This window comes from Neoarius graeffei, chromosome 27 (genome assembly GCF_027579695.1).
Source record: "Neoarius graeffei isolate fNeoGra1 chromosome 27, fNeoGra1.pri, whole genome shotgun sequence".
NCBI lineage: Eukaryota > Metazoa > Chordata > Actinopteri > Siluriformes > Ariidae > Neoarius > Neoarius graeffei.
In genome coordinates, this window is record NC_083595.1 from 35,083,445 (window position 1) to 35,227,623 (window position 144,179).

General features: G+C 42.5%; 3 protein-coding genes across 4 annotated transcripts in view; 1 reads left to right on the forward strand and 2 right to left on the reverse strand.

The window, feature by feature from the left end:
* Positions 1–16,435: 16,435 nt before the first annotated feature.
* On the forward strand, positions 16,436–97,515 carry sin3ab (SIN3 transcription regulator family member Ab). Its single transcript, XM_060911962.1, has 21 exons — positions 16,436–16,644; positions 33,061–33,271; positions 33,410–33,589; positions 33,697–33,803; positions 38,535–38,826; positions 40,863–41,114; positions 53,353–53,505; positions 53,599–53,757; positions 53,905–53,991; positions 54,315–54,433; positions 59,775–59,985; positions 60,163–60,279; positions 63,063–63,301; positions 63,542–63,725; positions 72,849–73,416; positions 75,353–75,522; positions 75,787–75,960; positions 87,281–87,373; positions 87,464–87,558; positions 90,110–90,311; positions 96,791–97,515. The coding sequence occupies exons 2-21, from the start codon at positions 33,092–33,094 to the stop codon at positions 97,010–97,012; spliced, it is 3,804 nt and encodes a 1,267-aa protein (XP_060767945.1). The 5' UTR covers positions 16,436–16,644; positions 33,061–33,091; the 3' UTR covers positions 97,013–97,515.
* Positions 97,516–115,820: 18,305 nt separating this feature from the next.
* crabp1b (cellular retinoic acid binding protein 1b) lies at positions 115,821–130,025 on the reverse strand. Of its 2 annotated transcripts, none has more exons than XM_060911952.1 (4): positions 129,712–130,025; positions 127,745–127,923; positions 121,776–121,889; positions 115,821–116,102 (listed from the first exon to the last, which is right to left on the reverse strand). In XM_060911952.1, the coding sequence occupies exons 1-4, from the start codon at positions 129,779–129,781 to the stop codon at positions 116,052–116,054; spliced, it is 414 nt and encodes a 137-aa protein (XP_060767935.1). In that variant the 5' UTR covers positions 129,782–130,025; the 3' UTR covers positions 115,821–116,051. The 2 variants fall into 2 exon arrangements, with proteins under 2 accessions (XP_060767935.1, XP_060767936.1); XM_060911953.1 differs by lacking the exon at positions 115,821–116,102 and adding an exon at positions 121,606–121,664.
* A 9,564-nt stretch (positions 130,026–139,589) lies between these two features.
* Positions 139,590–144,179, reverse strand: part of slc25a44b (solute carrier family 25 member 44b) — a 12,016-nt gene continuing 7,426 nt past the window's right edge. Inside the window, exon 4 of the mRNA XM_060911786.1 lies at positions 139,590–141,256. Coding sequence (XP_060767769.1) covers positions 141,065–141,256 — 192 coding nt within the window. The 3' untranslated portion in view covers positions 139,590–141,064. The remainder of the gene's footprint in view (positions 141,257–144,179) is intronic.

Sequence of the window (144,179 nt, forward strand, 5' to 3'; positions counted from 1 at the left end):
GTTGGCTTTTGAAAAGAGTGAAAGTTTGAAAATGAACATGCATTCAGGTCTACAAGTTAGTCTTAAGTTAGTCATGGAAAAGTGCACCGCAGGCATGCTGACTGGACAGGATTGAGGGGAACAAAATGCAATGAAATGAAATTAACTGTATCATAATCATTAGTGATCATAAAAATCATCCCAGGAGTGAGGCTGAATATATTGGAGCCTACACTAGCGAACATTAGTCAACTAGCAAAATCATCTTCACAGCAAGTCAACTAGCTATCCATGGCAAAGGTAAGTTGGCTGGCTATAATTTTTGTCGCTAGCTAGCTAATTATCAGACTAGAAACTAGAAATCTCTGCATCAGTTTTGAATTGCTTTAAATATCAGAGTTAATGCCACCTGTGAAAATTCAAGCCAATCTTCGTTGCCAATCTTCGTTGACCCTGTCGAGTTCTAATTTTTTTTTCTACCCACACATGAACATGACACTGCATGTATCTGTGGTTTTAACATCCTTTTATAAAGTCTCTGATTCAACACTGGGTTCACAACACAATCATGAATTGTAGATTGACCTCTTTTATGCCTTGCAGCAGTGCAAGGATTTCATATGCTGGAGTTATTTTTCGACTGAATAATAACTTCATTTAAAAAATAAAAATACATACAACACATTTGAAACTGTGGCCTACACAGTACCAGGTCGAAATTATATTCATTATACACCTCATTAGATAGAGTATAAAAGAACTTTACCAATGCCATATTACACTGAAATATACAATTATGATAGGGCAAAATAATAACACAGTACTTTTGAGACACACAATATTTTCAACAACAGAATGGGAAAATTCCAGCCGGGGAAGTGTAATTATAGTCCCATTTAAACAATTAAACAGAAAAATGGGTCATGGCTCATAGACTCATGTTTACAATACTGAAATAACAGATTATCGTGTCACTTGCCAAAATATCTCTACTTAACCAGCTGTGCCCAGCTGTGCCTGTTTCACTGTGATGAGGGGAGTGACAATCCTTGGTTTTGCACTTTATCTCCATCTGCTGGTGAAGCGCCATTAGAACTAAATAAAAAAGTAAATCTTTTCCACTCCTGGGGGTGTATGGTAATGATTATATAGGTGAAAACATGGCCTAATGGTTCGAGAAGCAGCTTTGGGACTAAAAGGTTGTTGGTTTGATTCCCTAGACCAGCAGGAATGGCTGAAATGCCCTTGAGCAAGGAATCTCACCCCCATCTGCCCCCCAGGTTTCTCTGGGTATGTTGTACATCGCTTTGGACAAGTGCATCTGCTAAATGCTTGTCATGTAATGTATATAAACTAGGCTGGGATTCTGTGTTTAGCAGCAGTCAATTCAGTGCTGAAAGGGAAAATGATAGTTTGCTTTGATTGCCTGTAATCAATTTTTCTATTTAATGTAGCCATTTAAAAATTGATGATCACTCCTTACTCATTGTCACGCTTTATCCTGGTCAGGGTCACAGATGATCCAGAGCCTATCCCAGAAACACTGAGTGTGAGGTGGGAACACACCATGGATGGAACACCAGTCCATCGCAAGCCGCCAAATAAGTACTAATAATAACTACTTGAGGTATGTTACATTGCATATTTAGGTATTCCAGAGTGACATACAACATACCCAGAGCAGCAGTAGGGGGTTAGGTGCCTTGCTCAAGGGCACTTCAGCCATTCCTGCTGGTCCATGGAATCAAACCAGCAACCTTTTGGTCCCAAAGTTGCTTCTCTAATCATTAGGCCATGGCTTCCCCAACAGACACAATAGGCAGTGTTGGTGGCTCACAGCACCAGGGTCTGGGGTTCAGTCTTGAGCAGTGTTTACTGTCTGTCCTGTTTCCTGCCACATCCTAAAAACATGACAGAAGTTGGATTAGCCACTCAAAGTCGTCCATATGTGTGAACGAGTGTATCCGATAATAGATTGGCTTCCATTTGGGGTGTATTCCCTTCTTGTAGACCTGAGATAAAGTCTTGATCGACAGAAAAAGAAGAAGCTCTAAATGATGATCAAATATAAATGGACTATACGGCTGCTCAAACTTATTAATGGGTAAAGTAGTCTGGGAGAGTCGTATGGCGCCGACTTTAGCGCTGTCAGGACACTCGCTCACTGCAATCTGCAAGTCAACATCAAGTAATGCACATTGATCTAAGTCTAACTTTTGTCTCTGTGAAATATCTTGTTTACTTCACAAATCCTCTTACAACCTTCAAAAAACAACTGAAGACTCAGGTCTTCTAAGCACTCAAATGTCAGTGTAATAATACCCCCAGCCCTTTCTCTGTCTAGGTACCCTCCAATTTCTGCTCACATCCCAAAATCATGCCAGACATTGAATTGGTGACTATCAGCCCTGTTATAGACTGACATCCCATCCTGGGTGTATTCCTGCCTTATAGCCAGTGTTTCCAGGATTGGTTTTTGATCTGCCACATGAATGAATGATGACCTGGAAAGGATGACTTGCTACTGGGGTGATTTGTTGTTGTCTCAAATTTGTACCCATCATTTGTTGAGCACAGTGTAAACTGTTTGCTGTGGTTCTGTCTGTTCTTCCGACAAATATCTGACGCATCATCTTTAACGTTTGTAAAATGTAATTGCATACATGACTGCATAATTAATTTACAAGTTGATTCGTGTAAATAATTTCTTTTTGTTTGTTTACTGACATTATGTAACCCCAAAATGCAGCCATCAACATACACTTACATTTTTTTTCAAGGCTTATTTTAACAACGTTTAAAGATGAAAAGGACACACAAATGGTCATAATACAGATGTTTTGAACATCTGTATCTGTGATTCTTTCTTCAAGGAAAATGCAACTACTCATCTAAAAACTAATAAGAGAATGTCGGCTGCTAAACCAGTCTTGGCCGGCTGGTGTTTACTTATACAGGAAAAATGCCTGAGCAATTTTTCCAGAGTTAAAAGTATTTTCCTTGAAAATAGTTAATTTTGCTCTATTTTGAGTTTAGAGAGTAAAATTTGGAGTTCGAGTGGGAGCAAAATTACAGAGTTTCTCTCAAAGTTGGTTGTGGCTTTGAACTGAGTAAAACAGTGCAAGAGTAAATTTCAAGACACTGAATCGAGTCAAATACCACCACAAAGAGTAAAAATATCAACACTGAATTGAGGAGAATTGAATCTGGAAAAAGCAGCTCTATCAAAAGAGCAACTTTTACTCTTTTTAGAGAGGAACTAAATGTTATCTGGCGTAAAGTAAAATTTTCTTCAATTAGAGTGAATTTTACACAGGCAAATTTCCTGTGTGGACTGGATTAAGCATCACTAGATTAACCAATCAGAAAGTGTGATAACTGTTCCTGTGACAAAGCCACACTCCTTATTCGTCTTCCTGATCAGTATTAGAGTGCTGAATTTTTTTTTAATGTCTCATCTCATCTCATTATCTCTAGCCGCTTTATCCTGTTCTACAGGGTCGCAGGCAAGCTGGAGCCTATCCCAGCTGACTATGGGCGAAAGGCGGGGTACACCCTGGACAAGTCGCCAGGTCATCACAGGGCTGACACATAGACACAGACAACCATTCACACTCACACTCACACCTACGGTCTATTTAGAGTCACCAGTTAACCTAACCTGCATGTCTTTGGACTGTGGGGGAAACCGGAGCACCCGGAGGAAACCCACGCGGACACGGGGAGAACATGCAAACTCCGCACAGAAAGGCCCTCACCGGCCCCGGGGCTCGAACCCGGACCTTCTTGCTGTGAGGCGACAGCGCTAACCACTACACCACCGTTCCGCCCGTTAAACAGGAAATTTGCCTGAGTAAAATTTACTCAAATTGAAGAAAATCTTACTCTACACCAGATAACGTTTGGTCCCGTTCTAAAAAGAGTGAAAGTTGCTCTTTTGATAGAGCTGTTTTTCCTCCACAGCACAGTGGTGTAGTGGTTAGCACTGTCGCCTCACAGCAAGAAGGTCCTGGGTTCGAGCCCAGCAGCTGACAAGGGCCTTTCTGTGTGGAGTTTGCATGTTCTCCCTGTGTCTGTGTGGGTTTCCTCCGGGTGTTCTGGTTTCCCCCACAGTCCAAAGACATGCAGGTTAGGTTAATTGGTGGCTCTAAATTGACTGTGAGTGTGAATGGTTGTTTGTCTCTATGTGTCAGCCCTGTGATGATCTGGCGACTTGTCCAGGGTGTACCCCACCTCTCACCCATAGTCAGCTGGGATAGGCTCCAGCTTGCCTGCGACCCTGTACAGGATAAGCGTTTACGGATAATGGATGGATAATAATAATATAATCCTCTGGTGCCCTTTTCTGTTTTCCACTGAAAAATGATACATGTATCTTCTAAAGATAAACACAGCATGTGTAAAATGAGTAAACAGAAAAAGAAGCCCAAAAATACAGCTTACAGTTCAAATTACCATATTATCTGAACCATATTTCACAGATTATCTGCAAACTGGTAAACACAATGTCTTATAAAATTACAAAATGTCTACAATTACAAACACAAGTATAAATAATGTTTTTTTAACTGACTATTCAAAATATTAAAATGTTCTCCAAAATTTGTAAATATATTCTTAGCCTTGCTTTATGTAAGTGTATGGCATTCCAATCAGTTGAATGGACACGCTTCAGTTACATATTTGCCTGATGGCAACAAATACATAGAAGATATTACAGGGTTGCATGAAGATGTGAAGTTTATCTTCAAGTTGTGAACATATTGTGAGCAAAGTCAAGTCAAAGTCCCTTCCATGCCAGAATCTGGTCTTCCCAGGCAGTCTCCTGTCCCAGTACTAATGGGTGCAGCACCGATCTCTGTTTCTATAGCCCTCGGCCTCTCGCCAACACAGCTAGGTTTACAGTGAGGGGCTAGTCCTTTGGTAACCGCGAGAGGTTGACTTCCCTACTCGCATCTGTATTGCCACGTGCCTTGCCAGATGGCACCATTTTTACAATGGTCTTTGGTATGATCCAACCATGAGTAGAACTCACGATCTCCCGGTCGAGATTTGGACACGCTAACCACTAGGCCACTTCATGGTAGTGAGCGAAGTGAACGAGTGAAAATATTTTCAACATGAGAAGATCAACTTCATATCTTCAAGCCAACATGTGATTTTCTTTTTATTCAATAGACACATTCACAAAAAAAAAAAAACGCAAATTTAGCAAAACAATTCATCAATTTCCTAACAAGTGACATATAGAGATTTATGTCACGGTTTTGGTTCTCCATGTCCCGGATGTAGCTCATATGAAAAATACAAGTGGTGAATTTCCCAGTAAACTACTCATGTCCATAAAATACATTTTAATATTTTACCAAAGAGCCATTATATCTGTTCATGGCATTATTGTTTTAATGATTAAAAGTTAAATATTTACTTCCCTTAGACAGTGTTTCATTCACAAAAGGACATTATGTGTATCACTAGTTCCTTCTTGCATACCTTGCTTTTAAAACCAGCTATAAAGTAAATAAAAAGTAAAGATCCATTATCTTATAACTGCATAGTAACAAGCACCTGATTGATATGTGTACCTTCCACCAGTGTTATTCTCCAGTATCGTTATATAATCAGGAAATATCATGACCCATATTATAAGCCATGAATATCTACATGTATCATGATATTATGTTTTTGCTGTATTATCAGGCTCACACCTCTCACAACTCTTTGTTCTGCTCCTCATACAGTGGGGTAAAAAAGTATTTAGTCAGCCACCAATTGTGCAAGTTCTCCCACTTAAAAAGATGAGAGAGGCCTGTAATTTTCATCATAGGTACACTTCAACTATGAGAGACAGAATGGGGGGAAAGAATCCAGGAAATCACATTGTAAGATTTTTAATGAATTAATTGGTAAATTCCTCGGTAAAATAAGTATTTGGTCACCTACAAACAAGCAAGATTTCTGGCTCTCACAGACCTGTAACTTCTTCTTTAAGAGGCTCCTCTGTCCTCCACTCGTTACCTGTATTAATGGCACCTGTTTGAACTCGTTATCAGTATAAAAGACACCTGTCCACAACCTCAAACAGTCACACTCCAAACTCCACTATGGCCAAGACCAAAGAGCTGTCAAAGGACACCAGAAACAAAATTGTAGACCTGCACCAGGCTGGGAAAACTGAATCTGCAATAGGTAAGCAGCTTGGTGTGAAGAAATCAACTGTGGGAGCAATTATTAGAAAATGGAAGACATACAAGACCACTGGTAATCTCCCTCGATCTGGGGCTCCACGCAAGATCTCACCCTGTGGGGTCAAAATGATCACAAGAACGGTGAGCAAAAATCCCAGAACCACACGGGGGGACCTAGTGAATGACCTGCAGAGAGTTGGGACCAAAGTAACAAAGGCTACCATCAGTAACACACTACGCCGCCAGGGACTCAAATCCTGCAGTGCCAGACATGTCCCCCTGCTTAAGCCAGTACATGTCCAGGCCCGTCTGAAGTTTGCTAGAGAGCATTTGGCTGATCCAGAAGAGGACTGGGAGAATGTCATATGGTCAGATGAAACCAAAATAGAACTTTTTGGTAAAAACTCAACTTGTCGTGTTTGGAGGAGAAAGAATGCTGAGTTGCATCCAAAGAACACCATACCTACTGTGAAGCATGGGGGTGGAAACATCATGCTTTGGGGCTGTTTTTCTGCAAAGGGACCAGGACGACTGATCTGTGTAAAGGAAAGAATGAATGGGGCCATGTACCGTGAGATTCTGAGTGAAAACCTCCTTCCATCAGCAAGGGCATTGAAGATGAAATGCGGCTGGGTCTTTCAGCATGACAATGATCCCACACACACCGCCTGGGCAATGAAGGAGTGGCTTCATAAGAAGCATTTCAAGGTCCTGGAGTGGCCTAGCCAGTCTCCAGATCTCAACCCCGTAGAAAATCTTTGGAGGGAGTTGAAAGTCCGTGTTGCCCAGCGACAGCCCCAAAACATCACTGCTCTAGAGGAGATCTGCATGGAGGAATGGGCCAAAATACCAGCAACAGTGTGTGAAAACCTTGTGAAGACTTACAGAAAACATTTGACCTCTGTCATTGCCAACAAAGGGTATATAACAAAGTATTGAGATGAACTTTTGTTATAGACCAAATACTTATTTTCCACCTGTGGCAGCGGGGGCGTGGTCTAGCATCGGTCTGTGACAGGAGGGCGGAGTCGGGGAAGTTAAGTGGCAGAATCACTACACCTGTTGTTAATTAATGTGTTTGTGGGTCTTCCCAGTGACCGCGCCCTATTTAAGGAGAGAGAGCAAGAGCAGAGGGAGCTCTCTCTCCACAACCAGACGGCTGATGTGTGTCTGAGTGTGTGGGAACATATGTTTAACTCTGAAAAGCTGAATAAAAGAGAGTTTGTGAAATCAGTTCTGTCCTGCCGTCCTTCTGTGCTCCACCCACCTACATGGACTGCTACACCACCATAATTTGCAAATAAATTCTTTAAAAATCAGACAGACAATGCGATTTTCTGGATTTTTTTTCTCATTTTGTGTCTCATAGTTGAGGTATACCTATGAGGAAAATTACAGGCGTCTCTCATCTTTTTAAGTGGGAGAACTTGCACAATTGGTGACTGATTAAATACTTTTTTGCCCCACTGTAAAACCACTCGGATCCACTCTTTTCGACACCACTGAGCTGAGAGATATGAGTGCATTATGGAGCAGCACTCGGACGATCAGGAAACAGCATTTGGGTCTCAGCCATGGCTCCCCGGAGATGTGGCTCGCTTTCATCACCATGTCGTGACTGCTGCATCTTCTATTCACGGGGCTGCCTCAGAAAACATGCAGCCATGCTGTCTGTATGTCATCTGTAAGTTGATAATGCTCATATTAAATACAGCCTACACAGTTATTTAGCTGATTTGAAAAAAAAATCTTTATATAATGTTTACCGCAAGTTGGCCTAGTGGTTAGCGTGTCCGCCTCTTGATTGGGAGATCACAAGTTCTACTCACAGTCGGGTCATACCAAAGATCATCATAAAAATGGTACCTACTGCCGTCTGGTAAGGCACGCTGCAATACAGATGCAAGTGGGGAGTCAAACTCTTGCGGTTACCAGAGGACTAGCCCCCCACTGTAACCCTAGCTATGTAATAGGTGAGAGGCTGAGGGCTATGGAGATTGGCACTGCCCTATGTGCCACATGGTGTGGGAAGGACTTTGATTGGTATAATGTTTAGTGATTGCTGTTTTCTGCATGCAACAAATGATTGTAGTGTTGGTTCGGTTAAACAAAACATAGACTATTCATGCTCATTAAACAAGCTGAACAGACTATGTTCTTCTTCTCACAACCCCAATTCCAAAAAAGTTGGGACAAAGTACAAATTGTAAATAAAAACAGAATGCAATGATGTGGAAGTTTCAAAATTCCATATTTTATTCAGAATAGAACATAGATGACATATCAAATGTTTAAACTGAGAAAATGTATCATTTAAAGAGAAAAATTAGGTGATTTTAAATTTCATGACAACAACACATCTCAAAAAAGTTGGGACAAGGCCATGTTTCCCACTGTGAGACATCCCCTTTTCTCTTTACAACAGTCTGTAAACGTCTGGGGACTGAGGAGACAAGTTGCTCAAGTTTAGGGAGAGGAATGTTAACCCATTCTTGTCTAATGTAGGATTCTAGTTGCTCAACTGTCTTAGGTCTTTTTTGTCGTATCTTCCGTTTTATGATGCACCAAATGTTTTCTATGGATGAAAGATCTGGACTGCAGGCTGGCCAGTTCAGTACCCGGACCCTTCTTCTACGCAGCCATGATGCTGTAATTGATGCAGTATGTGGTTTGGCATTGTCATGTTGGAAAATGCAAGGTCTTCCCTGAAAGAGACGTCGTCTGGATGGGAGAATATGTTGCTCTAGAACCTGGATATACCTTTCAGCATTGATGGTGTCTTTCCAGATGTGTAAGCTGCCCATGCCACACGCACTAATGCAACCCCATACCATCAGAGATGCAGGCTTCTGAACTGAGTGCTGATAACAACTTGGGTCGTCCTTCTCTTCTTTAGTCCGAATGACACGGCGTCCCTGATTTCCATAAAGAACTTCAAATTTTGATTCATCTGACCACAGAACAGTTTTCCACTTTGCCACAGTTCATTTTAAATGAGCCTTGGCCCAGAGAAGACGTCTGCGCCACGGGCGCAGATAGAGGGTGGGACGGGTGGGATTCGTCCCACCCAGATTTAAATTCACCTCGTTCGGTCCCCCCCACTTATAGGGAGGAAAAAACGTCTATGCTGTCTTTCTTAGCATAAGGCAAACCTCACGGAAAAATCAAAAGACTAATTACCATTCGGTTTATTGAGGTGCACAGCAGTACATACATAGTTGCAACAACTCACATAAAACAAAGACTGATATTCGGTTGGTTGAGCTGCGCAGACTGCACAGGTTGCGAGCTCGAGCTTGGTTGCTATGGTTACCCACAACAAGTTTGACAGGCATATCGGGGACAGCTCCTAGTTCAGGACCCCAACACGGCATGATGAAGGGTGCCAAACCGAAAAGGCAGAAAACGATTGCATCATTTTTTCAAAAAACAACGACTGTAAGTAAACTGTGCCTTACTTTATCATATCACCTTGCAATTTTTTGATAGTCTGTTCAAAGTAATGTCGTAGTGAAAGTAAAATCGTACGGAGTAGAGATGCCTTTCTGGTAGCCTCCTTCTTTCGGTGGTAGCCTGTAGATACAGTGCTCAGAAGGCAGTTTTAATGTTTAATCTGGCGTTCCCTGCCATAATTTCAGCGAGCATATTGTTTCATAAGGAAACTTTGCGAAGAGTTGTTGACTGACTGCCGCTCACGCAACACACAGGCATAGTTAGAAAGTCAGGATGCACTGGTTTACACTTTACACACACACACGTAGCCCAGCCTCTCGCTATGTTTAACAGTTGGAACTTAGCGGTTTTAAAACTAGTTTTGCAGTTTTGCAATTTCTGTGCGTGATGATAATGTGTAAACTTTGGATTTCCATAGTTTTTTTTGTCTTAGCTGAGTAATGTCGCCGCCCTGAGGGCATCAGAGTATATTCCTCGCACAACACATGTTGGGGGTGGGGGTTGGGGTTGGTTTGCTGGCAGCTTTGTCCCCCCCAGTTCAAAAAACGTATCTGCGCCCCTGGTCTGCGCTTCTGGATCATGTTTAGATACGGCTTCTTCTTTGAACTATAGAGTTTTAGTTGGCAACGGCGGATGGCACGGTGAATTGTGTTCACAGATAATGTTCTCTGGAAATATTCCTGAGCCCATTTTGTGATTTCCAATACAGAAGCATGCCTGTATGTGATGCAGTGCTGTCTAAGGGCCCAAAGATCACGGGCACCCAGTATGGTTTTCCAGCCTTGACCCTTACACACAGAGATTCTTCCAGATTCTCTGAATCTTTTGATGATATTATGCACTGTAGATGATGATATGTTCAAACTCTTTGCAATTTTACACTGTCAAACTCTTTTCTGATATTGCTCCACTATTTGTCGGTGCAGAATTAGGGGGATTGGTGATCCTCTTCCCATCTTTACTTCTGAGAGCCGTTGCCACTCCAAGATGCTCTTTTTATACCCAGTCATGTTCATGACCTATTGCCAATTGACCTAATGAGTTGCAATTTGGTCCTCCAGCTGTTCCTTTTTTGTACCTTTAACTTTTCCAGCCTCTTATTGCCCCTGTCCCAACTTTTTTGAGATGTGTTGCTGTCATGAAATTTCAAATGAGCCAATATTTGGCATGAAATTTCAAAATGTCTCACTTTCGACATTTGATATGTTGTCCATGTTCTATTGTGAAAACAATATCAGTTTTTGAGATTTGTAAATTATTGCATTCCGTTTTTATTTACAATTTGTACTTTGTCCCAACTTTTTTGGAATTGGGGTTGTATTATTATTATTCATTTTCCCTTTCCGGTGCCCTTGGCTCAGAGCTCTGGTGGACATGGACTCAGGGACAGTCCTGCAGTGCACATTGGCGCTCATCCTCACGGCCCCATGGTCCAGCCTACAGGAGCCACCGTGGGTCAGGGTCACTCCCAGACTAAACTCTCATTAACTGCTGATTAAGAGTCGATTGTGATTGCTCTGTTGTGTTTAGATGCCAGGAGATGGAAGACGCTCTTTCCTACGTTGATCAAGTGAAGTTCCAATTTGAAAACAGCCTCATGTTTACAACATCTTTCTGGATATAATGAAAGAATTCACATATCAAAGATCAAATTGAGTTGACTGTACTGTTAGTAAACATCTGGTTTCAAGTTTATGTTCACATTTTGGGAAGATGATTGTAAGGGTACAGACCGGACAAACCGTGAGCTGGTCTTGTGGTTCGAGTGTCCGCCTCTTGACCGGGAGATCATAAGTCATACTTGTGGTTGGATCATACCATCATAAAAATGGTACCTACTGCCATCTGGCAAGGCACACTGCAATACAGATGCGAGTGGGGAGTCAAGCTCTCGAGGTTACCAGAGGACTAGCCCCCCACTGTAACCCTAGCCATATAATAGGCAAGAGGCCAAGGGCTATAGAAACAGAGATCGGCGCCGCACCCATGTGCTTCAAAGAGCTGGGTAGTACTGGGACATGAAACTGCCTGCAATGACCAAATCTTGGCATGGGAGGGACTTTGACTTTGACAGACTGGACACAGATTATCGTAAAGGTACAGACTTTTTCATCGTGTACTCCAGCATTGTTGAATTTTCGCTTCTGATTGTTGGGTGGTATTGAATTTCTATAATAGTACAGGTCTGATAGTCATTCCAGCTGCAAGGTATGTTGCATATCTAATACATTATGGTTTCTATATTAAATATCCTATCCAGGGAATTGTAGGGCAGACCCTCCACAGATTCATAATGTGTGTAAACATTGATATGGTGAAGGTTTCAGTGAGATGTTTATTTAGCATTTTTGTAAGGGATTTCCAGAGTCAGCACTTCTGTAGCAGTCAGAAGTAACTGTAACTTTCCCAACATGTAGAAAGCCTGTCTGATTAATTTCAAGAAAGAGGAAATAAGAAAGGCTGGTCACTGTTTACAGCTGCTATAATTTAAGTGATAACAAGGACTAAATTTCTTTTGGAGGTTTCCCGACATGAAACATAACTGTAAAATGATATAATTTATGATATTTTGTTCTTTAATGAACAAGTAATTATTAATATTGGCAACTTGCTGTGGTATAAGAGGAATAAAAAAACTTCAGCCAGTGCAGTTATTGAAAAATATTAGACATACGGGCCACTTTTCCAGGGAATAAAAGCATGTATTCTATTCCCTTCTAGTGGGTTTATTGATGGCATGCAATATTGTTATCATATCACTTATCCTCCATGTATTCCACCACTCTACCCAATGGAGAATGAGCGTGCAATATTGTTGTAATATTGCACGTTGTCAAGACAACACAACGTCACACATCGGAGCTCATACAAAGATCCAATTACAAAACTTTTCTTCTGTGCATGCACACAGTCCTTTGTCGGCGGGAGAAAGAAAAGACGGGGTTAATTCAGTCCTCGGATTAAGCACAAAATAAATAACCTGAAAACTGAAACTAAAGACGTGCTGACCACCCAAAAGGCTACCAAAACTTCATTATATATTCTTCATGCATTTTTACAAGAGAAAAACATACCAACAGACATTGAAAAACTGGAAAAGAGACACGTCAGAGATGTAAAACTTCTGCACTAGTGAGTGACTGACAATTTGTACATAAACATGGCTGCAAGGTTTGCTTCATTAAAAGCAGAAGATTTAGAGAGAATTTTGAAAGTGAAAGACGCACTGAACACCCAAAAGGTGACCAAAACTTCACTGGATATTCTTCACGTATATTTACAAGAGAATAACATACCAATGGACATCGAAAAACTGAAAAAGAGAGCAATAGCGGAAATATTGTCAAAGTTCTAGTTGGAGGTGTGGAAAAGTGACAGAGACTTTTACAAGAGGACTTCACTCGTGGACTTCACTCAGCAAAGCCCTTTTGTTTTGAACAGCTGCAATGTAACAATTGACTACGACCAAAAGTAACTGAACTTGAACTGTCAGCCCGTATATAGCTTATATATAAGCTGGGTTGTTGTTCAGGCTTTTTGGACTTGTACCATTTTTATTGTTAGAACTTTGACTTTGTACAGTATATTGGATTGACAGAACATTGAATTACGTTCAATCAGAATCAGCATTCAATATTGGTAAGTTACCACCCTGTTCTTAATTTTTTGTAAAATCTATAATTGTTCCATCGAATGTATAATAATAATAATAATAATAATAATAATATTGTCTGGCTTTTTTTGTGGTATATCAGATATTTTCCATTCAGCTACTCGTCTTCGACTCATTCAGTATCATGCTAGTTGAATGGAATATATCTGATATACCATGAAAAAAACAGCCAATATTATTTAAATATTCAACATTATGCTGGTGACAGAAACTCTGCTTCATGTCAGGTTGCATCTCCCTGCCCTGTCATTGATTGCATCATGTTGTGTTTTTCCCCCCGTATGCACATATTTAATCAGCATAATTCCATTAATATTAATGATGTGCTTGTTGCGGCGGCATGGTGGTGTAGTGGTTAGCGCTGTCGCCTCACAGCAAGAAGGTCTGGGTTCGAGCCCCATGGCCGGCGAGGGCCTTTCTGTGCGGAATTTGCATGTTCTCCCCGTGTCCGCGTGGGTTTCCTCCGGGTGCTCCGGTTTCCCCCACAGTCCAAAGACATGCAGGTTAGGTTAACTGGTGACTCTAAATTGACCGTAGGTGTGAATGTGAGTGTGAATGGTTGTCTGTGTCTATGTGTCAGCCCTGTGATGACCTGGCGACTTGTCCAGGGTGTACCCCGCCTTTCACCCATAGTCAGCTGGGATAGGCTCCAGCTTGCCTGCGACCCTGTAGAACAGGATAAAGCGGCTAGAGATAATGAGATGAGATGAGATGTGCTTGTTGCATGCTTTACATACCAAAGTACTTGCTGATAATTGACACGTATCACGTGTCTCTGTGTGTTTCCAGCATTGATACACCAGGCGTGATTAACAGTGTCGCAGCCATCCAGACCTCATCATGGGCTTTAATACCTTCTTTAATACCCAGTTACAAGAGAGAAGTGCAGACTAACGACATGCTGAACTCCAAGCCAGGTCCATCACATGATGCCACATGGTGTTTCAATGAAGAACATTCTCATTTCGCAGCAGGTTCAACACCACATGACAGAAGGCTGTGAAAACATTCGTCATGAAATGTAAATGTAAATTGAAATATAATTTGCTGAGATTCTTTGGAGAATCATAGTTCTGTTTTTATTGATTGATTGATTCCCTCTATGGAATCAGGGCTTTCGTTTTGTATCAGTGACAGCAATATGCAAAAGAGTAGCACAATACATATGGATCTCATTCCACAACTCTGATCACTTGTGTGTCTGTGAAGTAAATCGCAAAATGTTGTTCACTTTACTAATTCTCATACGACTTTCAGAAACAACGAAAGACTCAGCACTTCCTGAGTACTTTTAGATCAGTGTAGTACTACCCTCAGCCCTTGCTATGAGTAGTTGAATGTGTTCATGAATGTGGACCGGTACTATTTATTGTCACTGGGGTAATTTGTGTAGATAGATAGATAGATAGATAGATAGATAGATAGATAGATAGATAGATAGATAGATATGGACATGAATGCTTTACTGGGAAATATACCACTCATTGTAGTGGTTAGCACTGTCGCCTCACAGCAAGAAGGTTCTGGGGTCAAGCCCAGTGGTTGACAGGGGCCCTTCTGTGTGGAGTTTGCATGTTCTCCCCGCGTCTATGTGGGTTTCCTGTAGCCGCTTATCCTATACAGGGTCTCAGGCAAGCTGGAGCCTATCCCGGCTGACTATGGGAGAGGTGGGGTACACCCTGGACAAGTCGCCAAGTCATCACAGGACTGACACAGAGACAAATGACCATTCACACTCACGTTCACACCTACGGTCAATTTAGAGCCACCAATTAGCCTAACCTGCATGTCTTTGGACTGTGGGGGAAACCGGAGCACCCGGAGGAAACCCATGCAGACGCGGGGAGAACATGCAAACTCCACACAGAAAGGCCCTCGCCAGCCACTGGGCTCAAACCCAGTACCTTCTTGCTGTGAGGTGACAGTGCTAACCACTACACCACCATGCCTACAGTAATTGGTGGCTCTAAATTGACCGTAGGTGTGAATGTGAGTGTGAATGATTGTTTGTCTCTATGTATCAGCCCTGCAATAATCTGGCAACTTGTCCAGGGTGTACCCCACCTCTCGGCCATAGTCAGCTGGGATAGGCTCCAGCTTGCCTGCAACCCTGCACAGGATAAGTGGTTACAGATAATGGATGGATGGATATACCACTTGTATTTTTCATACGAGCTACATCCAGGACATGGAGAACCAAAACTGTGACATACATCTCTATATGTCCCTCATGAGGAAATCAATGAATTGATTTGATAAATTTGGGCACTTTTTGTTTGTGAATGTGTCTATATAATAAAAAGAAAATCACACGTTGGCTTGAAGTTTATCTTCTTGTATTGAAAAACTTGTATTTCCCATCTCATGTAGCCACTTTATCCTGTTCTACAGGGTCGCAGGCAAGCTGGAGCCTATCCCAGCTGACTACGGGTGAAAGGCGGAGTACACCCTGGACAAGTCGCCAGGTCATCACATAGACAACCATTCACACCTACGGTCAATTTAGAGTCACCAGTTAACCTAACCTGCATGTCTTTGGACTGTGGGGGAAACCGGAGCAAACCCACGCGTACAACATGCAAACTCCACACAGAAAGGCCCTCGCCGGCCACGGGGCTCGAACCCGGACCTTCTTGCTGTGACGCGACAGCACTGACCACTACACCACCGTGCCACCCACATATGCTGCTTAAAATTGAAGCACTCATAATATGAAACACCTTCCCTTATCCCTGAATGTAACCGTATTCATAACTGCTTAATTTTCAGTGTCATAAATGGAAACAACATGTGTGTACTTGTTTATTTGTTGACTGATATTCCATAACACGAAAATGCATCCATCAACAAGTGCTTGTTTTTTTTTCTAGGCCAATTAGGATCTATTTAGATATGAAGAGGGGACAGTTTTTCATCATACAGATGTCTGGAACATCTGCAGCTGTGTTTATTTCTTCAAGCAAGAAAAAAAAATTGATGTGGTTGAGCTCAGAACCAATAAGAGAATGTTCATCACCAAACCAGTCAATCACATTGTCCGGTGGGCGTTTACTCGAGGAGATCAGGCGGGAAGCTTCAATGGATTAACCAATCAGATCGAAGAATGGGCGTTACCGTGATCAAAGCCACGCCCTCTCGTTGAAAATCGTTCTGAGGTTGTTTTCCCGATTTGAGCCAATTAGCACGTTAGCATGTTCCTGGAGCTCTGGATGGAGGCTTGTTGTTCTATTTCCCATCAATAACACATCAGTTTGATTTTACAGCACTGAATCTTTGAGTGATTTTTTTTTCTCCCCCCCAAATAAATCTGGAGTCGAACTTAACGACGAGACTCTGTTGTCTGCGGTCGAGGTGAGTTTTCTGATGGATTCACTAACTAGCTTGCTAACTCGCCAAAACATACGATATATGAGCACATTATCGTCTTCGCTGCATGAGCCGACATTTTGTTTATTTATGGTTTAAAGTGAAATTCTGCATTCTCATGAAAGCTGCCCTGGAGATGAGTTCAGACAGCTTGGCTAATCTAATGCATGAGCAGCTAGTTAGCAAGCCTAGCATCCGACTGAGCTAACGCGTTTATAATCTCACCCTGATGAACTGGAGCGTTTTTCCCAGATTAACACCGATCGACTAATGAGCTGCAGTTGTGATTATTTATTTGTTCTTCGGAACGCAGGAGTCTGATTTGATAGCTCGCGTTGTTTTTATTGCTGGAGCAGCTTAGAAGTCATTGAGGAGGACTTCCTGATTAGCTCGAAAACAAGTTAACAAGCTAGCATGAGCTAAAAGAAGAAACAAGCTGCTTAGGAGTTAATTAATACAGCGCGATTGGCTGGACATCTTATTCCATTTTTTTTTTTTTTTACCTAAATGTTGTCGAATGTTAACCCAAAAGTAATGACGTTAATATTTGTCAGGGTAGTTTTATAAACATGTCGGTGTAACGTTGTGTTCGGTTGGTTGTGAGTTATCCACGTTAACAGCCCTGCTAGCTAACCTGTGTGCTCTGGAGTTAGCAAGCTTGGCTAACTTAGCTAAGAGTTTCTGTTTAATCCTCTGATCTGAAGCAAATTTCACCCCAAGTGCTAGAAATCCGAGGTTTAGCTCAGATTCGTTGATATTTACGACTAGACTATTAGCGAACTTGTGTGTGTGTGTGTGTGTGTATATATATATATTAGCGTAGCTAGCTAATAATAATAATAATAATGGAGTCCATCTCCATGGTGATTTCTCTGAAATATCCAGATATTTCTATATGCATGTTTACGTTATTGTTTTTGTTTACTTCTGGACTGTTTTGCCTGTATAGTGTAATGTCTACATTTGTGTGTGAGCTAGCTTGCTGTGTGGTGTGTAATGGTTGCCAGCTGTCTCAGTCACAGGCCTGTAACACACACACACACACACACACACACAGAGAGGGGGCGGGGCTGGAGGGGGAAGGGAACAGAACTTAAACTCTCTGTACAACTATGCAAACTTTTTTTTTTTCCTTTTTCTCTAAAGGTTTGGCCCATTTTCACGTCCGGAGTTGAGTTTCCTTATTAAAGAAAGTTGAGCGAGAGGGTTGGCAGTGTTGAACCCCTTGTGCTGAACCCTTGTGGAGCTGTGTGTCAGTGAGGTGAGCTGGAGAAGACCGAGGCTGCAGCAGTGCGGCTTGTTGACTTTGGCCTCGGTGGTTAATGGCAGCTGCAGACTGCGAGCTCCAGCCACTGAAATCTCTCCTCGCCCTGTCAAGATCAGCTGTCTTTCCTTTATTATCTTGCTTTTTAAATAAACGATTGACCGTGCTCAGGATGTCTGAACGCTCTTCTGAGAACCAAGATGCCATGCCCAAGAGTCATGTTTTATTCTGCCTGTATTCCAGACAGCGTTAATTCAGCATACGGGGTGGCACGGTGGTGTAGTGGTTAGCGCTGTCGCCTCACAGCAAGAAGGTCCGGGTTCGAGCCCCGTGGCCGGCGAGGGCCTTTCTGTGCGGAGTTTGCATGTTCTCCCCGTGTCCGCGTGGGTTTCCTCCGGGTGCTCCGGTTTCCCCCACAGTCCAAAGACATGCAGGTTAGGTTAACTGGTGACTCTAAGGTGGTGTATACATTAGACCGTATCAGCGGATCATCAGATTAACGTTTTTAAAACGATTCGCGTGCACACAGCAACACCAATACATGGATACGCTAATCACATGACTAATTAGACGGCACGTCACATGATCCCGGTGCATATCGGGCATGCGCAAGTCACTCACCACTTGCAAGTGGAAGGATGGCAAGCGAACACCTTCTCCAGCAGATAAACACACCTGGCTGTGATGTTCATGTTCTCACTGAGTTTAAGCGCCTGAAGGAGGTAAATAAGTTGAAATGTGTAAATAAACCTCAGTGCGGCTCAGCGCTTCCTCCTGCGCTCCAAATCACTCCGCCCTGAACAGCGAGTGCCCTCTGGAGGGTGCGCACTCCGGCCCTGCGCAGCTCACAGAGCGCACGAGCAGTGATTCAGGACTGAGCCGCTGTGTGCGTGATCCCAACGCCAGCGAATCAGGAAGGTGGATGTCACCGTGACGTTGTCCAATGACGACGTCAGCTAGAGCTCAGCACTGCGTTTCCTCGTTCCTCAATGTTTACACAGCACCGGATCAGATACGAACTGGGTTGAATACGTGGGCCCTGGCGGATTCAAATTGTTCCGCCTGTGGAGTCGTTTCCCGGCGTTTTAATGTGCACGGACGGTGCATCCGCAACGAAAACGAGACGGATACGGTCTAATGTAAGCACCACCTAAATTGACCGTAGGTGTGAGTGTGAATGGTTTTCTGTGTCTATGTGTCAGCCCTGTGATGACCTGGCGACTTGTCCAGGGTGTACCCCGCCTTTCGCCCGTAGTCAGCTGGGATAGGCTCCAGCTTGCCTGCGACCCTGTAGAACAGGATAAAGCGGCTAGAGATAATGAGATGATTGCGTTACGTTACAGGCATTTAGCAGACGCTCTTATCCAGAGAAACGTGCAGTATACCTGGAGCACTTGGGGGTTCTAAATGCCTTGGTTAAGGGCACTTCAGCCATTCCTGCTGGTCCAGGGAATCGACCCGGCAACCTTTTGGTCACAACCCAGCTTCTCTAACTTTTAAGCCATGGCTTGTCCGTGATCATGTGTTGTATAATCTAAGAGTGGTGATGTGGCTTCCGGGACGCCCCATGACGCCGAGACGAAAAGCCTAGCAAGTCAAGATCGGCTGTCATTCCTTTATTATCATGCTTTTTAAACCACAAACGATTGACCGTGCTCAGGATGTCTGAACGCTCTCCCTGAGAACCAAGATGCCATGCCCAAGAGTCATGTTTTATTCAGCATAATTTTGACACGGCTGACCCAAAATACAAATCTCAGGAGCAATGATTTGATTACATTACATTACGTTACAGGCATTTAGCAGACATTTTTATCCAGAGAAACGTGCAGTATACCTGGAGCACTTGGGGGTTCTAAATGCCTTGGTTAAGGGCACTTCAGTCATTCTTGCTGGTCCAGGGAATCGACCCGGTGACCTTTTGGTCCCAACCTAGCTTCTCTAACTATTAGGCCATGGCTTCTCCATGATCATGCGTTGTTGTTTTGTATCATCTAAGAGTGGTGATGTGGCTTCCGGGACGCCCCATGACGCCGAGACAAAAAGTCGAGTATATCAGAATCTTTTCTGTTTTCTCACCTCGTTTGCAAACTCCTCTGATGTATTTGTAAGTGATTGACCCTTTCTTGACCGTTCTCGACAACATGACCGATGATGGGTGTAGTGTTGCCAGTGTCCCGACTAAGACATGGCAAGAATTTTTGGCACTGTGATTGCCTGATCTGACCTGGTGACCGTCAGTAAAAGACAAAAATATCATGTCTGATCCTGGCACTAACCAGAATGAGTAGCTCAGATGCTGCGGATATTTCAGTATTTGGTGTCTTTCTTTCTTTTTTTTTTTTTTTTTCCCCTCCTCAACTTTTTTGATTTCGGACAAATGGGGAGCAAATGAACTAATTATGCAACTGAACAGAACTTGACATCAGCTAAGGAGTGACTTCATTTAGTTATTTTCAGCAGCCAGTTTATCTTGGTGGATCTGAGTGTTCCTGTCCTGGGAACACTGGGAATGAAGAAGGAATGCACCTTGGATCGGATTCCACACACACACTTTCACATCTAGAAGCAACTTGGGCTGCATTCAAATCACCACGGCAACTTATTTTCAACCTTCAACCAGCTAAAGCCAAAGAAAATGGCTCCTCGACGTCATCCTGAGGTCGTCTTCTCAGCTGCTACTTCCTTCCCGTTTACAGAGTGACGTCAAGTCAACATGGCTGCTCACAGCATCAGAAGCAAACTAGAAAAGCACTCGGAGAGCACAGACCTCCGCCAAGAATCCTTTCAAAAATTCCGGGATCCAGAAGGTGATCCGGATCACCGCCAAAATGTAATGGATTGTTACTTGTGCCCACTCACACCTCTGGAAAAAAATTTCAGAGCAATCCGTTCGTAACTTTTTCCGTAATGTTGCTAACAGACAAACAAACCAACGCTACCGAAAACACAACCTCCTTGGCGGAGGTAACAAAGTAGCATTTATTACCCTTTTAAATGAGTTATGCTGAATATACAAGTTGTGATCAATTAAGAGATGAATGGATTTGCGTTTTCAATCTAAAACACTGACGAAGTTCAGTGTTTGAGGAGAAGAATTTACGCCACTCTTTACAGTGAGCTGGCTGCACCAGTAGAGTAAGACTTAAGTGCTTTTACACCTGTTAGTTCATTAGCTTTCTGAGAATCGGACCGAAATTGATACTTGTGATTTGTTTGCGGTTTTGGTTTGCTTTAGTTTCACACTGCACGTAATTAAGGGCGCTCAAAAGTGTGTGTGGGTGGGGCGGGAGAGAGAGTTGGCAGATTCTACCATAACAGAAGCCAGTTAAGTCCCATCTCCTTAAATTGCTGAATTGATTATTTTGATCATTCTATTAAGTTTTTCTTGTAGCATTTGGGGTCTTGGACATTCACAGTAAATTTTAGGACAGTAGTCCTGGTAACTAATTAATAAAAGCCTGACATGACAGACATGCTAAATGACAATAGAAACACATCGGTTCCTATCATCAAAACCTGACAAACTAGACAGGGACACTCTAACGAGTGCAAACCCCGCCTTTTCCCTATTAAAATACATTGGGCGAAAATTTCGAAGTTCTGCCATGACCTTGACCTTTGACCTCCAAAATTTAATGGTTTCCTTCCTGGGTGATTGGCAACACGTACAAAATTTGGTCCAAATCGATCCATTGGTTCTTGAGATATCTTGCAGACACACAGACAGACAGACAGACAGATACACACACACACACACACACACACACACACGGACTGACGCAGGTGAAAATAATAACCCCTCCGACTACTGTCGGCGGGGTTAACTAACGTCTACCATCATATTCTGACAGACACTCTAGATGACAATAGCAACAAAACTGTTTCTTACATTATTAATCTGACAAATTTAGTAATATTAAATACCTCATCACTAGAACCAAATAAAATAAAATATTGAAATAAAGAGAATTTATTTTCAAAATTGAAATATCAACAATAATTGTCAGAACAGTGACGATAGACACGACTGTGTCACTTTCGCGGGGAAATAACACATTGAAATGGCCCGTCGGCTGAAAGGGTCGCAAGCGGCTCTGATTTATCTCAACTTGCGATAGTTTTCCTCCAGAAAAATTTAAATAAGAATTAGGGCTGTAACGATACACCCAACTCACGATTCGATTCGTATCGCGATTTTTGACCCACGATTCGATACGCCCACGATATTTTTTTTTAAATGTTTTTTTAAAGTAGTAAATTTGACTTATTAACATTTACTTACTTACATTAACTATTTAATAACAAATAATTCAGACCACTGCAGAGAATGAGTAATATGTATGCAAAAATGAACAAATGTATATCCAAAGATTGTTTTATTTCTCAAAATAATACTGTTGAGCCGGAAGCTCTGTTTTTTTCGGTTCTGAAAAAGTCATTTTTCCAAATCGTGTAAATCCGTTAAGATTTTTTTTGGGGGGGGGTGGCTCTCTCACTGTCTCACTCTCACAGGGCCAATGATTTTCTGTGATCGCAGAAAACAGATGGAAATTACGGAATTTTTATGGTGAAACATTGCTCGCGTGTCAAAATGTAACTGCTGCAGAAGGCTTCCGCCCAAGCAGACATGCCTTCAGTGTTGCCAGATATTGCTAACGTTTTCCACCCCAAAATATGTTCAAAACCAGCCAAAAAACACCTAAACCTGCCCAATCTGGCAACACTGCATGCCTTTCCGGTCAAGTGATTGTGATTGGCTTGTGGCACACCTAGCCAGCCAATGAGCTGCTTGTTTACAGATTCGCTCCCCGCGTCGCAACCAGAATGGCGACCGCTTAAAAGAAATGAATGCTCTGCCAGTGGCGAGTGTGGACGTTGCGTGACTCGGAGAAGATTGTCGCAGGTCGGCGAAAAAACGACTTACTAATAGATATAAAAAAATAAAAGTAATTTAAGTAAGTTTAAAATGTAATTTTAAATAAAGTATTCATAAATTGAAGTTTGGAAGCACCTCTGTTTTTGGGCTGAGGAGAAGTTTGAAAGGGTGTACCGCGATTCTGCCTTCTTGTATCGCGATACGGATCGTGGCTCTGCGTATTTCGATTTCGATACGCATATCGTTACAGCCCTAATATGAATGCACAAATATATTCTCAATGTTTCTGTCGTCAAAAATTTCTATCGTCGGGATAGCTGACAGAAAATCTTACCTTGATTTATTTGATGAAATCTAGCTGTCAGAACTCCAAGTCTTGCCCGGAAGTAAATGTCTGCTGTCACAAAAATCATGCGCAGTAGAATTTCCTCTTTGCATTAGTCAACATGTGCGTGGTGAGGGCTTGAATTTTGCTATCGTCAGGTGCATTTGACTGACAGACTGACGATAGCATTTTTAAAAAATAACCGTGGGCTTCTCTCGTGACCGAAATAGTTTTTTCGCTGTTAATCTATTTCAACTCTATCTGTTGACACCCAAAAATGATAAAGCCTGCTTCCACACGCTAACTACCAAAGATCCATAATGGCTGAGTCTATCGTCAGGCCATCTGACAGAAATTCACTGACGATAGCAACAGGGATAATGAAAGTGATTTTTAAAATGGGAGTTATGTCTGTCAGATATGTCAAAGAAATAGAACTTTATTCTTTAAAAATCTTTTATTGATATACTCGGTGTATTTTTAAATGACGTGCTGTTTTAGAAGACCAAATACCATATTTTCAATCTTGAAAATATTACCTCACTGAAAAAAGGACAAGAAAAATTTCTTATTTTGTGGGCAAGTGGTTAATGGATCGAGTTACGGTAGAATCTGCCAGTTCAGAAATACTGAGGTATTTCCCTCCTTGAATTTCCTTTTGCCCTAAGATTTTGCCGTATTTCGGCAAGGTTTCAAGTCCACGGTTCAAGGCAATACTGGTATGTTTCTTCGGGGTATGATTGAGTCATTTAGACAAAAGTATCTTTTTTTTTTTTTAAACATTTATTTCTGCGACAGAAGAACAAGACAAGCCCTGAAAACATTAAAAATATAAATCAATATGCATTATTATTATTATTATGTTCAATTTATATAGCGCCTTTCTCAAAACCCAAGGTCGCTTTACAATAATAGGCAAAAAAAAAAAGTCCACCAAATAGAGGTCAGGATGTCATTTCAGTGGTGTAGCAGCCACAGTCCCACCAAAAGGCACACGAAAACAAGTCCCACATCTCCAGCACAGCCGCCGTGACGCCGCCAGCAACATCGCTCGAACACCACGCCATGGATCCACAAAGCGAGCACAGAAGCACCGCCACGCAGCGCGCTGGTACGTCCCAAACCGCCTGCACAGTCACCGCGACGCCACCGAGCAACATCGCTCGGAACATCACGCCAAGCGTTAAAGCACAGATCGCTGGATGACCGCGATGTTAAAATGAGCAACGGGCTCACTGCAGTCCATAGCAAGGAGCACAGGCATCACCCACAGCGAACCAAGGCCTGGCGGGAACCGACGCCCAAAACTGGGTCCGGAGCTGCACCACAACCGGCGGACTAAAACACTCAAACATCAAACACAGAAAAAAGAAAAAAATTAGAATAAAAAAGGAAAGAAAAATAAAAAAAAAGCTATGTACGGTACTAGTACATAATACGTCTTTTAAAATAGAGTTCAGGACACAAAACACACTTTGTTTTGCCGATAACAATGACTAGCGATATCGCAAAGATGAATTATAAAACTACAAACATTATAAAACGGGAGTCTGTACCAGGGCTGAACGATATGAACTTTTGTCCATATCTCGATATTGATACGATATGAGTACGGGTTTGGTGAAAACCAAGCATTTTTCAGAAAAATAAAAACATCATAATACAAAAAAATGTGGAAAGTGCAGTTTTATTTTTAAGAACTCACTGCCAGTCATCAACATTAACATAAATTATAATTACATAAGTTATTTATAACGTTTGTCCAGCGTCCGAACCATTTTTTTTTAAAGCCCTCTGTGTACACAGGTACCATGTCTTTTGCGATGTGGTATGTTGTAGCGTCTGTAATTTCTTTGTCTGGTGGACGTCGACTCGTACGGTGTAACGCTACTGAACGCATCAGCAATCAAACTTTGCTTTGGCTTCTTTTGGGCTGACTGAGAAGTCCCCGGTGTTTCTCTCATTGTCGTACACTCTTCGTGCAGCACGCAATGGTGGTGTTTCGGGTGGTGAAACATGTTTGTCGTGCTACCTTGCTTCGTCGCAATTTTTGCTAAGCACGACCTGCGCAACACCTCACTCTGGTTAACATCGTCCTTTTTGAATCCAAAATACCTTCAAGTAATGGAGGATGATTTATTTTTTGGCACCAAGTCAGATTCTGCACCGCCACCGGCCGCATTATCCTTTCGTTCGTTCGTTCGCGCGCGTCCGTCCGTCCGTCCGTCTCCCGCCCTCATATGTTTGTCATTGGTTGGCTTCAGCTGTCGATCCACAGCAAGCATGAAATAAGGTTTGTGGTTGGCTGGCCTTAGCGGTGCATTCAAGGGCAATCGTCAAAATGATGTTTGTTGTGACTGCCAGAGCTGTACATGTAGGGCGAGCGCAGGGAGGGGAAATCTATATCATTGCTTTTTCAATATTAATATCTTGAATGTTCATATCTAGATATAGATACGATAACGATATATTGTTCAGCCCTAGTCTGTACTGCCATACCAGGGTTTTTTCTAGAAAAATTTAGTATGAGGGCGCTCACCATGGCGAGGGAGCGCGGGGGGGGGGGGGATGGTGCTGGTTGTCCCCCCCCCCCCGCCGTGCAAAGCCTTTGAAAAATGCTCCAATGGGACATTCTGAGGCTGTCCGAGAGGGAAATTGTAACAAATTGTCTGTCAACATTGAAAAAGAAAGAAGTAATCTTCTTCTGCCCCGGACAGTCTTTGGCTTTCTTCTGTTTCGTGCCGCGGGATGACATCTTTAAATGCCCAAGCGTTAACAAAAACAACTCGCAAACTACTTCTGTCAAAAGCTCCCGCGCCAGTGGGTGAAAGGTCATTCAGTCTCGAGAAATCTCACTCTACAAGTCAGCTGACCTTGTATGTAACTAGGGCTGTTACGATATGCGTATCGAAATCGAAATCGCGATACGCAGAGCCACGATCCGTATCGCGATACAAGAAGGCAGAATCGCGGTACACCCTTTCAAACTTCTCCTCAGCCCAAAAACAGAGGTGCTTCCAAACTTCAATTTATGAATACTTGACTTTTTATTTAAATTACATTTTAAACTTACTTAAATTACTTTTATTTTTTTATATCTATTAGTAAGTCGTTTTTTCGCCGACCTGTGACAATCTTCTGCGAGTCACGCAACGTCCACACTCGCCACTGGCAGAGCATTCATTTCTTTTAAGCGGTCGCCGTTCTGGTTGCGACGCGGGGAGCGAATCTGTAAACAAGCAGCTCGTTGGCTGGCTAGGTGTGCCACAAGCCAATCACAATCACTTGACCGGAAAGGCATGCAGTGTTGCCAGATTGGGCAGGTTTAGGTGCTTTTTGGCTGGTTTTGAACATATTTTGGGGTGGAAAATGTTAGCAATATCTGGCAACACTGAAGGCATGTCTGCTTGGGCGGAAGCCTTCTGCGGCAGTTACATTTTGACACGCGAGCAATGTTTCACCATAAAAATTCCGTAATTTCCATCGGTTTTCCGCGATCACAGAAAATCATTGGCCCTATGAAAGTGAGACAGTAAGAGAGCCACCCCCCCAAAAAAATCTTAACGGATTTACACGATTTGGAAAAATGACTTTTTCAGAACCGAAAAAAACAGAGCTTCCGGCTCAACAGTATTATTTTGAGAAATGAAACAATCTTTGGATATACATTTGTTCATTTTTGCATACATATTACTCATTCTCTGCAGTGGTCTGAATTATTTGTTATTAAACAGTTAATGTAAGTAAGTAAATGTTAAGTCAAATTTACTACTTTAAAAAACATTTTTAAAAAAATCGTGGGCGTATCGAATCGTGGGTCAAAAATCGCGATTCGAATCGTGAGTTGGGTGTATTGTTACAGCCCTATATGTAACCCATGTCAAATCTCGCGAGAGCAGCCGCGACAAGTAAACAACATGGCGCCTCAGTCTGGAAAACGCCAATTCGGATTGTTTTTGCACCGTCTGGCGGTGTATCTACTATGATTGGAATATTTTTGGAGCAATTATAACATATTTGATGATCAGACACATTGTCACGTAGTGTTGCTGGGATGTTTTCACGGAGTCGGTAAGGGGGCGCACGCCGAGAGTAAGAGGGCGCAGCGCCCCTGTTCCCCTGTTTAGACGAAAGCCTGCATACTGTCTTATTCAGTTTGCCGTTGCATTTAGGAGGAAATTAAACAACCTTTACAGTGTGGCTTAGTATTTGAGACACAAAAGCACGTCTTTCCATTCATCGAATGCACTCACCACTAGCTTTTTTTTTTTACATATACAGGGGGCTGCAAAAGTAGGTATACAGTAAGGATTATTCCAGTATTATAATAGTGGTGCTAGGTTTCATTTAATACTAACGTTTTGTGCGACCGTTTTTGTTTATTACTGTATGCCTACTTTTGCAGCCCCCTGTATATGTGGACGGCCTGAAGTCAACCCGGGAAGCCATAGAGGGCACCAGCGACCACTCGTAGTGATGAAAAGCACAAATGCGCACGCCAATCAGAATCGCCATTACAATTCGGGAAGCAAAAATACAAAACGGCGATCGCCAGGGAGGCGAGGATGCTGGTTAATACGTCTTGTTTTTTTGTAATGTACTCACTCGAAAATCATTTTTGTGCTTCAAGAAGCTGACCAGAGGTGTACCCGAATGGGCCTAACTCGCTAAAATATTTCTGCCCGATCGTCTTGGTTGGGCAAATCGAGCGTTGAGGCATGGTTTGGACACCACTGCTCTATTCATTCATAGGTTTTTCTGTATTTTGACTATTTGCTACATTGAAGAACAATACTGAAGACATCAAAACTATGAAATAATATCTGGAATTATGTGGTAAATATAAAGGGTTTTTAAAAAAAAAAGTTTCATAATTTAGATTCTTTAATGTATCCAGCGTTTATCTTGATGATGCTTTGCACACTATTGGTATTATCTTAACCAGCTTCATGACGTCGTTACCTGGAATGCTTTTCGATTAACAGGTGCTTCGTCAAAAGTTAATCAATGGACGAGTTTCTTGCCTTCTTAATACTTTTGAGATCCAATAATTAAAATGGAGTAAATAGCCCTATTCAACACCACAACTATCGTAATCCATATTACATCAAGAACCGCTCAACTCCGTAAAGAGAAACGACATCCATTATTACTTTAAGACATGAAATGTGTCTTAATCAATAAGAATAAAGAAAAAGCGTTGAATTAGAAGGTGTGTCAAGACTTTTTTTGACTGGTATTGTAAATATGAATCAGAAAACAGACTTTTACACTGAGGCGACAGTTTACGACGTGAAACGACAGTAATATAGAATGTGTTGATGGGTTGAGATGTTTCTGTGTACGCAGCACTGCAGCTCTGTGCTTTGGCTCAGGTTTTGCTTCCTTGCTGACTTTAGCAGCTCCCGTAAACAGAAAAACGCCACAGAGCCCAAAATACACAGTGTGTTTGGTTCACTTCCTCCAACTGAGTCGATTCAGGGGTTGAATCACTTTCAGACTTCAAGCCAACTATGCTCGAGCTTGCTTGGGATTGGATGGAGACGGCCGCACTCGGACAGTTGTTGACTGCTTGTTTTGGTCCTCACCTAAGTGCAGTTTCGTGTTCTGTCTTGCCACCGAGGAGAACGCCACCACACCAGGGTTCCGTTCAGATGGACTCAATACCACGTGTGAACGCAACCCTAGTCTCTCAACCTCAGCAGTGTGGAAATGTACTCAGGTGTTGCTTGATGTTTTAGTATTTGTGTGAAATGTTTTGACAGTTTGATAAGACATTAGATTTTTGGATGGAGAGAGAATATGTGCAAGATGCATCCTCTGGATGCACTGGGACGCATCATTAGTGATGTAACCTGGGGTCACTGGATGTTTCGGGTCTTTCAACATCAGACACCCTCGCCCAGGCGACCCAGCTGAGGTTGGTCAGACCCCAGCTTGCGTCCCAGCAGCAACCACCCATGGATCAGCCCTCTTTTTCCACAGCCACCTTGTAGCCTTCTCTGCAGCTTCACATACGGATTGGATGGCCCTCTTCTTAGCCACTCCTGTTAGGCCCGGTTGGTTGAGGACTTTGCAGAGTGAACGCCCTGCAAATCCTCTACAGCCCACCTCTATTGGCTCGCAATGAGTCTTCCAGCCCCCTTCCCGGCACTTCTCCACCAGCTCCTGGTACTTTGCGCGTTTCCTTTCATTTGCTTCTTCCATCCAGTCTTCCCAGGGCACTGAGAGTTTGAGCACAATCAGCTGTTTTGTTGCCTCGGAGATGATTATATCTGGCCGGAGTGGTAATGTAGCAACATGCTGAGAGAACTTCAGCTGTTTCCCCAGATCGGCTTGCAGCTGCCAATCAGAGGCTGTGTAGAGGAGCCCTGACCTCGTTCTTCGCTGTCGGCAGGGTTCCTCTCCAGCTTTGACAAAGTTAATTTTCTTCGGGGCAAGATGGTGTTTGCCAGGGGTGATGGCATTGCATATGCTTTCTGCCACCGCCTTCAGCACTTGGTCATGGCGCCAGCGGTAGCGATCTTCTGCAAGGGCCTTTGGACAGCTACTCAGCAGGTGTTGTAAGGATCCCCTTCCAGAGCGTAGCTGGCATGCTGGTGTCTCACTCTTGCCCCACATATGGAGGTTGGCTGGGCTTGGTAGGGCATCATATACAGCCTAGACGAGGAAAGAAGAAGAAAGAAAGAAGAAACCTTTTATTTATCACATGCACAGTGAAATTCATCCTCTGCATTTAACCCATCTGAAGCAGTGAACGCACACACTCAGAGCAGTGGGCAGCCACACCAGAGCGCCCGGGAAGCAGTCAGGGGTCAGGTACCTTGCTCAAGGGCACCTCAGCCCAAGGCCACACCATGTCAACCTAGCTGCATGTCTTTGGATTGTGGGGGAAACCGGAGCACCTGGAGGAAACCCACGCAGACACGGGGAGAACATGCAAACAGCGTGGGTTCGAACCCGGAACCTTCTTGCTGTGAGGCGACCGTGCTAACCACTACACCACCATGCCGCCCCACGAATGCGATGGAGGTCTGCCTGCATGATGTTTGTCCAGGTGACCTTGTGCTGTAGGATACCCTCCCACTTTATCCATGCCCCCTGCTGCCTGAGCCCCCCTGTTCTGCTCACTTGCTCTTCCTCCACACCTGCTCTGACCTCTTCCTGGATTAGCTGGTGTCTCTCCTTCCCTTGGGCCTTGCCCACTTGGGTCTTTGAGGAAAAAGCCCAAACCGGCTCTCCTGATGGCTACCGTCCCCACCAACTCCTTCTGCCTGAGGCGTGACTGCCACCTCCACTGCTCTCTCCGCTCTCCACTTCCTCCCTGTTCGCACCTCAATGCTGGCTGTTGCCACCTTCTGGTGCCGGGAGCGCCTGTACTGAAGGGCTTCTCTTGTGTGTACCACCATGAATTCTTCAGTGAGTCCACTGAATGGGAGCTGTAAGATGTTGCTGGTCCCATAGAGGTCCGCACTACTGAGGCTGTGAGGGAGGCCCAGCCATTTTCGGAGAAAGCTGGTGATTTTCCTCTCCAGGGACTCCACTGTTGACACTGGGACTGAGTACACCAGCAGAGGCCATAGAACCCGCGGTAGGATGGAGTGCTGGTAGATCCAGGCCTTAAATCTGCCTGGCAGGCCTGACTTGTCGACCTTGGTGAGCCAACTTTCCACTCTTTATTGGACCTCTGAATGGCGGTGGTGTCTTTCAGAGACGCGTCAAACAGCTTCCCCAGACTCTTCACTGGCTGCTCACTAGTGGAGGGGATAGCAGCTCCAGCCAAGGAGAAGCGGAATTTATCAACCACTTTCCCCCTTTTTTAATTAATCATGCAATTCTACAGTGTTTTTAGTAGCTGAAGAGTGACCTTTTTTTTTTTTTAATTAATTTAACGACCTGATTTTTTTTTGTACCATTTTGAGAGAAAATTAGTTGTTTTATCAAAGTAAACGAGATCATATTTCCCCCCTTTTTTAATTTTATTTTTTAAATTTTGATGTTTATTAAGAAGATTTAGCTGTAGCTCAGACTCGATCTGCAAGCTTTGATGCACTGAGCTGCCACCAGTTTTCAAAAAAAAAAAAATCCCTTATTTGGAAATTGTATTTAGGTTAGAAGTTTTCCAGAGAAGTTTCAAGAGAACTTGGTGGTGGTGGGGGGGGGGAACGGTGCCGTTTGTCAAATTTGACTTTATTCTGCTTTGTTTATATTTATTGCTGTTTTTATTAGGGATCGACCGATATGTTTTTTTCAGGGCCGATACCGATACCGATTATTATGGAATTGGGATGCCGATAACTGATATGTGCAACCGATAAATGTAAACATTATAATTCACATGAAATTAAACATTGCACACACTGATAAAGACCTTCATATCCATGAAATGTATGTTTAATTGTAAAATTGAACATGAAATTTTGTGCAGGGAGATGCCAGCAGCATTTGTACAATAAAGTCAAACATTAGTTAGAATAAAATGAGAAATAAAATAATAAAATAAATATTCACCAATAAAAAAATAAAATCACTCCCTACTATATTACAGCTCACCATTTTCAGTGGAAAATAAATGAAAATACACTCTGGATTCTTTTACACTAAGAACTAAGTAAGACTTACCAACTTCAAGTTGTTTTTAAATAACAAATCAAGTGTAGGGAGCTGCCTGCAGCATTTTTTAAAAAGTAAAATCAAACATACAGTAAAGTAGGCTATCACTCCCTATTAGGAGCGGCTTTCCGAATCAGAAGCGTTAGCGAGGAGAATCACTTGCGCAAGAATTATAATTACTAGTCATACCTGGCGTGTTTAAGTGTTCAAACAGCGCTTTATAAAGTTGCCTTGACCGCCTCTCTGTACGGCTGTCATTCTACTGTTCGAGTAGAACTACTGACACATTCACAACGTTTCCAGACGGGGATTTAAAAATGACTGCAGCCTACGTTATGCTGTTTCAGCGAGACTAGTTGGTTGTAGGCTAATTCAAGTGCTTCCTTCCGTAAGCTAAGTTTGCCTGGCTACATAGATGCAAATGGACAATTTTAATGAGTAGTGGATGAAGAATGTAAACATATAATGATGTTGTGCTTTTGCAACTTGTGTGTTTGTGACTTATTGCGGCAAAAGCAGCGTGTCCTTACCTTGATACGGGCGCCTTGAAACAGTTCAGAGTGTTTAGCTGCGCGTGTCGATTGGCTATATCTCTTGTGCCAAACAAATCAGATGTTGTGGTGGGCGGGACCGTGTTCTTGAACTCGGAGAGGCGAGTGCAGGAAAGGACGTGCAGTGACAGTCGCGTTAGGAACGAAATGGCTGAAAAAGGCATGTTATCGGCATATCGGTGGAAATTATGGCCGATACCGATAACCCTAAAAAGGCAGAATATCGGCCCGATATATCGGCCAGGCCGATTATCGGTCGACCCCTAGTTTTTATGCTATTTTTACTCACATCCCAATGCTATTTTTAAAATTTCTGCTATGACTGATAAGACGTTATCTTAAACCTCATGCGTATCTGCTATCAACACTATTATGATAAACAAGGTTAAATTTTTAAAGCATATTACATTATTACACTGTTATTACTACACCAGGACCTACTTGTATACTTTGTTAAAACTAGTGTCACGGTCAGTTCCCTTATAACTGCATAGTAACAAGGAGCTGATTAAATGCGGTCACTTTATGCCAGTATCAGCTGTTTGTTTTTTCTCTGGTCAGTTCTTTTTTTTTTTTTTTTAAATACTGAATTTAAAATGCAACACTTGTTTTGATGGTGCCAGTTTATTATCAGGAAATATCATGATGTAAGCCGAGTGTCTTCAGATGTCATATGATGTTTTCGCTGTATTATCAGGCTCTAGTCTCTTTCTCGACTCTTTGTTCTGCTCCTTATAAATCCACTCTGATCCACTCTTCACTGTTGTAGATTTTATTGAGCTGTGGAGCATGAGGACACAATGAAGCGGCGCTCGGACGATCAGGAAACAGCGTTTGGGTCTCAGCGGCGGCTCCCCGGAGGCACGGAAAGCTTTCATCACCGTGTCGTTGCTGCTGCATCTTCTGTCTACGGGGCTGCCTCAGAAAACATGCAGTCTGCTGCTGGTGTGCAGTACTCTCAGGTCCCTCCGACTTTTCAGGTATGTGATGGATGCTGTTTGCAGGTCGGCTGGGAGTAGACAACGTTCAGATTAAAGGCAGCCTGCACGGTTAATTAGCTTATTGGAAAGTCTTTATAGTCATGTTTAGTGATTGTTGTTATCTGCAACGGTGTTCAGGTGCCGTTGGCTCAGACCTCTGGAGGGCATGGGCACAGCGACAGTCCTGCAGTGCACGCTGGCGCTCATCATCACGGCCCCGTGGTCCAGCCTACAGGCGCCACCGTGGGTCAGGGTCACTCTCATGCCCCGCCTGCTTCTGCTCCAACACCAGGCCAGCAGCAGTTCCAGAGGCTTAAGGTCGTCCATATGTAGACTTCACAGAGTTGTTTCTGACAAAATGAGGATACGTTTACTGCTGATTGAGAGTTGATTGTAATTGCTCTGTTGTGTCTGCGTGCCGGCAGGTGGAAGATGCACTTTCCTACCTTGATCAAGTGAAGCTCCAGTTCGGAAATCAGCCTCAAGTTTACAACGACTTCCTGGATATAATGAAAGAATTCAAATCTCAGAGGTCAGATTGAATTGACGTGTATTTAATGATTTAATCATTTTGGGGAAATTATTGAGTGTGTACAGACTGGTCAGAGTGTCGACTTTGTTTCAGCATTTTTTTATTAATTTTTTTCCCCCCTTTTAGGAAACTTACTATTATACAGTATTAATTTTTATTTGGTCTTTTTTTTTTTTTTTTCCTTCTCCCCCATAAATAACATTAGCCTTGACAGTAGTTCTGGTTGCAGAGCAAGTCACAAATTATTAATCCACTTGTTGAAGATTGCATCTAGTCACCCAGTCAGTCGTTATTTTCTTGTAACAGCACATCATGGTGTGTTTTATTCCTTACACGTCGTATTAAAGCTCGTCGTACTACATGCAGCAGGGTAACGTGCCATTTCCAATTTGCAGAGTTCGAGATTGAGCTTCCTGATGAGTGTAGGCACTTTATGCGTTTTTATTTTGGTTGATCAGGGTTTGTTTTTTGTGGCTCGGACACCTCAGTTTATATCAATCCTCTTTCTCCAGTATGGAAAAAAATATATAGTCCTGCAATAGGTTTGTCTAACAACATAAAAAGAGAAATAATTAAATGCATCTCCAGGATCAGTCAAAAGTTTGGTTGCACCTTCTAATTCAGTGTTTGTTCATTTTTATTAATTAAGACATGTCTTAAAGTAATGATGGACGTCGTTTCTCTTGACTTAGGCCCTGTCCACACGGCAACGGATTCAGGTGAATCCGATACAATTGTTTATCGTTTAGGCCTGGCGTCCACACGGCACCGGCGTTTTGGGTGCCCCAAAACGCAATCTTTTGAGAACGGGTTCCAGAGTGGAAAGATCTGGCAACGTTGCCGTTGCGAAGTCGTCTGGATGAGTAGAACGGATTTGTTTACGATGACATCACAACCACATGACTGTCAGTGCTTCACGCCGGGTAGAAGTGTAACAAACTCGATGCGAGTTGTCAACAAATCCTATAACTTGGTTCATGAAACGCGCTTACAAAATATTTTCACTGTGAATATTTATTGTGTAATGGTGCAAAGTGAGAGAGAGAGAGAGAGAGAGAGAATAGCCCTTAGGGCAGAGTCAATCCTGCCAGCAAAAATAGGGAAAAAAAGGAGCGATCTCACCTCTTCAGATGTTGGTTTAAGTCCTACAATACATTCCTCAAAAAGGGCGTAGAAGAACAAATTAATCCATCAACGTGTAGCATTCAATTTATTCCGGACCATTAAAGACGCCGCCTTCCGTGTAGAATCATACGTCATCCTCGCTGCCATATTGGATGGGTCAAAGCGGAGAATAAAGATGCCTCATTCATGTGCTGCGTTTAACTGTACCAACAGGTTTACCGTCCAAACGAGATCACATGGGATTACCTTTCACAGGTGAGACTGGAAAAATACTTTTCATTGTTTGGTCATTATAACGTAATTTTACGAACAGATTTTTCTGACTTTGTGGCTAATATGAAGTCTCGCGCATAATAGTTTATGCGCATGCGTCCTTACTACTTCTATTGTTCTGGTGTCTCCGAAGGGACCGTCTTACAGCGCCCCTAGAGGTGTGGCATGTGTATTGCATTGTTTTCAGCAAGCGTTGCGTTGCCATATGGACCTGATATTTTACTAATCGTTGCCCATGTGGACGCGATATTTTTTTAAATAACATCTCGTTGCCGTTGTCGTGTGGATGTAGCCTTAGTTGTGCGGTTCTTGACATAATATGGATTAGTACAGTTGTGGAATAGGGCTATTGACTTTTATTTACTGTTTGATCTCAAGCACATATTAAGAAGGCAAGAAATTGCACTAATTAACTTTTGACGAGGCATACCTTGTTAATTGAAAAGCATTCCAGGTGACTACCTCATGAAGCTGGTTATGATAATGATCATAGTAGTGTCAAGGTAAACGCTGGCTACTTTGAAGTAATAAAGTAATGAATGAATGGAACATCTAAAATATGAAACGTATTTTTTTTTTTATTTTTATTTTTTAAAGTAGACGGCCTTTCGATTTCATAAAACCGCTGAAATTTAGTTCCCTTTGAAATTTGGTCATTGTCAAAGTCCTTCCTGCACCATTCATGGTGCGTTTGGCAGCGCCGATCTCCGTTTCCGTAGCCCTCGGCCTCTCGCCTATTACATAGCTAGGGTTACAGTGGGGGGCTAGTCCTCTGGTAACCGCGAGAGTTTGACTCCCCACTCGCAGCGTGCCTTGCCAGATGGCAGTAGGTACCATTTTTATGAGGGTCTTTGGTACGACCCGACCGCGAGTAGAACTCGCGATCTCCTGGTTGAGAGGCAGACACGCTAACCGCTAGGCCACTTGCCAATGTACGTTTATTTCTGCAAATAATGTGCATGAAATCGCTCGCTTCACGTAGTCAAGCAGACAGAGCAAGTCCGTGTGCGCATGCGCAGGTTTACCTTTCGCCATCATCGTCGTCTTTTGGATTTTACGGCAGCTTGTATCCAGTGTCGCATTACTATCTGCAGTCTACAGGTTCACCTTTGACCGTGCACTGACAGTTATATCGTTCTGTCGCTAAACGAACAGCTGATCACACCGGGGTGCTCGCTGACCGCCGATATTTATTAGTTAGGTACTATGTATCCTTTCCTTCGCAACATAATGTCTTTTCTTCTCACTTTCCGTTACTCTAGTCGGTCTTTCACGTTTCATTCACATCCTCCATTATCCTTTCCTGTTTCAAATTTGTATCCCACAATGCCTTGCGCAAACAGGGAAAGCCCACCGCATGATGCATGATATAGTATCTTGGATTGCGTCACGGTGACGCAGGAAATAATTGCGCGGAATTTAGGGCCACGTCGCCTTAAATTCATTAATTGTTCTATTTTTAAAAAACCTAATAAAATTGTAAGTCTGCGATTGGAATTCGGTAGCTTTCAGTCCACTCAACAAAAATAACTGGGCGTCGGGAGAATTCTTTTTACGACCGACACTTGAAAAATCTGAAAGTCAGTCAACCTTTTAAGACTTTTTTGTTTACCACATAATTCAATACAGGTTCCATATGTTATTTTATAGACCCTTTTCAGTCACGTGACCTTCGTAAACGCGACCACCATTTTGGACATGTAGCGGACTTCGGCTCGAATTGGTTTGAATGCGAGGAAGGCGACAAACGGAGAACATACAAGAAAAAGGAGCGAGATGCAGAAAACACCTTCGCTATCCAGCGACGTAGGGCATTTACAGGGCGAGCAGAGGGAGAAATAACAGTAACGACACATTAGCAACGCCGTACAGAAATAACGGTTTATGGCACAGACCCTTTCGGTTCTCGCTCATCTAGCTGCTACAATGACTGCTTAGACTGCAACAATAATACCTAACACACATTTAAGTATCCGTCGTAAAGACGTGAAACTCGTCAAGTGACGAGTGTGTTCATTGATAAGCTAACACAATCTAAAAGTAGACATACCATCACACTGCCCTGGCGCTGTGTACAGTTTACCTTCTATGGTTTGTGCACTCACTATTTGCCATTACTTTCTCCAACCGTTGTTACAGATCACAGGGAACGGCCTGGATTTAAGAGACAAATACATGTTCCTCTTGTTTTGAACACTTATTTGTAGGCAGTGCTTAATTTGTAAAGTGGGAGGTCCCGGAGTGCAGAGGATGAGCGGCTCCGGTGCGGAAAAAAAGAGGGGGGGGGGGCGCGGCGCTGCGCTGCGCTGCGCTTCTGGGCATGTTTTGTAATAACACTGCAAATTAAGTTCATCTGCAGATATTTTGTGGATGTTGTTTCATGAGAGAAATCACCAACAGGACAGATATCAAAATCAGACATTAACACTAAATAAACTTGCATTTTTTAATTTAATTATTTGTTTTTTTTTTTTTTTTTGTTACATAGTCAAAAGAGGTGTCGGATCACCGGAGCCAACGCCCGAGGTTCCGGAGCGCGCTCCGGCTTGCTCCCCCTCAAATTAAGCGCTGTTTGTAGGACACTGCCTCTGATCTGTCCGACAGTCTACCAACAGCAAAGGAACACAACGCTAGCTAATGTCGTTAGCTAATAGCTACTACAGAAGAACAAAGAGGTTACAATGGGTTATTTTAGCCTATTTGGTTACACACTCGCCGCCACAGAATGTTAACAGCAATGTAATGCCTTTTCTGGCTAATTTTATTCGTCTTACCTCCAACAAAGTGGTCACTGCACAAGCGCTGGTATGCCGAGGGCTGCCAGTCTTTCCTGTTTATGGCCGCTATCCATCTTCTCCGTCGGTCAGCATCTACCTGGATCTGATAAAATGATAACCCTTGCCTTGTTTGTTGATGGTTACTACATCCAGGTGCACATCAATATAGTGGCATGATGGAAGTCTTGCTGAAAATAAACACTTTCTTTGCTGCCGTTCCTCAATGCTGGCTGTGGTAAACTACTGGTAGTACATGTCCAAAATGGCGGCCGCGTTTGTCGTGACGTCACGTGAAAAGGGTCCATAGGTTTGAAGTCTTCAGTATTGTTCTGCAATGTAGAAAATGGTCAAAATAGAGAAGAACCTATGAATGAGTAGGGGTGTACAAACTTTTGACTGGTACCGTATGTGCATACAATCAGTATAATAGTAACTTATTACAAATAATATGTTTGCGTCATGCTTTTAAACAAGCACTCGTTCAGTAATTACTGTTCAGTTGCATGCCAAAGGACTCGCTGGTTATTGAGGTGTGTGTGTGTGTGTGTGTTTCCAGCATCGATACACCAGGCGTGATTAACAGAGTGTCACAGCTATTTAAGGGCCATCCAGACCTCATCATGGGCTTTAATACCTTCCTGCCCCCTGGCTACAAGATAGAAGTGCAGACGAACGACATGGTGAATGTAACGACTCCAGGCCAAATCCATCACATCACGCCGCATGGTGTTTCAGTGCAGAACATCCCCATTGCGCAGCAAACTCCGCACCAGATCCAGACTTCAGCTCCCACCAGCACCGCTGCTCTCCCCATGCCCAGCCAGCCCACGCCTGCCAAGATCAGCAAGGTACCCCAAGGGTATACTTTGTATTGAACAGTAGAGCGGTTCGTTGTGTGACTTTGTGTGATGATGAAGTCTTTTTGGACAGTAAAATGAGTAATTTTTTGCACTTTGTAACAGGTTGAGGTGAGGCTGTTTTACTGTCTGCTGTGTGAAACATACATATGTTATTTACCAGCTGGGAGGTCCGTATCGTGAAATACCGTGACCGAGGTCTTGAAAGAGGGCCGAGGTCAGTATTCAAGGCCGAGGTCACGGTATTTCACCATACGAACCGACCTTAAGCTGGTAAATAATATATTTATTTTTTTCTTTACCGAATTCTAACAGAAAACGAGAGCGCCCGAAAGGGAAAACCGAGCCGAGCCGCCGTTTTGAATCCTCATTCACGGCTGTAATGCAAATGGCTTCCTCCTCGGTATACAAGTGCACTTCCATGGCAGGAAAAAAACTACATTTTGCCACCTATGTAGTCCCCTATTTGTACAAAATTGAGTCATTCAGGATTCAGCCATGTTTTTGCTCGGCATTAGCAACAGTTAGAGGTTTTTAGCTTTCTCCTGAAATGTTTTCATTTCTATTTCCTCAGGGTAGTAAAACTCGCTTTCGCTGTCGTTATCGCTATCCATGATGTAAAATATTAATGCTATTTTGAATCCTCATTCACGGCTGTAATGCAAATGGCTTCCTCCTCGGTATACAAGTGCACTTCCATGGCAGGAAAAAAACTACATTTTGCCACCTATGTAGTCCCCTATTTGTACAAAATCGAGTCATTCAGGATTCAGCCATGTTTTTGCTCGGCGTTAGCAACAGTTAGAGGTTTTTAGCTTTCTCCTGAAATGTTTTATTTTATTTCTTCTTTCTCAGGGTAGTAAAACTCGCTTTCGCTGTGAACACTGTCGTTATCGCTATCCATGCTGTAAAATTAATGCTATGATGCTGAGAAATGCTGGCAAAAATCGATAAGATTTTTGATAATCTTATAAATAAATCTTATAAAAAAGATAAATGTTGACAAAAAATGCTACGATGTTTGTTGTTGTGAACGAGCGAGTCGCCAGAGGTCCGTAACTGGGTCCGTACCGTAGGATACAGACCCGCTCGCCAGCCAATCAGAGCGCTGGATTTGATGGAAACCGGACCGTGAAAAAAATAAAGTACTGTATAAAAGTCGTAGGCACATGGAAAGAATGCTGTAGGCCAAAAATGGCTTAAAAATAATGAAATAAAATGTTTCAGCATTAAAAAAAAATACTATCAACAGTAGCAGTAAGCCATAATAAATTAAAGTTAATATTTGGTGTGAGGCGACCCTTTGCTTTAAAAAAATAAAATGGCAGTCTCGGGTACAGCGAGTGCAGTTTTATGCGGAAATGAGCTGTAGGTTTTACTGAGCATCTTCCAGAACCAGCCACAGTTCTTCTGGACACTGTCACTCTCGCTTCTTAATTTTGTGCCAAAACCCATTAGACTTTATTTTTTAATCTGAAAAGTGCTCTATTATGGAATATGCAGCTAAGATACAAACTTTTTTTTTTTTTCTTTAACATTTAATTTTGTGCTGGAAAATGAATGCTTGGAACTTTTTTTTTTTTAAATTGTACTGACTTGATGTAGAAAGTCAGAAGATGTATTTTTATATGTATCAAATCAAAGTCCTTCCCACACCATGTGGCGCATAGGGCGGCGCCGATCTCCATTTCCGTAGCCCTCGGCCTCTCGCCTATTACATAGCTAGGGTTACAGTGGGGGGCTAGTCCTCTGGTAACCGCGAGAGTTTGACTCCCCACTCGCATCTGTATTGCAGCGTACCTTGCCAGATGGTAGTAGGTACCATTTTTATGAGGGTCTTTGGTACGACCAGACCGTGAGTAGAACTCGCGATCTCCCGATCAAGAGGTGGACACGCTAACCACTAGGCCAACTCGCGGTATTTTTGTATGCATGTGTATATAGATGTGTAAGCACACATTTTCTTCAGCAGTACGTTTCTTTTATTATTTTGAAAATCTGAAATGCACCCTTCGTGTTCCCTGTAGCCCATGCAGTCTCCGGCTCTGACCCCAACCAGCCAGCACAATCCGTCCATCCCGTCGTACGCCTCGCCCCGCTCCCCCTCAGTCCAGTCTCACACGCCGGTGAGCAGCACGCCTGCCAGCGCGCCTCCACTGCAGAACAACCAGCCTGTGGAGTTCAACCATGCCATCAATTATGTCAACAAAATCAAAAACCGCTTTCAAGGCCAACCAGACATCTACAAAGCCTTTCTGGAGATTCTGCACACGTACCAGGTGAGAGCAGATAAGGAACAGCCTTGAAAAGCAAAATGTATGAAAGAACGTGTGTTTTCTTTGTCCGAGTACTGTAGGCTTTTTTTTGAATGAAGGTAATGTTGTATACATGGTAGTTGTAGGCGTGCAATTGAAATATCACTATACACACACACACACACACACACACACACAAGGCCGAAATTATTCATACCCCTGGCAAATTTCGACTTGGTTACCTTTATTCAACCAGCAAGGTTTTTTTTTTTTTTTTTTTTTTGGGACCGGAAATGACCCAGGCTTCTCCCAAAAGATAAGAAGACGATGTCCAAGAGGCATCATTGTGGAAAAATTATTTCTTAGCTTTTATTTACATTTGAACAAAAAGTGGCATGTCCAAAATTATTCATACCCTTTGCAAACTGTCACAGTCTATGGTAAAATCCAAAGTTCTATACCCTTCCAAATAGTCCAAGCTGTTCTAAAGCATCCTGATTAATTGGGAACAGCTGTTTTAATCAACTCAACAGGTGAAAAACAGCAGCTGTCTGCAGTTGGTTTGTGGACGGTCATGGCTAAGACAAAGGAGCTCACTGAGGACCTGCGGCTGCGTGTTGTGGCTGCTCACAAGTCAGGAAAGGGCTATAAGGCCATATCTAAAGGTTCTCAGGTTCCAGTGGCTACAGTGCAAAGTATTATTAAAGAATAGAAGATGTTGCGCACTCTGAAAAATCTCAGAGAACGTGGTCGGAAGCCAAAAGTGACACCTGTGCTGGCCAGGAGGATGGTGAGGAAGGTGAAAAAGAATCCAAGGATCACCACCAAGGCCATCCTGGTGAATCTGGGCTCTGCTGGTGGCAAGATCTCAAGGCAGACAGTCCAACGGACACCGCGCACTGCCGGGTTCCACGGACGCAGACCAAGGAGGATGCCACTTCTCCAGATAAGGCACACAGGGGCGCTAGTGAGTACCGTATGGAGTAGTCGTATTTCTCAGAGCTCCTCTCCACATTCGAAATAGTTCGGTCATTTACTTAAGATTTCACCTAATTTCCCGGTTTCGCCTCATAAATACTTTGACCTAAGCGCCTCAAGATGACAAAACTGAAAGAGGGAAGCGGCAAGAGAGAGCCTCTAATGAAGCCGATGGCCAGCCATGTGCGGAGCTAGCTGCTGTGGCCCTGGAGTTAGCCAACGAGTCTGATCTGGAGTCTGAATCGAGCATCCTCGCAGCTATACGATGTATGAGCAGGACAATGAATGACCGTTTTAATGACTTGGAGGCATCTTTGGCATCCACCCAGGCGACGCTGGTTAGTCTCGGTAACCGAATATAGGAGGTGGAAAATGCTAGCTCGGAGTATGACTGCCGTCTCTCACTCATTGAGCAGAAATGTATGAAAATGCAGTCGGAAAATGAAGCACTTTGTCTGAGAGTAACGGACCTGGAGGCTCGCTCCCGGTGGCAGAATATTAAAATCGTTGGCTTGCCTGAGAAAATCGAGAACAGACACCCAACAGAGTTTTTGGCAAAGTTCATCCCTGAGCTGCTGGGCGCTGATAACTTTCCCAAACCGCTGGAGGTGGACCGGGCTCATCGGCTGGGAAGATGGCTCTCCGAGGACGACACGTGTCATGATGGCACGGATTCATCACTTCCAACTGAAGGAGAAAATATTACAGCTGGTCCACCAGCAGTTTCCTCTGCACTACAATGGTAAAGCAGTTCACTTCTTTCCTGATTACCCAGCGGAGGTGATGAAGCAACGGCAGGCATTTGATCCCGTCCGTAAGCGACTCCGAGATGCAGGTGTGAGGTGCGGTTTCGTCTACCCGGCACGGCTGCGGGTCTCCAGTGGCACCATGGACAGAGTTTTTTTTCGTCCCTGCAGGATGCCGAGGCGTTTGCAGAGACACTGTCTTGAATACTATCCGCCGACAAGGCGTATTTCGGTATGCGACAGGGTTTTTTCTAGAAAAATTTAGTATGAGGGCGCTCACCATGGCGAGGGAGCGAAGCGGGGGGGGGGGGGGGGGGGGGGGAGTGGTGCGCCTTTTGGCGGATGCCGCCTTTTTCACGGCTGAATCGTGCAGATCCGGGTTTTTTTTTTTTTAGGGGGGGGCCTTGGAGTGTCTGAATAATTTCAACGGCATTTGCTTATTTAGTAATTTTAATACAGAATTTACTCTGATGAAATTAGACACTCCAACGCCCCGCCTAAAAAAAAATCGGATCTGCACGATTCAGCCGTGAAAAAGTCGGCATCTGTGCTTTTAGTTTGTGTGGAGAGATGTGATCTGCAATAACATGCATTGTTGGCTACAGACCGAAACATGCTTTCAGAATGCACTGGCCAAGGCAGGACTAAACTCCATGTGCCTTCTAATAATAATTAAAAAAAAAAAAACAATAGTAATTTGTAAGCTAAAAAGCCTGTGTCTACACTTTTCTCTCACCGAGTGGCAGCTGTTTTCAACTGGGGCGGGAGGGCGGGACATGACTGAATGGGTGTTTCTGATTTGTCAGCTGTCTTCAACTGGGGCGGGAGGGTGGGACATGACTGAACGGGTGTTTTCTGATTTGTCAGCTGTCGTCCTTACACCGCATGGCATGCCCCAAGCGTTTCCAGATTCTCCGCTCCAAAATCGGCAGCTTCAAAACGATTGGATTTTTTTTTTAACCGACAACCAAAAAAAAAATTAACCGGTTAACGTTGATTCGGTCAACCACCGGTCAAACGGTCATCGGTTAACATCCCTAGTCAATATATATCCACTAAGATCTCAGAATTCCTGGAGAGCAATGACAATTTGGAAGTCACAGATTCCACTTTATGGGAAACTTTTAAAGTAGTTATTCAGGGTCACATAATCTCTTTTGAATCTTCTCTGAAAAAGGAAAGGCGGAAGCGACGGTCAGAAATTGAAACTGAGCTATCGCAGTTGGAACTTGCTTACAGGAGTTCCTCCAACCCTTCCACCTTACAAAATATTCTTAAACTAAAATATGAATATAACACCTATCCAGTCAGATATGCGATCAATTGTTTAAGATCCGGCAGAAACACTTGGAGTTGGGGGATAAGCCCCATAAATTACTGGCCCAACAGTTAAGAGGCTGGCAAGCTAGTAGAGCCATATACAAGATTAAACCAAAGACTGGAGAACTAATTACTGATCCTAAAAGTATAAACGATCGCTTTAGGGAATATTATGCAGAGTTATGCATGTCAAATGGAAAAGGGAATGTTTCTGATTGGTTGGGGCATCTAAAACTTCCTAAATTAAGTGAGGCTGCCCGTGAAGCTTTGAATTCTGACATCACCACGCAAGAGATTCTGGATGCTGTAAAATCATTTCCCAATGGCAAGGCCGCTGGCCCAGATGGTTTCGGAATCGAACTGTATAAAAAAAAATTCTCTGAAGATTGCTCCCCTCCTTTTGAGGATGTTCAATCATTCATTTGGAACCCAGGAATTTCCGCCCACATTATATGAAGCCAATATTTCATTATTATTAAAAGAAGGTAGGGATGAAACTGAGCCTTCATCTTTTCGTCCTATAGCCCTATTGAATTCAGACATGAACATTTTTACCAAGTTACTAGCAAATCGGTTAAATAAATATATATCATCCATCATTCACGCTGATCAAACTGGCTTTGTCCCTAATAGATTTTCCTTTTTTAATGTCAAAATTGATGAATATAATGTATCATAGGTACAGTAAGGGCTTGAGGGTGGCTGCCCTCTGCCTAGATGCGGAAAAGGCATTTGACCAAGTGGAATGGGCATACATGGTAAAGGTCTTGGAGGAGTTTGGATTTGGTAGTCAATTTGTATCGTGGATTACAATGCTATATGCTCATCCATCTTCCTCCATTCTCACAAGTCAAGAAAGATCAGTGCCGTTCCGATTACACCGCGGGACACGCCAGGGCCGCCCTCTCAGCCCATTGTTCTTTGCCATTGAGCCTCTTGCCATTAGTATCAGGAATCGCCCTTCTATTGAACCCATCCGGCTGGGTAAAGTGGATCACCATATTTCCCTATATGTGGACGATGTTGTTCTTTTCATATCACGACCAGAGAAATTAGTTCCTGTTTTGCTGGACCTAATCGGAACATTTGGTGAAGTTTCGGGTTACGCAATTAACTGGCAGAAGAGTGAATTCATGTCATTGGGTGCGGATCTCAACACTGAATTTCTGCATAATCTCCCGTTCAAAATTACCAACAGGCTGAAGTATCTTGGTGTAGTTTTGTCAAAAGATCCTAAACTAATTTTTAAAGCCTCGGTCACAACCGGCCGTACGTGCTCCTACGGCTGGTCTACGTGCAAGAAACGCAAGAAACGCACGGAGGGCGCGCGTGTGACGTGCTGATTTTCGAGCCGTAGACTGGCCGCAGAGGTTCTTTGTCATGTCAAACAAACTCTACGGGCGCTTACGTTTTTTTCAGGTTGCAAGACAAACTTGCGGCCAACGCGCGTCTTTCTCCACGAACAAAAAAAGCAGCGATTTGGGAAACGCCAAAAATCGCACGGCCAAAAAATCGTACGTCCGGTTGTGACCTAGGCTTAAGCTGAACTTTCTTGAGAAAGTTGAGAAACTGAGGAGGGACATTGAAAAATGGAGGAATCTTCCTGTCTCTATGGTGGGTCGAATAAATGCCATCAAGATGGTTTCCCTGCCGAGGTTCTTGTATCTCTTTCAAAATTTACCTTTTTTTTTGGCACAATCTTTTTTTCAAATCTCTGGATTCGATGGTTCTACCTTTTTAATTTGGGGCTTTAAAGCTCACAGAATTTCAAAAGCTCATTTACATAAACCAGGGGAAATGGGTGGGTTCGGGTTGCCATATTTCCTGCATTACTACTGGGCAGTGAATGCTAGAGCCCTTGTCCCTTGGCAGGAAGGATAGAATATGGAGGTATCTGTCGAGACTCCCCCTTGGGTTGCCATTGAAATGAGTGATGTCAAAAACAGTTCGCTTCCAGCACTTCTCTTCTCAACACCCAGACCTCCTGCAACTGTAAGATGGATATGATCATTTTTAATTGCTTAAAAATATGGCAGCAAATTAGGAAGGGCTGCAGACTACCAGACACTTCTACCCAGTATATCACAATCATGCATTCTCTCCATCCCTCTCGGACGGGTCTTTTGACAGTCGGAGGCTAAAGGGTTTGGTCACTCTGAAAGATCTGTATATTAATAAACAATTTGCTCAGTTACAAAACAAGTTTTCTCTTCCCACAACGCATTTTTTCCGATATTTACAGATTAGGAATTATGTCCGTCAATGTGTGCCTAACTTTGAGTCTCTTCCGGAAGATAAATTGATTTATAAGCTTTGGTTGGGTCCACCTGAATCTAGAAAATTGGTCTCTGGCTTTGTAAATATATTTTCTGAACAAATGGTTTCTGCTACGCACTCTTTGGGGAAAAACTCCTGGGAGGAGGAGCTGGGAATGCAGATTGGAGATGATGTTTGGAGGGAGGGCCTTGGTAGGACCCGATCTTGCTCCATCAACACCAGGCACCAGTTAATCCAATTAAAGGTGATGCACAGGCTTCATTATTCAAAAACCAAACTGCACAGAATCCTTCCCACCATTTCATCGCTGTGTGACCGATGTAAATCTGCAGAGGGCTCTCTGACTCACACCTTTTTGGACATGTCCGAAACTGTATAATTTTTGGTGTAACATATTTAAGTGGTTTTCTGACATGTCTGGCTGTGTGTTTTGAACCTGATCCAGTGATTGCATTATTTGGGGTTTCTCCTTCTCGACTTAAACATGGGGTTTCGGTGCAAAGCACTATTATGTATGGAATGGTAATTGCAATGAAAATGATTTTAAAACTCTGGAAGTCAGATACTGTGCCTCAGTTTAAGATCTGGTTACGTGAGCTCATTGTTATATTGCAGGGGTTTTCAAAGTGTGGGAGAGTCAGCCCCCCATCAGAGAGCAAATAAACAACAGCGCCCCCCTTACAATTTTTATTGTTGCTATACTTAATATTCCATTCGTATTTAAAAAAAATGGTTGTTGTACACATTATTTTTTTCTTTTACACATTTTAAACATCTGTGCTTTTTTTTTTTTACACATTTTAAACATCTCTGCTTTTTAAAACCTCTTTTTTACACATTTTAAACATCTGTGCTTTTTTAAAACCTCTTTTAAACATGCTTTTTAAAACCTCTTTTACACATTTTAAACATCTGTGCTTTTTTAAAACCTTTTTTAAACATCTGTGCTTTTTAAAACTTCTTGGGTCATTCCGTGCCAACTCACCTAAATTTCAGGAACTCCCCCACATCACCGTCTCAGATTTTACTCAAAAAATTCTCTAATCAAGAATCATATGTTTGTACCACACATGCAAAATATTAGCCCCCAATTATGTTGTAGTTTTGGAACTACAGGCCTTTGAAATATTGATGTCAAAACACCACATGTCGAAATTGGCTCTTTCCCCAACTTCAGAGACCCATAACTTTTTATTGCAGCTATCTAGACAGTTGTGTGTGCAGATTCTTACTGAATGATACCCACTCTTTTCAAATCTGTTGCCAGAAAGCCTCTGAAGGACATACTTTTTGCATAATAGGAAGCCAAAAATGGCATTTTGGCCAAAATCGCTTAAAATTCATTAAAACTCAAAGGGGCCTAGTAGAAATATGAAACTAGTTAGATTTTTTTCCTCATTACATAGTAATTGTAGGGTTGTTATCTGTTCACAGAAACATATTTTGCGATGAAAATTATATTCCTGAATTTTAAAAAATTTTTTTTACATCTTACGTCCTTTCCGAGGGGGCTAAAATAGGGCATTTTTGCCATCTTATTTGTTAATGTGGCTAGGGGTTTAGGATCTTCTAGTTTTTTGTGAAGATGCTCTCATATAAGATGTAACTACTCCCTGATTTTTTTTAACAAACGCCCCTTGCTTCATATTTTAATAATTTTTTTTGTACATGGACAGTTTCATCATTTTTCACTTTTTTCCACATTCAGAACTCTGTAACTCTACATTGGAAAATTCCTACTAGCAGCTATTTCAGATTTACATACACTGACATACAAATTTTCATATTTTAGTAGTAGTCTGCCCAAGAAATTCATATTTTTCTTTCTATTGGGACCTAAAAACAGCTATTTGGCCAAAAATAACAAAAATGTTGACTTGATATTTTTCAAGTTCTGGAGGGAATGGGCTATTTTCCTCATAAATTAAAGATGTGGTGACTTTTTCTATCCTGGAACAAGATCTCATCACAGCTTCTGCCCAATTGCACCCACTCAGCTGGAGATGAGAAGGGTTTCTTCTGATGTGGTACCATCATCGGTAGTGGACATAGGACCTGAAACCACACCAGTTTTACAGTCCCAGTTACAGGCCCCAAGCCAAATGTCCCAATCTGCACCAAATATGTACCAGCCAGGCAAATATATTGCCTGTGTTTATGACAGAAAATGGTACATTGGAAATATTGTCACCAGAAATGAAGAAGAAAATGATGTGTATGTCAATTTCATGAGACAAGGACAAGGCAACACATTCTCATGGCCACCACAAAGCAGGAAAGATGAATGTTGGGTGCCTTTGCTTCATGTCCTTTGTGTGGTAGAGGCCCCAAACATAAAAAGTGGGGGACGCCATTACCAACTAACAGAGGATGACTTCAAACTTGTGAAAGACTTAAGTTTTAACTTATGTACTACTAGATGACAGTTTATGAGTGTCTTAGCACATCACATGAAACTGTACTGCCTGTGAATGAATTACCCATTATCACGGATGCCCATATTTGACTTTAAATTATGTACAAATCTTGTGATGTTTTTCAACATCATGATCATGGATCATTGAATGTGTTAATATGTAAATAAAACCTCATTGCTAAATGTTTTGTGCTTACACAACCTTGAAGTATATAAAAAATACTACTCCAGAATTTTGTTGTTATTTTTCTATATTTTCCAAGGATATTCAACAAAAATTGCAATTATACCTAAAATTTTCTAATTGCAAAAAATAATATACAATACAGAAAAAGTTGTTCAGGAAATGTGTATGCCTAGATTAGGTTCTTATAAGCCTTAATTTGTGTGCAAAACACCCCTTCATTATTCCCTTGTTTATTAAAAGCTGCCCAGCATTTTTGTCATTTTTGGCCAAATAGCTGTTTTTAGGTCCCAATAGAAAGAAAAATATGAATTTCTTGGGCATACAACTACTAAAATATGAAAATTTGTGTGTCAGTGTATGTAAATCTGAAATAGCTGCTAGTAGGAATCTTCCAATTTAGAGTTACAGAGTTCTGAATGTGGAAAAAAGTGAAAAATGATGAAACTGTCCATGTACAAAAAAAATTATTAAAATATGAAGCAAGGGGCGTTTGCTAAAAAAAATCAGGGAGTAGTTACATCTTATATGAGAGCATCTTCACAAAAAATTTGAAGATCCTAAACCCCTAGCCACATGACCAAATAAGATGGCGAAAATGCCCTATTTTAGCCCCCTCGGAAAGGACGTAAGATGTTAAAAATTTTTTTGTAAATTCAGGAATTGAAATTTCATGGCAAAATATGTTTCTGTGAACAGATAACAACCCTACAAATACTATGTAGTGAGGAAAAAAATCTAACTAGCTTCATATTTCTACTATGCCCCCTAGAGTTTTAATGAATTTTATGTGATTTTGGCCAAAACGTCATTTTTGGCTTCCCATTATGCAAAACGTATGTCCTTCAGAGGCTTTCTGACAACAGATTTGAAAAGAGTGGGTATCATTCAGTAAGAATCTGCACACACAACTGTCTAGATAGCTGCAATAAAAAGTTATGGGTCTCTGAAGTTGGGGAAAGAGCCATTTCGTCATGTGGTATTTTGACATCAAAATTTCAAAGGCCAGTAGTTCCAAAACTACAATGAATTGGGAGCTAATATTTTGCATGTGTGGTACAAACATATGATTCTTGATTATAGAATTTTTTGAGCAAAATCTGAGACGGTGATGTGGGGACCCTTAGGTGAGTTGGCACGGAATGACCCTCTTTTTACACATTTTAAACATCTGTGCTTTTAAAACCTCTTTTACACATTTTAAACATCTGTGCTTTTTTAAAACATCTTTTTTACACATTTTAAACATCTGTGCTTTTTTTACACATTTTAAACATCTGTGCTTTTTTTTTACACATTTTAAACATCTGTGCTTTTTTTAAAACCTCTTTTAAACATCTGTGCTTTTTAAAACCTCTTTTTACACATTTTAAACATCTGTGCTTTTAAAACCTCTTTTACACATTTTAAACATCTGTGCTTTTTTAAAACCATCTTTTTTACACATTTTAAACATCTGTGCTTTTTTTTTTTTTTACACATTTTAAACATTTGTGCTTTTTTTAAAACATCTCATAGCATCATTAGCTAGCACCTCTTGGCAGACAACACACTGTGGCAGTGGAGCATCTTCAGATCCAGTCCATGAAAATCCAAACTTTAAATAATCGTGATCATACTTCCTTCTTTTTTTGCTTGGCCCAGACTCTGTCTCCTCACTCACTGTAGCTTTAGGTACTAAAAATCGATCCACTTTGTCTCTGGCAAAGGCTAGCTGAAGTTCGCTAAATGTCCGCAATACTAACTTATTCTGGTTTATTTTTCCTCACGTTGCGCCCCCCCGAAGAACTCTGGCGCTCCCTAGGGGAGGCGCGCCCCACACTTTGAAAAGCCCTGGTATATTGCATATGGAGAAGGTTCGATATGGCATGATGGACAATCTTAATAAATTTTCAGATATATGGCAGCCATTTTTGGCTCACCTTGATGATAAATATAACACTGATCTTGACCAGCAAGGGAGTTCATAGAGTGCCATCCACCTTTACCATCTCTGTTTAGTACTTGTGTTAAGATTCTAGTGTCAGTGATGTAGCAGTGTACACAATTATTGTTTTTAAATAATTATTTAAATAATTATTGGTTTTTTTGGTTTTTTTTTTTGGTGTGTTCTGTTTTACTTGTTTTTACTCCTGTCTTTTTTTTCTGTGTTTTGTTTTCTGTAACTTGTACAAAATTCTAATAAAAATGTATTATAAAAAAAAAAGATAAGGCACGCAAAAGCCTGCTTGGCCTTTGCAAATGCTCATCTGAACAAAAGACGACTTCTGGTCTTCTGTTTTAGGGTCAGATGAAACAAAAATTGAATTGTTTGGCCATAATGAGGTGTCCTTCATTTGGCGTAAAAAAGGAGAAGCCTTCAACCCTAAGAACACCATCCCCACTGTCAAACGTGGTGGTGGGAACCTAATGCTTTGGGGATGTTTTTCAGCCAATGGACCAGGGAACCTAATCACAGGTAAACGGCACCATGAGAAAAAAGCAGTACATCAGGATTCTCAACAACATCAGGCGGTCTGCAGAGAAACTTGGCCTTGGGCACCAGTGGCCATTTCAGCACGACAATGACCCAAAGCACACAGCAAAAGTGGTGAAGAAATGGTTAGCGGACAAAAACATGAACGTTTTGCAGTGGCCCAGCCAGAGTCCTGACTTAAATCCAAGTGAGAATCTGTGGAGGGAGTTAAAGATCAGGGTGATGGCAAGGAGACCCTCCAACCTGAAAGAGTTGGAGCTCATCGCTAAAGATGAATGGGCAGAAATACCAGTGGAGGCATGCAAAAAGCTGGTCAGCAATTATAGGAAGCGTTTGATTGCTGTAATAGCCAATAAAGGCTTTTCTATTGACCCCTTTGCATGTTTGTAAACAAACCGACCGTTGCCAGGATGCGCGCGCAGCCTGGACTCAGAAACAATGGCGCTGCCCATAGACCGGCATTATGAGCTGTCAGATTATGCCAAACAATTGTCGTTACAAGATCGAGAATGCTACATAAATAAGTTAACTCTAACAAGTGGACATCGCCTACCGGATCCGCATTTAATTAAAGAGTGGACGGACGATGTTAGTAAGTTCCCTGGTATACAATGGCCAGATATATACTCGTACCTTATTGACAAGACTTCAGTGTACACCCACGAAAAACTTCGTGCCTACAAGTCTTTAGACGCATATGATTGTTATGTGCGGGCATGTACAGAACGTGTTTTACACTGAAATTGTTTTAATCAAATTATGCCAGTGATGTGATGGCAATGTGGCTTTAGCTACAACAGCAAATACCAACACTAAACAGCAATTTGCAGGAGGTAATGGCATGAAAGGAATGATGGTGTAAAGAGTGTAGCTAAGAGAAATCAGAGCTGCGTAAAAAGCGAGAGGCAGAGAGCAGAAATGAAACTGAACGGGGCGGGAGCTAGGTTAGAGCAGTCAGCGTAAGTTGGCATTTAGAGTGAGGGCACACAATTTTACCTTTCCATCCTTGCTTTAAAATTGTGATTTTCGGCATACACAAATAACGATGGCACCAAATCTGGACTGCTTGAGTCAAGCGAGACCTCTCCTACAAACAAAATTGCATGCTAAGCTAACATGCTAACAATATTCATTACATTGTGTAACTATGACCCAGCTAATCAGACAAACGCTACCAAAGTATTTTGCTACATCAATAAACGAAGACTAGAAAGAATAAAAAAGAAAGATTTAATAAATAGCCTGATCTTACCTGTGATGAAGTGGGCGCTGCATTTTTGATGGTGCTTTCATCCCAGTCTACACGTTTGATGGCTTGTAGCCATAGACGTTGGCGATTTTTTTTTTTTTTTTTTTTTTTTTTTGGGAATGGGTGAGATCCTGCTGGAATTCTGTACATTTTAACCCCATCACTGCTACGATTCTGACACCCAACAACACAACAACTAGGCATTTCTGAGTCTTTTTTGGGTCCAGGCTGCGCACGCAATTTCCGCTTTCGGATGAATGACGTTTACTGCGAAGGGGTCTATTGATTATCGAGAAGGGTATGAATAATTTTGGACATGCCACTTTTTGTTCAAATGTAAATAAAAGCTGAGAAATATTCTTTTTTTTTTTTTTTTTCCACAATGATGCCTCTTGTACATCGTCGTCTTATCTTCTGGGAGATGCCTGTGTCATTCCCAATCAAGAAAAAAAAAACTTGCTGGTTGAATAAAAGTAACTTGAAGTCAGATTTGCCAGGCGTGTGTATAAAAATGATATGATAAGGAATAATGTCGAGGTCCTGCTGTAAAGCTGCTACTGTGCTCCATTAAAGAGGTATCGTTTTAGTCTAATTGAAAAAAGTGGTATTTGTGCAGAAAGAGCAGCGGAATGCAAAGGAAGCCGGTGGGAACTACACTCCGGCACTCACAGAGCAGGAAGTGTACGCTCAAGTAGCCAGGCTTTTCAAGAACCAGGAGGATCTGCTCTCCGAGTTTGGACAGTTCCTACCGGACGCCAATAGTTCTGTCGTAAGCAGTTTGCAGAATACTAACTTTCACCTTTGAATGCTCGTGTACAGTAAGTGTGGTTGGTAATTTTTAAAAATGCTCTTTTCTGGGTAGTTATTGGGCAAAGCAAGCACCGAGAAGCCCGAGTCTGTGCGCATGGATCCCAGTGGAGTGTTGAAGAGGCCTCAGCTCAACAACAGCAAGCAGAGATTTAACCAGAATGGCTGCCAGATTCGCAGACACTCTGGGCCTGGTGCTACTCCCCCCTTAAAGGTACGGTAAAACCTGCTTCATTGGTGCTGTTGAAGTGTCACGACTTTTTTATTTGTGGATTTCTGTGATGGCGTCACTTCATGTTTGCAGCGAAGAATGCTTTGGTTTCGTTTCCCAAACCGAAACTCTTTTTTTTGTTATTAACAGAAGAAGCCAAAGTTTATGGGGAAAGAACACCCAGCGGCTGAAGGCAGCAAATTCGGAATTGGCACTGAATCTTTGTTTTTTGAAAAGGTAAGTCCGTGCACAGTTGGCATTTTTCCAGGGGTGGACAAATCATTAGCTGGCCCACAAGGCAACTGGAGCCTCCAGCGTGTTGCCCAGAAAATTGACTCGGCTAAAAACTGGCTAACGTGTAATAACATATGGCGCGCTAGTTAAGTGCTTTAATACAGTCTTGGCTGATGTGTGTGTGTGTGTGTGTGTGTGTCGTGCCCCAGGCGGCTTGTCTTGGCTTACTGCTTTGTCCACACTTGCTCCTGCAATCTGTGATGCGTGCTTTGAACACAGACACATGAATATGTAAAATGATGGCTTTATAAAATGATTTTCCTCAGGTCAGGAAAGCACTAAGAAGCTCCGAGGCCTATGACAATTTCCTGCGTTGTTTAGTGATCTTCAATCAAGAAGTGATCTCACGGGCAGAACTAGTGCAGCTGGTGCTACCTTTCTTAGGGTAAGTGGAATGATGTTCATGCACCAGTTGAAAGACTGTTTGTTTGATGATGTGCGAGATGTTTATAAGGATGGCACATTGGGTAAAAAAAAAGTGTAATTATTAGGGCTGGGTTCAAAAGATCGATCCACGATCTGATATCGATTCACGTTCAAAAAATACGAGATCGATTAAAAAATGTGTGGATCGATCTCTTCCAGGTGGCTATAGGCGCTATTTTCTCGACCGGGCAAGGACCGCTATAAAAAGCGGGTGCCGGCAAACGAAACCGAAACTTAAGAACGCGAGATGGCTGAAGCTGCACAGCTAAAATCACCGCCTGGCCTGAAAGCTGATGTATGGCATTACTTTGGATTCAAACGTTACGAGGACAGAGACGAAGTCGACAGAACAAAAGCAGTGTGCAAACTGTGCCACATAGAGGTAAAATATAGTGGCAATACAACCAGTCTCCGCAACCACTTATCCAGGCACCACGCCGACACAGTTTCAGCTAAACCTGCGGCGAATCAAACTGCACTGGAGAAGGCATTTGGTGTTAAATTACATGCACAAACACATATGGGGCTGTTCCTGTCAATAGGGACAGTTTTTACTTTAAAGTGACAATCCAGCAATATCTAAGTAAATTGATATCGAATCAGATTGTGACCTTATGAATCGGAATCGAATCGATCCAGGAAATCTGGATCGATTCCCAGCCCTAGTAATTATTATTATTATTATTATTATTATTATTAGCTCACACGGCCAGAGGCCATCATCGCTGCGTCCGTCCGTCCACGATTCACAAAAATCGCTACTCCTCGCTGAATTTTCAGTGGATTTTTATTCTTTTTTTTTTGTTTGTTTTTTTTTTTGTTTGGGAGATCTAATCGGTCTGCACAAAAGTTACTCCCTGGTTTTGTGACTTTTCTAACATTTTGCCGCCCCGTTTCGGTCGGGTGCCTCTCAAACTGGTGATCGCGTCATCAGCTTTTCTTTGGCTAATCAGACACAAGGTATGCCACCAGTCTTGCCGGAGCAGTTCGGGGTTAGGTGCCTTGCTCAAGGGCACTTCAGCCAGTCCTGCTGGTCCAGGGAATTAAACCGGCGACCTTTTTGGTCCCAAAGCTGCTTCTCTCCCCTTCCTTCCCCTTTCTCGTTAAAAAGTTGCTAATTAGGCCGGTTAACAAACTTTGAGGAAAATCGCTACTCCTCCTTCAGTTTTCAATGCATTTTGATTGATTGTTTTCATGAACGACTTGGCTAATTATAAAAGAGTCTGGTTCCTCATGGTTCGGCCGTGTGAGCTACTGCATCGCTGACGCTCTGGTATTTACACTTATTAAAGCAGATGCTAGTTTTCTGCGTAGTATGGGATTCAGTCCAAGTATACAGCTGAGCGTTAAAATAAAATAACCTTTATTTACAACCCCGATTCCAAAAAAGTTGGGACAAAGTACAAATTGTAAATAAAAACGGAATGCAATAATTTACAAATCTCAAAAACTGATATTGTATTCACAATAGAACATAGACAACATATCAAATGTCGAAAGTGAGACATTTTGAAATTTCATGCCAAGTATTGGCTCATTTGAAATTTCATGACAGCAACACATCTCAAAAAAGTTGGGACAGGGGCAATAAGAGGCTGGAAAAGTTAAAGGTACAAAAAAGGAACAGCTGGAGGACCAAATTGCAACTCATTAGGTCAACTGGCAATAGGTCATGAACATGACTGGGTATAAAAAGAGCATCTTGGAGTGGCAGCGGCTCTCAGAAGTAAAGATGGGAAGAGGATCACCAATCCCCCTAATTCTGCGCCGACAAATAGTGGAGCAATATCAGAAAAGAGTTTGACAGTGTAAAATTGCAAAGAGTTCATCATCTACAGTGCATAATATCATCAAAAGATTCAGAGAATCTGGAAGAATCTCTGTGCATAAGGGTCAAGGCCGGAAAACCATACTGGGTGCCCGTGATCTTCGGGCCCTTAGACGGCACTGCATCACATACAGGCATGCTTCTGTATTGGAAATCACAAAATGGGCTCAGGAATATTTCCAGAGAACATTATCTGTGAACACAATTCACCGTGCCATCCGCCGTTGCCAGCTAAAACTCTATAGTTCAAAGAAGAAGCCGTATCTAAACATGATCCAGAAGCGCAGACGTCTTCTCTGGGCCAAGGCTCATTTAAAATGGACTGTGGCAAAGTGGAAAACTGTTCTGTGGTCAGATGAATCAAAATTTGAAGCTCTTTATGGAAATCAGGGACTCCGTGTCATTCGGATTAAAGAGGAGAAGGACGACCCAAGTTGTTATCAGCGCTCAGTTCAGAAGCCTGCATCTCTGATGGTATGGGGTTGCATTAGTGCGTGTGGCATGGGCAGCTTACACATCTGGAAAGACACCATCAATGCTGAAAGGTATATCCAGGTTCTAGAGCAACATATGCTCCCATCCAGACGACGTCTCTTTCAGGGAAGACCTTGCATTTTCCAACATGACAATGCCAAACCACATACTGCATCAATTACAGCATCATGGCTGCATAGAAGAAGGGTCCGGGTACTGAACTGGCCAGCCTGCAGTCCAGATCTTTCACCCATAGAAAACATTTGGCGCATCATAAAACGGAAGATACGACAAAAAAGACCTAAGACAGTTGAGCAACTAGAATCCTACATTAGACAAGAATGGGTTAACATTCCTATCCCTAAACTTGAGCAACTTGTCTCCTCAGTCCCCAGACGTTTACAGACTGTTGTAAAGAGAAAAGGGGATGTCTCACAGTGGGAAACATGGCCTTGTCCCAACTTTTTTGAGATGTTGTTGTCATGAAATTTAAAATCACCTAATTTTTCTCTTTAAATGATGCATTTTCTCAGTTTAAACATTTGATATGTCATCTATGTTCTATTCTGAATAAAATATGGAATTTTGAAACTTCCACATCATTGCATTCTGTTTTTATTTACAATTTGTACTTTGTCCCAACTTTTTTGGAATCGGGGTTGTATATACAGTTTGTTTTTCTAACGGTTGCACAGGTTCCCCCCCCCCCCCCCCCCCAGACTAATAAGTACATGTGTTATTTGGTACGAGTACTCTACTTAGTATTAATCTCATGTGAATTTGCACCTTAATTCGCAAATAAACTTTAGACTGGTGAAAGGAAGTGCGTCATGGTGCTTGCACAACTGAAGTCCTCTCAGGCGCAGAGTATTTTCTTTGCACTTCACTGCTTCCTGCTTGTGAATACTCTTCATTCTTTGTGTGCATACAATTTTCAAAGTCTTCCACTCATATTAATGACTTTGCTCACTGATAATGGTCTGCACACTTTCATGCTCGCTATTAAACATCCTGTCTAAATGCTTCACGGGGATTTTCCCCAAAGCGCGGATACGCAGCACGCTGCCGTGCTGTCACTTGTACACCAAAACAAATCAATACCGTAAATTGAACAATCCAGGGTTCTCTCTCTCTCTCTCTCTCTCTCTCTCTCTCTATATATATATATATATATATATATATATATATATATATATATATATAATATAAGGGCTGTAACGATATACGTATCGAAATCGCGATACGCAGAGCCACGATCCGTATCGCGATACAAGAAGGCAGAATCGCGGTACACCCTTTCAAACTTCTCCTCAGCCCAAAAACAGAGGCGCTTCCAAACTTCAATTTATGAATACTTTTTAAATTACATTTTAAACTTACTTAAATTACTTTTATTTTTTTATATCTATTAGTAAGTCATTTTTTCGCCTACCTGTGACAATCTTCTGCAAGTCACGCAACGTCCACACTCGCCACTGGCAGAGCATTCATTTCTTTTAAGCGGTCGCCATTCTGGTTGCGACGCGGGGAGCGAATCTGTAAACAAGCAGCTCATTGGCTGGCTAGGTGTGCCACAAGCCAATCACAATCACTTGACCGGAAAGGCATGCAGTGTTGCCAGATTGGGCAGGTTTAGGTGCTTTTTGGCTGGTTTTGAACATATTTTGGGGTGGAAAACGTTAGCAATATCTGGCAACACTGAAGGCATGTCTGCTTGGGCGGAAGCCTTCTGCAGCAGTTACATTTTGACACGCGAGCAATGTTTCACCATAAAAATTCCGTAATTTCCATCTGTTTTCCGCGATCACAGAAAATCATTGGCCCTGTGAGAGTGAGACAGTGAGAGAGCCACCCCCCCAAAAAAATCTTAACGGATTTACACGATTTGGAAAAATTACTTTTTCAGAACCGAAAAAAACAGAGCTTCCGGCTCAACAGTAGTATTTTGAGAAATAAAACAGTCTTTGGATATACATTTGTTCATTTTTGCATACATATTACTCATTCTCTGCAGTGGTCTGAATTATTTGTTATTAAATAGTTATTGTAAGTAAGTAAATGTTAATAAGTCAAAGTTACTACTTGAAAAAAACATTTTAAAAAAAATCGTGGGCGTATCGAATCGTGGGTCAAAAATCGCGATTCGAATCGTGAGTTGGGTGTATCGTTACAGCCCTTTTTTTAATTTATATATATATATATATATATATATATATATATATATATATATATATATATATAATATTAATAAAAGTACCCTGGTTGCTAGATGGCGCTGTTGCGTGATTTGACCTCAGTTCTGTTCCTGGCATCCTGGAATTGGAAAATGAAGAGGCATGCTACAAAGTGTTGTCATTTCAAATCTAATTTTGCCCCTTGCATATCTGACAAGGTTGAAAACAGTACATTTAATAATGTTGAATTGTGCCTGAATCAGCCCTCGATGCCATCAGAACGCACCATTTGAAGTCTCTGACTTGAAAATTTTTCAGGGGAGCGGGGGCATGTTCCTCTGGGCCGGGCCAGGCCAGCCCGCTCCGCATCAGTAATGGCACTCATTTATTTATTTATTTTTTTCTTCCTGGGGCAAGCCCTGCTGTTGGTTGTTTTTTATCTTTCTACTTGGATTGTTGGAAGATGTCGGTGTTTTTTGATACATAATTGTGAAATATGTCCAGATCGCGGTCACTTGTTTGACGTCTGTTCATTAGCATAGCAGCATTTAGCTAAGCTTCCGTCACGTAAAATGCTGTAATTGGTTATTTGATGTTTTCATGATAAAGTCCTTCGTCGGTGAATTAGTTTGATTTTATGTTCAGGCTGGTCAGGAAAACGGTCTCTTTCCCAGCTGTGCTAAGGGACCCAGACATGACTCTTTAGCTGTATTAGCTAATGAGTAATGAGGTGTGCTGCCTTTTTTTTTTTTTAATAATTTATTCATAATTTTTGGTTTTGAGACCAACTAAATTTGAAATTTGTCAAAAACTATGTCTCACAGGAAATTCCCCGAGCTGTTTACTTGGTTCAAAAACTTTCTGGGCTACAAAGAGTGTGCCCAAATAGAGAGCTTTCCCAAAGAGCGTGCCACAGAGGGCATCGCTATGGAGATTGATTATTCATCCTGCAAGAGACTGGGTTTCAGTTACAGAGCTCTGCCGAAGAGCTTCCAGCAGCCCAAATGCACAGGGAGGACTCCACTCTGTAAGGAGGTAAGTGACCGTGATCTACGGGTTCTTCCACTGTCGTCACAGTCACGTCAGCTTGTTGTTATGGATTTGCATAAACAAGTCATGAAGTTTGTACAGGTTTTAGAGACCGAATCAGTAGCTCTACTGGATAAATGCCTCAATGGACTTTTAACCAACTTAACGCTTCAATATGTTCAGGTTCTGAACGACACGTGGGTGTCTTTCCCATCCTGGTCTGAGGACTCCACTTTTGTGAGCTCCAAAAAGACACAATATGAAGAGCACATCTACAGATGCGAGGACGAGCGCTTTGAGGTAAGAGCGCACCCAAAACTTAGTTTAATTCTGTGGGTTATTTATTTATTTATTTAATCCTCCGCTGGCTGAAAGGCCCGAAGGGGGCTTATGTCGTGACGATATCCGTCCTTCCCAGGAAGAGTACTCACCTTCTGCAATCAACTCCTCTCTCAGTTTTTGAAGGAATTTCACCACACTTGGCAAGATTGTGTTGTATCTCGGTAGTACACATATTGTAATTTCGTTAAATTCGGTCACATTTAACCAGAGTTCCAGCCCTTGATGAACAAAATTTATACTTTCACAATTTCATGAAGGTGCGCTCGCCTTCTGACATCAGCTCCTCTTACAATTTTTGGACGAATTTCTCGAAGCTCGGCAGAAGGCCTTGTTAAGCCTAGGTCACAACCGGACGTATGATTTTTTGGCCGTGCGATTTTTGGCATTTCCCAAATCGCTGCGTTTTTTTTTTTGTTGTTCATGGAGAAAGACACACGTTGGCCGTAAGTTTGTCTTGCAACCTGAAAAATACGTAAGCGCCCGTAGAGTTTGTTTGACATGACAAAGGACCTCTGTGGCCAGTCTATGGCTCGAAAATCAGCACGTCACACACGTGCGTTTCTTGCGTTTTTTGCACGTAGACCGGCCATAGGAGCACGTACGGCCGGTTGTGACCGAGGCTTTATATGACGGTAATACGCATATTGCGATTTAATTTCATTTGTGAAAATTTTCCCAGAGTTTTGACCCTTGATTAAATAACTTGTACTTTGGCAATTTCATGAGGGTGTACGTTCTTCTGAAATCAACTCCTCTCACAATTTGTGGAGGAATTTCACCAAACTCAGCAAAAGGCTTCATTGTATGACAGTTATACGCATACTGAAATTTTGTTTAATTTGGGCACATTTTACCAGAGTTATGCCCTCGATTATTAACAAACTTTGGCAATTTCATCAAGGCGTGCTTGCTTTCTGAAATCAACTTCCCTCACAATTTTTATCCCACGCTGGCCGAAAGGCCCGAAGGGGGATTATGTCATGGCGATGCCTGCCTGTCTGTCTGTCCGTCCCGGGAAGGGTACTCACCTCAAGTTATTAGTTTTCTTTTGTTACAGACATGTAAAAGTTTTTTCCTTTACCTGACATGTTTCGATGGTGTAACTTCCGTCTTCATCAGAGGGTCACCCGGATGTTGGTGTGTGACGTGCTTTTATAATCAGCTGATGTTACGTCACACACCAACATCCGGGTGACCCTCTGATGAAGACGGAAGTTACACCGTCGAAACATGTCAGGTAAAAGAAAAAACTTTTACATGTCTGTAACAAAAGAAAACTAATAACTTGATTTAATAAGACATAATGAACGTGATACATCCATACATGTAAACCTTTCGTCAATCAAACCTGTATAACCAACCTCCAAAATCCTTATTTCCCTTATAAAATCCGTATAAGATGTAAATTAAAATAATTTACCTAAAATTTGAATGATAATTAACAATGATGTATCCCAGTTACTTTTTATTCAATATTAATAACAATAAACCTTCAGAATGAATACAAAGCTCCAATGTTTGACAAAAACACAAAGTGTTATCAGCGTATTAGTCAGGAAAATCTGTTTGTAAAATTACGTTATAATGACCAAATACAATGAAAAGTATTTTTCCAGTCTCACCTGTGAAAGGTAATCACATGTGATCTCGTTTGGACGGTAAACCTGTTGGTACAGTTAAACACAGCACATGAATGAGGCATCTTTATTCTCGGCTACTGTCTAGACGCTATACCAGAGACGGCTGAAGAATCTCCACTTTGCCCCATCCAATATGGCGGCGAGGATGACGTATGATTCTACGCAGAAGGCGGCGTCTATGTTTATATGTCTATGACTTCCCGGTTGGCGGGATTCTCGCAATGCGGTGTGCGCATGATCAAAAGTGGAACGAAGTCTCGCTACCACAAGATAACGCGCGATTTCATAAGACTCTTTACTGGCTGTCTGTGGTGTACAATAAATGTTATGCGCTCTTTTATCATCGTGGGAATTGATTATAGCTCATTCATCTCATCTCATTATCTGTAGCCGCTGCATCCTGTTCTACAGGGTCGCAGGCAAGCTGGAGCCTATCCCAGCTGACTACGGGCGAAGGGCGGGGTACACCCTGGACAAGTCGCCAGGTCATCACAGGGCTGACACATAGACACAGACAACCATTCACACTCACATTCACACCTACGGTCAATTTAGAGCCACCAGTTAACCTAACCTGCATGTCTTTGGACTGTTGGGGAAACCGGAGCACCCGGAGGAAACCCACACGGACACGGGGAGAACATGCAAACTCCGCACTGAAAGGCCCTCGCCGGCCACGGGGCTCGAACCCGGACCTTCTTGCTGTGAGGCGACAGCGCTAACCACTACACCACCGTGCCGCCCTTGATTATAGCTCTAAATAAATATTGAAGTTTTTTTAAAGAATCTGTATAACTTTATTTGTACGCCCGTATACTACGTTTATTGAATCAAATCCGTATAAAGTACGGACGTTCCGTATAGGTTGACATGTATGTACATCTAGGGTACTCCCCTTCTGAAATCAACTCCTCTCTCAGTTTTTGAGGAACCTGGCAGGATTCTTTGTTATATGTCGGTAATATGCATATTGCAATTTCGTTCAGTTCAGTTGCATTTATACCAGAGTTATGGCTTGGGTGCCAGTGGGGGATATTGTGTTCTCAGATCACGCCCTTTTTTTAAAATTACCCAACTTGGTACGTGTTTATTTTCTGGCAGCTTGATGTGGTTCTCGAGACAAACCTGGCCACTATCCGTGTTTTGGAGACCGTTCAGAAGAAACTTTCGCGAATGTCAGCAGAAGAACAGGCCAAATTCAGGTTGGACAACACCATGGGAGGCTCCTCCGAGGTCATTCACCGCAAAGCCATTCAGAGGATATACGGGGACAAAGCTGCAGACATCATCGACGGTCTTAAGAGAAACCCTGCGGTCTCTGTCCCGATTGTACTCAAAAGGTAAGCTTGAGATCCATGGCTAAAAATAACCTGTCAGACGTAATCCATTTCTTTAACTTGCTGGGAAAAGTGTTATTCTTAAGCTGTCTGATCTGAGCTTCACAAAGTCCCAAATGATATTATTGGGAAAAAAAAAATTACTTTGACAGGTTCAACTTTGTTTCGAATAGACTTTTTTTTTTTTCCCCTTTTTTTTTTTGAGTTATGTGATGGGCACGGATGCTCTAACTGTGTTTTCAGACTAAAAATAAAAGATGAAGAGTGGCGCGAGGCTCAAAGAGGCTTTAATAAGATCTGGAGGGAGCAGAATGAGAAGTATTACCTCAAGTCATTAGACCACCAGGGTATTAACTTCAAACAGAACGACACGAAAGTGTTCCGCTCCAAGACATTGCTCAACGAGATCGAGACTCAGTATGATGAGGTAAGACAAATCCTGTCACTTTTTATAACCTTCCTCTTTTTTTTTTTGAGCAAATATATGTAGGTGGCTGTACAGTGCAGGATTCTTGTGCGCGATAGAATATCTAGCAATTTTATAAATGAGATTTCTGGTTTTGGAAAGCACCTGGGAAATAAAATAAAAAAAAATGGACAAAATGAATCGGAGGCATTAGTAAGGTCAATAAAGTGTGTTAAGTTGAACCACTGAGACTGAGTTACAGTACCCCTGTACCTGAAGATATTAAGTTTAGTCTTATTTGACCAGGAGGCTACATTTAAATGAAGTAAGTAATAAAACATGCTGCTTTTGAGCTGTTACGGGAAAATAATCGACGACAGGTTGATGTGATGTGAAATCCCTAGTGCCAGGGGAATTTCTCTTACCACCCAGAAGAGTATTAATTTCTAATAATTATTACCCTTATACCTCAATAATTTACCAAATATTAAACATTTTAATTTACGATTGAACAACATGATGTACTTTTAACCTTGCCGTTTATAGTTATATCTAATATTGTGGAAGGCCCCGGAGACAAATTCCTGCTATCGCTTGCCTTATATGACTGTAATCAGTTGTTCAGTCACCACAAAATGCAAAGTCTGTTGTCCAAAGACTCTCTCGTGGCTTAAAACTTTACTTATTGCAGAGTGCTGACACCGGAGACTCCTTCCATCATTGCGAGTGAAGTAAACGTTTCCCTACGGAATTCATCAAATCATCAATTATACATTTATTATTACTATTATTTTTTAAAGAACACATTTTATAGCTTGGGCGGCACGGTGGTGTAGTGGTTAGCGCTGTCGCCTCACAGCAAGAAGGTCCGGGTTCGAGCCCCGTGACCGGCGAGGGCCTTTCTGTGCGGAGTTTGCATGTTCTCCCCGTGTCCGCGTGGGTTTCCTCCGGGTGCTCCGGTTTCCCCCACAGTCCAAAGACATGCAGGTTAGGTTAACTGGTGACTCTAAATTGACCGTAGGTGTGAATGTGAGTGTGAATGGTAGTCTGTGTCTATGTGTCAGCCCTGTGATGACCTGGCGACTTGTCCAGGGTGTACCCCGCCTTTCGCCCGTAGTCAGCTGGGATAGGCTCCAGCTTGCCTGCGACCCTGTAGAACAGGATAAAGCGGCTAGAGATGATATGAGATTTTATAGCTTTATTATTAAGCTTTGATTCAGTGGACAGTCCTGTATAAGTCCCTGTGAATGAGCGGTTACTATAGAAACGGTAACGTATTACAAGAAGCAGATTATTATAAACCTGACAATCCAAGTGACGTGTCCAAGCCGTGCTGTGAAAGAAAATCATCAGTTCAGCTTTTATGTCTCACTTGTAATGTTTCCTGATCGAAAGATAATTTAAATAAAGGAATTCTGTGGTTCGGTTCGTAAGTAAGGGATGGAGCTTGTATTTTTTTATTTATTTATATTTTTTTAGGGTGTATTCAGACCAGGATAGTTCGATAGTTCACTTGCTTTGGTCCGAACCAAATGTTTTTTTTTTTTTTTTTCTTTTTGGTGCGGTTCGCTTTCACACTGTACATTTTAGTAAGCGGACCAAAATCTGTCAACAAAGCCACGCGCCCTGAGGTCGTTCAGCTATCGGTCAGAGACGACACACGCACAAAGCGTTAAGTTCAAAAGTAGTCATGGAGGCTTTCCGTGCTGTTATTCTTTTTAATGTCATCAAAGCTATATGTTTTTCCAGTTTTTACTGTTTTCACAATTGTGCGATTACTATGCTGTTGTACAAGTAATTTATCAACGACGACGACAAAGGGCAAGGTGGCTGCGGAGGATAGCGCTGATGAGCGCACATCATGTTGTGACAGTTCTGGCTCTTCACGCAATAGATGAATTTCTTTTTTGCGTCGCTAGTACCGCCACTTTTTGAAAGAATGTCCCTGATTTTAATGTAGGTCTGACGGAGTTTCTTCACTTTTAGCCAACATTGTTCTGGGGAGCGCGTGAACCCCTTCTCCTTCATTTTCTCACTGAATACAGCAAACACGTCGGCATTTTTGTGTGTTCCCTCCAAAAGCTCAGATATGTGGACATCTGCCCATATATCCACAAGGGTGCGCGTTTCTTCCTCGGCCCACGTTTGCCCCCTACTCATTTTTTGTACTCTGTAGTCTAGCCTACCACTGGTCTGAATGACTGAACGACTGTTGTAAGGTTCCCTTGACAACCGAAACAGTGTTTGCACTTTGCGGTGGAGTGTCAAGACTCTGTTTCCCATAATGCTCGACAAACGACGGAAGCTCCCGAGGTACAAAAAAGCAAAATTGTCGGATTAGGTCCGGTCTGCTTTCACACCTCCAAAAGATCCGCACCAGGGTTCCTTTGGTCCGGACCGAGTCCGACCTTGCAGCTCGGTCTCGGTCCGCTTGTTTGGTCCGGACCAGAGTTCGGTGGTTTGTATTCAGACCAACCCAAAAGGTCCGGACCAAGGGAAATTTGGTTCGTTTGGTCCGGACCAAACAACGTAGGTGTGAATACGCCATTAATGTGACGTTAAGGATGCTTGTAGGAGTAAGTCTTTCTCAGAAGACCTTCAACACGCAACAGCTTTTATATAAATAATTAAGAGAATTGCTCTCAGAGCGTTGTGTTAAAATGAGTGAGGGCCTTGAGAGTCCGACAGCATTATCTTCTGTTAATGTAGGGGGAAAAAATTCTACCCATTCTAAAGAAGATCGTGTCATGACTCATGTTTGGTTATGAAATTTGGCGTTGCTCTGTCCTAGCAGCAGGGCTTTCCCCAGAAAAAAATGTATCAGAGTGGTGATAGTGATGTGGAGCCCAGCCCATAAGGGCTGGTCCAGCCTGGAGGGCCCAAAGACTGCTGGGCGGGTCTGGGGGCATGCTCCCCTAGAAAATTTTGAAATTAGAGACTTCAAATGGTGCATTCTGGTGGCATCGAGGGCTGATTGAGGCACAATTCAGCATTTATTAAATTTGACGCTTCTTTTTCTTTACCTTGGTCAAATATGCAAGGGGCAAAATTTTAAGGGCAAAACTAGATTTGAAGTGATTAGGGCTGGGAATCGATCCAGATTTCCTGGATCGATTCGATTCCGATTCATAAGGTCACGATCCAATTCGATCCGATATCGATTTACTTAGTTATTGCTGGATTGTCACTTTAAAGTAAAAACTGTCCCTATTGACAGGAACAGCCCCATATGTGTTTGTGCGTGTATCTGTGTATGTGTAAGAGGGACACACAGAGAGAAGAGTCAAGGATTTAAAGGATTTATTTTGGAATGAAAAAAATCCAGGTTTTATTTGAATTCTAAATCAAAACCATGACATTCGGTGGCCCTCTTTTGGTTGAATGACATACCCATGGCAGGGTTTCTGACCACAAAGAAGAAAAAGCACCTCAGCAACCACAGCAATTGTGTAAGAAATGATGCTTATTTGCCACTATATTTTACCTCTATGTGGCACAGTTTGCACACTGCTTTTGTTCTGTCGACTTCGTCTCTGTCCTCGTAACGTTTGAATCCATAGTAATGCCATACATCAGCTTTCAGGCCAGGCGGTGATTTTAGCTGTGCAGCTTCAGCCATCTCGCGTCCTTAAGTTTCGGTTTCGTTTGTCGGCACCCGCTTTTTATAGCGGTCCTTGCGCGGTCGAGAAAATAGTGCCTATAGAGATTTTCGACCTGACGTCAGAGGGTCACGTGATACTATTTACGCCGCCATTTTGGAGGTACAAGGCCACGCTTATCAGCAAACAACGCTTGTAATATCCATCTTCTTCATCGCTTACTTTTATCATAGAATGCCTGATACGTGTTGTGCAGTTAGCTGCCACAACAGAAGAGGGGATAAACCTGGATTAACGTTCCATAGGTTCACGGCCGATCGACAGCGTCGCGAAAAGTGGCGATCAGGCGAGAGAATTGGCAGCCCACTGAGCACACGCGTTTGTGTGGCGAACATTTTGGCCGAATCCCATTTCACCCCTTGGACCAACCCCTTGGCCCTTCCCCTCCATTTTGCGCATTCACGTGAAGGGGTAGGGGTATCCCAATCCCAGTTAACGGGAAGGGGTAGGGCTTCTGTACCCCTCCAAACGGAGATTTTCCTGGAGCTGACTCCGAACGAAGGGGTTTGAGTGATTTCCCACAATGCTATGCGGATTTCAGCGAGATTTCATGCGGATTTCAGAAAGATGGCGGTTCCCGCGGCGAAAGATTGTCATAAATGTATTTTCTCCATTATTTACGTGTTTTAAGTTGTTATCCAGAGGAAACACGCCGCTTGATTCGCTTTCGAGCTGAGAATGAGCAGCGATTTCTGAAATCCAAGCTGCTGCTAAAAAGCTTTGGGAGTGAGTATTGTTTTCGGTTGCTTGACTGCGTACGTTTTGTTCTGTTATTCTCGCTTTTATTGTTTACATGAGTGTTCTGACACCTCATTCTGTCGGATGTGGTGCACGAAGCGCCAAAGATATCCCATTCAGTGGTGTTAGTTAACAAATCACCCCCTGCCAGCAGAGATTTCTGGTTCTGCCTCTGGCTCTGACTGTAGCGGCTGGTCGCAGCCAATGACGCATTTGGTCGCGTTTTGCTAACGTAAACGCTGACGGAGGTACGCGATGACGTATGCGATCGTTGAAGGGCTATCCCAATATATAGGGGTTGAATTTCAAGCCCTATCCCTTGTAGCTCAGTTTCAAGGGGAAGGGCCGAGGGGGAGGGGAAGGGGGAGGGGGAGGGGTAGAAATTAGAATTGGGATTGGGCCTTTGTCTCAGGTAATTTTCCAAAAGTTTAAAGATATCGTATGCGAGATAAATGACAAATTATACATGTAGCCTAGCACCTAGCCTACACGTAAGCCCTGTTAGGCGGTGTTCAGGCTACCTGGCACCGAGCCCCACTAGTTAGGCTACGATGGTTTTATATACGTGAGACGGGGACCGCTCGGCCTCATCAATGGGGCGACCTGGCACTGGGCTTCTTGCTAGTGTTTGGGCGGCTTACATGTAGTCTAGGTTTAACATGCACTGTGCCCTCAGGCGAGGCAGAGCCATGTTGTTGGGTGGGTTGTACTTTTTAGATGTGAATATGCAATGGACAAAACTAGAATTCAATACTAGACATATTAATTATTATGCGTTTTTCTATATGATTAACTCTCTGTCTCTCTCTCAACCTGGACACTATTTTTCTAACTGCAATGAATTTACTTTTATTTGGTATCACGTTGAAGTAGACTGTTATGGAAGTTTTTTTTTGCCACAGAATGTTGTTGGAAATCTTTGCATATGTTGTCATGGCAACCATTCAAACGATGCATGCTGTGAAAAGGGAAAATACATATTTTTTGACAAATCTCTGACATGTTGGGCTAGCGGGAGTCGCCATTGTTGTGACCGCCAAAATGGCGCCATCTACTTGTCGACATGGCAACGGTCACGTGGGTCGAAAACCTCTATAGACCCTTTTCAGTCACGTGACCTTCGTAAACGCAACCGCCATTTTGGACATGTAGTGGACTTCGGCTCGAATCAGTTTGAATGCGAGGAAGGCGACAAACGAAAAACATAAAAGAAAAAGGAGCGAGATGCAGAAAACACCTTCACTATCCAGCGACGTAGGGCATTTACAGGGCGAGCAGAGGGAGAGGTATTTGCAAAAATTGAGGTTAGCAGGCTTGGAGAACGACGTTTACCTGCTTCCACCAGGATTGTTCACTGACGTACGGAAGTACACGAAGCCCTCGTCTTTACCTGACTTCGGCCCACATGATCTGTATACCTATGTCGTTAAAAACCCATCGCCTTACACATACACGCCAACGTCCGAGGTTCCGGAGCGCGCTCCGGCTTGCTCCAGGAGTGCTCTGGCCGAGGTTCCAGAGCACGCTTCGGCTTGCTCCAGGAGTGCTCCGGCCGAGGTTACGGACCGCGCTCCGGAGCAAGCCGGAGCGCGCTGCTTAATTTGAGGGCAACCTCGGCCGGAGTGTGCTCCGGAACCTCGGCCGGAGTGTGCTCCGGAACCTCGGCCGGAGTGTGCTCCGGAACCTCGGCCGGAGCACTCCGGGAGCAAGCCGAAGCGCGCTCTGGAACCTCGGCCAGAGCACTCCTGGAGCAAGCCGGCGCGCGCTGCTTAATTTGAGGGAGAGCAAGCCGGAGCGCACTCCGGAACCTCGGACGTTGGCTCCGGCAGCTATTTATACTGGATCCGGTGTAAATAGCTGCCGGATCATAATTACAGTAAACTAGTAAATACAGTAAAGGAAAAACTTGAGACTGAAAGGTTTTAACAGTCATCCAAATGACTGAACGTAAACATTGCTACAGTAACATACCAGCTACTATGTTGTTGACATTAGCTAGTCAACAATAGCTACTACAGAAGAACAAAGAGGTTACAATGGGTTATTTTAGCCTATTTGGTTACACACTCGCCGCCACAGAATGTTAACAGCAATGTAATGCCTTTTCTGGCTAATTTTATTCGTCTTACCTCCAACAAAGTGGTCACTACACAAGCGTTGGTATGCCGAGGGCTGCCAATCTGTTTATGGCCGCTATCCATCTTCTCCGTCGGGATCCGATAAAATGATAAACCTTGCCTTGTGTGTTGATGGTTACTACATCCAGGTGCACAACAATATAGTGGCATGATGGAAGTCTTGCTGAAAGTAAAAACTTTCTTTGCTGCCGTTCCTCAATGTTGGCTGTGGTAAACTACTGGTAGTACACGTCCAAAATGGCGGCCGCGTTTGTCGTGACGTCACGTGAAAAGGGTCCATAGCCACCTGGAAGAGATCGATCCACACGTTTTTGAATCAATCTCGTATTTTTTGAACGTCAATCGATATTGGATCGTGGATCGATCTTTTGAACCCAGCCCTGGAAATGATAACACTTTATAGCACGCCTCTTCATTTTCCAATTCCAGGATGCCAGGAATAGAATCAAGGTCAAATCATGCAACCGCGCCATCGAGTGACCAGCACCTAGAATGTGGTTTTATGTATGGTTGCGAATGGCAGTCAGTGCATGCAGCGAAACCAGGTGTTTCTTTTATTTTAATTATTATAATACCCCCACTCCAAAGGACGGAGGGTATACTGGTTTACGTCTGTCTGAAACACCCCTTTTCTCAGCAACCATAAATCATAGCCACTGGGTGCCAAACTTCAGCTTGGGGTTCTATACCGTGTATACTGTTTTCAGGTCTGCCGCACATCGACTTCCTGTTTACCAACTGAATGTGTTCGCGAAGCATCTAGTGTGGATTTACAAAATTTTCCTAACACTTTTTCTCAGCAGCTACAGATCACAGCTGCTTGATATTTGGTACCGAGCTTCAGCTTGGAGTTCTATACAGTGTATACCGTTTTCAGGTCTGCCGCACATGGACTTCCTGTTTACCGACTGAACGTATTTACGAAACATATCGGGTAGATTTTGACGCTATTTCAAGAGGCAAAATGCTGTTTCAAAATGGCAGTTTACCACGATGCTGTTTGAAATCCCTGGGGAGAGACGCTGCTCTTTACTTGCTCGTTTCAGGGGTAATTATTTGTTGAAGTCAACATTCATAATAAGTGTCCTGTTCCTTCAATTGCTTGCATTCTGATACAAGCGAGAGCGGGGCGGGGGATACGTAAGTGAGCAGTAGCTCACAGTTGATCTCGTCACTTCTGGATCGAGTACCAGGATAGTCTAGACCTATATATTACAGTATCTTCTTATTTCTATAGTTGTTTCTCGTTTTCAGAGTGGAATTAGAGATATTCAGGTGCAGAAAGTACTCTGCATTGTTCAGTTTCTGGTATTATCCATCTTTATTTATTTATTTATTTGGTGTGCAAGTGACAGTGCAGCGCTGACGTCGCACCGTGTAGCCGCACTTTGGGGGGAAAGCCCTGTGTCAGGGTGAGACGAGCCAAATGTAGGTATCTCCTGTATATGAAAGAGGGTTTCCTAGCAGTTGGGAAAAATGTGGCGCTTGGGTTTTGTCTCTGAAGAAGCACCTGTTAGGCTCCATTGTTCCTCAGTGTTGTGTGATAAAGGAAAACCTTGTGTTATAGTATAAAAGATATAATCCTGGGGTGTCAAGGGATTTTTCCCTGGCTAATTTATTCAAGAAGAGAAGAAGCCTTTATTTGTCGCATCTACGTTAGAGCACAGTGAAATTCTTTTTCTGCATTTAACCCATCTCACATGCGAGCAGTGAACGCGTACACACACGCGTACCCAGGACAGCCTCGCTCAAGGGCACTTCAGCTATGGATGTAGTTAATGTAGGAAGGGGAAAGTGCCACCATTCGATTTGATCACTCCCACCATTCGATTCTGGTCCAGGGAATTGAACCGGCGACCTTTTGGTCCCAATGCTGCTTCTCTGACCTTTAGGCCACGGCTGCTCCGACAAAGCGTTCGGGGTTTTTTTTCTTCTTCTAAAGTGGCACACAGAACGAATGTTCTGTATGTAACAGTGAAATTGACCAGTTGTACTGCTCAATAACATCTCAAATATTACTACAGCCTTGTGTGTTTTTAAATATGTTTTTAAAAATAATTGCCCAGCAACGGCGGCACGGTGGTGTAGTGGTTAGCGCTGTCGCCTCACAGCAAGAAGGTCCTGGGTTCGAGCCCCGGGGCCGGCGAGGGCCTTTCTGTGCGGAGTTTGCATGTTCTCCCCGTGTCCACGTGGGTTTCCTCCGGGTGCTCCGGTTTCCTCCACAGTCCAAAGACATGCAGGTTAGGTTAACTGGTGACTCTAAATTGACCGTAGGTGTGAATGTGAGTGTGAATGGTTGTCTGTGTCTATGTGTCAGCCCTGTGATGACCTGGCGACTTGTCCAGGGTGTACCCCGCCTTTCGCCCGTAGTCAGCTGGGATAGGCTCCAGCTTGCCTGCGACCCTGTAGAAGGATAAAGCGGCTAGAGATAATGAGATTGCCCAGCAACACTTGCAACTTTTTCCCAGCTCTAGAATGCTACCTTCCTTCAAAATCTATAGCTTTTTTTTTTTTGTGCGCGCAAATCATTTAGTTGTGTAAAATAATTGCTCATCGATTCTGTAAGATGCTGTCTAATTTTGCAATCCTCACTTTACGTCCCTGTGCAGCGGCAGGAGGCATCAGAAGACAACGGCTCCTCTCCGTCAGGCCCTCACATGACACTGCCATATGAAGACGGTCAGATCCTGGAGGACGCAGCTGCCCTCATCATCCACCACGTCAAGAGGCAGTCCAGCATCCACAAGGACGACAAGTACAAGATCAAGCAGGTCATCTACCATTTCATCCCGGACATGCTGTTTGCCCGGCGTGGCGAGCTGTCCGACGTGGAGGAGGAGGAAGAAGAGGAGGAGCCAGATCCTGATGAAGATGGGGCGAAGAAGCCCAACGGTACAACTCAGCCCAAATCCAAGCTGCTGTTCAGCCACACGACGCCAGCACAGCAGAAGCTGAGCACTTGCGATGAGGCCTACAACCTCTTCTACGTCAACAACAACTGGTACGTCTTCCTGCGACTGCACCACATGCTGTGCACCAGGCTGCTGCGCATCTACAACCAGGCTGAGAAACAGATCGAGGAGGAGACCAGGGAGAGGGAATGGGAGCGCAATGTGCTCGGGCTGAAGAGGGAGAAGAACGACAGTCCAGCTGTCCAGCTGCGCCTCAGGGAGCCCTGTAAGTCCAACCTCATTAAAATCATTGGAATGTGGCCACAAGCAGGGGTGAACAAATCATAAATTTATTATCTAGCCCTTTGGGCGAGTGGACGCTCCTGTTCAAGCCTGTCTTTTGGTTAATGTAGCACATCGAACCTCAGCAAAACAGAATGGTGCATCATACCAGCATGAACCAACGTTAGATTTTAAAGTGCATACCACGGGTAAATTCAGGAGTGAGGTCAATGTAATTCTCCTTTTTTTTTTTTTTTTTTTTTTAAGATTTTTTTTGGGCGTTTTTCACCTTTATTGGATAGGACAGTGTAGAGACAGGACAGGAAATGAGTGGGAGAGAGAGACGGGGAGGGATCGGGAAATGACCTCGGGTCGGAATCGAACCCGGGTCCCCGGATTTATGGTATGGCGCCTTAGCCACCTGAGCCACGACGCCCCAATGTAATTCTCCTATTTTATATTAAATTTTGGTCAAATATCTGTCACATTTTTGCATTTTGTGCAATTTTTTTTACCTTGCGCAATACCAGAAAAATTCAGTTGAAATCAAGCCATTTGAGGCGAATTGGTCCGCCTCTGAAAAAAACTTGGCATTTGGGTTTCCCGGGAAACATTGATTTTCGTGACGTCGCATGCGGAACGCCTCCCTCTGAATCCTACGTCAGCGCTGGCTTGTTTATGAGAAAACGACCTGGTGGTTTTCTGCAAATTTCTTCAACGTTATCGTGTAATTATTAAAATGGTTAACAGATGTATCGTAGGAGGGTGTAGCAACACCAATCTTGATGGGATTAGTACTCATCGTTTCCCAAAAGACTGGACAATGAGAGAGAAATGGGAGCGCTTGGTCTACACAGGCTGTGCACTGAAACCGTGCAAAGCTCGCGCAGCCTGCTGGCGCTTCCGCAGGTGACGTCACAAATCTGGCTCCAGACTCCCTTGGGATTTTTCCAGACGTGTTTTTTTTTTTTTTCCCTGCTGTAGACAGATGGCCTTGTGCAAAATTACCCTTCTGGATGAGTGTGTAAAGGGACATACTTTCATGTAAAAAAAAAAAAAAAGAAATTGGTCCAGAGTATGCACTTTAAGGAGAACTGAAGTCATTTTTAAACTTGCTTTATTTCTTAATTAACATGTTATTCAATTACGTTTTCGGTTTTAGTATATATTATCAGTTATATCCTTACAGTTATATCGTGGCTCGTATTGGCAACTAATTGCAATTAAATATTATACTCATCGGCCTATTCGGTTTTTAACCATGTTGAATTTAGTGCGTTTGGTCCACAGCAGGCGTCACTTATCCGCGCGATCTTCACAAGACTTCAAAACGTGATGTGTCAGCCAGGTGTCAGTGCTGCCATTTTGAAAACTGTTTTCCAAACAAAATGTTGCACAGAAATGAGTTTAAATGACGATTACTGCCTACTTTTTTCAAACTTTCTTGATCGCTATCAAAACGAACAAAACTTCCGGCTTGATTACGTCAGCATTCGAAAGAGGGCGCGCGCGTCTTTTGACAACGTTGGCAGATGTCGGTCGCTTTGATTTCCGCTGTACGTTTTACTTCCGTCCTACGATGTCTCGCACAGGTCTCAACGAATCTCGTTTACGGCCATCGCTTTGACATATGGACTGATATATTACAGAGCATATTTCAAACACTCATAACTTGCTCTAGCAGCGACAAAATAGCGATCAAAAATGCGTTCCTGTATTTAATAAAATGAGAGAAATAGAATTTTGATGATAAAAATTTGTCTTTAGTTCGCCTTTCAATGTTTAAGACTAAATGAAGGTTTTCTGTGGGGGGGTCGACTCCAAATAACCCTGACATGAATCCTGCTTGGTTTGTCCACTCTTGCTTCAACTCGTGCACTAAATGGATCTTGAGGTTGTAGAAATGTTTTTTACGATGTGTCATGGTCACTCTGTTCTAGTGGACATTGACGTTGAGGACTACTACTCCGCCTTTCTGGAGATGGTGCGCAATCTTCTGGATGGGAATATGGAAACATCTCAGTATGAGGACCAGCTGAGGGAGATGTTCACCATCCATGCTTACATCGCCTTCACCATGGACAAGCTCATCCAGAGCATCGTCAGGCAGGTCAGGGACAAGATCAGATACTGGTTGAATTGCAGAAATTGACCAAAAAAAATATACAGCCCAACACCACGAGACAGATTATTTTGCTTTAGATTTGCACTGCTGTTATGCACCAATGGCAGCTAGTGGATTCTGAAAGCCAAATGTATGTAGTTGATGTCATTGAGACTAAAACAAAAAAAACGTTTCTTAAAAACCGAAGCGACGATCAGGTTTCACAAAATGCCAGTTGTCCTTAATTTTGTCTTTTGGGTCTCTTTTCAGCTCCAGCACATAGTGAGTGATGAGATCTGTGTTCAGGTGACGGATCTTTACCTCAATGAGTGTTCCAATAAAGCGACAGGTGGAACCACATCCACTCAGTCATCCAGGGCCGGCGCCGAGGCGAGCTACCAGCGCAAAGCCGAGCAGCTCATGGCAGAGGAGAATTGCTTCAAGGTATGTTTGCGTGATGGTGAAGACACTTTCTTGACTCACCCAAGAAAACGAACAGCTTTTTCTGTTCAGCCATCTACGGAAGCCGAGAGAGGCCCTTCATATAATCCTTTTTTTTTTTTTTCACCTTGTTATCCTGAGATAACGACATAATTAATTCAGGATCTCGAGAAAACAAAACAGTTATTCCGTGATCTCGAGAAAACAGCTGAGAAATGCAGGGATGAGAATTTTCCGCCAATTGGCGGATTTCCGACTTTTTCAGACCAAAATGATCGTTTTTGAGATCGATGTAAATCCGTTGAGAAATTTTTTTTTTTGGGGGGGGGGTACGATTAACGATCTGTGGTCACCTTATAACGCAGACATCCCAAGTCTCCCGGAAGTTCCGGGAGTCTCCTGCATATTGATAGAAGCGAGCAAGAGCGTGCGCGCGCAACATTAAGGTCTGCATCACGCATCTTACAATGTGCGCGCGCGAGGGAGACTGTGTGCAGTGTTGCCAGATACTGCTGACGTTTTCCAGCCCAAAATATGTTCAAAACCTGCCAAAATGCACTTAAAAGCACCCAATCTGGCAACACTGCCTGTGTGCCTGTTCATGTAGCACATGCCAGACAAAGAGCATCTTGATTGGGTTACTCAGCAAAATAAGCCAATCAGCTTTCAGTGTGGGCGGGCTTTTATCCCTTTTCTCAAGGACCGGAGTTTGAGTCAGTGCAGCCTACAGGATCGGCATGGCAGAGAGAGAGCGCGCACCCCAAAAATATATCAATTACACGTCATATACAAGTGTGTATCTTTTATAAATGGGGTTAGCTTATCTAATGTAGCATGTTGGGGAGAATCATAGTATCGTATCTATATTTCTGATGAAATTTTAAGTATGATAGCATGTATAACTCTCCTACTTATTGCTCATTTCATAGGGGGACGGGGGGATTGTTGGCATGTGCCACGCGGGAGCGTCTGCCCAAATTTTTTAGGCTGAGATGAACTTATAGTTTTTGATTTAAAAAAAATTTCCAATATGTAATGCCAATTGTACATGCCTGTTCTTTAATTCAAAATCACCATCTCGATCTTCAGATTGACCATATGGTATCTGTATTACATTCCACAACATCCTGTCCAGATAAAACCTAGTTAGTACACACAACAGTTGAAAGGGAAGTGATAAGTGATGTTGAATGTTGCCTGCTTAATATGCAAGAGCTCCTGCTACCATGATAACATCAGAAGAAAGCTTCAGAGAATTATATGATAGAACTTTTTTCTGGTTTGCACTTCATTGTAAAGGATTAGAGTATTCAAAGACATGAATAGCAAAAATGCAGAAATATAATACTGTAAAGCTCGTTTATATTAAAAGGTGCATTGATTTTTTAAAATCATCAAATGTGAATTGATTAAAGACAAGTCTCTTGTACCATATTAATCATTTTCACCTGGGAGTCCACCAAGAAGGGGAATTTATTTCCAAATAAATTGCAAATTTTTGCTGATAAAATTAATGGTTTTGGGGTTAAAAAAAAATAGCCAAAAATAATTAGACCCATGCCCCGCCCCGTTTTTTTTTCAGACTTTTAAAAATATTTTTCATTCTCATCCCTGGAAATGGTTCATTCAGGTGCGCCAAGAGACTTGTGATATGCTGACTTCGGGGCTATTTCTCATTCTGTATAGACGCAACTTTGGTCATTAGAGTGTCTGCTCTGGGACCCCCCTCTCTCTCAAGGCATCGTAAAAAGCCATTTCTGCTCTGTTACATGTCCGCCAATTTCTAAGTCTTCGTTGTCTGACCCACAGGGGGCGCAGCTCTGCTAGAAATCTCAGCTGTTTTCTCGAGATCACGGAATAATTGTTTTGTTTTCTCGAGATCTCGAATTAGTTGTGGTGTTTTCTCGACATCCTGAATTAATTATGTCGTTATCTCGGGATAACAAGGTGAATAAAAAAGATTATATGAAGGGCCTCTCGCGGCTTCCGTAGCCATCAGACCAAAATCACTAATTAATTCAGTTGGGAGGCCTTGGATTTAATGAGGATTGGAAGACGATGAATGTAGATGAATTTTTTTATTTTTTTTTCCAGTGGAAGCAAATATGTTTGACCTTGCTACGTGATTTTGTAATCAGGGGGTGGACTAATCATTAGCTCAGGTCCTCAGGACAAATACATTTCATATCCAGGTAGTTTTTATCCTCCGCTGGCCGAAAGGCCCGAAGGAGGATTATGTCGTGGCGATGTCTGTCCGTCCCGGGAAGGGTGCTTACGCTCTGAAATCAACTCCTCTCTCAATTTTTGGAGGAATTTCACGAAACTTGGCAGGATTCTTTATATGCGTATTACCGACATACTGTAATTTTGTTAAATTGGATCACATTTAACCAGAGTTCCAGCCCTTGATTAACAACCTTGTACTTTCACAATTTCATGAAGGTGCGCTCGCTCGCCTTCTGACATCAACTCCTCTCATAATTTTTGGATGAATTTCTCGAAGCTTGGCAAAAGGCCTTGTTATATGACAATAATACGCATATTGCGATTTAATTTCGTTTGTGAAAATTTTCCCAGAGTTTTGACCCTTGATTAAAGAACTTTGACGATTTCCTGAGGGTGTACGTTCTTGTGAAATCAACTCCTCTCAGTTTGTGGAGGAATTTCACCAAACTCAGCAAAAGGCTTCGATATATGACAGTTATACGCATACTGAGATTTCGTTTAATTTGGGCACATTTTACCAGAGTTATGCCCTTGATTATTAACAAACTTTGGCAATTTCATCAAGGTGTGCTTGCTTTCTGAAATCAACTTCCCTCATAATTTTTATCCCCCGCTGGCCGAAAGGCCCGAAGGGGGATTATGTTGTTGCAATGTCCGTCCGTCCGTCCCAGGAAGGGTACTCACCTTCTGAAATCAACTCCTCTCACAATTTTTGGAGGAATTTCACGAAACTTGGTAGGATTTTTTTGTTATATGTCGGTAATGCGCGTATTGCAGTTTCGTTCAATTCAGTCCCATTTTACCAGAGTTATGGTATAGTTGCCAAAGGGGGATATTGTGCTCTCAGAGCACTCTTTTTTTTTTTTTTTTTTTTTTTTTTTTTAATTTATAATTGCTCAACAGAGACATAAGTTCAACATCCAGATGACGAAAAGTTCCTAATCCTTAATTACTTGTGATAAACTACTACTTCCATTTGGTACAACCCCGATTCCAAAAAAGTTGGGACAAAGTACAAATTGTAAATAAAAACGGAATGCAATGATGTGGAAGTTTCAAAATTCCATATTTTATTCAGAATAGAACATAGATGACATATCAAATGCTTAAACTGAGAAAATGTATCATTTAAAGAGAAAAATTAGGTGATTTTAAATTTCATGACAACAACACATCTCAAAGTTGGGACAAGGCCATGTTTACCACTGTGAGACATCCCCTTTTCTCTTTACAACAGTCTGTAAATGTCTGGGGACTGAGGAGACAAGTTGCTCAAGTTTAGGGATAGGAATGTTAACCCATTCTTGTCTAATGTAGGATTCTAGTTGCTCAACTGTCTTAGGTCTTTTTTGTCATATCTTCCGTTTTATGATGCGCCAAATGTTTTCTATGGGTGAAAGATCTGGACTGCAGGCTGGCCAGTTCAGTACCCGGACCCTTCTTCTACGCAGCCATGATGCTGTAATTGATGCAGTATGTGTTTTGGCATTGTCATGTTGGAAAATGCAAGGTCTTCCCTGAAAGAGACGTCGTCTGGATGGGAGCATATGTTGCTCTAGAACCTGGATATACCTTTCAGCATTGATGGTGTCTTTCCAGATGTGTAAGCTGCCCATGCCACACGCACTAATGCAACCCCATACCATCAGAGATGCAGGCTTCTGAACTGAGCGCTGATAACGACTTGGGTCGTCCTTCTCCTCTTTAGTCTGAATGACACGGCGTCCCTGATTTCCATAAAGAACTTCAAATTTTGATTTGTCTGACCACAGAACAGTTTTCCACTTTGCCACAGTCCATTTTAAATGAGCCTTGGCCCAGAGAAGACGTCTGCGCTTCTGGATCATGTTTAGATACGGCTTCTTCTTTGAACTATAGAGTTTTAGCTGGCAACGGCGGATGGCACGGTGAATTGTGTTCACAGATAATGTTCTCTGGAAATATTCCTGAGCCCATTGTGTGATTTCCAATACAGAAGCATGCCTGTATGTGATGCAGTGGCGTCTAAGGGCCCGAAGATCACGGGCACCCAGTATGGTTTTCCGGCCTTGACCCTTACGCACAGAGATTCTTCCAGATTCTCTGAATCTTTTGATGATATTATGCACTGTAGATGATGATATGTTCAAACTCTTTGCAATTTTACACTGTCGAACTCCTTTCTGATATTGCTCCACTATTTGTCGGCGCAGAATTAGGGGGATTGGTGATCCTCTTCCCATCTTTACTTCTGAGAGCTGCTGCCACTCCAAGATGCTCTTTTTATACCCAGTCATGTTAATGACCTATTGCCAATTGACCTAATGAGTTGCAATTTGGTCCTCCAGCTGTTCCTTTTTTGTACCTTTAACTTTTCCAGCCTCTTATTGCCCCTGTCCCAACTTTTTTGAGATGTGTTGCTGTCATGAAATTTCAAATGAGCCAATACTTGGCATGAAATTTCAAAATGTCTCACTTTCGACATTTGATATGTTGTCTATGTTCTATTGTGAATACAATATCAGTTTTTGAGATTTGTAAATTATTGCATTCCGTTTTTATTTACAATTTGTACTTTGTCCCAACTTTTTTTGAATCTGGGTTGTACTGGGTTAAGTTCACATGCGCTACGTTTTACTCAAACAACTTTTCCTGGGTGTGTAAGCACCTAGCAGTGATGACGTTTTCAGGTTCATACAGATCATGCAGGTACTTGTAAACAGTTACACAACTTTACAAAATAAACTCTGATGTAAAGCTGTCGTGTAACGCCCTTGTTAGTGTAACACTGCAACCGGAGTTAAAAAGACAGAGAGAAAATAATAACCGTAGCCAAACTTGAGTAAAATCTTGTAAATGCATTATGACAGTTCTTTATTATATAGCCAAAATGCTTCCGAGAGATTCGTGTGGGTTTTTTCTCTCCCTCTCTGTCTCTCCCCCTCCCCCATCCTCTTCTCTCATCTGTCCTTGACGTGATCATGGACTCTTTCTTTCCCCCAAAGCTCATATGAATGCAGTAAAATTAAAATGCAGTAAATCTTGTACGCGGTTTGTTCAGCATAGCCAAGGTAGATGACGCCATTTTTGAATGTGTGTCACTAAAATGTGAATTTAATTTCAAAACTTTATTTCGTAATTGAATTACTAAATTCCAAAGGGGTGGGAGACTGAAACAGTGAGTTTCAAAGAAGACATCGGAGACTAAACGTGGAACTTCTTCTCCCCTCGTTCTTCTTTGATAACACCTAATGGACTACACTCACTGGGCACTTTAAAAGGAACTTGCTCTTGATTTCTAAGATTCCTGTTCTTGGCTGGCAGGAGTGGAACCTCGTGTGGTCTTCTGCTGTTGCATGCTGGGATGCTTTTTCTGCTCGACACGGTAGTAAAGAGTTGCTGTATCCTACCTGGCAGCTCGAACCAATCTGGCCATTTTCCTCTGACTTCTCTTATCAACAAGGGGTTTCCACCCACAGAGCTCACTCAGTGTTTTTTGTTTTTCACACCATTCTGTATAAACTCCAGAGACTGTTGTGTGTGAAAACCCCAGGAGATCAGCAGTTTCTGAAATACTCAAACCAGTCCATCTGGCTCAAACTAACACCCATGCCACAGTGAAAGAGAGTCACACTTTAAGATCACAATTTTTCCCATTCTGATGTTTGAAGTGAACATTACCTGAAGCTCTTGATTTTGTATCTGCATGATTTTATGCATCATGCTGCTGTTAAAGGAACAGTCCACCGTACTTCCATAATGAAATATGATGTTCTCTGAATTGAGACGAGCTGCTCCGTACCTCTCCGAGCTTTGCGCGACCTCCCAGTCAGTCAGACGCAGTCAGACGCGCTGTCACTCCTGTTAGCAATGTAGCTAGGCTCAGTATGGCCAATGATATTTTTTGGGGCTGTAGTTAGATGTGACCAAACTCTTCCACGTTTTTCCTGTTTACATAGGCTTATATGACCAGTGACATGAAACAAAGTTCAGTTACACAAATTGAAACGTAGCGATTTTCTATGCTATGGAAAGTCCGCACTATAATGACAGGCGTACTAACACCTTCTGCGCGCTTCGACAGGAGTGCAGGTATCAATGCGCTGCCGAAGCATGCAGAACGTGTTAGTATGCCTGTCATTATAGTGCGGACTTTCCATAGCATAGAAAATTGCCACGTTTGAATTTGTGTAACTGAACTTTGTTTCATATCACTGGTCATATAAACCTATGTAAACAGGAAAAACGCGGAAGAGTTTGGTCGCATCTAACTACAGCACCAAAAAATACCATTGGCCATACTGAGCCTAGCTACATTGCTAACAGGAGTGACAGCATGTCTGACTGCGTCTGACTGACTGGGAGGTCGCGCAAAGCTCGGAGAGGTACGGATCAGCTCGTCTCAATTCAGAGAAGAACATATTTCATTATGGAAGTACGGTGGACTGTTCCTTTAAAGGAGAACTGAAGTCATTTTTAAACTTGCTTTATTTCTTAATGTGTTATTCAATTACGTTTTAGTAACCTTATATCATGACTCGTATTGGCAACTAATTGCAATTAAATATTATACTTACCGGCCTGTTCGGTTTTTAGCCGTGTTGAATTTAGTTCATTTGGTCCACGGCAGGCGTCGCTTATCCGCGTGATCTTCACGAGACTTGTGCGAGACTTCGAAACGTCAAGTGTCAGCCAGGTGTCAGTGCCGCCATTTTGAAAACTGTTTTCCAAACAAAACGTTGCACAGAAACGAGTTTAAATGACGATTACTGCCTACTTTTTTCAAACGTTCCTGATTGCTATCAAAACGAACAAAACTTCCGGCTTGATTACGTCAGCATTCGAAAGAGCGTCTTTTGACAACGTTGGCAGATGTTGGTCGCTTTGATTTCCGCTGTATGTTTTACTTCCGTCCTACGACGTCTCGTACAGGTCTCAACGAATCTCGTTTACGGCCATTGCTTTGACATATGGACTGATATATTACACAGCATATTTCAAACACTCATAACTTGCTCTAGCAGTGACAAAATAGTGATCAAAAATGCATTCCGATATTTAATAAAATGAGAATTTTGAATTTTGATGATTAAAAAAAAAAGTTGCCTTTCAGGGCTCGGCTGAGTGGATAACTACGTCAACCGGCAGGTGTATGGGTGTTCCTAATAAAGTAGCCAGTGAGCGTATATCCCGATGGAAGTGCACATGACTTGTAAAACCAGGCACAAACATAAGGAAGTTAAAATGTTTTAAAAGCTTGATATTGGGTTTAAATGCTGTAATTTGTATAGCGGTAAATGGATATGGTGTTTTTACGATTGGAGCTTGAGTTGTGCTGTCTGTTGTATCTGTTGTTGTGGAGAGGTTTGAATTGCGTGCACAGTAAAGTGCTCATATCCCTGCCCTTTCAAATCCCTCTGCTCACCAGCAGCTAAACACAGAGTCACGATACTTCACTTACATGAGTTCGGACTAATAACAGACATGTGGCGTTTTAAATTAATTAATTTGTTAATACTGAGCAAAAATGTCTTGGTTGATTTCCATTCTGGCAGTGAAATGTAGTCCCAGTGTACTGCGAGAAACTGGTATGATATTATTTGAGATGTAAATGTACCAGAAACTACATAGTCTAGGCAAATGAAACTGAACAGGCTTAATGTTGAGCAATATAAGAATTATTCCTTAAAATTTGAATGATTCCATGAACAATTTCACAAATTTTCAATGTTCGCAAACCCGCTTGCTCAACCGTCTCTTCCGATGCCGGTGGTCGTCCAGATCCTTTTGCCCTGCGCGCACACGGGCAGCCTTCCTCTTTGACCTTTTTGTGCCACGTCCAAATCTGCATTGCAGTTGGTGCATTTTTAGAGACTTCTCTCGTAAATGCACCCTGCACCGTCTTGTTCGACTGTATTCGAGCGTCCTCTAACGCACACAACGCCTTTTTCTTTTCCAGTGAATGGCATTTGTGTAGCTAAAAACATAAAATTTTGACCTGTTTCCACACACACTTAAAATTTGAGGTCAATTGAACAAGAATTTAGCCTGGCAAGCCAGACTAAATGTGAATATTTAGTCTGGCCTCGATCCGTAGACATTTCCGAAGCGGGTGGGAGGAACAAACCGCTGTCTTTCAAACTGTCTCTGTGCGTATTGAGGTATTTCACCTGACGTCACAGGGTCACGTGACGCCCCGGTGTCCACCATTTTGGACGGCAAGCTAGCTAATGTCAACAACAGTAGCTAGTATGTTACTGTAGCAATATTTACGTTCAGTCATTTGGATGACTGTTAAAACCTTTCAGTCTCAAGTTTTTCCTTTACTGGATTTACTAGTTTACTGAGCTAGCGCGCGATGGCTCCCGGCCCGGCCGGAGAGCGCGCGATGGCTCCCGGCTCGGCCGCCGAGCGCGCGATGGCTCCCGGCTCGGCCGCCGAGCGCGCGATGGCTCCCGGCTCGGCCGCCGAGCGCGCGATGGCTCCCGGCTCGGCCGCCGAGCGCGCGATGGCTCCCGGCTCGGCCGGAGAGCGCGCGATGGCTCCCGGCTCGGCCGGAGAGCGCGCGATGGCTCCCGGCTCGGCCGGAGAGCGCGCGATGGCTCCCGGCTCGGCCGGAGAGCGCGCGATGGCTCCCGGCTCGGCCGGAGAGCGCGCGATGGCTCCCGGCTCGGCCGGAGAGCGCGCGATGGCTCCCGGCTCGGCCGGAGAGCGCGCGATGGCTCCCGGCTCGGCCGGAGAGCGCGCTAGCTCAGTAAACTAGTAAATCCAGTAAAGGAAAAACTTGAGACTGAAAGGTTTTAAGTCATCCAAATGACTGAACGTAAATATTGCTACAGTAACATACTAGTTACTGTTGTTGACATTAGCTAGTGCTAACAGCTAGTTGCTAATACACTGCTACAACTACACCGACCCTAATAATACAGTTCTTGGTCATTGCCTGGTAACAGCAAATTTATAACGGGCCATGTCTCAACAGACTAAGAAGTAATTTCAATGACATTTAATAACATTTTGTTTATCCTGAGGACCGAAAGTAAATGAAAATGTGAACAAACCTTAGCTGTAATCAGATGGCGACCACCGGCTCCAGGGACGACCCACTGATGTAGGCATGTTACCCAGCCTGACACAAAATATTTGTAGGCATCCAAACTCTTATACGCTTTCAGATCAATACCTGTGTATGGCGATGGGTTTTTAACGACATAGGTATACAGATCATGTGGGCCGAAGTCAGGTAAAGACGAGGGCTTCGTGTACTTCCGTACGTCAGTGAACAATCCTGGTGGAAGCAGGTAAACGTCGTTCTCTAAGCCTGCTAACCTCAATTTTTGCAAATACCTCTCCCTCTGCTCACCCTGTAAATGCCCTACGTCGCTGGATAGTGAAGGTGTTTTCTGCATCTCGCTCCTTTTTCTTTTATGTTTTTCGTTTGTCGCCTTCCTCGCATTCAAACTGATTCGAGCCGTGACGTCCAAAATGGCAGCGTCACATGACTTGGTCACGTGAGTGAAATACCTCAATAGGCCAACGCTCTGACCAATCAACGCAACAGTGATTGTGACGTAGTCAGAGCGACAGAAAGCAGTGGGGGAGGCCTTGAAATAAATAATTTTTCAAAATGCGTATTAATTAATAAACAGGTTCTAGATATTAAGAAGCTTGGAGATAATGACCACAAGTTTGGAGTCTGTACCACATACACTCATTTTTCGAGGGTTTGCTTAAACTGTTTTTGAGAGTTTTTATTTAGTGGTGTTTGGTGAAATAATTTCCCTTAAATTTAAAATAACGGGAAAATAAGAAACAATCAAAAAGTAATGTTTCAAAGCTGTTTATTAATTCTTCGTACTGCACAAACTAGCCCCATCCTTTTGGCTACGAGCGGAGCCAGCTGGTAGATCAGACTTTTGCCATAGCCGGTCGGCAAAACAGCGAAAACGTCCTTCTTGAAAAGGAATGAGCGGAGAGCCTCTTCCTGCTCATGTTTCAACGAAAACTCCAAGTCTAATTCTTCTAAAACTGATTCCAAAGCGGAGTCAAACGCGCGCTGTTCACTAGCCCGTAGCCATCTTTCCTGCTGCGCTTTCTCCAGCGTCGCGCAGCTTTGTCGTCACTCCTGCAAAAGCCCGCCCAAAGAATCCAAACAAAAACCTTGCGTTGTGATTGGCGGGCACGATTTGATGCCCGAGGTGTTTTTGTTTATATGGTGCGAGGCTAGACCCACTCGCTAGGCAAAAAATATTTTTGGCCGCTAGGCGGATGGGTCTAGTTTACTAAGCTAACAAGAATTGGCAAAGTTATTAGAATTTTTTTTTTTTTTTGAAGCACCCTGTATTTGCAGCAGAAATACACACCAGTCCTTTAAAGTGCATATTCTGGACCAATTTTTTTTTTAAATATGAAAGTAAGTCCCTTTACACACTCATCCAGAAGGGTAATTTTGCACAAGGCCATCTGTCTACAGCAGAAAGAAATAAAATAAGAAAACGCGTCTGGAAAAATCCCAAGGGAGCCTGGAGCCAGATTCGTGACGTCACCTGCGGAAGCGCCAGCAGGCTGCGCGAGCTTTGCACGGTTTCAGTGCACAGCCTGTGTAGACCAAGCGCTCCCATTTCTCTCTCATTGTCCGGTCTTTTGGAAAACGATGAGCACTAATCCCATCAAGATTGGTGTTGCTACACCCTCCTACGATACATCTGTTAACCATTTTAATAATTACGCGATAATGTTGAAGAAATTAGCAGAAAACCACCAGGTCATTTTCTCATAAACAAGCCAGCGCTGACGTAGGATTCAGAAGGAGGCGTCCCGCACGTGACGTCACGAAAATCAATGTTTGCCGGGAAACCCAAATGCCAAGTTTTTTCAGAGGCGGACCAATTCGCCTCAAATGGCTTGATTTCAACGGAATTTCTCTGGTATTGCGCAAGGTAAAAAAATTGCAGAGAATGCAGAAAGTTACAGATATTTGACCAAAGTTTAATATAAAAATAGGAGAATTACATTGATCTCGCTCCTGAATTTACCCGAGATATGCATTCTAGCATGATTGAATTGGATTGTTGTTTGCGTCTTATTTTCAGTACTGATACTCGTGTGTTCTCCACAGCTACTGTTCCAGAAGAGTAAGGGGAGTGTACAGCTGGCTGTGGAGCTGCTGGACACCGAGGAGGAGAACTCTGATGAACCCCTGGAGTTTGAGGTACACTAATAATAACCTTTGCGACATTATTTGTTTGCCATTCTAAAAACTCGCACAACCATTATTATTTTTTCTCTCGATTCCTCGTAGCGTTGGCCAGATTACGTCGATCGCTACCTGAACACGGACTCGACGTCGCCGGAGCTGAGGGAGCAGCTCTCCCAGAAGCCTGTGTTTCTGCCCAGGTGAGGCTCAGCCCTGCTCCATCTCCTGAGCCCTGAGCCGAGCATATGGCTCATTTCCTAAAGTCCACTCAACCTCATAGATAGATGATTTAAACCTCATCAGTGGTCATTTAAGGTCCAGAGGTTCTGGTTCCACAGAATGTCTCACAGAAGTGAATCATCTTACTCGACGTGTGAACGCCACGCCGCTTACGTTAGCTGGTACAAGTGTGTTTCGATGGCATTATAGAATGAGTGCAATACAGAAATGTTCAGCGGGTGTGTTATTGCTTGGGCATCCAAATAAGGACAAGCTCTTTGTGTTCTGTGGATTTTATGGACATGGGAGTTGTTAGGATGTTCATTTCTGCTGTAGTTCAGTCCAGTTTGGTGATTTCTCTGAGTAATTGATTGAGTGAGGGCTTTTTTTTTTTTTTTTGGGGAGCAGGGAAATCACCAAACTGTCCTGGACTTGGACCTTGCAGGACTAGTGTAATAATTTTATTTATAAATCACATTGTAAGTTTGATATTATGTCTTTAGAGCATTTGCTATTTATTTCAGATATTTTGCTCAACATTTAAAAAAAAAAAAAAAAAATTTTTTTTTTTTTTTTTTTGATGCAACTGCATTTAATTATCCAGTTCTGACTGCCTTTGTTATAACTGTGATGCTGGAAGTAACTGGAAAAGTGCATATAATTTTAATCTTTGTATTTTCAATGTAAGTATGAAGAATATTTTTATACTACTATTCTTAACAGACTTGTTAAACGGTCATGTTCTTTCGAAGCGCACGCATTAGCGAATTAAAAATTATGCAGTGAGATTACAAAAATGGGCTCACACTTGAAATCTCATTAGAGTTTGCAGAAGCTTTTTAAGAAGCAAAGGGAATACAGATCAGACACATTACTAGAAGATAGTATATTATATATAGCTATTTAAAAAAAAAAACTATGCCTGATGTTCATGTAATGATTTTTCCTTAAAAAAAAAAATGTGAGCGAAATTCCTCAATGTGTTTGCTTTGTGTGTTCCTATAAATGGTTTTAAGGTCTTTATGATTTTTCAGTTTTTTGTCAGCCCAAAAAAAAAAAAAAACCTGTTACATGTTTCAGAAATGCAGTGCGCTCCCGTTGAAGTGTGCTTTTGGTTGGGGTTGAGTTTACAGAGGGCTGCTGTGGATACGAGTCTAACTTGCCATGGTGTGTGACTCCCATACAGCTGTATTTCAGATGGGGGAGCTTGTCAATAAAATGCTGGTCTGAATTGTATCCTCAAATGTGCGTGTATTTCTTTTCCAAAGTTTAAGCACTTTGCATGGGAGGATGTTTTTGTGGATTGTATATTCATCCGTTCTTTTTGTGGTTTGGCTTTGCATGTTTCAATATGTGTAATGCCAAATATCTATTTATTGACTGACTGACTTTTTTTTTTTTTAAATATTAATCCTGTACAAACTAGCAAGAAGTTTTTGATTGACATGTCTTGATGTCTTGGTTTTGTGTGGTTTTTTTTTTTTCTTTTCTTTTTTTTTTTGTTCAGTGCATCATCTAAAGCTGGGCATACACTGTGCGATTTTTTTTTTTTCCCTCCAATCGCGGTATTCAGCTGCTGCTCACACTGTACGAGTGAATCGCAGGGGTAAACAGCACGCAGCTTACGATTCCTGTTCTCACACTATACGATGCGATGCTCGGATGCGATGCTCAGGATTTCAAACAGGTTTGATTTTCATCCGATCGATCGGGAGGAGGTCGTGAGGTGTTAATCGCTTGTCGTTACCCCATGTATACTACACGATCCGAGACGCACGATTGAGCCAAAACTCGGCCCGATCTCCAAAATAGTCGCACGAGTGAAAATCGGGCCGAAAATCGCACAGTGTATGCCCAGCTTAAGTATGGGTATGTGTGTGATTTGATTTTTGATTTAATTGGGCGCTTCAGGTTCTTTAACCCACATTTCATATTTATGTTGCTTCACAGTTTTGCCCTGTATAAAATAATGCAACAACAAGAATCAAAACAAGCAAGCAGATTTTTATGCATGGTCATAAGTTTTTGAACTGCTAATACTTACATTAAAGTAACTCCTATCGTGGCTTTTTAACTGTCATTTCTTATTTTTTATTGAGAATTGGCTAGTGCATCTCAATTTCTGTAAAGTGGAGTCCTGAATACAAAATATTCATGGTTTCAGTCCCCGCTCTCACCTGTAACCTGTGTGGTAAGTACATTTCTAATTTTAGTATTTCTAGAAGCGGGGATTTTTATTTTATTTTATTTTTTCTGTATTTATTTTTCCATTTCTTTTCTCTTTTTCATAATCTGAATTCATACTTGATCAAAATCTGGCTTGCCGCGGACATGTGCCTGTTAAGGGAATCTGACTCAAACGGAGGTGCACTGTAGACTTTATCCATAATCTCGTTTATGATTCTGATTGGGTGTTTGTTTCTCGTCACACTCTGAGAGGCCGAGCCTTGGTGTATGGGTTACATGCCGTGACAGACGGCTTTGCGGAAAACTTTACACCTTAATGCAGCGTTTTTCCGTTCTGTTCGCCAGGAACCTCAGACGGATCAGGAAGTGCCAGCGAGGGCAACACGTACAGATGCGAGAGGCGAGTGAAGCAGCGAAGAAAACCGCCGATGGTGCGGAGGACCCCAAAATGGAATGCATGTTTAAGCTCAACTCCTACAAGATGGTGTACGTTATCAAGTCGGAGGACTACATGTACAGACGCACGGCACTCTCGAGAGCCCACCAGGTATGCAAATGATTGTGACATTTTAACTCTAGATGCTGAGCTTTGTTCAAGTAGTAGGAGTTTAAAACCTGGGTTTCTTCATCGATGTGATCGGCTCCATCGCGTGTGTCCTGCTGTATTGTCATCAGATGAATTTCTTGAGGCACTCTGTGGTTTGTTTTTTTTTTCTCTTCACACTTTCTCCTGCCTTTGTATCTCAGTCCAGATAAAGGAGGCGTGGCTTCTGATCCCAGCAAATTCACTTGGCAAAAGAGCTTACACTAAATTACTTTTTCATATTGGACCACATTACTCTAAACGGTAGAACGGGGTTATTTTTTTGGGTTGGTTGTTTTTTTCTCTTTTCCCTTCTAAGATTACTACACTGAATTGCTGCATATTTTATACAGTGACTTGTTGATTAGCTGTCAACAGATGTCGGGGTAGGAGATAAATCACTGGTACTTTTTTCTGACCATCTGCTCAGGAGCTGCTTAATTGAACAAGGATTAGGGATGGAATTAATTAGGGCTGTTGGCTGCAACCAGTGAAGCTCTTGTTTGTTGGGTTTCTTTAATAGTTTAAGTGCAAAAATGTACTAAATCGGAAAACTATTTACTTGGGGGCGGCACGGTGGTGTAGTGGTTAGCGCTGTCGCCTCACAGCAAGAAGGTCCTGGGTTTGAGCCCAGTGGCCATTGGGGTCTTTCTGTGCGGAGTTTGCATGTTCTCCCCGTGTCTGTGTGGGGGTGCTCCGGTTTCCCCCACAGTCCAAAGACATGCAGGTTAGGTTAACTGGTGACTCTAAATTGACCGTAGGTGTGAATGTGAGTGTGAATGGTTGTCTGTGTCTATGTGTCAGCCCTGTGATGACCTGGCGACTTGTCCAGGGTGTACCCCGCCTCTCGCCCGTAGTCAGCTGGGATAGACTCCAGCTTGCCTGCAACCCTGTAGAACAGGATAAAGCGGCTAAAGATAATGGATGGATGGATATTTACTTGGGTTAGTTAAGTAACGGGTCACTAACTAGTAGATCATATTACTGACATTTATCACAAAGGGTCTTACTTGAATTTCAAATCCTGGTTGTTCTATTTCACCAAATGCTGTTGATGTTTGAGTGAGGTGACTGTTTGAATCATCTCATCTCATCTCATTATCTCTAGCCGCTTTATCCTGTTCTACAGGGTCGCAGGCAAGCTGGAGCCTATCCCAGCTGACTACGGGCGAAAGGCGGGGTACACCCTGGACAAGTCGCCAGGTCATCATGGGGCTGACGCATAGGTGGGGTTTACATTAGACCGTATCAGCGGATCATCAGATTAATGTTTTTAAAACGATTAGCGTGCACACAGCAACGCCAATACACGATTCGCGTGCACACAGCAACGCCAATACACGGATACGCTCGGCTCTGCAGGCATCCTGCGCTCCAAATCACTCCGCCCTGAACAGCGAGTGCCCTCTGGAGGGTGCGCACTCTGGCCCTGCGCAGCTCACAGAGCGCGCGAGTGAAGCGCACGAGCAGTGATTTGGGACTGAGCCGCTGTGTGTGTGCTCTCAGTGCATGTCGGGCATGCGCGTCACTTACCACTTGCAAGTGGAAGGATGGCAAGCCTAAAGACAATCATAACTACACAATGGGCAGTATTTGCATCAGTATTTGCAGTATTTTCATACTTTTATACTCTTTAATGAAAGGTGATACAAGGCGGAAGTCCGCGCCGTTTTTCAGCAGTCGCGTCACATGACCAACGCCAGCGAATCAGGAAGGTGGATGTCACAGTGACGTTGTCCAATGAGACGCCAGCTAGAGCTCAGCACAGCGTATCCGCGTATTCTCAATGTTTACACAGCACCGGACCAGACACGATCTGGATCGAATACGTGGACGCTGGCGGATTCCCGTTTCCCGGCGTTTTAATGTAAACGGACAGTGCATCCACGAAGAAAACGAGACAGATACGGTCTAATGTAAACTTGGCCATAGACACAGACAACCATTCACATTCACACCAACGGTCAGTTTAGAGTCACCAGTTAACCTAACCTGCATGTCTTTGGACTGTGAGGGAAACCGGAGCACCCGGAGGAAACCCACGCGGACACGGGGAGAACATGCAAACTCCGCACAGAAAGGCCCTCACTGGCCACGGGGCTCGAACCCGGACCTTCTTGCTGTGAGGTGACAGCGCTAGCCACTACACCACCTCCTGTTTTTTGTTTTTTTTGGAATGATTTTGTCTGGAATTAGTTTTTATCTATAACATCAGTTGGATAGCAGTTGAGTAGAGTGTAGCCTGTTTACGGTAAAGATGAATGAAGCATAGGTTACATCCAGACGAATGCTCTAAGAAAAAAAAAAAACTGTAGCCTTAAGTTGGAGAAAAATATTGTTTTAGTCTTGGGGACATGAAGTCTAAGCATTAATGTAAAGCATAGTTGTTGTTTTTTTTTTCTCCCTTCTCTATCCCCTCTTTCCTCCTTAAAGGGGACCTGAAGTCATTTTTAAACTTGTTTTATTTCCTAATTAATGTGTTATTCGGTTACGTTTTCGGTTTTAGCAACCTGATATCGTGACTCGTATTGGCAACTAATTGCAATTAAATATAATACTTATCGGACAAATGTAGTTCGTTTGGTCCACAGCAGGCGTCGCTTATCCGCGTGATCTTCACGAGACTTGTGCGAGACTTCGAAACGTCAAGTGTCAGCCAGGTGTCAGTGCCGCCATTTTGAAAACTGTTTTCCAAACGAAATATTGCACAAAAACGAGTTTAAATGACGATTACTGCCTACTTTTTTCAAACTTTTTTGATTGCTATCAAAACGAACAAAACTTCTGGCTTGATTACATCAGCATTCGAAGGAGGGCGCGCGCGTCTTTTGACGACTTTGGCAGATGTTGGTCACTTGGATTTCCGCTGTACGTTTTACTTCCATCCTACGATGTCTCACACAGGTCTCAACGAATCTCGTTTACGGCCATCACTTTGACATATGGACTGATATATTACAGAGCATATTTCAAACACTCATAACTTGCTCTAGCAGTGACAAAATAGCTATCAAAAATGCATTCCGATATTTAATAAAATGAGAAATAGAATTTTGATGATGATAAATTTGCCTTCAGTTCTCCTTTAATTCAGTCTTCTCCAGTTCTCGATCACCAGCCCCTCTCACCTACACCATGACAGCTACCAACCCGGGAGTTCAAAGGCTGTCACAAATCCTTTCTTTCAGACACGTAAAGCTCATTCCACATGCATGAGCTCATAACTTAGTCATGGCTAGTCTCGCTGTGATTGATAGGTCAGAGAGACCATAACATCCCTCCCACCTCGAGAGCACAGCGCAATTCGCTTTCTTGGTCTCCCAGCCATGGGTGCCTGTGGCCTTGCCAAGATTCAAACTCACGATCTCCAGGCAATAGGGTGAACACTTATTTTATTTATTTTTTTATTTTTTTTATCGTTGCCAGACACTTTTTCATTTCTGGCTATGAAAATAACCCGAGTGGGGATTTGGCTGTACATCAGCGTTTATGCTTGCTTAGAGATGCTGACGTCTCTGGTTTATCTACTGTCACATTCAAAACTTTTTTTTTTTTCTCTCTCTAAACCCTTGATACAGGAGATACCGGAGAGCTACACTTCAGCTAAAGTCGTTCTCAGACAGCAGAATAAGCAAGAATAATATTCGGCTGGTGGCGAAGCCAATTCACAGCATATCTCCATGGCAACCAGCCTTACATTTCAGTGCTGATTCATTTACTTTTTTTTTTTTTTTCCCTCAAGTCGTTAAAAGATGCATTTGTGCCAGCTTTATGGAGATGAACTTTGACCTGTGGATTTGTGAACCTTGGATTTCTGAGCCAGTAGAAAGTAAGAGGGCGGGGCTAGTCTCTGGTCAGACAGAGAGGGTAAGGGTGGAATATGCAGCTGATCTTTCACGCTAGAGCCGTCTCATCCACTGATACTAAACACACATTCATAATCGTGTCCAGATGTTTGACTCGTACTGTACTCATACTTTTTTAGATAATTTGTTCTTTTTTAAATGTTCTTCATTCTGAGAAAAAAAAAGGTGCTAAACTGTACCTTTCCTGGTCGCTGTGAGCGGATCGCTTATCTTTTGTGCCTTTTAATAAGTAGCTTTCACTTGGATATAGTGAACCTGGTATGTTATTCCCTTTTAGCTGTAAAGGTACACTTTATGCAGCTTTCTAGTTATAAAATACGTACAAAAGGGTATGACTTTTTTGTATGATTTAAAAAAAAAAAAAGTTTATTTGTAAAAGTGTAGTTAGCAATATAAGCACCACCTCTGCTCCTGTACTAATCCAACAGAAATCCGTTTTTGTTCATCAGACAGACCGAGTATCTGGAGTGTTCTCCTGAGGCTGGAGCTAAAATTTATAGAAACGAGCAAACTTGGTGATTCATGGTCTAATTGTGTGATAATTACGTGGGCCGTTCTATAATTGCGGGTACATTTCAAGTGTCGACTCTCTTATGCCGCTTTTCCACTACCAACGAGGCTGAGTCGAGCTGAGTGGGGCTCTTGGAGTTGCATTTCGACTACAACCGTGCTGAACCGTGCTGGCTGGAAGTGGGTGGACACATTGGGTGGAGTTAGCGAAAGTGGGTGGACGTCACGTGATGTCGTTAGGTGGCGCAAACAGTGACATCAGTGACCTTTTAAGCGGTAGTCTCATGACCCGGATAGTAAACAATAAACATGGAGGACATGGAGTCGTTAGTGTTGCTGGTCTTGGTGCTGTGGCTTGTTGTCACCGACAACGCCAACAAATGCTGGCAAGAGCGTATAGATGAGGCGAGGCGCATAAGGTTTCAGAAATTCTCGTAATTCTTCTTCTTCCGGGTTTACGGTGTTTACAGATCCCAGCGTGCTCGCGGGGCGTGTGTGGGCATGTGAGGACACTCCTCCTCACCAATCAGTGCGCAGGGGAGTGTCTCCTCACGCCCCTAGCCTCACTCGGCTCGCTTTGGCTCGCTTCAGCCCCACTCCAAAACCGTGCGAGTTTTGGGTGCTGAGCAGGGCTGAAGCGAGCCGAGTCATGCTGCTCTGAGGTAGTTGAAACGCGAGCCGTGTCGGGCTGAAGTGAGCTGAAAAAGGGTAGTGGAAAAGGGCCATTAGTCATCGTCAATTCTGTTGTCACCCAACTGGACAATCCATCAGTCGAATCGACGACAACAGAGTTGACGCTTTCCACCGTTTTGTATCTTAACTCCACATGCTAACGTCAAGCTGGCATGTACAAAAACAGAATTTTATGGATTTTAATCATGTTTGTTTGGTTTTTTTATGAGTGAGAGATTCACTCCGATATCACAGTAACAGATTTGACGAATAATTAATCTACCGTTGGTGTAAAATCCTCAACGTTTTGTTCAAATTAACGAGAGAAGGAACGTAACATACCTCATTGCCTTTCTGAAGTTTCCCGCCAGAGGAAGCGACGTCTCTTGAAGCAGGTGTCATGCGTATTATTAAGTGTTTGTGGATTTTATGCGGTTTTATAACGGCGTTAACAGAGTTGACAATGACATTGGGACAGATGGAAAAAAATAATAATTTCTTGATTACTGAAATTTCACATAATCCAGAAAATCGACTTTCGATGCAACTGGTTTTATAACAGTTAATAGAATAAGCCTCAAAAACAGATTGTTAGACTGAATCACTTCATGTTTATTCAAGTTGAATGGATAAATCAGGACTTGAAGACAGCCAGTAATTGGGGGGGGGAGTCATTATTGCCCCTTTTCCACCAAAGCAGTTCCAGGGCTGGTTTGGGGCCAGTGCTTAGTTTGGAACCGGGTTTTCTGTTTCCACTGACAAAGAGCTGGCTCTGGGGCCAGAAAAACCGGTTCCAGGCTAGCACCAACTCTCTGCTGGGCCAGAGGAAAGAACTGCTTACGTCAGCGGGGGGGCGGAGTTGTTAAGACCGACAACAATAACAAGACCGCGAAAGATCGCCATTTTTAAGCGACGAGAAGCAGCAGCTGTACAAACGCGAAGTCATCCATTATTATTATTATTATTGTTGTTGTTGCTGCTGCTGCTGCTTCCGTGTTGTTTTTGCTTCGATATTCGCGCCAAGGTTTATGCAAACGTAGTGACGGAACTGACGTATACAGCGACGTAATGACGTAGCTCCGCGAGCTGTGGAAAAGCAAGCTGGTTCTCAGCTGGCTCGCAAGTTGAACGAGTTGTGAACCAGCACTGGCTCCGAACCAGCCCTGGAACTGATTTGGTGGAAAAGGGGTATCTGTGAATGTTTTATGGATAAATTGGGTCTAAAACGTACATGAAGCATTGCTGTTGGTGAAAGTTTGTCATTTGCATTATTATTATTATTCAAAACTGATTGAGTAAAGCTATCTTTTGTGGAAAATAACAAAAGGTTTATGTCGGAGACACGAAACGTACCCCGAATTCTACAATGACCCATGTGTCTGTTCCTCTGTCCAGTCCCACCAGCAAGTCAGCACAAGGCTGCACCAGCGTTTCCAGACATGGCTAGACGCATGGAGGAAGAATCACGTGACCAACGAGCTGGCCACCGACAATCACAGGTGGCTGATGGGAGAAGGCCAGGAGGGGCTGCGGGCCTGTAGGACGAGCTGCGAACCTTGCATCCTTCACTTCCAGACCATCAACAGATACCGGGTCACCTACAGCAGCAGTCCTTAACACCCCAGCCTTTATGTCCTTTCAGAAAGCTGGTGCTTGTTTGTTTGTTTTTTTTCTTTCGTTTTTACTTTTTAAGAAGGAAAAAAAGATGACTGGAGCAGCACTGAAATTGAATGCTGGTTGCCATGGAGTTCTTTTCAGACTCCTAAATCTTGTCCAATTTTATCTTTTTAAACTTTTAGATGAGAACTACTTGGCACTTCATGTTCTTTCAAGTCATTATGGGGGGGAAAAAAAAGCTCCAAAGACCCCTGACACCCCCCCCCCCCCCCCCTTTTTTTTTTTTTTTAATTGAATAGTTCCGGACAGGGGCGGCACGGTGGTGTAGTGGTTAGCGCTGTCGCGTCACAGCAAGAAGGTCCGGGTTCGAGCCCCGTGGCCGGCGAGGGCCTTTCTGTGCGGAGTTTGCATGTTCTCCCCGTGTCTGCGTGGGTTTCCTCCGGGTGCTCCGGTTTCCCCCACAGTCCAAAGACATGCAGGTTAGGTTAACTGGTGACTCTAAATTGACCGTAGGTGTGAATGTGAGTGTGAATGGTTGTCTGTGTCTATGTGTCAGCCCTGTGATGACCTGGCGACTTGTCCAGGGTGTACCCCGCCTTTCGCCCGTAGTCAGCTGGGATAGGCTCCAGCTTGCCTGCGACCCTGTAGAACAGGATAAAGCGGCTTGAGATGAGATGAGTTCCGGACAGTAATCAAAGTCTGAAGGTACTCATGAGGATGTATGATTAATATTGCAGGTCATCAATGTGTAATGTATTTCAGTTCTGGTATAGTCTTGTGAAGTTAAGTTGTAGGTGTTTTTTTTTTTTTTGGCGCCAATACCCCCCCCCAGTGTTAACCGTGTCCTCACAAACACTATATTGTGAATTGCAGCCAGACTTCTTTGTTGAATCAATAGGAGACAGAATGCACTAACTGTGACGAAAGCTCTATAAAAGATCTGTATGAGATCACGCAGCACGGTCTGGCCTGATGTCATGAATTTGTACAGGTCCATGAAATAGGTCTGTGCTCTTAAATATTTATACACCCCTGAAGATAATCATGCATTAACAGTTATCGAAGATACCAGCTTCAAAATATGACCGCAACCAGAGTCTCTGATATTGTAAATAACTTGTATATACTCCAGACTGTTTATATTCAAATGAACATTATACTGTAGTTCATCTTTTAGACTTTATTATCTTAGCAGATGTGACTGATGCTGGTCTGTATATTATAAACAATTTACCTTTTTTACCAAAGGAAGTTATTGTTGTAATGTTTTTTTTTTTTTTCACCCCTTTTTATTATTTTTTAATCTCTCATCCTCCCTTTGTGGTCGTGACTTGTCTGGGCTTTTAAAGAATGTTCTGTATGTAGATCCATCCCCCATCCTCCCCCCAGTCCGATTAATTTGAAGGATTTTTACTCGACCTTATATGGAAATTTGTGACACTGCCCATGCTAATATAATACTGAGTAGAAATTAGAAACGGTTCACTGTTCTTGTCCTGTTTTGCCTCCCTTCTAGTCCAAATACAGTCTGAAAAGTTGTGCAAGTTTCATTTTGCTGCACTTTTCTAGTGCACCACACGGTGATGACTGCTGAGGCATATGTAAAATCATATTAGGAAAAAAAAACGGTGATGGCATGTTTCTATGTTCTCATGTACAGACTTTTGTATTATTCATTATTGTTTTAAAGATTGAAATAAAACAAAGTTGTAGTTCACAGTAAAATTCACAGGAAAAAAAATCCTCCATGTCTCCTGGCATTAATTATATTCCATATTACTTTTATAGTGCATTTGTTACAAGAGTGTGCAGTGAGAATGATAAATCTGTGACCCTTACCCAGGTCTCGCACCAATTTATCACTGCAGTGTCTTTTGGGTTGTAAATCTGTTTATGAGAAGTGTCCTATGTTCCATTTATCTTGGATTGGGTAGTAATTATAACCTAAATGCATCCTAATTCTAACTTTTAACAATGAAACGAAACAAGAATGAATTTACTAGCTGTAATTGTGCACAAGTAACAGCAGAGGGAGCATTTGGACAATTTTATGAGTCTTAATAATAGTTACGTTTCAATTTTTGTACTTTTCAGTGTACGTTATTTCATATGTATTTTAAGGCACACATACAGGTGAGAACCTGACGATTAAAAAACATGGTTGTCATGATACGGTCAGAAATAGGGTACAGTAGGAGTCCGTTTCCGTCCTGCAAGGTACAATCGACACTAATGTACCCCAAGGCTCATTACTGGACCTCAAGGTAACTGTGTACTTTTTTAGGGCCAAAAAGGTACATATATGTTCCCAAGCAGTATATAAATGGTACAGATAAGTACCTTCGAGGGTACTGCCCCAGTGACAAGCCATTGTACCCCTAAAGGTACACTCGAGGCTTTGCACCATCATGTGATAGCAATAGGAGCTACGACCGGGCACGCTTATAGTGCTTCATTCAGATGAGTTAGTTGTTCTTGATCGGTATGGGAAGGTTTAGCTGTGTTTTTAGATGTGCAAATTGTTCTGAACAAAACAAAGGCAACAGATTTTTTTTAATTTACCAAAAGTAATTCATCATAGGGGGCGGCACAGTGGTGTAGTGGTTAGCGCTGTCGCCTCACAGCAAGAAGGTACGGGGTCGAGCGGCGAGGGCCTTTCTGTGCGGAGTTTGCATGTTCTCCACGTGTCCGCGTGGGTTTCCTCCGGGTGCTCCGGTTTCCCCCACAGTCCAAAGACATGAAGGTTAGGTTAACTGGTGACTCTAAATTGACCGTGAGTGTGAATGGTTGTCTGTGTCTATGTGTCAGCCCTGTGATGACATGGCGACTTGTCCAGGGTGTACCCTGCCTTTCGCCCGTAGTCAGCTGGGATAGGCTTCAGCTTGCCTGCTAGAGATAATGAGATGAGAATTCATCATCGGGGGATGCTAGAGAGATTTCTAAATGTAAAAGAGAAAAATGGCTTTCAAGGTGCTCGTACTTGTACAGAGAAGTGAACATGAGCTTGAGCACCTCGCTGCACTTTGTCTCTTATATTCACTTCACTGTATAAGAATGAGCACCTCGCTGCAGTTCTGAATTTTTTTTTTTTTGGGTGGGGGGTATTCTTACCTTCATGAAAATGAAATGAGTATACCATAGGGTTTTTGATCTTTCCATTTGACACCAAGTCCTGTCAAATGTTTGCGAGCCATTTTTCCCTTCTACGTTTAGAAATCTCTCTAGTTTCTTTTCCACCGATAATAAATTACTTTTGGTAAATCAAAATATCTAATGTCTTTGTTTCGTTCGGAACGATTTTCACATACTGATCAAGAACAACTACCTTGTCTGAATGAAGCAATGGAGCGTGCCACCTGTCATGACAGCGTAGTTACCGTTGCTATGGGGGTCGCGTGATGGTGCAAAGCCTCTATAATGTACTTTTTCTTGCAAGTGGATGATCAAGTCTCATCTTGTCCTTCAGTGACATCCTCAATCACCTAGAGAGTTTCTTGTGTTTTTGTTGATGCTATATATCACACTAAAGCATGACTACATTATTGAATGTACACTTTTCAACCACAGATTCCAATGCTATGTACTGTCTTTCCTACAGCTCTAAATCTAGGCAGTTCTTACTGAAACTCAGCCAGTTGAGTAGGCCTTGTAACTGAAGCTCCTTCATCTGTGTCCCAGTAACAAAGCCTCTTTTAAAGTTATAGATATTTTCCTCTGGGCATCTTGCTCCAACATTGAGGTCAACTGTGTCTGCTCAGGGTTTTTATACACACCACAGAGTATAGTACGATAAAAGTTAACGTGTGGGACACTTGCCTGGAAGCATCTTAGCTTGTGTTTAAGTCCCTCAATGACATTTAAGTGAGTCTATGTGACAAATGGTAGATACGCTTTCATAAGTTTAGCGTTTGAATGTTTATTGTGCCACAGTACAAGACTGAACTGAATTCTCGAATGTGATGAAAGTCAGAAGGTGTTGATTAATTTTCTTAATCAGAAAATCAAGTAGGACGGGGCGGCACTGTCACCTCACAGCAAGAAGGTCCGGGTTCGAGCCCCGTGGCCGGTGAGGGCCTTTCTGTGCGGAGTTTGCATGTTCTCCCCGTGTCCGCGTGGGTTTCCTCCGGGTGCTCCGGTTTCCCCCACAGTCCAAAGACATGCAGGTTAGGTTAACTGGTGACTCTAAATTGACCATAGGTGTGAATGGTTGTCTGTCAGCCCTGTGATGACCTGGCGACTTGTCCAGGGTGTACCCCGCCTTTCGCCCGTAGTCAGCTGGGATAGGCTCCAGCTTGCCTGCGACCCTGTAGAACAGGATAAAGCGGCTAGAGATAATGAGATGAGATGAGAAAATCAAGTAATAGTCCTGGCTGTAATTAAAACCACAGGTGTATATTGATGTGCTTGTTCTGATACTTTAACATTTCTTCATTAAGACTTGTATGCTAATAAGAAACAGATTAAGAAAGAAAAAAGCATAATAATAAATATGGTGATTAAATATCTATGGAAGGAGTGTCCTGTGTCAGCGCTTTGTTTTCCACCATTGGGAAGTCTTCAGGGACCAGGATCTTGTGTTATTTCTGGGTTCTTACGAACATAAGCTATTTTTTTATTCATTAACTTCAAGAAAGGTAAAGGAGAGCCAGGTGAAGAAATGACTTTATGTGACATTAAATGTAGCTACAGTTAAAAAAAAAAAAAAGCATGATGTGTCATTCATTACTCCATCAAAATCGCAATGGTTGGCAAATCGCTGTGCTGTCAGACAAATAAAACACTTTGGAACATGCTGTTATTGGAAAATAATCCACTTCAGGGTTGTAACAGTAATCCCACTATTCTGCTGTTGATTATTTTCTTATAACAGTACACCACATCTTATGTTTTTCCTTACTGGAAGAAGATGAAACCTTTTGGAAACTACTGATAATAATCAGATCAGCCTGAGGGTTAAAGGTTCTGAGTGCAAAGTTGAATTCTGGGCAAAATGTTCTGTTTCTATTGCTGTTGGAGTTTTGAGATGTTTCGCTGCTGCACACACACACCGTGTATCCTGTGTGTAAATGTTTTGCTGAGATTAAAAGCGTCCCGCATTTTACAATTCCGGAGATTGCCGAAGCAAGTGAGCAACAATGTCACGTGACCACCGTGGGGCGTTTGACCTACTTTTAACCAAAACAAATGAAACATGATGGACTCGGCTCTCCCGGCAGCTAAAAGCCAGTGGAAAAGAAAAGGAAAGCCTGCCTAGTGAGCGCAACTGCAAGATAGAGCAAGGTTAAATCATTCTAGCTAGCGCTTAGCTATCTTAGCCTTAGAATTCATGGGCTCGACTCCACGATAGCGAGTATGGCGTTATACACCTAATGTTTTGATCTTACAGAGAAAGAAATGAGAACACAAAAGCAGTAACAGAGAAAAGATACATTCATCTTTTGTTTCACGAATCTATTCGCGAATGTCAACCACAAATTACATCCCTGCGACTCAAAACTCTCCGAGGTCAATGCAGAGTCAGGATGTTTTCCGCAAGTCACCATCTTGGTGTGATACAGTTCCATAGTTATGCTAATTGATTAAAGCTCCTAGTGTTCCGTAGGGTTGTACTGTTTAGCTCAAGAGGTAGGAAAATGGTCCCAAAATGGAGAAAAGTGATCCTCAGCCAGGCTTGTAGTACTCGAGTCCGACTCCTGCCCTAATTTTAAGGACTCATGACTTGAACTGGCCTTGAGCACTGATGACTCAGACTTGGACTCGGACTCGTGCATTAACTGCGTTCAGACTCATAAATTGGAGACGAGGACTCTGATTTTTTCTTTATTTTTTGTAACATGCCATAATAATTTAGCATAAGCTATTTATATCTACATTAATTTTTTTACTAATTTCGTGCAAGTGTGTCACACCTGTGCGCCTTGGCGCGTGCATCAGATAGACTCTCGGGTGCGCTCTGGACAGCATGTGCACCAAGCAGACTCTCGCACGCACCGTAAATGGCTCGCACCTGCACAGGATTAAGGCGCAATCAGCGTGCCTATATAAAAACGCACTTACTTTGCGAAGTATTGAGTTGCATTGCTGACACATTACCGAGCCTTACTTCCTTGTTTGGTTTCCTGATCCCTGATTTCCTGTTTCTCGTCTTTGATTCTGCCGAGTCTACGATAGCCTGTTTGTGCCTCGCTTGACCTATTGCCTGTTTCACCGTTTTACAATTTTGGCTGCCATTCTGGATTGTTTACCGTCTTCACTTGTGTTAATAAACACACCTTCTGCACTTACATCCATCTCCCAGCCATCTCTGACAGAATACTTCGCATTCCCTGACAAAGAGAATGCACATTCACCTGTTCATACGTCATGTTCAGGAACAAACTAATGTTAATGGCGCTAAAACAACCACCATCAAATGGTGCGGTTGGAGTCTTGTTCTCGGACTCGACTCGAAATTTTCTTTAATGACTCGAGACTGGACTCAGACTCGAGGTTTAGTGACTCGACTACAACGCTACCCTCGGCACATCAGAATGATCACATCTCGTCTGCATGATATTATTCTTGTGAGACATAGGAAAATCTCATCTCATCTCATTATCTCTAGCCGCTTTATCCTGTTCTACAGGGTCGCAGGCAAGCTGGAGCCTATCCCAGCTGACTACAGGCGAAAGGCGGGGTACACCCTGGACAAGTCGCCAGGTCATCACAGGGCTGACACATAGACACAGACAACCATTCACACTCACATTCACACCTACGGTCAATTTAGAGTCACCAGTTAACCTAACCTGCATGTCTTTGGACTGTGGGGGAAACCGGAGCACCCGGAGGAAACCCACGCGGACACGGGGAGAACATGCAAACTCCGCACAGAAAGGCCCTCGCCAGCCACGGGGCTCGAACCCGGACCTTCTTGCTGTGAGGCGACAGCGCTAACCCCTACACCACCGTGCCGCCCACATAGGAAAATGTCATGCACAATAAAAAAAAATTGAAAATTTCAGTAGCATCTTTAATCAATAACTTCAGTTATAACACGATAGGTTTTGAAAGAAAGCACTTGAATTATGACAGCAAGACATATAAAGATGAGTTCATTTGCTGTTTTAGCTGCTGAAGGCTTTTTGTAAAAAAAAATTTAAAAAAGAAGAAGAGATTTAACAACAGAAGAGAATGGACATTGTTGTGAAAGCCTGTGAGATCATTTCACACACACCAAGATTTTCAGTCTCACATTCGGACTCTATTCCAAAAAGCAACTTACTGTCTTGAGCTCAGGCCGGTTTTACACATGGAGGCTGTCAAAGAGTTATTTCTCTCAAACTGGGTGTGGGAACGTCAGGCCTTTCCACTGTACTCATACCATCGACTATTATTTCAACGTTCTTAACCTTTGATAAGTTTCCCATGCTCAACTGGAAATGTGATGCCCTGGATTTGTTTTAATGTTCTTGGACATTTTGTCATTCTACTGAGGATTGTTATTCATCCCTCCTTCGACTGTTAAACAAAAGAAGGGTTTGTAGCATTAACATTTGTGTTCTCTGTGGTAAAAGCAGGAAGGAATAAGCAGTGTGATGATAAGATGTTTTCATATTCTTGCGCCAAACAGATGTTTCGAGACGTTCGTGATTGAACAATTATGTTTAGACAAGATCGAAGAGCTCAGGTCTAACACTAACACTTGAGGTGATGTCACTGTAATTAAGGGAATATACCAGCTGTTTCAGGGTTTCTCCAAAACCTTCCCATTCTGGTTCCGATCGCTGGGCTTTTTAATCCCTGCAGTAGATATGTACACTACCGTTCAAAAGTTTGGGGTCACCCAGACAATTTTGTGTTTTCCATGAAAAGTCACACTTTTATTTACCACCATAAGTTGTAAAATGAATAGAAAATATAGTCAAGACATTTTTCTGGCCATTTTGAGCATTTAATCGACCCCACAAATGTGATGCTCCAGAAACTCAATCTGCTCAAAGGAAGGTCAGTTTTATAGCTTCTCTAAAGAGCTCAACTGTTTTCAGCTGTGCTAACATGATTGTACAAGGGTTTTCTAATCATCCATTAGCCTTCTGAGGCAATAGCAAACACATTGTACCATTAGAACACTGGAGTGATAGTTGCTGGAAATGGGCCTCTATACACCTATGGAGATATTGCACCAAAAACCAGACATTTGCAGCTAGAATAGTCATTTACCACATTAGCAATGTACAGTGGTGCTTGAAAGTTTGTGAACCCTTTAGAATTTTCTATATTTCTGCATAAATATGACCTAAAACATCATCAGATTTTCACAAAGTCCTAAAAGTAGATAAAGAGAACCCAGTTAAACAAATGAGACAAAAATATTATACTTGGTCATTTATTTATTGAGGAAAATGATCCAGTATTACATATCTGTGAGTGGCAAAAGTATGTGAACCTCTAGGATTAGCAGTTAATATGAAGGTGAAATTAGAGTCAGGTGTTTTCAATCAATGGGATGACAATCAGGTGTGAGTGGGCACCCTGTTTTATTTAAAGAACAGGGATCTATCAAAGTCTGATCTTCACAACACATGTTTGTGGAAGTGTATCATGGCACAAACAAAGGAGATTTCTGAGGACTTCAGAAAACGTGTTGTTGATGCTCATCAGGCTGGAAAAAGTTACAAAACCATCTGTAAAGAGTTTGGACTCCACCAATCCACAGTCAGACAGATTGTGTACAAATGGAGGAAATTCAAGACCATTGTTACCCTCCCCAGGAGTGGTCGACCAACAAAGATCACTCCAAGAGCAAGGTGTGCAATAGTCGGCGAGGTCACAAAGGACCCCAGGGTAACTTCTAAGCAACTGAAGGCCTCTCTCACATTGGCTAATATTAATGTTCATGAGTCCACCATCAGGAGAACACTGAACAACAATGGTGTGCATGGCAGGGTTGCAAGGAGAAAGCCACTGCTCTCCAAAAAGAACATTGCTGCTCGTCTGCAGTTTGCTAAAGATCACGTGGACAAGCCAGAAGGCTATTGGAAAAATGTTTGTGGACGGATGAGACCAAAATAAAACTTTTTGGTTTAAATGAGAAGCATTATGTTTGGAGAAAGGAAAAGACTGCATTCCAGCATAAGAACCTTATCCCATCTGTGAAACATGGTGGTGGTAGTATCATGGTTTGGGCCTGTTTTGCTGCATCTGGGCCAGGACGGCTTGCCATCATTGATGGAACAATGAATTCTGAATTATACCAGCAAATTCTAAAGGAAAATGTCAGGACATCTGTCCATGAACTGAATCTCAAGAGAAGGTGGGTCATGCAGCAAGACAACGACCCTAAGCACACAAGTCGTTCTACCAAAGAATGGTTAAAGAAGAATAAAGTTAATGTTTTGGAATGGCCAAGTCAAAGTCCTGACCTTAATCCAATCAAAATGTTGTGGAAGGACCTGAAGCGAGCAGTTCATGTGAGGAAACCCACCAACATCCCAGAGTTGAAACTGTTCTGTACGGAGGAATGGGCTAAAATTCCTCCAAGCCAGTGTGCAGGACTGATCAACAGTTACCGGAAACGTTTAGGTGCAGTTATTGCTGCACAAGGGGGTCACACCAGATACTGAAAGCAAAGGTTCACATACTTTTGCCACTCACAGATATGTAATATTGGATCATTTTCCTCAATAAATAAATGACCAAGTATAATATTTTTGTCTCATTTGTTTAACTGGGCTCTCTTTATCTACTTTTAGGACTTGTGTGAAAATCTGATGATGTTTTAGGTCATATTTATGCAGAAATATAGAAAATTTTAAAGGGTTCACAAACTTTCAAGCACCACTGTATAGAGTGTATTTCTGATTAGTTTAAAGTGATCTTCATTGAAAAGAACAGTGCTTTTCTTTCAAAAATAAGGACATTTCAAAGTGACCCCAAACTTTTGAACGGTAGTGTATTTATTTTCATTATAGACAATTCATTACTTCGTTGTCTATTCCATCCATCCATCCATCCATCCATCATCTGTAGCTGCTTATTCTGTTCTACAGGGTCGCGGGCAAGCTGGAGCCTATCCCAGCTGACTATGGATGAGAGGCAGGGTACACTCTGGACCAGTCGCCAGGTCATCACAGGGCTGACACATAGAGACAAACAACCATTCACACTCACATTCACACCTACGGTCAATTTAGAGTCACCAGTTAACCTAACCTGCATGTCTTTGGACTGTGGAGGAAACCCACGCGGACACGGAGAGAACATGCAAACTCCACACAGAAAGGCCCTCGTTGGCCACTGGGCTCAAACCCAGCACCTTCTTGCTGTGAGGCAACAGTGCGAAACACTACACCACCGTGCCGCCCCTTGTCTATTCCAATGATTTTTAAAATTATTATTCAAGATTAAAATGGAACACTAGGAGCTTAGCATATTATATGATATGTGTCAGCCCACCAGATTTTCATACCAGATGCTCAGATTATGGATTTTGAGTTATACCTGCTGCATTACACGACCAAGTGTATTTTCCATATGCAGGAAATACAAACCAAAGTGAAATCTGACCAAGGGACATTACTGTAAATCTGACATGAAATCGTGCGCACAACCCAAAATGGTCCATTTTCCAGGCAGAAAGCTTTCAAAATATCCATGATGAATGTGATGTTTCAGCTAGGTCGAAAGTGTATTTTTGGACCAGAATGACACTACTGTGACTATGGATTTGCAAAACAGCTATAAGTAATTTAATTTGATGCCTCATTGATGCCTCAAATTCACTTTCGGTGTTGTGCCAATTATGTCAGAATATTAGTCGCAGATATTCTGTTTCTAACATGGGACCAACTTTACGCTGTACAAAATGTTAGCAACAAAGCTAGAACTGTTGTTGATACAAGCTAGTCAGTCATATTTTAGTGTGTTTATTCTTTCTAACCTCTGAACATGCAGTGTTGAAAACATGGAGACCAGGACTCAAAATCAGCCAGGACATGGACAATGAATGGACGCTATCGAGTCGAGTCAAGTCAAGTCGAGTGTTGACTCATTTCCAGTTCTGGACCGGAACTACACTGGAGTCATTTAAAACCAGTCCCTGTCTCAAGTCCTCTAGAACCAGCCTCAGTCCAACACAGTCATCACAGTCATAGTTGATGTTAAAAGTGGTAAATGTATCCCGTAGGGGCGCTATTGAGCTGATTATTCGTTGATAGTTACTGGATCAGCCAGTGAAAATAGTGCAAAATGGCGTGCGCTTTTCAACGCTGTTTCTCCGCATTCTGTAAACAAAGCATCTGGTCCAAAAATCCCGTGACATGACACATATAATAATAATAAAATCAATAAACGTGCAGGGTGGCTCATCGTGTTTAATACCATGTTCTACTCTATAGGCTACTGTATATCTCATCTCATTATCTCTAGCCGCTTTATCCTGTTCTACAGGGTCGCAGGCAAGCTGGAGCCTATCCCAGCTGACTACGGGCGAAAGGTGGGGTACACCCTGGACAAGTCGCCAGGTCATCACAGGGCTGACACACAGACAACCATTCACACTCACATTCACACCTACGGTCAATTTAGAGTCACCAGTTAACCTAACCTGCATGTCTTTGGACTGTGGGGGAAACCGGAGCACCCGGAGGAAACCCACGCGGACATGGGGAGAACATGCAAACTCCGCACAGAAAGGCCCTCGCCGGCCACGGGGCTCGAACCCAGAACCTTCTTGCTGTGAGGCGACAGCGTTAACCACTACACCACCGTGCCGCCGCTACTGTATATGTCAATATTTATTTGTTTGTTGTGTTCCTATTTTGGTAGATGAGTTGTTTTATGTTGGTTTATTTTATTTTATTTTATTTTTAATCAGTTTGTCGTTCTACATCAGCAGACACATTGTTTCATTTGTTTTGCTGTTTTCCTTTGATGTCTTATGAAAATGTAAATCCTTTTTTTTCTCCCCAAAGCCTGATACTCATGTTCAGATCTACAGAAAGTGAGTTGGTCAACAGCAAATAAGTTAGACGACAGTTTTGTGTCATATGGACCACGATATTGACATGGAGACCCATCATGAATTTATAGGAGTAAGTTTATACTCTCAGGTGGCTGCTGATAAATCTAAACGTTTCTGCAGTTAATCCTGAGTTAAGCCGATATGTTTGTTTTAATAATCATTCATGCTGTCAGTATTGAGACGTTCTATCGACTGATACATGCTAAGACTTTTGTGGTAGAATTCAGTTTTTTCTGTCTTCCTGCTAGGATTTTTTTTTTTTTGGTATTGTTCTCATTGTTAGAGGTGGGTAGTAATCAGTGGTTAAATTGGCTTTTGTAAGGAAGGGGAGCCCTTCTTCACTCACAGTGGTCAATATCTCTCAAAACATTTTTATTTATCGCACCATCGGTTTAATACATATTTTATCAACTTATGGCCTTCTTATTTATATCTCACATCAATGCACATATTGGTAACTTATTAAGCCTACGTTTCACCATCAATCTACACTGTAATTTGTAAAACTTATTCACAATATACACCACCAATTCACATATTAGCAATAGTTACCGTAAAATACCAAATAATAGCCGAGTTCCAATTAACCGCCGAGTTCCCTTTAACGGCCGGGTGTACGCGTGTGTTGTGACAAATAAATGCCGGTTCCGAATACTCGCCGGGGTCTAAAAAAAAAAAAAGCGTCCGAACGTTCTATCTAGAATCTTGAGGCCCAGCACTTTTCTGGTTTTCTGGTGTTTAAACGATTTTGCATTAGTTTTCTACCGAAACAATATGAATGAATGAATGAATGAATGAATGAAATTATTTCTATAATACTGTTTACAACATTTTGTTACGTGATAATAAACATGCCATTTCAATGTTATAATCTTGGTCTACCGTAATATTTCTTGAGGAATGCAACTCCGTAACTTTTGACAGATGTCTTAGCCACCCCTTTGGGTATACCCAACGAAAGCCAGCGTGTGTGGTGACATTGAGGACTGCGGGTTTCCAAGGTTGGACTGCTGCTTCTGTTAAACGACCTAAATTGCCGAATGCATGCGTCAAAGCACACACTGAGTTTTATTAAAGACCTTATACCATTTCACTTGCCCTTACCCATTCGGATCTGGAAGACGCTTTAAAAAAAAGGTGAGAGCGTTCTAACATGCATTTCAGTCTGCTCGCGGCCAATCTAATCCAAGGGGCCTTTTCAACAAGTAATCTGTCGTGCAAGTTGGGCAGAAGCACGCGTCAGGCAGGCAACATGTAGGCCTACAAGTCAGTAACCTATTCAACTAACTTTCATCCGAACTTTAAGTTTTCTACAGGGTCGAGCCACCGTACCAACTCACTCGGGGAATAGGCTCATATCCGCCAAATAGGGAGACGTCTTGGAGAGAAACGTGAGAATGCAAGATGACAGTATGTAGCCACTGCAGGTCACTTATTTTTCAGCATAAGAAAAAACCCTTTGGTTTGACACTTCGCACCCTAATTATGTTGCTTCAACGTCGCGCCCTCCATGCAATTTCAGATTGACAGACATCGCGAAGCGCAAAGGGTGGAGGCTGCATGGGTGAGGGTGATAGCAAGTGACCATAACTTTGCAGAGTAATTAAATCACAGTGCTGCGCACAGACAATGGTGTGGTTTCTTGATTATTTTGTAAAGCATGCGCTTAACTAGTCATTAACAGGAAAAGGTGTGTGATTTATCCTTTATCCACCCCGACTGTGCCATGCGAAGATGCATTCTGCGTCTTCAAAATTCCCCGAAGTCGGCACCGTGCTATCTGTAATCTAACTCTAAACAAACTGTAAGTTATACTGGTTAAAAGTAGGCCTATCTGAGAATGATTTTTTTCCCCGTTTTGAGGTAGATTTTGGGGAAGGTGTTTGTGAAGAAGGAATTAATCGCCTGTTCCAAATAGCCGCCTAGTCTCTAATACGCGCCGGGTCTCTTACGTGATTGAGACAAATAATCGCCCGGGCTATTATTTGGTATTTTACGGTATGTATATGTCATCAATCTACACGATTATTTGCATTACTTGTTTACATCTCACACCATCAGTTCACATATTAACAATAGTTCTTTGCATCTCACACCATAAATCTACATCAATCAAATCAGTTGTTTGCTAAACTTACTTACATGTCACAACATCAAGCCACATATCAGCAATAGCCAGTCATTACAATTTAATTTACAACTTTCCAAATAGGACTTAGATCAAGTTTCTCCTGCCTTTCCTGTCTCTGTCTACATGCTCCCGGGGAGACTCCCAGAGCATCCAGGAGACTAAGGCTGTCTGAATCGTTTAATTTTATTATTTAGTCTAGTCTTAGGCTACATCCACACGACAACGGCAACGAGATTTTATTAAAAAAAATATCGCGTCCACATGGGCAACGGATCAGTAAAATATCAGGTAAATATGGCAACGCAACGCTTGCTGAAAATGATGCAATACACATGCCACACCTCTACGTGCGCTGTAAGACGGTCCCATCGGAGACACCAGAACAATAGAAGAAGTAGGACGCATGCGCATAAACCCCTTCTTCTACCCGGCATGAAGCACTCTCAGGAACAAACACACAACAACAAGAAGATGGCTGCGACTACGTGAGGAAATCGTGCCTTCTGTGTGTACAAATTAGTTTTATTAGTGTGCATAGTTTTATATAACTTAATTTTCTTATTGTGTGTGAACATTTTGAAAAGCATTTTTATATAATTTATATAACTTTTTATATTGTGTGTGAACATTTTGAAAAGCAGTCTTATCCAATAAAAAAAAGAAATTCAAGAAATGGTTCAGTTACTTGTTTATTTAAAAGAAAAGCTGTATACAAAAGCGAATGCAATGCAGTGGTTCATACAAAACAGCGAGAGTGCTGCTTGTTCTAGTCATGTGATTGTGACGTCATCGTAAACAAATCCGTTCTACTCATCCAGACGACTTCGCAACGGCGCCGTTGCCAGATTTTTCCACTCTGGAACCTGTTCTCAAAAAATATCGTTTTGGGGCACCCAAAACGCCGGTGCCGTGTGGACGCCAGGCCGAAACGATAAACAATTTTATCAGATTCACCTGAATCCGTTGCCGTGTGGACAGCCTCTTTGTACCCCACAGCAACCTCATAACTTTGGCCGACCGAAGCAACATTGGATTGGGAGTCAAGCACGCTAGCCAATGGAAAAGTCCAGGCTGCCAGTTTTCATTATCATGAGGGAGGTTTGCTAACGTTCCATGCACAAAGATAGGTTAGCGGGCATCCATTAAATTAGCTAACTCAATTTTCTGATATGGGTGGCACGATGGTGTAGTGGTTAGCGCTGTCGCCTCACAGCAAGAAGGTCCGGGTTTGAGCCCAGTGGCCGGCGAGGGCCTTTCTGTGCGGAGTTTGCATGTTCTCCCCGTGTCCACATGGGTTTCCTACAAGATGGTGTACGTTATCAAGTCGGAGGACTACATGTACAGACGCACGGCGCTCTCGAGAGCCCACCAGGTATGCAAATGATTGTGACATTTTAACTCTAGATGCTGAGCTTTGTTCAAGTAGTAGGAGTTTAAAACCTGGGTTTCTTCATCGATGTGATCGGCTCCATCGCGTGTGTCCTGCTGTATTGTCATCAGATGAATTTCTTGAGGCACTCTGTGGTTTGTTTTTTTTTTCTCTTCACACTTTCTCCTGCCTTTGTATCTCAGTCCAGATAAAGGAGGCGTGGCTTCTGATCCCAGCAAATTCACTTGGCAAAAGAGCTTACACTAAATTACTTTTTCATATTGGACCACATTACTCTAAACGGTAGAACGGGGTTATTTTTTTGGGTTGGTTGTTTTTTTCTCTTTTCCCTTCTAAGATTACTACACTGAATTGCTGCATATTTTATACAGTGACTTGTTGATTAGCTGTCAACAGATGTCGGGGTAGGAGATAAATCACTGGTACTTTTTTCTGACCATCTGCTCAGGAGCTGCTTAATTGAACAAGGATTAGGGATGGAATTAATTAGGGCTGTTGGCTGCAACCAGTGAAGCTCTTGTTTGTTGGGTTTCTTTAATAGTTTAAGTGCAAAAATGTACTAAATCGGAAAACTATTTACTTGGGGGCGGCACGGTGGTGTAGTGGTTAGCGCTGTCGCCTCACAGCAAGAAGGTCCTGGGTTTGAGCCCAGTGGCCATTGGGGTCTTTCTGTGCGGAGTTTGCATGTTCTCCCCGTGTCTGTGTGGGGGTGCTCCGGTTTCCCCCACAGTCCAAAGACATGCAGGTTAGGTTAACTGGTGACTCTAAATTGACCGTAGGTGTGAATGTGAGTGTGAATGGTTGTCTGTGTCTATGTGTCAGCCCTGTGATGACCTGGCGACTTGTCCAGGGTGTACCCCGCCTTTCGCCCGTAGTCAGCTGGGATAGGCTCCAGCTTGCCTGCGACCCTGTAGGACAGGATAAAGTGGCTAGAGATAATGAGATAACATGAGAATTTTCTGATATTTACCTAAAAGCTAAAAACACAGAAAACAGCTACAACTTAGTAAATGGAGATAAAATATGACAGAACTACAGACAAAAAGATCTGAACTTCAGCAAATGGAGGCGTGAATTTTTCGACTAACATCCTGTCTGTCAGTGTTAGCTAACGTTACTTATGTCATCTGCTGCACGAGTATGTTTTGCCTGAGAAAGTTTCTCAACTAAAGACAAAATAAACAAAAGAACCATGACTTACTTCTGTCTACTTTGCTAAGGCATCGTGTTTAGCAGATAGTTACAACTTCGTACGACATAAATCCTCATAAAATATAAAGTATGACGGACTGATAGAAAACAGTGGCGCCAATTTCTCGAGCTGAAATCCATTAATGTTAACATTAAACGTATGATGATGCTGTGTGATGTCACACATTCTTGCGGCGCATTGCCATTCAATGATAATTCCAATGAAAATTGTTTTTTTTAATTGATGGGTGTAATTCACTTTAGCTTATTTTTTGTTGTCTAAATCATTATTGACGAACTCTCATATTGATGGTGTTTTTAGAATAGATGAAAATGAATAAAAGTATTATATTATTATAAACACTGAAGCAGAGGGAGCTCAGCTCCTGCTGGCTGTACTGCCCAGGCGAGGAGGCGGAACTGAGCTCCGGAGGGCTCCGGCCCAATTTAATCTCTGGTAGTAATGCATCATATTTACGCCGTTACATGTACTTAAGTAACATTTTCCAATAAATTGTACTTATGGGAGTCGTTTTAATGCATAATACTGTTCACTCTTACTTGAGTACATTTACAATGTACTTATACTCTGTTACATTAAATGAGAAAGAAAGAAAGAAAGAAAGAAAGAAAGAAAGAAAGAAAGAAAGAAAGAAAGAACAACTTTATTCATCACACACTTGTGAAATTCCTCTCTGCATTTAACCCATCTGAAGCAGTGAACACACACATGCACACACACGTGAGCAATGAGCACACAGACACACCCAGAGCAGTGGGCAGCCATGCTAACAGCGCCCGGGGAGCAGTTGGGAGTTCGGGGCCTCGCTCAAAGGCACCTCAGCCCAAGGCCATCCCATATTAACCGAACCTAATTAGACTACACACTTCCTTAATTTATTATATGCTATTCACACACACACAGCTTCTACGACATTGACTGCTTTGATGCACGGAGTTCAATCACACAAATGGACAAACATTAATAAAACTCAGGACTGTGTTAAGTTTCAAGAGATTAAACAGTGTTGTGACTTTGGGATTAGATTCAAAAGATTTATATTCAGAAATAAATGGAATAAATTTATAACAATTGTTTAGTTCAAGGAGAAAATAAAGAGATAGGAGGCAGGCTAACTCAAAGGTGCACTTAATTTTCATTTACTTTTGGCTTTTAGCAATTTTAGTTTACTTAGTGCACACACACACACACACACACACACACACACACACAGAGCTCTGCGTTGCTCAACTCTCTCTCTCTCTCTCTCTCTCTCCTGTGGCTCTTGTCTTTCGCCTTTTTATCCTGAACACTTTATTAAAATATCCTGAGGTAAAATTGTCTTACTTTATGTTATTTGTTAAATATTATATTTACATTACAGGCATTTAGCAGACGCTCTTATCCAGAGTGATGTACAACATACACAGTCATTCCTGCTGGTCCAGGGAATCAAATCAGCAACCTTTTGGTCCCAAAGCTGTTTCTCTAACCATTAGGGGCCATGACTTCCCCCCTCTCTCTCGCTCTGTATATGTGTGTGTGTGTATATATATATATATATATATATATATATATATATATATATATATATATATATAAAGTAAAATATCTCTCTCTCTCTCTCTCTATATATATATATATATATATATATATATATATATATATATATAGAGAGAGAGAGAGAGAGAGAGAGAGAGAGATATTTTACTTTATTGATCCCAAGCTGGGAAGCTGTTACTTACTACTATTATTATTTTTAATATAATACATTCTAGATATAATAAATAATCATTTGAAGTTGCTAACTACTTAAGTATTCATTTTATGAGATTCTTTTTTACGATACTAAGGCACTATTTTGGTGACTGCTTTTACTTCTACTTGACTCATTATTATTATACAGTCACAATACTTTTTCTTGCGTACAGTTTTTGCTTCCTCTACTCACCTCTGCTCATTACTGCAGTGAAATAAAAGGACTCCCACAACGTAACCATGACTATAGAGACGACTATTATTGATAGTAACTTTAATGAAGCTAGTACAAAGAAATTAAACACAAAAACATTAAAAATATATGGCAAGTTATAGGATGAATAGCACTTCCATAGTATTACACTCGTCTACATGCCCTATATCAAATACTATCAATGTACAGTATAAAGAGTCACTGCTATTACATTTCCTGGTCCAATATGTGTAAGAAAACTATTCCACAAGTTTCTACAAATTGGTACAAAAAGTTCTGTAATGTAAAGTGGAAATGAAGTGTCACTCTTGTGAGCGCTGACTGATTTCTTCATCTGGTTCTCATGGAGCTCATTCCCGCACATAAATTCTTGTGCACACCACGTCATCGGCTCCAAATGTCTAAAGCATGAAAGTAGAACGAGACATTTTAATGCAATTATACTGACAGTTTAATCTTCAGACAAATGATTGGGTTATAGGAGGCAGCAGTTAATTTAATATTCACTCCAGTATGTAGACTGTCTCAAGTGAGTGATGGTTTTCATCCATGAGTGGAACACAGTTATGATGATTAAGAACATGGTTACATTCCCACTAGTTGTTCCCACCGAATACTGTTTTTAAAGTACCAGTATATACTAGTCGTCTGTGTTCTATCTAGGCGATATTGTTGCAGGAGGAGAATTAAAATAGGACAGTTCAACACCTCGTTGCTGTGTTTATTGGGTTTCAAAAGGCACAGCAGGACACAAACGGGCCGGCTGTCAGCACCAAGCACCATCTGTGTCCCAGAGCAGGAAAAGAGGGCTGGACAGCCTCAGCCACCTTTTTAAAAATGGAAGTTAAGACAGGCCATCTGCCCATTGCACTGGCGTCCTGGGAGACATTAGCAAGAGGGGGTGTCGGAGCCTTGTGCCTCTAGCATTCCCCCATGTAACATGATCAATGAGGATCATTAGTCCAGCCTGAGCTGGGTCACCTCCAGGCACTTGGCTGCTGTGTGCCAGCTTTTGAGAATCCTCTGGGTGACAGTACAATTTGGGCAAAATGCCAAGGGCAGAAATAAATTTAGATTCAATTAAACTTATTATTAACTATAGTAAGTTCATTGCAGCCAGTTGATATGCCATGTCTGAAAGAATGAAACTCAAGGTATGGAGCAATCTGTCAAAATTCTTTGGCTCATTCTGACCTAATCAAATTTCCTTCTGATGATACGATAAGAGAACGCCAAGCAAAGAAATGTGCTGGTTCTTATTTATCCATCATGTACTCCAAAGACACATTTCCCCACCAGCTAGGAATGACTTTGTTGTGGGCCACGTTTTTGCTGGCATACAGATGCTGCTGACCCAAGGCCAAGCTCTAACATATCTTACTTGTTGATTCCACACTACAGTATTTCCTGGGGCAAGTCAACACATGTCTTATCAACAAGTCACAATGGCAGAGAAAATGCTGGAGTCTATTTTGTATGGGCTCATCACTAGAGAAGATTTACAGTGGTGTCATTGGGAAAAGCAAAGGAATACCTAACCCACATGGCTCTAATTCCCGTGTGTATGTGGGATTCCCAACCCCCCTTACCTTGACTCATGGATATGGAGTTGGGGTGTAATGAGACCCCATTATCTGTACCTCTTTAGTATTCCAAATGGATCTGTATTCATATTACACATGGATGTGGCCTACTAATGCCTAGAAACACTGGGAAGCACTGAAAAAGCCCAGGAGTAGAAACAGCAACACTGTCACTATGGTGGGTGAGAATCCTATATCACTCAAGTTCATAATTGGTCTCAATTACAGATGTGTTGGGGGGGGGGGGGGGGGGTTGTGTGTTGTTCCTACTTCTTATTTTTGTTTGTTTGTACATTCCTGTGCTATTTTCCAACAAATTGAGTTGATTCAATTTCCCAAAATACAGCTAAACTAGTCGCCTAAAAACCAACCAATTTAAACCAAACACTTGGTAAACACAGCGGCTAGCTGTTGGGACATGGAATGTCACTTTGCTGGGGGGGAAAGAGCCTGAGCTTGTGCAGGAGGTTGAGAGGTACCGGCTAGAGATAGTCGGGCTCACCTCCACGCACAGCTTGGGCTCCGGAACCCAGCTCCTCGAGAGGGGCTGGACTCTCCACTTCTCTGGAGTCCTCCATGGTGAGTGGCGGCGGGCTGGTGTGGGCTTGCTTATAGCTCCCCAGCTGAGCCTCCATGTGTTGGAGTTTACCCCAGTGAATGAGAGGGTCGCCTCTCTGCACCTTCGGATCGGGGAGGGGGCTGTTGTTGTTGTTTGTGCCTATGGGCCGAATAGCAGTATAGAGTATCCAGCCTTCTTGGAGTCCCTGGGAGAGGTACTGAGAGGTGCTCAGACTGGGGACTCCATTGTTCTACTGGGGGACTTCAACGCCCACGTGGGCGACAACAGTGACACCTGGAGGGGCGTGATTGGGAGGAACGGCCTCCCCGATCTGAACCCGAATGGTGTTTTGTTATTGGACTTCTGTGCTAGTCACAGTTTGCCCATAATGAACACCATGCTCGAGCATAGGGGTGTCCATAAGTGCACGTGGCACCAGGACACCTTAGGTCGGAGGTCGATGGTCGACTTTGTTGTCATTTAATCTGATCTCCTGCCCTATGTCTTGGACACTCGGGTGAAGAGAGGGGCTGAGCTGTCAACTGATCACCACCTGGTGGTGAGTTGGATCCGCTGGCGGAGGAGGAAGCCAGACAGACCTGGCAGGCCCAAACGTATGGTGAGGGTCTGCTGGGAACGTCTGGCCGAGCACTCTGTCGGGGAGGTCTTTAACTCCCACCTCCGGGAGAGCTTCTCCCAGCTTCCGAGGGAGGTGGGGGACATTGAGTCTGAGTGGGCCATGTTCTCTACCTCCATTGTAGACACGGCTGTTCAGAGCTGTGGCCGCAAGGTCGCCGGTGCCTGTTGTGGTGGCAATCCCCGAACCCGGTGGTGGACACCAGAAGTAAGGGATGCCGTCAAGCTGCAGAAGGAGTCCTATCAGGCCATGTTGGCCTCCAGGACTCCTGAGGCAGCTGACGGGTATCGGCAGGCCAGGTGTGCTGCAGCTCAGGCAGTTGCGGAGGCAAAAACTCAGAACTGGGAGGAGTTCGCTGAGGCCATGGAGGAGGACTATCGGTCGGCCTCGAAGAAATTCTGGCAAACCGTCCGGCACCTCAGGAGGGGGAAGCAGTACTCTGCCAACACTGTTTACAGTGCGGGTGGGGAGCTGTTGACCTTGACTGGAGACATTGTCGGGCGGTGGAAGGAATACTTCGAGGATCTCCTCAATCCCACCGTCACGTCTTACATTGAGGAAGCAGAGGGTGATGACTCAGAGGTGGACTCGTCCATTACCCAAGCTGAAGTCACTGAGATGGTTTGCAAGCTCCTCGGTGGCAAGGCACCGGGGGTGGATGAGATCCGCCCTGAGTATCTCAAGTCTCTGGATCTTGTGGGGCTGTCTTGGCTGACCCACCTCTGCAACATCACGTGGCGGTTGGGGACAGTGCCTCTGGAGTGGCAGACTGGGGTGGTGGTCCCTTTTTTTAAGAAAAGGGACCGGAGAGTGTGCTCCAATTATAGGGGAATCACACTTCTCAGCCTCCCCGGGAAGGTTTACTCCAGGGTACTGGAGAGGAGAATTCAGCCAATAGTCGAACCTCGGATCCAGGAGGGACAATGTGGTTTTCATCCTGGTCGTGGAACACTGGACCAGCTCTATACCCTTCATAGGGTGCTCGAGGGTTCATGGGAGTTTGCCCAACCAGTCCACATGTGCTTTGTGGATCTGGAGAAGGCATTTGACCATGTCCCTCGTGGTATTCTGTGGGGGGTGCTTTGGGAGTATGGGGTTCGGGGCTCTTTGCTAAAGGCTGTCTGGTCCCTGTATGAACAGAGCAGGAGTCTGGTTCGTATTGCCAGGAGTAAGTCAGACCTGTTCCCAGTGCATGTTGGACTCTGGCAGGGCTGCCCTTTGTCACCGGTCCTGTTCATAATTTTTATGGACAGAATTTCTAGGTGCAGCCAGGGGCTGGAGGGAATCCTGTTTGGGAACCACAGGATTTCATCTCTGCTTTTTGCGGATGATGTTGTCCTGTTGGTTTCTTCAAACCAGGACCTTCAGCATGCACTGGGGCAGTTTGCAGTCGAGTGTGAAGTGGCTGGGATGAGAATCAGCACCTCCAAATCCGAGGCCATGGTTCTTGACCGGAAAAGGGTGGCTTGCCCTCTCCAGGTTGGTGGAGAAGTTCTGCCTCAAGTGGAGGAGTTTAAGTATCTCGGGATCTTGTTCATGAGTGAGGGAAGGATAGAGCGTGAGATCAACAGGCAGATCGGTGCAACCTCTGCAGTGATGTGGTCGCTTTACTGGTCCGTCGTGGTGAAGAAGGAGCTGAGCCAAAAGGCGAGGCTCTCGATTTACTGGTCGATCTATGTTCCGACTCTCACCTATGGTCATGAGCTTTGGGTAATGACCGAAAGAACAAGATCGCAGATACAAGCGGCTGAAATGAGTTTCCTTCGCAGGGTGGCTGGGTGCTCCCTTAGAGATAGGGTGAGAAGCAAAGTCACTCGGGAAGAGCTCGGAGTAGAGCCGCTGCTCCTTCACATCGAGAGGAATCAGCTGAAGTGGCTTGGGCATCTCTTTTGGATGCCTCCTGGATGCCTCCCTGGGGAGGTGTTCCAGGCATGTCCCCCCAGAAGGAGGCCCCGGGGAAGACCCAGGACACACTGGAGGGACTATGTCTCTCGGCTGGCCTGGGAACACCTCGGTGTTCTTCCTGAGGAGCTGGCCGAGGTGTCTGGGGAAAGGGAAGTTTGGGCTTCCATGCTCAGACTGCTGCCTCCGCGACCTGGCCCCGGATAAGCGGATGAAGACGAGACACTTGGTAAATACCATCACACATTCACCTTAATGAACCTTGAGCCTCATATTCACACCTGCTGTATTGTATACTAGAGACCTGTGCAGGTCTGAGCTTAGCCTTTGTCTGATTGGGAGATAGAAGCTACGGTACATAAATTAAAAAAATAGCCCATTCAGAAATACATTGACGCCAGGATTCAAACCAACTTTGCAAAATCTGTTCTTTTCCTGGACAGCACTCTAGACCATTCAGCCACAGAGGGTTACATTGCAAGTTGAGGTTGTATAGCATGGCATTTACATAGTCAGTACGCAGTGGCGCCACACCGTGACTGTGGAATCGCTACCTGAGGCTGGCATGCCAATTATATTCTTGAACGCGCTCGAACTCGGTTCAACCAACACATACAGACAGGTGCCTCTATAGGCTTCAGCCAACAAAGGCTGAACCAAAAAGTAAAACCTTCCAAAGGTGCGACTTTTTGTTACATCCCTACTTTTTGTTGGGATCCCTGTCCCAACAGTATCCCGTCTCATATATATGCCCTTTCTGTCATGTTTTCAAAAGTCAACCACAAAACCTGAATAGTGCGCCTCCTATTCACATCTGTAGTTGTATTTGTTTGGAACACATTATCTGTTTGATCCGAATAGTGTATTCATATTTAGCTGCATCCCTAATATGCCGACATTGTTTCAAAGGACTACCATTTGCACAGGCATCCCAGCACTGGTGAGCCTCGCAACAACAAAAAAACCCACCCTTGTTAAGCTGAGCACAGTCAGTTTATCAACTGAAGAACGCATTTGATGTCCCACTGGGACTGCCAAGGCAGTAAAGGGGAAATACTCTTCTCCAGTAAAGCCGTCCCCTTAGTTATTAGTCCCATTTACTGTTGTCCATCTGGTCTATAAAACCATGTACAGCCATGCTGCATTCTTGGGTTTTCAGGACAAATCAGAGAGGTGTTTCTGATGGGAGCACGTAGACGTCCAAGGAATGCACTTAACTACTACCTTATGTTTTGAGGTACACCTTGAAAATCAGATATCACCATACCACCATCCAGAATGCCTGGAGAATATGAATCATATAGTGTGGACTGTGGTAAGTTACATTATATCAAATGTCTGTAATAGACCTTTTATTTTGTCAGAGATGAAAAATTCTCAAGAAATTCCTCACCAGGATTAACTCATCCCCTCTCAGCTCTCGGGTCCAGTATGTCTTCGGTCCATTTCCATCCAACAGTGTCTGCCTGCAGGCGATCTTATTTTCCGTCTCCCATGTGGCCAGGCTCTGTGAACAACTCAAAGGTTAATGCTACTGGAGAGAAATAAAGTCCTAGTCGTCAAATCGATAGTGAAATAAATTACTAGGCTTTAAGATTGCTCTTAAAACTACTTTCAGCTTGCAGGACTGTGATATCAGCATAAAAATAATGTTTTCACAGACATTCCATGAGGACATCAAAGCCTGAAAGGCCACTGATCTGAAAATGTGATTCATAAGAGCGCTGAGTCGAGGGCACCGCTGCAGTTGACCCTGATACATCATCACAGCTTGGCTGTGAGTCACTGCAATATTTCTCCCTTTATAAAGCTCCAGAATGACCCCGTGAGTCCGCTTGGGGCTTCTGAACTTTCCCCAGACAGTGAAGTCATCGCTGCATGTCTTCCTGTAACCCATGGTGACATGGCCCAGCAGTTTACTAATACAATAGAAACTATTTTTCATCTTTTGTAAAAGTCTTTAGGAAAACCAGTGAATAAAACTGGTAACATTTACAGTGTTCATAAAGCTGTCGTCTGAACACATGCTTCAATAGAAGAGATTAGGGATGAGGAAAACCTGGCCTTTTGCACAAAGCAGTTAACATGGTCAGTATTGCTAATTTGCTTATATTTAATTACCTATAAATAGTGCAAAATCTTGAATATTTGACAGTTATTCCACGAAATCAAGTCGTACATGAGCTGATAGCCGACGAGGCGCGTAGCACCGAGTCAGTTATAAGCCATGTACGATGAGACTGAATGGAATAACTGTTTTATTCTATCCACATTCACTGGATTTTGAGAAACAGAGCATTTTTATTTTTTGCAAATTCAACCAATAAAAACTTTATACAAAACATCCAACAAAATCATTTCTGCTAAACAAACCGACCAAATGACAGTAGCAATTTGTGAAAAATGCTATAATAATAATTCTTGAAAAATAAAAAAAGATACGTTCTTACCATCAAATACTTTTATTCCATATTCCGTTTCTTTTTTTTTTTTTTGTATTTTTTGAGGTTTTGTTTTCGAGTAGAGTTTTTATTTCATCCTCGGTTGGTTCAGCGACATGTTCCGCCATTTTGTTTTTCTCTACTCATGGTATATAAGCCGATAGCCTGGTAGTAGAGTAGCCAATCAGAGCATGCGATTGCTCATATCCAGTGAATGTGGCTAGAATAATACAGTATATACAGTATATATACAAGATAGGGCGGCACGGTGGTGTAGTGGTTAGCGCTGTCGCCTCACAGCAAGAAGGTTCGGGTTCAGGCCCCGTGGTCGACGAGGGCCTTTCTGTGCGGAGTCTGCATGTTCTCCCCGTGTCTGCGTGGGTTTCCTCCAGGTCCTCCAGGTGCTCCGGTTTCCCCCACAGTCCAAAGACATGCAGGTTAGGTTAACTGGTGACTCTAAATTGACCGTAGGTGTGAATGTGAGTGTGAATGGTTGTCTGTGTCTATGTGTCAGCCCTGTGATGACCTGGCGACTTGTCCAGGGTGTACCCCGCCTTTCGCCCGTAGTCAGCTGGGATAGGCTCCAGCTTGCCTGCGACCCTATAGAACAGGATAAAGCGGCTAGAGATAATGAGATGAGATATACAAGATATTGAACCTTTACTTTCTTTATTTTAATTGTTTCAATTTTTTAAAACCTTATGATTATTTCCTATTTTAAATTTTAAAAAATCACATACTTTTGGACCCTGCTGTGTATAAGCTATTGATGAAATCTGACAAAAACCAAAACATTAGTATGGTGTTTCGGGATGGAAAATGTATTAGATTCACTTTACCCTCATTTGGCATGTTGCTGCAGTATAATCATAATGGGACCGCGATTTTCCAGAAGTACACTAATCTAAGTTAGTTGTCATAACATTTGAATGTAAATCAGGCCAGAAGATGTCATAACACAACCTTATGACAACAAATATATCACTTGATGAGTGTTATGTTCAATTAAAGTCAAAGTTAAGGAAGAAAGTTTCAGCTGTATTTAGATTTATGTTAGTTGAAAGGTTTATGTAGGTGTCATGTAAGTTTATGGATATCACCCTCAAGTAGAGTGTTACTGTAAAATGAGTGCAAGTAATTAAAATAACACATGAGCTGATGAAGCCTGGCTGTTTTTTTTTTTCCTTTGATGTAGCCATTAAACTCAGTCGTCATAAAGGTTAGCCAGTAAAACTGCTACCTGGCTGCCCACCATGAAGACTTCGTCAAGAACCAGGCTGTGCTTTTATAACCTTTATTCTGTTACATGACCATACCTTGGTTCTCATTTTATGCAATCAACAAGATGTCATTTAAAACTGATGAATAATTATTCACTTTATTACCACAGAGATGGCAAAAGTATCCAAAATCTTCGCTCAAGTAAAGGTGTGATTCCTCATCAAAATAAATACTATGGTAACGGTTGACGCACAGCTTCAAATTCTTCTCGAAGGTTAAAGTATAAAAGTATAACCTTTTAAATCTACTTAATTGTGAATGTAAAATGCAAGAAAATAAGACCTCTGTTTTAGAACACACTCTCATTTAGTTAGTGTTGGTATACAAGTGCCTCTTTCACCAAGGAAGAAAGGAAACATTAGCTAAGGCTAACTAACAACAACTTTATTACATTTAGCAGACACTCTTATCCAGAACAACATACAATATACCCAGAGCAGCCAGGGGTTAAGTGCCTTGCTCAAGGGCACTTCAGCCATTCTTGCTGGTCCAGGGAATCAAACCAATGACCTTTTGGTCATAAAAGCTGCTTCTCTAACCATTAGGCCATGGCTTCCCCATTTACTCCTAATCTGCTTTGAAAAGGGTAGTATGTTTTGATGAATATACCGTTGGCAGAGCTTTCCTTGACCTGCCTGGCATCTACTTCAAGCAGTAGAGAGATAAAGCCAGGAAAATCATAAGACATCCCACTCATCCCTTCTATCGTCAGGAAAAGGCTTTCAGAATATGAGAGCAAGCACAGAGAAACTCAAGAGAAGCTACTTCCCACAGCCAATCTGCATTCTCAATCAAAAATATCCCCAGGTAGCAAACTGACGTTTCCTAATATCTATTTTGGAAGGCTATGTTGACTCTCCCTAAACAACACTGGGCCAACTTTTGGTCAGTGATGTTGGCAGTTTTTCATAACAAGCATGCCAGTGTTGGCCTAATGTTGGCCCAAGAGAATGACTGATCTTGGGCCAATATTGGCATAGTAGATTAAAGGGTGGCTGAAATTCTATTAGCCCTGGTTGTCCAATATTGTCCCAACAGATAAAATTATGCTGGTCTCAAATCTTGTTCTAAGTGAAGGCAGATTTGGGCCAGCATTGACAAGGTGGTTGAAAGTCTGGTGGCCCAATTTTGGCTCAATGGACAAAATGTCACTAGCCCAAAGTCGGCACCCAACATCAGCTCAATCAATGGCTGATGCGTCAACATCAGTTTGCTACCCGGGACTTCTGTAAATTTACTGCATATTTACTCGATACACTGCACCTTAAGGAGAGATGACTCATCCCACCATCATCTCTCCCTTCTATGCTGTCTGCACTCTTTACATTACGCACACATAGTACATATTAAACACATTGCACATCATGCACATATTGTAAAACCCAATGTACAACATCACGTTTATATGCAGTTATGTAGTTTTGTTTAATCATGTGTCTCTCAAAGGCGTCTTGTCTTGTCTTGTTTTGTCTTCCTGTGTATATATTGTACACATAGTATAGAAAATAGTTTTTTGATATTATTTTCTACAATTTTATTTTATACTGTAGCACCTGAGCACCTCATCATCTCATGTGGATCGTAATATATGTCCTTTATTGCAATTTTTTTCTTGCACACTACTATTGGCTTATGTGTCCTACTCTAGGATATGTCTACCTCATAATACGTTACATAGTTTAAAGAGTATATTACCAATAATTTCACTATGTATAGCTCTTTGGAGGTAACGAGAAAGCTTGAATTAAATTAATCTCTCAAATATTAGTGAACTTGATTATAACTCTGGTGATATAATTAAGCTGAACATAATATAAACTGCCTGGATGAATAAAGTGTACATAATAGAGGATAGATCACAGCGAGTAGAGGTTTTCGGTATCATTCTCACTGTCAAATCTGTTAAAATTTAGACTTGTTATGAATTTATATCAACTCCCTGGAGCTGTTTGATACTAAAATGTCATCTTATGACTTTATAAATAAATGATTATAGAGAAATGTCATGATGATATGAGGAAAAAAATGAGTTTTTTTTCTTTTGAAATGAAGGAAGTAAACGTCAAAAGTTCAAGTACAGCAACAAAGTAATCGTGCTCTGTTACTTTCTACATCTGACATCTGTGCATAATGTGATATTAAGGAAGAAATTCGTCAAATCTATTCCTGTCTAGGAGATTAAGAGGGACGAGGTCGTTTTAGATTAGTCTTGATAAATCAGGTGTAGACCTGTCTGTGTATGGGCTTAACAACGGACCGAAGTTTAGAACTAACAGACAGATCTGCCTGCAAACATGTGAGTGCCCTTTCTCAAGTTCAGCAAAAAGATCATGCAACGATCACATGCTAATTCTGTCTCAAGCAAGTTTTTAACTCAGTATTAAGGCTTTCTAATACTTCAGCTGACTCATACACCATCTTACTATTCGTCATGATTCGTCATTTGAACTGCGGTCAAAAAAGTCCCTTTAGTTTTTTCCATGAAGAACATTACATCATCTCTCCCCAAGAAGAAATCATCAGCAACTGTACTAATACATTACAAAACACACCCTTTCCATCATTATTGTGTCTGGTTGTGCAGTAACACCAAATGACAATTTAGTTTATCAAAACACATTAAAACAGAATAAGTGCAAAGTGAAAGTGTCGTCCCGTCCCCCCGCCTTGGATTTTTAGTTTTGTTTAAGTAAAGTAAAGTAACATAAAGTAAAGTAAAGTAAAGTAAAGTAAAGTAAAGTAAAGTAAATTTCCCTTATTGAGGATTTTTAATGTTTCAAGCAGCCAGCAAAAAGTATATTAGCCTAAAATAGTCAACTTTGTTATGGTGTTTAATGAACTATGATACCGGGCTCTTAAATCTACTGCAGACAGAAAAATAAGTAAAAATATATGATCACAAAATGCACAAGGCATAGCGGCATAAATTACAAAAAAAAAGTCAATATTTTAAAGTGATCCATGATTTGAAAATAAGTGTCGAACTCAAATGAATGAATGAATGAATGAATGAATACAGTATCATGCAAAGGCACATACAAAGAAATGGCTTCATAAATAAAGAAATTAAAAGTATCTACATTTAAAAACAGCACTGTAAAGAGCAGCAAACAGTCATAAATGAAACCAAGTTAATATTTAGTGTGATGAGCCTTTGCTTAAAAAATAGTCTGAGGTACAATTGGTGCAGTTTTATAAGGAAATGAGCTTTTTTTATGTTTTTTTTTTTCTGAAAAGTGCTGTCTTACAGAATATGCTGCTTTCTTTACTGACATACAAACATTGTTGTGGAACATTACTTTTGTGCAGGAAAACTAATGCTTGGAATCTAAAATGTTTTGTTTGTACTGACTCCATAATGTTGAAGTCATAAATGAAAAATCTATCACAAAGCTTGTAGTAAAAAAAAGAAAAGAAAAAAGGTGCCTAAACTTTTGCACAGGACTGTATGTCGTACACTGGTAATACAATAACCAAAATGTTATGCAATATTACATTTGAATTATGAAATGCAGTCTAATATGGCACAATATTTTTCCAGAAACCAAACTGACGTGAGTAATATAATTAGAAGTGTCATCTGTTCAAAACGTATAATCATGCGTGGCACGTCAGGATTACCCCAGTGCTCTGTGATTACCTTGCATTTCCGCCCGTCCACGGTTTCCTCATTGAACTCCTGTCCGATCTGAAAGTTGATTTCCGTGGTTCTGACGGTGGTCGAGGTCTTGATGTAGAACTGTTCTCCATTCTGACGGATTTCCACTGACGGCTTGGACGCCGCAGTACAGGCCACTTTCCTTAGCATGGCATTCACCCCTACATATAACATGAAACAATCTAAAACACACTATACGTATATAACATACAATTTATACCCCAGAGCTGTTGGATTCTTGAATCTGATTGGTCAGATGGTGGATTAAATGTTTCACAACACGGTAGTACGGACAGTAGTTTGGCTGCAAAGCAAATCACTGGTTTCTATAACGTACTTCTAATCTGTTATTTGTATTGAAACAATTAATTCACCGAGACTTGCATGGCTAACGTAAACTGTTTTTATAACATATGTTGTTAATTTGGTCAGGAAATATTTATTTAGCATTATTAGAAGAGGTCTTTAACTTCAAGAGAGTAAAAGACTCTGGTGTAGGAACAACTGTTTATAACTTTTATAATGTAAGTGAAAACGGGAAATAGATTGCTTTGTGGATGTTCCACACCATTAAACATAACAATAAATGGATAAAAAGTACAATGTAAAGCATAATAGTGAATAATTTAAAAAAAATAGTGTTCATGTTGGCAAATTGTGGTAGGAATAAAACACGTCAGGACGTGCTGGGATTGAAGAATAAACACGCCATCGTCATGTCGTTGATTATTTTCCAAATTGTGTCATAAAATCGGATTAAAAATTACAGGTAAAAAGATTCCTGTAACATTGAACCAAACCATATTAAGGTACTGCGAAATATTAAAAGACGGTAGTTCAAGACTATTCTTGAGTTTGTCTTTCCTGAATGTACTTCATGCTCGGTACAATTATGTGATTTGTCTTTTCTACGCAGAGGGAAGATATACATCATTTTTGTGGTGCTTTTGTTGACCGAGAATGAAAAACGAGAACTATGTAACATGATTGACACATTTTTCTCAGCCGTAAGTCGGGTTCATGGTTTTTCAGTGCATGCCAGTGGTGTGTAAGTTTCTGCATAAAAATCCATCAACCCACCACAGAGCAGATCGTTATCAGCAGATGTTGCCAATATGGCGATGCAATGACAAGGCGTTGACTGGAAGGAATGTCATGGCTCTTGGCTTTTTTGTTCTCATTGCACTTCAATAGATTTCCACACAAGATGATTATGAACTTACAGGCTTTTGGTGCACAGTTCTGCTCGAAACGGTGCGGCCTCTTTATAGGGTTGTTATGGTCGTTCAAAGTGAGTTCCTTCCCCTTAAAACCTTCTTTAATCCAAAACAATGGAAAGCGTGGGGAGCCGCATTGGGTGCAATTTGGAAGTGCAACCTTCAATTTTCCAAATTAATCAGCTTGAGCTCAAGAACTTGTGCTGAGCCATCAACCCAAAAATATTGGGGTGTGACACTTAAATACATATTGCTGTTTAGAGCACAAACTTTATGAGTTTAACCAGAAAACGGTCCTCATTAGCTAAATGAACGGACACACAAAAGCACATCAGCATTTCATTAAGCCTCGCACGATGAAGTTTTTTCTTCTTCTTCTTCCAAATAATCTTTGTCTCTTTCAAAACTAAACAAAATATCAGTGTTAATTTTGACTGTTTTTTCCTTCCCAGAGCCAAAAACTTCTTTCCTTCTTTAAACTGAGAATTTGAATAAGAATGAAATGTGCTTCCAAAGAAACAAAGGCAGTGCAACAGGCTGAGAATAATAGTGATTTACTCTTCACACTACTTAATCCCTGAATATGCAACTGAAAAACCAAGAGGACAGGAGATGTCACCGGCCAGACAGAGAGGAAACAAATGATTCACAGAGCGGTCACAGGCTCCTGAATGCAAGCACCAAAAGAGTAGAATAAACCAGAAAAAAAAGGGGATCTGATTTCATACTTACCGAGGGCTTTGAGGAGCTCTTCGAAATTTTCACTGCTTTTCATCTTCCAGGTCCCTGCAAAGTTAGGCATCTTTAGTTTTTATCCTGTTTAAGCTACTTGATAAAAAGCAAAAATGGTGAAACTGTTTAGTTGGATTTTTTAAAAAAAATCTGTGGAAGTATCAGAGCCTGGCACGCCTTCCTTCTTTTCTTTCTTCTTTTCTTATTCTTGCCCTCTCATCCACCCTCTCTCTGTCTCTCTGTCTCAGTGTGTTGTGCTCTGCTGGACCACTAGTGAAGACAGGGTGTGTGGGACGAACGTCACAGCGTCCCTCCCTCCTCCTCCCCTCCCTGATGCACTGCCTTATGAGTCCCCATCTTTTATTGTTTTTCCTGTCCACTTATTAAAACTGAGCCTGCTGTAAATGTATACGAGATGGTCAGGACTTTGTCTGAAGATGGGGGAAAAAATCCACAGAAAGGGAAATTTCATTATGTATGGAAATGGAAATTTTATATCGGGAAATTCCTGGTTTTAAATCAATTATGCATGGAAGTATATTGAATCATGTCGAGTCTGTTTTCCAGACATAGATTTAGTATTTTGGGTCTAAATTATGAACTCAAAACCTTGGTGTAAGATCATGCTTTATTCTTTGTAGGGATTTTTTGGAAAAGGGCCTTATTCCATTTTTGACTTATTCTTTAATACATTTCCCAGGACAAACAGTTTATTCGAGCCCCCTCCTCCCGAGCACAGAGGAATGGGAATGATGGGAAAAGGTGCCCCAGGAAATACAGGAAGAATCAGAGAGAGAGAGAGAGAAACTGAAGCCCACCCTCCTCTCCTGTCTGATTTGTTCCTTTTCTGACAGCGCTTCATTTATCTCCTTGACAAACTGCCTCCTGGACAGCACTTGATAATAAATGTAGAGTGAGGCCAGAGAGCACTTTGTCTTTCCCCCAGGAAGTGTTCAAGAAAAAGAAAGCATCCATCTACACACATTCAGCCTCATCAGCTGCAGCGTGTCCCATTAATCAATAGGTTTGATTCGGATCGTCAGATGTTCTTTGTGTTTTCTCGCTTTTGTTTTTAAAAGGGAAGGGAAGTGAACGTGCTACAGTGAACGTGCCACAAATGGAGTCTCGAGCTGCTGATTTACATATGTATAACAGCATATGCTAAACCTCAAAACTTTCTTCGAAACCACGTTACTTAACATAAAAACAGACCACAGTTCTGTTGAATCCTCAGGTTTTTTTTTTTTTTTTTACATTTTCTGTACTGCTTTCTCAGAAAAGCTACATGTTGCATTTTATCTTGTTAATGTCCAAAGAGAAATGAAGAGAGCTCGATGAGCAAGCGACTGTTTATAGCTGCTATAACGTAAGCGAACTCGTTTTTGCAGACGTTCGGTCAAATTCAATAATTAAACAAATAAATAGAACATTGTCAGCGTTGGCAAACTGCTGTGCTACAATAAGAACAACACGTTCAAGCGCATCCTGGAAATGGAAAATAATCAACTTCAGGGTGTTAACCGTAACTTGCTTTGTTGTTGATTATTTTCCTGAAAGAGCTGCCTTTATTCTATCCACATTCACTGAATATGAGCAATCGTGCTCTCTGATTGGTTACTCTACTACGAGGATATCAGCTCATATACCATGAGTAGAGAAAAACAAAATGGCGGAGCGTGTTGCCGAACCAACCGAGGACGAAATAAAAACTACTCGAAAACAACGCCCCCCCCCCCCAAAAAAAAGCAACAAAATATAAAATAAAAGTATTTGATGGTAAGAATGTATATTTTTTATTTTTCAAGAATTATTATAGCATTTTTCACAATTTGCTACTGTCTTTTCGCAAGTTTGTTTACGTTCTAAGCGGAAATGGTTTTGTCGGACGCTTTGTATTAAGTTTTTATTGATCGAATTTGCAAAAAATAAAAATGCTCTGTTTCTCAAAATCCAGTGAATGTCGATAGAACATAGAACAGTTATTCCACTCAATCTTGTCGTACATGGCTGAAAGCGCTATCAGCTCATGTACGACTCGATTTTGTGGAATAACTTAAGTGTATTGGATTTATTGTATTTTTTTTGTGTGTTTGTATCGTCATAGTAATAATACTAAATATATTTGGATGCCATTTTTGGATTCACAAGCTTCTAGTCGCATTGACAGACCTCAGCTGGACGTTCACACACAATCTTCAGATTAATCCACAACCCTGTCACTGACTAATGGAGGACATCCATCACCCATGAATCTCCAAAAAAGAGACGTGACCTTCTGTGTCAAGCCCTTATCTCCTATAATATCACACTTATTAAGTGTGTGCGTGTGCTATTCAGGGCATCTGGTACAACTGTTGTCCTGTATTGAGTCATTTATAATGCTTGTGGGTGTATAGATTAAGCCCCAGGCTTTCCAGCCAGCAGGAGCCCTGACTACACATTGATCTGATGGAAAGCATTGTGTTAATGTTTCTCTTTATCATTTCTCTGTGCTCTGTGCTGACCTTAGGCTAATCACTGACCGAAACATCAGGCCTTCCCATCACTCATTCAGTACAGTCACGTTTATCCTGTTGTAATATTCAGTTACAGCCAAAAAGAAACTTTAAAAAGTGTGTTAATAGCTGTGTAGTGTATCAAATATTATTCTATCCGCATGCACTGGATATGAGCAGTCACACACTGATTGGCTACTCTACTACGAAGATATAGACCCCTTCGCAGTAAACGTCATTCATACGTAAGAGGAAATTGCGCGCGCAGCCTGGACTCAAAAAAGACTCAGCGATGCCTAGTTGTTGTGTTGTCGGGTGTCAGAATCGTAGCAGTGATGGGGTTAAAATGTTCAGAATTCCAGCAGGATCTCACCCATTCCAAAAAAATCGCCGACTTCTATGACTACAAGCCATCAAACGTGTAGACTGGGATGAAAGCACCATCAAAAATGCGCGGGTTTGCAGCGCCCACTTCATCACAGGTAAGATCAGGCTATTTATTAAATCTTTCTTTTTTATTCTTTCTAGTCTTCGTTTATTGATGTAGCAAAAATACTTTGGTAACGTTTGTCTGATTAGCTGGGTCATAGTTACACAATGTAATGAATATTGTTAGCATGCTAACTTAGCTTTGCATGCAATTTTGTTTGTAGGAGAGGTCTCGCTTGACTCAAGCAGTCCAGATTTTGTGCCATCGTTATTTGTGTATGCCGAAAATCACAATTTTAAAGCAAGGATGGAAAGGTAAAATTGTGTGCCCTCACTCTAAATGCCAACTTACATTGACTGCTCTAACCTAGCTCCCGCCCCGTTCAGTTTCATTTCTGCTCTCTGCCTCTCGCTTTTTACGCAGCTCTGATTTCTCTTAGCTGCACTCTTTACACTATCATTCCTTTCATGCCGTTACCTCCTGCAAATTGCTGTTTAGTGTTGGGATTTGCTGTTGTAGCTAAAGCCACATTGCCATCACATCACTGGCATAATTTGATTAAAACAAAATGAATATGAATGTCCCATTGTTAATCAAGTTGTACATGCCCGCACATAACATAATCATATGCGTCTAAAGACTTGTAGGCACGAAGTTTTTCGTGGGTGTACACTGAAGTCTTGTCAATAAGGTACGAGTATATATCTGGCCATTGTATACCAGGGAACTTACTAACATCGTCCGTCCACTCTTTAATTAAATGCGGATCCGGTAGGCGATGTCCACTTGTTAGAGTTAACTTATTTATGTAGCATTCTCGATCTTGTAACGACAATTGTTTTGCATAATCTGACGGCTCATAATGCCGGTCTATGGGCAGCGCCATTGTTTCTGAGTCCAGGCTGCGTGCGCAACCTGGCAACGGTCGGTTTGTTTACAAACATGCGAAGGGGTCTATACCGTGGGTAGAGAAAAACAAAATGGCGGAGCGTGTCGCTGAGCCAACCGAGGACGAAATAAAAACTCTACTCGAAAACAACCCCCCCCCCAAAAAAAACAACAAAAAAGCAACAAAATATGGAATGAAAGTGTTTGATGGTAAGAACATATCCTTTTTTGTTGTTGTTGCTTTTCAAGAATTATTATTATAGCATTTTTCACAAATTGCTGCTGTCCTTTCGCCGGTTTGTTTACATTCTAAGCGGAAATGATTTTGTTGGACGTTTTGTATAAAGTTTTTATTTATCCATTTTGCAAAAAATGAAAATAAAAAATGCTCTGTTTCTCAAATTCCAGTGAATATGGATAGAATAAAACAAGTATTCCGCTCAATCTTGTCGTACATTGCTTATAGCCAACTCAACGCTACGTGCCTCGTCAGCTATCGGCTCATGTACGACTTGATTTCGTGGAATAACTGTTAAGTGTTTCAGTTCAATTTATATTTTTGAAGCAAGATTATATATCTTCTTCCCTTCTTCTGCAATGAAGCAAGCAATGATGAGGACTCCAGTACTAGAGACAGTGACAAGTCATGGCCATGGAATGAAAGAGATGAAAATGAACACTGTGTATTCGAAGGGTTTACTGCAAGTCAAAGGCTTTTCATTATCTATTGATCCTTCAATCTAGTATTTTATTGCAGTTTAAACACTATTAGTTCCACAGACAAATCCATAAGATACAGAATGGCAATTAAATACGGAAAATTTAGTACATTGGCTGGCACAGTGATGCAGCGTGTAGTGTTGTCGCCTCCCTGGTTCCTTCCTGAGCTTGAGTTCTGCGTCGAGTTATTGTGAAGAACATCCCCATGTTCCACGTCTCCAGGTTCTCCAGTTTCCTCCCACTGCAGTGTTCCTGGGATTCACTCTGGATCCACGACCAGTATGACCAAAATAAATCTCATCTCATCATCTCTAGCCGCTTTATCCTTCTACAGGGTCGCAGGCAAGCTGGAGCCTATCCCAGCTGACTACGGGCGAAAGGCGGGGTACACCCTGGACAAGTCGCCAGGTCATCACAGGGCTGACACATAGACACAGACAACCATTCACACCTACGGTCAATTTAGAGTCACCAGTTAACCTAACCAGCATGTCTTTGGACTGTGGGGGAAACCGGAGCACCCGGAGGAAACCCACACGGACACGGGGAGAACATGCAAACTCCGCACAGAAAGGCCCTCGCTGGCCCCGGGGCTCGAACCCAGGACCTTCTTGCTGTGAGGCGACAGCGCTAACCACTACACCACCGTGCCACCACCAAAATAAATGTTTACTTAAAATGAATGAATTGATCTTCTTCAATGTTCTGCCTGATGGCAGGTCTGCTTCAACGGCTTCAGCCATCAAAGATTCTAGAGAAGAATTACAGCAGTGGTTTTCTGTTGCCTTTGACTGGATTATTATAGAGGTTTTCTCCTCTGAACCACTCACACCTATGGCCAATTTAGAGTAGCCAGTTAGCCTAACCGCATGTCTTTGGACTGTGGGGGAAACCCACATAAACACAGGGAGAACATGCAAACTCCACACAGAAAGGCTGCTGGGCTCCAACCCAGAACATTCCTGCTGTGAGGCAACAGTGCTAACCACTACACCACAGTGCTGCCAATGAATTCATACTTACACAAATTTCGAGTCTGAGATCTGAAATAACTAGTTACGTATTTGTCTTTATTGAGTCACTTTGAGGGCGGCACGGTGGTGTAGTGGTTAGCACTGTCGCCTCACAGCAAGAAGGTTCCGGGTTCGAGCCCAGTGGCTGACGAGGGCCTTTCTGTACGGAGTTTGCATGTTCTCCCCGTGTCTGTCCGGGTTTCCTCCGGGTGCTCCGGGTTCCCCCACAGTCCAAAGACATGCAGGTTAGGTTAACTGGTGACTCTAAATTGACCGTAGGTGTGAATGTGAGTGTGAATGGTTGTCTGTGTCTATGTGTCAGCCCTGCGATGATCTGGCAACTTGTCCAGGGTGTACCCCGCCTTTCACCTGTAGTCAGCTGAGATAGGCTCCAGCTTGCCTGCGACACTGTACAGGATAAGCGGTTACGGATGATGGATGGAGTCACTTTGATGAATCACTTGTATTTTCATCTATCTTCACGAACTCCTTTATCCTGATCAGGGTGAATCCAGGGCCTATTTCAGGAATACTGGATTCAAGTAAGCTGTAATACACCTTATTCTATCCACATTCACTAGATATGAGCAGTTGCATGCTCTGATTGGCTACTCTACTCCAAGGCTATCAGCTCATATACCGTGAGTAGAGAAAAACAAAATGGTGGAGCGCATCAAGTCAGATATATCACTTTGTTATCAAGTATTTAAAAGAAACAGAAATAGCTAAGGGCGGCACGGTGGTGTAGTGGTTAGCGCTGTCGCCTCACAGCAAGAAGGTCCGGGTTCGAGCCCCCTGGCCGGCGAGGGCCTTTCTGTGCGGAGTTTGCATGTTCTCCCCGTGTCCGCGTGGGTTTCCTCCGGGTGCTCCGGTTTCCCCCACAGTCCAAAGACATGCAGGTTAGGTTAACTGGTGACTCTAAATTGACCGTAGGTGTGAATGTGAGTGTGAATGGTTGTCTGTGTCTATGTGTCAGCCCTGTGATGACCTGGTGACTTGTCCAGGGTGTACCCCGCCTTTCGCCTGTAGTCAGCTGGGATAGGCTCCAGCTTGCCTGCGACCCTGTAGAAGGATAAAGCGGCTAGAGATAATGAGATGAGATGAGAAATAGCTAACAGAATATAGTCTCCCCCGATATCGCCTGTTCCACACTCCAACCCAGTTGGTGGCAGCAATGCACCTTTACGTTGGTTTGCTAACCGCCAAAAAACCATAGAGAAGAAGAAAATGGTGGCGCGTTTTGCTGAACCAACCGAAGGCAAAATAAAAACTACTCGAAAACAAAACTCTCAAAAATAAAAAACCTAAAAAGCAACAAAATATGGAGTGAAAGTATTTCATGATAAGAATGCATCTTTTTTTATTTTTCAAGAATGATTATTATTATAGCATTTCACTGGTTTGTTTACATGCTAAGCGGAAATTATTTTTTCGGATGTTTTGTATAAAGTTTTAATTTATTGAATTAGCAAAAAAATAAAAATACAAATGCCCTGTTTCTCAAAATCCAGTGAATGTGGATAGAATAAAACAGTTATTCCACTCAATCTCGTCGTACATGGCTTACAGCCGACTCAGTGCTACGAACCTCAGCGGCTATCAGCTCATATACGACTCGATTTCGTGGAATAACTGTTAATTGGCTGAAATTCCAGTCCTTCACAGGGCTCCTGTGTGCGTACACACAGACACATTCAAACCTCAGGATAATTTCACATAACCAGTAATTACCCATTGCCTTGTTTTGGGAGGTGGGAGAAAACAGGAGAACCTGAAGGAAATCCATGCACACACTGGAAGAACATTAAGATAATCACAGATTTTTTCCCCCCATATTTTTCCATACTTTGTAAGTCATTGTGCATTAACGGAGAAAGAAACACATGGCCCTTTCTTTGTCCGAGATTCAAGGAAGAAGCATTTTTCCAACAGGCTGGCGATATCCACCCGATGACGTGTATGGATTTGAGGAAGCTCACTTCCCCGCTCTCCCACTGAGCACTAAATCAGAGCGGAGTGAAAGTTCATTCAGTTGGCTGAGACAATTTCATAAAACAGCACCACAGGAGTCTGTGCAGTTGCCCAAATACTGAAGCTGGAGTTGTCTGTATGGGAGAGGGTGCTGGGAGGAGATGCTTTTCTATCAGGTGTAGTGAGAAGACATTCAATCTCTAGTTGTGTATTCATGCACTTAGAAGATATATTAGAAATCGTTAAATATTGACTAATGTCTAATTAGATTTAATTTTCTCAAGCTTATCAATTTAAAATGAAAATAGGTTTTAATCAGGGGTGGCACAGTGGTGTAGTGGTTAGCACTGTCGCCTCACAGCAAGAAGGTCCGGGTTCGAGCCCCGTGGCCGGCGAGGGCCTTTCTGTGCGGAGTTTGCATGTTCTCCCCGTGTCCGCGTGGGTTTCCTCCGGGTGCTCCGGTTTCCCCCACAGTCCAAAGACATGCAGGTTAGGTTAACTGGTGACTCTAAATTGACCGTAGGTGTGAATGTGAGTGTGAATGGTTGTCTGTGTCTATGTGTCAGCCCTGTGATGACCTGGCGACTTGTCCAGGGTGTACCCCGCCTTTCGCCCGTAGTCAGCTGGGATAGGCTCCAGCTTGCCTGCGACCCTGTAGGACAGGATAAAGCGGCTAGAGATAATGAGAATGAGGTTTTAATCATGTGCTGCATCAGCATAATTCCACACCATTACTGCTGTACTGAGCATGCACTGAGGAGTCAGGATTGGATGCAATTCCAAAGTGCAGTCTATGTGCCATCTACTGGATATTTAGAGAAGTGCAATAACAAACCAAAAACGTAAAATCTTTGATATGCTCTTGGAAAGGAACACTGACTTGACTAAACACAGAATCTACATTTTTCAGAGGTCATGTTGTGGCTAAGTACACTTGTATATTATCTTTACTCCATATCCATTTCCAAAAGCTTCGGGATGCTGTACATAATACAAAGACAACATATCAAATGTTGAAACCAAGGAATTTTATTTATTTTAAAATAAACACATGTTCATTTTAATTTGACACCTGCCAAACATTTCAAAAAAGTTTGGACAGGGGCAACAAAAGACTGGAAAAGTTGTGTAATTACGGGGGGGGAAAAAAAAAAAACTCGTGGAACACCTCACAAATAATTTGATCAATTGGGAACAGGTCAGTAACATGATTGGGAAAAAAGAGCATCCCAGAGAGGCAGAGTCTCTCAGAAGTAAAGATAGGGAGGGGTTCAGTGCTCTGTGAAAGACTGCGTGGGCAAACAGTGCAACAATTTAAGAATAACATTCCTCAACGTAAAACTGCAAAGAATTTGGGAATCACATCATCTATGATACATAACATCATTAAAAGATTCAGAGAATCTGGAGAAATCTCTGTATGCAAGAGACAAGGTTGAAAACTGACACTGGATGCCTGTGATCTTCAGGCCCTCGAGAGACACTGCATTAAAAGCAGACACGTGTCTGTAGTGGAAATCACTGTATGGGCTTAGGAACACTTCAGAAAACCATCGTCTATGAAAACAGCTCACGACTGCATCCACCAGATATAAACAATATCCAGAAACACGGTCACCTTCTCTGGGCCCGAGCTCTTTTACAATGGACTGAGAAAGTGGAAAACCGTCCCGAGGTCTGACAAATCGAAATTTGAAATTCTTTATGGAAATCATAGACACCACATCCTCCAGGCTAAAGAGGAGAGGGACCATCCAGCTTATCACCAGTGCACAGTTCAAAAGCCAGCATGTGTGATGGTATGGAGAGCATTACTGCAAGACATGGGTAGCTTGCACATCTGGGAAGGCATCATTAATGCTGAATGATATTTCGATACAGGTTTTGGAGCAACATCTTGCCCTTCAGATAACATCTTTCAGGGAAGGCCTTGCTTATTTCAACAAAACAATGCCTAACCACAAGAGTACAAGAGTCAGGGTGTTAAACTGGCCTGCCTGCAGTCCAGACCTGTCTCCCATTTAAAACATTTGGTGCATTATGAAACGCACAATACTACAAAGGCGAGCCTGAACTGTTGAGCAACTGAAATCCTGTATCAGGCAAGAATGGGACAACATTTCTCTTTCAAAACTTAAACAATTGGCCTCGTCAGTTCCCAAATGTTTACAGTGTGTTGTTAAAAGTAGAGGTGATGCAACACAGTGGTAAACATGCCCCTGCCCAAACTTATTTAATTTTTACTGGCATCAAATTCAAGATGAGCATATTTTTCAAACGATAAAATTTCTCAGTTTCAACATTTGGTGTGTTGGCTTTGTATTATTTTCAGTGAAATACAGGCTTTCCAGGATTTGCAACTCATTGCATTCTGTTTTTATTTATATTTTACACAGCATCTCAACGTTTTTTTTTGAAACTGGGTTGTACACTAATTATATGGTTGGTCCCATCACCAAAGCTCTTAACCCCCAGTTCCTCAGCTATGCTTCATTTGAAATCCATCTGGACAAAAGCTTCTGCAAATGACTACTACCAAATATAAATGTGATTCAAAATAAGGCCCACTTTACACGGGGATGGTCTGAAACAAAAACGCAAAAGTCCGTTTTCGTTCTCACTTTTTTCCGCGTCTACACGACCGTTTTCAAGGAGGAAATCTGCGTCTATACGGTGATGCATAAATGTGTGGAATTCAATTGGATGTGCGTGCCAGGCGGTGCTGTGAAAGACCTCCGCTATGTCTGCACGCATGCGCAACGTCTTCCGTCTTGTCTGATCTGCACATCTGCGCCGCGAAAACTTTGACTACTCTGGCTGTGGTAAGTAAGAAAGTAAGTAAAAAAGTAAGAGCATACTATACTCTGTTCATTAACGGTATATGTGCAGATTCGGTATAGATGTTCGAAGGACTCCTGGACGTTTATTAAAGCTGCCAGAGCAGCTTGAAGGTCCGTTGGATCGATGTAATCAGACATGCTCTTACTTTTTTACTTACTTTCTTACTTCCCGGGCTGGCATGTACAGTATATGACATATGTATGACGTAAACGCGTACCCGATGTGAGCAGATCCGAGCAGAGTTTCGCGTATTGGGTAGTTTAGACGGATACGCAACGGGGGCTGTTTTTAACTTATCCACTCTGGAAGGCGTTTTCAATTTTTTCCGTTTTTCAGCCTCGGAAACGCCGTCCCCGTGTAGACGAAAGGCACTTCCGATAAAATATTTAGTCGTTTTTACCCGACAGCGTCCTCGTGTAAACGGGCCCTAAGTGACATGGACAGGAACATTGACAGGTTATATATTTACAGTGCAATCACACTTTGCACATTTCTTCACAAATCCTGTGCAAGCAGTATGCCTTTTCTTTTTAAAAAAGTTAGTTACTCTTCACGTGATTAAAAATAAGAATTTTAAAGAAAATGTCAGAGGGAGCATTATCCAGTGCAGTACTTAACACAGTGGCAAAGGACAAGCAGCAGGTACCACTTACAGCAACCATGAAATAAACTTTACCCCACTGAAATCTAAAACATCTCAAATGTCTAGTTTGTAACAAAAAATAAGTTAACACAATAAAATCTCCCTTCTACCCAATAAAATATTTTACAGTTTTAAGCAAGCAGAGTTCCTTGCAGATATAAGAATCATGTCCCACTTAAAACATACTCAATGCCACTAATGACAATTTAAATAATCCCTTAACCATCAATTATAAAATTACATCAAATGACATATTCAAAAGCCATGACACGACATGTTTAGAGGACCAAATCTGAAATGAACGACGCGGACGGAGGAAGTCACTGATGACAGCTGAGACACGACAGCTCCGTTACCAGTGTCTGGAATCGACCAGCTCCGGCCGGAGGCTCAGTTTTTTCAGAGTTTCGTAGCCGACCACCATGACTATTGCTGTAGGAGTGGAGGATATGATGCGGGCAGAGAGACCCTTGGTCATCCCCCAGAATCCTTCTTCTCTGAGCAGCTCCTTGAAAGTCTCAATGACTGACGTCCTGCCTTCAACCTGTCAGTGCAGACACAGTGTATTCATTTAATTTAAAAAAAAAAAAAGAAAAAAAGAATAAATCACAAATTCAACAGCTAAGGTTTCATGCTCAAGAAAACCACTGGCCCTTAAAACAAGGTCCTTAACCCTCAGCTTTAGGATTGTACTGGATTCTGCATCATTTGCAAGTTATGTTTTATCTGCAAATTGAATAAATTCCTAAATGCCAAACTGGCCACACATCCCGCAACAGGACCTGTTTTTATAATATCATACTATCATCATCATGCTAGCTGGGGCCATAGTGGGAGGTGTTTTTAGGTAAATTAGGTCTGGATACAATAGTGGCATTCTTCTATACTGGAATAGCAGAATGACACAAAGAACTCAGGCTGCTAACATCCATTTAAAGCCAACGTCAGTCACCATTTCACTTAACCTACACACTGAAAATGACCAGGGCTTTAGTTTGAACATCACTGATGAAGCACGTATTAAAAAGATTATTGGTTCCTTAAAAAGTTCTAAAAGTAAAGATGCTTTTCATATGGATAGCATACTCCTTAAGAAACATCTGAACACTAACACTCCCAATCACACATTTAATCAATCTCTCAATAACACAAAGTCGCTTTCCTGATAGCTGGAAGCATGCAGTAATTACACCCATTTTCAAGTCTGGAGATTGCTATGAACCAAATAATTATAGGCCGATAAGTTAGGCTACGTTCACACTGCAGGCTGAAGTGACTCAAATCCGATCTTTTCGCCCATATGTGACCTGTATCCAATCTTTTATTGACAATATGAACGACACAGATCCGATTTTTTCAAATCCGACCCAGGCCGTTTGGATATGTGGTCCTAATTCCGATTCCTATCCGCTCTTTTCATATGCGACTTCAGTCTGAACTGCCAGGTCGCATTCATCCAACTTACACGTCATCAACAAGCCACAAACGTCACTATTCTGCGCTGAAGTAGGCGGCGGGTCTCTCAAAAAAAGTTACAACAACATGGCGCATAATCACGGGCGCAGATAGAGGGGGGGACTCGTCCCACCCAGATTTAAATTCACCTCGCTCGGTCCCCCCCCCACTTATAGGGAGGAAAAAACGTCTATGCTGTCTTTCTTTGCATAAGGCAAACCTCACGGAAAAATCAAAAGACTAATTACCATTCGGTTTATTGAGGTGCACGGCAGTGTATACATATAGTTGCAACAACTCACATAAAACAAAACAAAGACTGATATTCGGTTGGTTGAGCTGCGCCGACTGCACAGGTTGCGAGCTCGAGCTTGGTTGCTATGGTAACCCACAACAAGTTTGACAGGCATATCGGGGTTGGTTTGCTGGCAGCTGTGTCCCCCCCCAGTTTTTTGTCTCCCCCAGTTCAAAAAACGTATCTGCGCCCCTGCGCATGACATCAATGCGAGGGACGCTTCGGGCTGTGAAGGTTCTGAATCTTCTCAATGGAAGGACGCAGAGGTTAGGGAGCTGATTTCCATTTGGGGGGATACAGCTATTCAAGCTAGATTGGATGGGTCATACCGCAACCGGGCGGTTTTACTTCCGTAAACACTGGCCATGCTCACTGTGTGTGACGTCGTCGTATCCTGCAATGCGCATGCGGAACAATTTTAGGTCGCTTTTCGTTCATACTGAGGATCACATACAAGTCGCATATATTTGTTAATGTGAACGACCTCACAAAAAAATTGGATTTCACAAAAAAATCGGAATTGAGCATTAAGCCTTGCAGTGTGAACGTAGCGTTAGTAAACCAGTACTCTCAAAGGTTGCAGAGAAGGTAGTCATTGAGCAACTAACAACACACCTAAATACCTGCAACCCTGGTCTAAACAATATGCAATTTGGTTTCAGAGAGAACTACTCTACCGAAACAGCTGTTTTACATTTTACTGAAAAAAAATCAGAGCACAGCTCGAAAAAGGTGGAGTTGTTGGTGCTGTTTTCTTAGACTTACGTAAAGCCTTTGATACTGTTAATCATAATGTTCTCATTTCCAAGCTTTCTTATTTTAATTTTTCAACACAAACATTGACATGGCTTTCCTCATATGTTTCAAATAGGGTGCAGTGTGTCAGAGTCAAAGATACATTCTCTAGTTATGTAAGAAATACAATGGGCGTGCCCCAAGGATCTGTGTTGGGACCTCTTCTTTTTAGTTTATACATCAATGACCTTCCACAACACTGTAAAGGAGTTGATGTACAACTGTATGCAGATGACACAGTCTTGTATGTACATGGCAAAAATGCTTTGGTAGCAGCGGAGAAATTAACCAATGCTATGCAAGGTGTGGCTGAGTGGCTTGAGCAGTCCTGTCTTACTCTGAACATCAGCAAGACAAAGGGCATGTTCTTCTGTAAAACTAAGGGGCAGACTCCAACTGCCAACATTAAAATTAGACATGAATCCATTGACATAGTTACCGAATTCAAATATCTTGGTGTTACACTGGACTCTAATCTCAACTTCAAAAAGCATATTAAAAAAAAAAAAAAGACAAAAACAATTAAATATAATTTGGCAAATTTTAGACATACAAGATCGTCGCTTCCTATGGATGTAGCCAAAACATTTATGCATGCTCTAATTTTTTCACACATTTCATATTGTATCACCTGTTGGGGGCAGGCCAATGAATCTACCATTAGACCGCTACAATCACTATATAAACAAGCTATAAAAATTCTTGATAAAAAAAAAAAAAAAAAAAAAAAAAAAACACTTCAGCACCACCATTGTAATATTCTCGAGAAACATCATTTATTAAGTTTTGAAAATTTTAGACTTTTTCAAGCTTGTGTCTAGTGTACAAGATCCTACATGGTCTGGCCCCAGCTTGTCTAGTGGAGTTTGTCTGTTATCGTCCTGCTAGTTCCATACAATCCTCCAGAATAGCCTCTGTCCAT

Excerpts from the sequence above, each read along its gene's own strand:
- sin3ab (XM_060911962.1), top strand. The coding sequence starts at position 33,092 with ATGAAGCGGCGCTCGGACGATCAGGAAACAGCGTTTGGGTCTCAGCGG. Across the intron at positions 33,272-33,409 it reads AGGTCCCTCCGACTTTTCAG|GTGCCGTTGGCTCAGACCTC; the intron begins GTATGTGATGGA and ends AACGGTGTTCAG. Across the intron at positions 38,827-40,862 it reads CGCCTGCCAAGATCAGCAAG|CCCATGCAGTCTCCGGCTCT; the intron begins GTACCCCAAGGG and ends TGTTCCCTGTAG.
- crabp1b (XM_060911952.1), bottom strand. The coding sequence starts at position 129,781 with ATGCCTAACTTTGCAGGGACCTGGAAGATGAAAAGCAGTGAAAATTTC. Across the intron at positions 127,924-129,711 it reads AGAGCTCCTCAAAGCCCTCG|GGGTGAATGCCATGCTAAGG; the intron begins GTAAGTATGAAA and ends TGTTATATGTAG. Across the intron at positions 116,103-121,775 it reads GAGGGGATGAGTTAATCCTG|ACATTTGGAGCCGATGACGT; the intron begins GTGAGGAATTTC and ends TTCATGCTTTAG.